The sequence below is a fragment of the Hibiscus syriacus genome, unplaced genomic scaffold (assembly GCF_006381635.1).
Source record: "Hibiscus syriacus cultivar Baekdansim isolate YM2019G1 unplaced genomic scaffold, ASM638163v2 tig00003721_pilon, whole genome shotgun sequence".
Taxonomy (NCBI): Eukaryota; Viridiplantae; Streptophyta; class Magnoliopsida; order Malvales; family Malvaceae; genus Hibiscus; species Hibiscus syriacus.
Window position 1 is genome coordinate 2759848 of NW_024061981.1, and position 123561 is coordinate 2883408.

The window sequence follows — 123561 nt, forward strand, 5'->3', positions numbered from 1 at the left end:
TTTATCCCGGTTCGAGTAGATTACTCGATAGATAAACTTGTGTAGTTGTATATAAAAGAGATAATTAGATTCCACGGAGCACTGATATCGATAGTGTCCGATCGAGACCCAAGGTTTACATCAAGATTTTGAAAGTCCTTGTATAAGGTATTGGGTACTAGATTGAACTTTAATACAGCTTTTCATCCGCAGATAGATGGACAGTCAGAGCGAGTTATTCATATAATAGAGGATATGCTTAGGGCATGTGTGATTGAATTTAAGGGGTCATGGGAAAGGTATTTTCCTTTAGCAGAATTTACGTATAACAATAGTTATCAATCAAGTATTAAGATGGCCCCGTATGAAGCTCTATATGGAAGAAAATGCATAACACCATTAAATTGGTTTGAATTGAAAGATCGAGATTTGGTTGGCCCAGATTTGATGAAAGATATGGAGGATAAAGTGAAGATTATCCAGAGCAATCTAAAGATAGCCTCATATCGATAGAAGTCCTATGCATATTTGAAATGAAAAGAAATAGAATATCAAGAATGAGACAAAGTATTTTTGAAAGTATCACCTTGGAAGAAGGTATTACTTTTTGGGCAAAAAGGAAAGATGAGTCTGAGGTTCATTGGACCGTATGAGATATTAAAAGGGTTGGACCCGTAGCTTATCAGTTAGCTTTGCCTCCATATATGGACAAGATCCACAATGTTTTCCACGTATCGATGCTTAGAAGGTACAGATCGAATCCATCTCATGTTATCACACTTGAAGAAACAGATATCCGACCAGATTTATCTTATGAGGAGGAACCTGTGGGAATTTTGGCTAAGAAAACCAAGGAATTGCGTAACAAAATAATTTTGTTGGTTAAAGTGCTTTGGCAGAATCATAAGGTAGAAGATATTACCTGGGAAAGAGAGGATGATATGAAAAAGCAGTTTCCACATCTTTTTGTTTCAAGTACTTCTTTAAATTCTAGGACAAATTTTCTTAAAGGAGAGAATTGTAATGCCCCAAATATTGAATAAGGGACTTTATTGAAATGATTTAAAAATATGAGGATTTATTCGAGTAAATGATAAAAGATGAGAATGATTTAGATTAGTGGTTTAGACTAAATTATAACAATGGATGGTTTAGAGGGCTTTTTGGTCTATTCAAGGAAAATGAATTTAAAATTATTATTAGTAAAGTATTAAAGTTAAGAAGGGAAAGTAGATACCAAAAAGTTATTTCCTTTTATTATTCTTTCACGTGGATAAAGCCTCCTCTATAAATCCAAAGGTAAACTTCAATTAATTAGATTTTCCTTTTGATTATGGGTTGTTTTTACAACCTTAAGTGATATAGAAGGTTAAGGAATGATTAAATGAGATTAAAACTTTGAAATTGAAGAAATATTGGAAATTTTAAAAAATGGGTTTTAAAATAATAAGTTAATATATGAGTGTTTGTGGATGTTTACTGGTAGATTTGACTTGTCAAAGAGGTAATTGAGATATTAGAAGCATTGGATAGGATTAAGAACAAATTAGGAAAGTGGTGTGATTCTTAGAATTGAATGTTCTTGAAAGATTTTAGATGTTTTAAGAGGCTAAATAAAGGAATGTTAGTATGGATAGTTAAAGAAGAGTTTAATAGCATTGTATGGTATATATATAACAAAATTTAACCCCATTTGGGTGATAATCGGGTTAAAACTAGAAATTTTGGGCACGGGTATCGGTACTGATAAAACAGTACCGATACTATAGGCTAAAATAGGATGAATCTACTAAGTAGTATCGATACGGATTCAATCGGTATCGATACCGAAGGGAAGGTATCGATACCATTTCAAAACAGAATGCAAAAATGGTATTGATACCATAGCATAGTATCGGTACCATAGTATTGTAGTATCGATACTATGGTATGGGTATCGATACTGAGGAGCCAGAAATTGTAAGATATATTGATAATGTTGTAGAAAAGTTAATAATAGGTTCTATTGAGTAATATTTAAGTGTAATTGTTAGGAAATACACTAACAATTGATATTGTACATGTATTTAATGGATGCTTGAGAAGATCAAAATCAAAATCCCGAAACAAGAAAACGAAGGCAAAGGCAAAGTACCTGAGTAAGCAGCTTTGCTTTTTGGATACATTAGTGAAGATAGTCAGGTGAGTGCATTTAATTGTGTAACTATATGATGTACTAATCATATATGTATGATTGTTTAATATGTATGTGGTGATTACCAAATAGGCATTAAATGTGCATTTCATGGAATTCATCTTATGTGGATGATAACCGTTTAGGCACTAAGTGTGCATTTCACGGAATTCATCCTATGTGAATGAATAACTGTTCGGCACTAAGTATGCATTTCACATTTGCTTTTTGGATACATTAGTGAAGATAGTCAGGTGAGTGCATTTAATTGTGTAACTATATGATGTACTAATCATATATGTATGATTGTTTAATATGTATGTGGTGATTACCAAATAGGCATTAAATGTGCATTTCATGGAATTCATCTTATGTGGATGAATAACCGTTTAGGCACTAAGTGTGCATTTCACGGAATTCATCCTATGTGAATGAATAACTGTTTCGGCACTAAGTATGCATTTCACATAATTCATCCTATGTGGATGAATAACTGTTTCGACACTAAGTGTGCATTTCACGGAATTCATCCTATGTGGATGAATAATTATTTCGGCACTAAGTGTGCATTTCACAGAATTTATTCTATGTGGATGAATAACAGTTTCGGCACTAAGTGAGCATTTCACGGAATTCATAATATGTTTATGAATAATCGTAATAGCACTACGTGTGAATTATAAAGAAATGACAATGACTGAAAAATAATGAATTGTTATTTTATAGATAAAAGATAATGATTTAATGAGTTCTTTGTATGATTAGTTTTGCCTCACTAAGTAATACTTAACGTGTGTTTATTTCACGCGTAGGTGGAATTACAAGCTGAGTAAGGAGATTATCGGACATCAAACCAGAGTCGCCTCATCAGTAACCGTATGACATACATGTCTACTTTTGATGTATTTTAGTTGGCATGTAATAGGGTTTAGTATAAACGCTCTGAATAGTATTTGGATTAAAATGTTGTAACATGGTGAGGTATTTGAACATCTCTTTTTATTAGTCTATTTAAGTTAATGTATTTTTTATTATAAGTGAATTAAATGTTTTATAAAACGAAACAAAATTTTATGGGTTTTCGAATGAGGAATAGTAATAATAGTGATGTGACATATGTATCTCATATACGCAAGGGTATACGGGTGATGGGTGTTACAAAATTTGATCATTTTTGTCTTTGCTCTATTCTCGTTACACACCAATGAACAAATAGAGGTTATTTTGGATTCACTTCTTATTCATGGATTAATTGATATATCGAATCTCGCAAGTTTATTTTATTTTAGTCTTAATTTTGTATGGATTAATATTAACTCTTCTTCTCATTTTTATCTTTTTTTTCTTTCATTATATATATATATATATATATATATATATATATATATTTTATTTATAGTATATTCATATATAACTTTTACATATCCATTATATATATCTTTATCAGAGGCGGGGCTAGGACGGCGCAACGTACGTGACGAAACAGGGCCCCGGAATAGCAGGTGCCCCAAAGATTAGATTTGTTATTATTGTTACAATAAAAAAGGAAACAAAGTAATATGGATCAATGGTAAAAATTTTGGGCCCAAAACCACAGAACCTGCGGTCTAATCTTGTTGAAGTCATATGGGAATTACCAATAATTAGTACTGTGCTACAGTTGTACAACTTATCTCATATTTTTTTTGGGTCTCACTCCACTTTACGAGAAAGGAGCTCATCTTCTTCAAATCACTTTACTAAACTTCAATTATTCATCTTCTCTCGTTAATTCCTATTCCCACCATAATCATAAATTTCTTACCTTCCTTTAAATAATTAGTTTTGTTAAACTCAATTTTCCAACAACCACACTTTTTTTTGCAAAATAAATTCCTTAAAATTAAATAGTCCCCCTTCCAAGAGGAGTTGAAGAGATGATTGTGTCTAATTTCTAATTTAACGGATTAATCATCAATTTTATCATTAAATTGATAATTAATCTGTTAGGATTTGAGTTAGTAATATCACCAATCTCCCTATATATACTGTATTCAAGCTTTGCAATTTTTGCTAAGGAAATTATAAGATCTAGAAATTCAATAATATACTTCAAGGTTAAACAAATTGTGAGTATTTTCTCAATCTTCCTCATTCTGGCAAAGCAACGGCAGCAATACAACAACAAAGTTTATTGCATGGTAATTTTTTTTTCAATTTTTTTTTTACTTTTTTTGTAATTACCATTAATAGTTATGCTCGTAAATGCAATTAATTATGTTTTTAATATAGATAGCAAAGGTTAACTTATTGATTATAGTGAGGAGAGTTGGATTACTTAATCTTGCAAAAAAAACGGGAATCTTGGTGCAATCTTTTCTCTAGATAATCTTGTAAAAAAACTATAATTTTTAATTTTATCATTTGTTTAGTCTATGAGTGTTCTTTGTGTTCAATATAGTTCAAAAATATCAATATGGTTATGAAAAGCGTAAAAAAACTAAGAGAGTAGAACAGTTAATTCAATCTCATAAAGGTGCTCTAGATAATTTTTTTCTAAAAGGACCCCAAGTTGAGGAAAAGTCTGATAATTCAAATGAGTTAGATGGGGTTAATGTTGATGATGAGAATATTGAACCAGCAGAGAATGTAGGTGATGATGTTAATATGGAAAATGCCAATATTCCAAATGATTTTGAGCAAAATTTGGAGCATAATTCTGATCATATTGACCATAATATTGAGCAAAATGAATCTACTTTAGTTGATATATATGATCCAAGAAAATGGGTTCTCTTGATTCAAAATTGATTGACATTTTGGCTGTAAATGGCCCCAAAAGAGACTTGACCCTTGTAAAAGGCCCTAAAGGCAAACTTTCTCGCAGATTTTCTTTAAATTTTTATACAAGATATTTGTCTAATGGTAAAACTTGTGATAGAGATTGGCTTGTTTATTCAAAGGAGCTTGACAAAGTATTCTATTTTTGTTGCAATATCTTTAAAAAGGGTCCTAGAAAAGGTCATTTAGTAAATAAAGGGTTTAATGATTGGATGCATATTAGTACTAGACTTAAAGAACATGAAACCAGTCTTGATCATGTATTGAGTATGGAGACTTGGTGTGAACTTCGACATAGGTTGCAACAAAGCGAAACAATTGATAAAGTTACTCGAGAACAATTTAAAAAAGAAAAGGAGTACTGGAAAAATGTTATTGTAAGAATCATTGTTGTTATGAAGTATCTTGCTACACATAATCTTACATTTCGTGGAAAAAAAAGAAAGGTTATATCAGACAAGCAATGCAATTTTTTTAGGTTTGATAGAAATGTTGGTTGAGTTTGATCTTGTTATAAAAGAGCATGTTGAACGTATTAATAGTGGTAAGATTCATCACCATTATCTGAGTCATGATATTCAAAATGAGTTAATACTCTTGCTTTCTTCTAAAATTAGATAGATCATAATCCAAAAAATAAAAGAGGCTAAATATTTTTCTATGATGTTGGATTGTACACTTGATGCTAATCATCAAGAACAAATGACCTTGATTACAAGGTGTGTTGATGACTCTTTAAATACTTATGAAATTAAAGAACTTTTCATTAAATTCTTACAAGTTGATGATACAACTGGCCAAGGGCTTTTTGAAGTGTTAGAAAATGTGCTTAATTCTCATGATCTTGATATAGATAATGTTAGAGGTCAAGGATATGATAATGGGTCTAATATGAAAGGTAAGAATCAAGGTGTACAAAAAAAGACTATTAGATTTGAATCCTAGAGTTTTCTGTAATCCATGTGGTTGTCATGGTCTTAATATGGTGTTATGTGACATTGTAAACACTTCAAATAAAGCAAGAGATTTATTTGGAATAGTTCAGTACATTTATATTTTGTTTGCTAATTCAACAAAGTGGTGGCAAATTTTAAAAGAAAATGTGAAAGATTATACTCCCAAATCATTGTCAGGCACAAGATGAGATAGTAGAGTCGATAGTATTAAGGGCATAAGATTTCAAATTGTTGAATTACGAGAAGCCTTGTTACAACTAGCTGATGTTGATAATGAATATAAAATTCAAAGTGAAGTGAAATCCTTGGCTACAAATGAACTTGGTAGTTTTGAATTTTTGCTTTCTACAATCATTTGGTATGAAACTCTATTTGATGTGAACTTGGTTAGCAAATATTTACAGTCAAAATATATGTTGATTGATATTGCTATGAGTAAGATAAAAGGGTTAATATCTTTTTTCAAGAATTATAGAGATGTTGGATTTTCCAATGCCATGAATATTTAAAAAAAACAATAGTTATTGAAATTGGAATCGACCCTGTATTTCCTCATAGGCTTATGATACATAAAAAAAAGACAATTTGACGAGCTTAATGGTGAGGAAACATCATTATCTCCAGAGAATTCATTTAGAATTTAATATTTCATCTGCATTGTTGATCAAGCTATTTCGTCATTGGAAAAGAGGTTTGAACAATATGAATTGTATGAGAGTGTTTTTGGATTTTTGTTCAATTCTGATAAGTTGCATTCAAAGGATGACATTAAACTCCAATCTTGTTGTATTAACTTTGAGAATACTCTTAGGAAAGGTGAGTTATCAGATTGTGATAGACATGATTTGTATATTGAGTTAAAATTACTTAGGGAGATTTTACCTAAGGAAAAAAAATGGGAGCAATTGATTTATTGAAGTTCTTGAAGCGTTTTAATTGCTTTCCAAATGTCACAATTGCATGTAGAATCTTATTGAATATTCTTATAATTGTTGCTTCTGTAGAAAGGAGTTTTTCGAAATTGAAGTTGATCAAGTCATACTTACGGACAACCATGTCACAAGAAAGGCTAAATGGATTTGCTTTAATGGCCATTGAGAGCGATATTTTGGAAGAAGTTGATACTGAAAGTGTTATAGATTATTTGTTTAATATTTTTGCGTGCATTTAAAGAGTTCTGTTTTGTGTTTTTATAGCTTTGTTTCAGTCTTTATTGTTTGAGGCTTGTGCCCTTACTGTGAACGGAGCGATGAGGCTGTTATGAGTGGAAAGTGGTACATCTGTCGAGCGACGGTGGAAACGGTTCTTCAGGGTGGAACTTTAAGACCCATTTTGGGGTTTTCTTGGCCTGACAGTTGGAACAATATGACATGTGTTCCAAGTTCATAAGACAAATATTTTATATATTTTCTTATAAAAATTAATTTATATTTATTTAATGATACTTTGTCTACGTAGAAATACAATTGTCAGAGTTTGTAAAAGAACGATCATAAATGAAAAAAGAAAAAGAAAATGACTAAACTATGAAAACATATATGACTTCTGTCTTAAAAAAATGTATGTGATATATGTCAAAGACACATGTTAGTACGAGTCGGATGATGACAACATAAATGTATAAACATCATCATTAATCACTTAATCAATGTATATTTAAAAAGTTATATTTAAATTGACCACGAACCGGCAATAAAGTGGCCACTAGACTGGACCAAACTCGCCCCATCCCACCACTTCGACCAGCTGTGTTTTGCTTCTCCCCAGGAAGTTGTGGCTAATAAAGTGACTAAATTATGATTTTCTAATTATAAGAAAATAATAAGATAACGAGAAAATATTTTGAAAAAAAATAAACTTAGACATTGTTTTTTCTGAAATAAATTAAATTTTAAACTTAAAGAAAACCCTAAAAACTATAATACCATTCTATTAAAATTATTCTTGCTACTGTAATTTTCTTTGAGCGTATGAAAATACAATCAATTTGATATTATCAATATATAATAAAATACAAATAAACAAGAAAGTAATCACATAATCACTATTCGAAATTGTTATGAAAACGCTATGAACTTATTTTCTTAGGAAAAAATAAAAGTTTTAATTCATGCTATATATTAAAAATCAATGATAAACAAATTCATCCAGTGCCTTCAATAGTGATTAAAAGGAGTATTATTTTTTTAAAATTCTAACTTTGAGCAGTTGTATCTGTAAGATGTGCATGCATCGTTAATGATTAAGATTTTGAATAAATATTACCTTATAATTACCTATACCATTAAAAAATCAATGATAAATTTATAAATAATATTCTGTAAAATTAAAAGAAACATACTTTAGTATATTCTGTAAATTTTAAAAAATCAATGATAAATTTATAAATAATATTCTGTAAAATTAAAAGAAACATACTTTAGTATATTCTGTAAATTGGGTTGGGATATTCTGTAAATTGGGTTGGGAGGGTAGACTTTACCTCTGTAATATTCAATTTGGATTAATTGATCAAAAGATCAGATACAAATGATTATACCATAAAAAAATATGAGGGTTTTTTTTATGTTGAAAATGTATGATCTATATGCGCTGGTTAAATGGCTACTTAAAATTTGGGTTAAAAGAAGAAGAGCTGGCCTATTCCATTCCATTTCCCGATTGAATTTGGGTCAATATTCTTTAGCATGGGCTGATGTTTTCCCAAGGTTTATTTAACGTGGGGAGACTATTATTATGAAGGGGTTTATATATATTTAACGAACTGAAATTTATACAAGTTTATGTATTGTTTATAAATTATACGATGTTATCTTATAATAAAATTCAATTATTTATATTTACTTTTAATTTGTGCTAATTACGAACCAACATGTGAATTATTGTTAGTTTATAAATTCAAAGACCTGAAAATATATAAGATATTAAAGTTAAATCTCATAATGAAGTTTCTTGGTAGTAATAATGGTGGAGCAAATAAAAAGCTGTGGAAAGCAGTTGAAGAAATAGGGATTGAAAATTGAAATCAACCCACCTTATCCAACAAAAAGGACATGTCAAATCTAAGTACAAGTCACATCCATTTTATATGCATATGGGAGTCACAATCCCACAAGCATGCCAAAAAAGTTAAAAATAAAACTTACTCTTCAATGCTAAAAAAGACCTTATTAATCATTATTAGTAGTGGACTATCGGTAGTAAAACCTTTGGTAACACTGAAGGAAGGACTATAGAGGAAGATGGCATCACAGGAAGAAGAGGAAGGGAATGATTATGTCCAAAATTTGTTGATAATATTTAAAACTAACTTTCCAAGTCCTCCCGTCTCTCTCTTCAACCAGAGAATCCGATATTTGTAGGGGATATGAACTATTTGACATTGATTTTATTCATTATAAATATGCCATTTTGTGGATTAAAATTCACTGAATTGTAATACTATTTTACACAAACTATTCATTTCAAGAAAAAAAAAGTTATGTATACTTGATATAGCACTCATTTTTGTTCTCCAACATGTGGATTACAATAATTCCCCATTACTTATCAAAAAATAATAATTCCCCTTTTTCATTGGACACAAGCACCTTTCTTAGTATAAATCATAAAGTTTTGGGTAAACTACATATTGGTACTATTTAAATTATTAATTTTGGTAAACTTCATATTTAGTATATCACCATTAAAATTTAACGTATTTAGTATTTAAACTATCGATTTTGATCCGTTTTAGTACCTAAATTTTTATTTTTATTTTCCAAACTTAATGTTTAAGTTTTTGAATGAGATACTAAAATGAAATAAAAACTAAAATTTTCATTGATGAGAACTAAAATGAAATAAAAACTAAACTTTAGATATAATTTTAAAAAAATTAAAAATTTAGTTATTAAAACGAAATATACCTTAAAGTTTTTTTCTAATGGATATGAGGTGACATACACTGCAGAATCTGCCATTACGCAACAGTGAGTTGTCTCATCAAACAAATAAAAGACACCACGAAAACTTAACCCTCCACAAAGTAGTAAACAAGCCATACCCAAATAACGTACAATTGGGCATAGGAAGAGGGCCCCAAACGCCATAACTTATCTGCACATTTTCCTCGGTCCCAATTCTTAAGATACTATACAAGATACTGTTTGAAAAGAGGGTAATGCTTAGTATTGTCAATTGTGATAGGTCCTGCTACAACTAGTACAAAAACTGTCCCACTGAACATTTTATTAGCTAAAGTGGAAGTTTGAATGCACCTTAACTTCTTTCTTTCAATAGGTAGTGTTTTGCATCATTATTCACAAGGTATAATTATCAAAAAGTTCACATAAATATTCATTTTATCTTATATATATTTTAAAGTGATTTGATCTCAACATTTTAATTTTTGTATCAAAGTAATTTGTGTTAGACAATGATTACCAGTTGACTATATGTATTTAATTGATAATGTAATATATGATTTATCATCATTTTAAGTGATGTGAAATATTTAACATCGTCATTTAATTATGTATATATCATATTATTATTTTAATGACGTGATATATATTATGTTATTAATTAAATATATATAAAAATACTATATTAATAATATAAATTGACTATTAATTAATTAATTGTTTCTATCGACTATTTTAATTAAAAATAAAAATGTTTAAGCTAAAATATTAAATAATAAACAAAACTACTATTTATACAAACGTACCCTAGCACGACAGTTTCCTAGCTAGTACGACTCTTAAAACATGGGATACAACCTTCTAGAAGCTTTGAACGTCCAGATTGTTGGCTCCGGCGACCGGTACCTAGTCCTTGCCCACGGTTTGGGCACCGACCAATCGGTATGGCAACGAATTCTCCCACTTTTTACACCTTCGTATCGTATAATTCTATACGACCTCGTTTGTGCCGGCAGTGTCAACCCCGATTACTTCGATTTCACTCGGTACACCACTCTCGATCCCTACGTCGATGATTTGCTCAATATTCTCAAATCTCTCGGCGTTGACAGTTGCGCTTACGTCGGCCACTCTGTCTCCGCCATGATCGGTATCTTGGCTTCCATCCGCCGCCCTCAACTCTTCTCCAAACTCATCCTCATCGGCGCTTCCCCCAGGTATGCTTTATTTTTTGTATGGTTTATTTACCGGTGAAGTAGTGTTGTGAATTTGAATTAAATTAGATGGATCGGATATAAAAAATGAAAATCGTGGTTTTACAGGTTTCTTAATGACGAGGATTACCACGGGGGTTTCGAGCAAGGTGAGATTGAGAAGGTATTTTCAGCAATGGAAGCGAATTATGAAGCTTGGGTGAACGGGTTTGCCCCACTAGCGGTGGGGGCAGATGTGCCGACAGCGGTTCGGGAGTTCAGCCGGACTCTCTTCAACATGAGACCGGACATATCGTTGTTCGTTTCCAGGACGGTGTTCAACAGTGATCTGAGGGGGGTACTTGGGCTGGTGAGGGTACCGTGTTGCGTTATCCAGACAGCCAGAGATGTGTCTGTTCCGGCTTCGGTGGCGGAGTATTTAAGGAGCCATCTAGGCGGACGAACGACGGTGGAGATTTTGAGAACGGAAGGCCATTTGCCCCATTTGACCGTTCCAGCGTTGCTGTCCCAAGTGCTCAGGAGGGCCCTCTCTCGGTGAGTTTCTACTACTAGAGGGTGGGTCCATTGAGAAATTTGACAAGTGAATGGGGACGTCGACACGTATGGAATAATTTTTGGACGATAGATTGGGTTATTTTGTCTTATTATGGTATTTTTTAACAAAAGGATAAGAGCACCCCACGTGATTATCACGTGACGATGCAATGTTTTGTTCTAACGTTTGTTTCTTTCCCTATTTTGTTCCCTCTTCTAATATTGAATTAATTAATCTAATCATTCACGTTAGAGTAATATATGAACGGAAACCAAAAGTTTAGTTGGTTTTTGTGATAATCTTCAACAGGGTTCAATGATTGGTTGTAAAGCTTCACGGCGAATGGGCAGCAACTGGTGCATCAGGAATTTGATGTAAAACTGTAAACCCAGACCGATGTGGAGGATCTAATTCGATCCTAAAAGTTATATTAGGGCCATCGGAGCGACCCACCGTAAAAATACTAAAAATTTTAAAATTTTTCTTAAAACATGTATGACTTATCAATGTTCAGAAATAAAACAAGTTTTCAGTCTCGTATATAAAATAAAATACAATTACATGCATCCTAATCACATGTACCATACTCTGTAACAACGCCGGAAGAACTCCCTTACTGAAATCGATATATGCACCGGTTTAATTCTTTTAACCTGAAAATGTGAGTAATAGAGTAAGCTTTGGAAAGCTCAGTAATACAGAATTACCAGATGATGCTGATGAACGTGTAAATACAGATAAATATATATTTCCTTATTGTTTCCGAACATTTACAGATTTTTATGCTGAGCAGAGATCCTACTGATATTTCAGGTGGTAACGGACAATGAGCTTTCAGTTCAGAGAAATATTTTGGATGACTGAGTTCAGGAGATCAGAATAGGTTTTCTAGTGTGTGTTTTCAAAAACCATGTAACTTTTCAAATCTTTTTAAAATATATATATATATATATACCCTCATCCCAACACATCATAATGTGTAGGTTCCCCAGAACCATACACTCAACCCAACACATCATATAAGGCCCTAAGCACAAAGCCGAGGAACTGGTAAGTAAGGCCCTGAGCACACAGCCGAGGAACCTCCAAGTAATCTTCCTCCAACAATACCTCCAATAAAACATGTTTCGTCAGTAAACGGATATGTCAAAAATCAAAAAATAATTTAAGTCAAGTATCATATCAGAATCCAGGTCATGTATCAGATCAGAATCCATGTCAATATCAGATAAAATATTCATGTAATTAGGGAACACACCAGAGTTTACAGGTATTATTTAGAGGTACTGTATCAGGCAGAGAAACACAGTTCTTCAGTATGTCGATAGAATGTTGGAATTTAGAATCACTATTGGAATAGTTCATTAACTGACAGAATCATCATTTATTCAGAATGTGAATTATCAGGATATTATCTTATTCGGACAGTTTTCAGAAGTTGTACGTAATCAGAAGGGTATTCAGAATCATTTACATCCATGTCAATTGATCGGATAATCGAACAACTTGAGAACAAAGATTCAAAACCTTAACAATCTATGTCGACTGGTCAATTCATTTTCCTTTTAGGGTATTTACTCTTTAATACCACAAATTCTTGTCCGTAGATCATTTTCGGAATCATCGCCTGAATAAATCTTCTAATGTCTTTATTTCATTTCCACGCTTCCACAATATCATGAAATGCTGACGTACTTGATTAATTTGTTCATAACCCATTATAATTGTACACTACGTAAACTCATCAGAGTTTCCAAACTTATCCAAATCACTTATTAAATCCTCAGTCATTGAGGTTACCTAGTTCATTTAGCAGTCATGTCCATTCCAGTTACTTCAGGATTTTCCAAAGTAATTCAAACGTTCCTGAATTTCATATACATGTTGTACTTCCATTCTATTCAATTTGGTCTTCGTGGTTGATTTGTCGAACAAACGTCCAATTCTTAGTACTGAATACGATCTAGAGCTGAGTTGAGCTGAATACTTCCAAAAGCCAAACTTGAGAAGACAAATACATGTTCCAGTAATATCTATGTCATTCAGGTTTTTACATAACTTTAGGGTTGATCTACTCACTTAAACTATTTCTCATTACCTTTAAAGGTAGTCCAATACCTATGCTTACTTGGATTCCTTAATTAATCCAAGACATTTACTTAATATAGGCCATAAGGGTATTTTGATCATTTTGGTTTTCAGTTTTATTTCAATCATAACAGAGCTCAAGGATATCCCATCATTCTTGAGCTTGGTGATATTCTTGGGTCATTTCCATTACAGGGGTAATTTGGTCATTTTACAGATCCACGGTATTTCAATCTTTTTCCTCCATCTGGTCTTATTATTTAATTCCAATTTATCATCAATTCCAGTCCGTTCGAACAATTCTGATAAAAGAGCACCCTCCGATAAATTGTTCTTCATGTATTTACTCATAACTCGGACATTTTCGGGTCAAGTGCCTTCTCGTATTTTACAAATATGAATTTTTTTACAAAGACAGAATATTAATAATTAAATTTGTACTTAATCGAGTTAAGTACAAATCCTCAAAGTGCTTTCTCCTTCAGGGTCAACTCTGACTATTTTACCTCTCAAGGGCATTTTTGTAATTTCTTAACCAGATAATTTCGATATTAGGTCTTAACGAAAATAATATAATATAGAGATCCTATGATTAATTGCTTCCTCGAACATTCTTTAATCTTGAAATGATTCCTTAAAAGACTTTTAGTATCTAGTATAAACCTTCTTGGGGTTAAAAACCGGTTATCCATAATTTCCAAGTAAAACTAACATTTCTTATGCACATCAATAGTTTTAGCAGATCTATAATTCTTTTCAGATTTATTAATCTACTTCCAGGGACAATTCTTATCATTTTCCAACATAAGGGTAATTTCGTAATTTTACCTAATCGAAATATTTTCATAATTTATCATCTAAGTACCTTTAATGAGATAAATTATAATCTACATATCCATGGTTGATTCTTTTATCACTTAATTCAAGAACTTGTAATTTAATTCCAACTGTCCTCCAATTTCTTATAATAGTAATCTGAGTCATATTCAGTTACCTACTTTCTACCGTATTTATATCTAGTGTAGATCTTCATTAATTATACATACGAGACCAAACATTTACATTCATACATTTACTAATACCAACATGTTCTATAAAGCATAAAGAGGTAGTAAAGTATTACCTCGATTTCTGTGCAATACTGATTTACCATAAAAATTCCATTCGAACGCCTTTGATCTTTAATTCAACTTCCAATAATTCCTCAGATACATATCAACATAAATTATATCAGAAACGGGGTTTAATTGCGATAAACGGATCGAATTGGGTGATAAATCAGTAAAAAATAGCTTACCGGGTTCGAATTTGGCGAAACAGACTTCGGATTCAGATTCAGGACGTCGAAAGCATAAAATATGACTTTTCGGAAATTTGAAATTTTCGGGTCAAAATCAAAGTCAACGGGTTTGATCAGCAATTTCGAGGCCTTCGGGTTCGAATTTCGAAAAACAGATAGCGGAATCGGATTTGGAACGTCGAAAAATGTCAGGATAAATATACTCGGTCAAAGTCAAAGGTCGTTTAATGCCCGATCAAAGCCCGTCAAAGTTTTGGTCAATAGTGGTCAACGCCAGTCAACGGTCAACGGGTCGGGTTATGACCGGTCAAACCGGTCAACTATGCACCAAAACCGGTCAAACCGGTCATTTGGACCATCCCCACGCGCAGTGGTGGCGCGTGGGTACTGTTCCGGCAGCGTAAAATTCACAGAAAAATTTCTAAAATTTATTTTGAGCGATTTCGAGATACTTACAAAGCTCGGTTCAAATTTTTGAACGGCGGAGAGCTCGATTTCAACGAATCGGAAACTTTGACCGCTTCACCTCCACACGCGCCGCCGCGGCCAGAGAAAAGGGAAGACACCGGTGGACTCGGAACGGCACAAGGAACACGATGGTGTTGGAGGTGTCGTAAACGGATGACCCGATCGTCGTGAATCGATGAAAAACCAACTAAAATCGGGTTATTACCGACGATACTTCCGACTGAAATTAACGACGAACGGCGACGATTCATAACGAAAGGTTTGAGGGGTTTTGCTCCTCGCTCGACAACGAACACGATGGTGGTTTCGAATCGTCGATCGAAGGTCGAACGGTGAGTAGATCGGAGTTGAAAGTTGGGTCAACGGAAGAGGAAAATTGGAAATCATTCTGCTGAACTTGCCTGCGCACGGTGTTTATAATTCTCCCAAAAATAAAAATAGTCAAATCATGAGTTTAGGCACTGAATTTCATGCCTTTCTTAAAACTGTCTACTAACTTTAAAATCTTACAATTTAATCCTTAATTTTCTTCTAAAATACCAATTAATTTCAATACTTTATAATTTCTTAAATTTAACCCCTAAATTGAAATGTTACAAAAACAAACCATTTAGCCTGGAAATTGATGTTGGGGCAGTTCCTCGGTTAGTGGAGCTGATACCATGTTAGATTAATAATGAGTGCTTGGAATTAGTCCTTCATATATTGGAGCTTCTGTTAAGGAAGACTGGATTGGAAAGATTGTCCAATACCATGCCAAATGTTGTCAAACTATTGATGAAAGCTTCAGAAAACTGTACTCGGCTTGCATTGTGGATTTGCACCAGAGGAATGTGCTTCACTAGCTGTGGATCCAGGTCTTGCTGCAAACCTCCTCTTAGTTATACAGAGTGGCTACGATCCCGTGTTGAAGGGATCAAGGGAGGATGGCAGCAGTGTTAATCCAAATATTTTTAAATTATTATATATTTATTAATAATCTATTTTCGTTTATTCTCGAATTTATTGATTCGTCTTTCTTAAAATTTTATGCAGTTCTGTATTTATCTCTAGTTTTAAATATCTTCAACTTACAAGACACTTTAAAAAGTATGAAGTATGAGATGTTAACTACATAAACAACTAGACTGATTAGATCCAAGTTTCAAAGAGTGGGATTCCTGGATGTCCCTTCTGTGTTATGTTGAGTACATGCATTCTCACTGCCCTTTACAAATGCTGCCGAATTCGTTGGCTTACAGGATTTAACCATGATGCGAAGCAGTGGCAATCAGGCGGATTCAGAGGTTCTTTTTTTCTTTTATTTTAAAAAATCACCATTTTAAAAATTATTTAATGTAATGACTCTTATTCTAGATTTTTAAGAAGATAAATTCATGCGTATCTTCGTACTTTTTATGCGGTAAAATTATAAAATGAAACGTAAATTACATAAATGACCACTTAACTATGTGTTTAGTCTCGAAATGGCAACTATTTTCAAATTTATGTCAATATGACCACACTGAACTATTTAAATTTGTTTTGTTTTCTTCCATTTTGTTCACTACTTGTATATGATTTGCTTCCTTGGATTTTCATTTTATGCAATCTGATCATGATTCTGTTTTTAATTTGTCTAATGTCTTAATTTGTGCTTAAACTTTAAAATATTTTATTCTAGTCATGTATTAAATTTTATAGATTAAATCCCCTAGATTTTAGAATTAATCAATGTGATCAATAATATTAACTTTAGTTCTTAAATTTTAATAAGTTACTAATTTCAATTTAATTTAATAAATTTATTTCTCCAATTAAATTGTGACATCACAATATGATTAGAGGGTTTTTTTAATTTTAATTTTAATTTAAGTACTTTAATAAACTTTCAATCTAATCAAAATGTGATATGTGTCACGTTTTGAATTGAAGTGAAAATAAATGAAGATGAGTTTTGACACCAAAGGAAATCCAACTTCGGTTCCAAGGGTAAAATGCACATGTCTTAACCGCTAAGCTAATTCTCACTCTTGTTATTGAGATAATACATATGTTATATAACTTGTTCAAGTTAGGCAAAAAAAATAACTTAATTGGATTTGAACCCAAAATGAATTAGGTGGTGTTTGTTTTTACTGTGTAAGGTCTGCAAAGCTCTTATGTCTGCGCCGCGCAGACCACACGCAGACATTGAGCTTCGCAGACCGTTTGTTTTTTAGAAGACAGAAGCTCTTCTAACTCTGCGCGTGGTCTGCGCGGCGCATACATGGTCTTATGTCTGCAGACGTCTTCTAACCTCTTCAAAGAGGTTTTATATTTAATTTTATATTATATTTGATTTTAATTTTAATATTAATTTTTAAATAAATTAAATATTATTTTTTTAATATTATATTATAGATATTAAATTTTATATCATATAAATTATTTTATATATTATTAAAATTTTATATTTATTTTAATTATTTTGATTTAAGTTTAAATATAATTTTTTTTGGATTTTTTATTTTTAAATTATATTTAAACTTTTTATACAAAATGTAAGTATTTAAACCACATTGCTTAATAAAAAAATGATTTCATTGTTTGATAATTAAGATTTTAAAATATAAAAAATTATAATTAAAATTTTAAAATATAATCACAATTAAATAAAAAATAATCATAAAATAATTTGATAAATTAAAAAATATTTTCTAAAATTATCATATAATTATAAAAATAAATTATGAATATATATTTAAAAAAATTAAAAGTATTACATAGTTGCATATTTAAAAAAATCATATAATTTAATGATCATTTATAAATTTTATTCTATAAAACTTATAAAACTAATAATATATGTGATTATGTGAGACTTATAATAGAATTAATAAGGTGGTGTTTGTTTTTCTAAAAAAATTATTATTGTAGCTGTATGAATTATTTAAATTTTCAGTATTGTAAAACTAAAATTATTTAAATCTCAGTATTGTAAAACTCTTTTAAGTTTAAAAAATCAGTTTATTTATATTTCAGTTTATTTTAGTAGTATGCAGACGTTAAAAAACAAACAGTCTTCTTCTTGCAGACTGCAAACTTTTGGTCCGCCTCTTCTGCTGCAGATGCCTGCAGATGTGGTCCGCAGACTGCAAACATTTTACCTCTGCAAAAACAAACACCACCTTAGTAACCAAGCAAGCCTTAACTAATAATCTAAATCTAATATTAAGAATCAATTATAATATTATATATATATATAGATATATATATATATATATATATATATATATATATATATATATATATATATTATAGTTAATGATAAAAAAAAGGATAAGTAGGAACTTACATCTAGGCCCATTGAGAATATGACTAAATTTATTATTTTCATATTTATTTTTTAATATTTTAAAACTAAATTATTGTTTTCATATTTATTTTTAATGATTATATATATGAAATCATTAAAAATAATTTAATATTTAAATTATAATCATAAGAAAAAAATATTTAAGATTTAAATTATAAATTTATCTTTTTGATTTTAAATTGTGTTGAATTCGGGTATGTTAAATATATTTAATCATTAATAAATAAATATAAAATAAATTAATTTAATTTAATTTAAAAAATATTAAAATCTTAAATTAATTATAAATATTTTTTAGCAATATAAGTGTTATCATTTTCTCAATTGACCGCCAACAACCAGATAATCTAGTGGGATGAGACACTAGATCCCTTAAACAATGTTAGGGGTTTGAATCCTGGCGATTACAAATGAAGGAAACTATGTTGGGAGGGTCGTCCTTGTCTCTGCAATACCCGATCCGGATTAGTCAATCAATAGATCGGATACCAGTGGCTATACCAAAAAATATTCTCAATTGGCTTAGATTTAGCCTATTAGTTAAGGCTTTGCTTGGTTACTAATTGATCTTGGTGTTGGGATTTTCGGAAGCTCGAATCGATAACCGGAACAGTTTGCAAAGAGGGGTCGGAACAATTTTGTGTTTAGGGAGTAAGGAGATTGAAAGATAGAGAATTGCACAGCGATTTATAGTGGTTCGACTTTCTCAACCAAAGTCTACGTCCACTACCTTAGCTCCTCACCAAGGATTTTCCAACAAATTCACTAATTTGTTCTTTATTTTGAGGATAATGAGTAATCTTACAAACTCCCTAGTTTTTCCGGGCTAAACTATAACCTTTCCCTAGCTTTTACACGGACTAAGCTAGAACATTTCCCCTTTACAAAAGGATAAAAGAAGTAAACAAATAAACCTCTCTAAGGTAGGTGTTTACAAGATTGAGCTCACAAGAACAAAATATTTACAAGAGAAAGATGAAATAAGATTGAAAAAACTCTTCTCTTGATGTTTTGGAGCGTTTGGGTATGATTTTCTACTCAAAAAGGCTGCCCATAACATGGTGCATCGGTGCACTATCATGTGCATCGATACCCTTCATTAAATTCAAATAAACTAGCCGTTACTAGCGTTGCAGCCTTCGTGCATGGATGCACAGACGATGCATGATGGATGCATCGATGCATTCGGTGTTTGAGTACATGGATGCACTGCATGGTGCATCGATGCACTAGTGCATGTACATGGATGCACTGCAGGGATGCATGGATGCACTGCAGGGGTGCATGCACTTTGACACTTCGCATTTTGGCTCAAATCCGAATTTAATGGACTTTGAATATTTTTGAAACCTTTTAAACTTTGAATAAATTCAATTAAGTCTAAAAACATTTTGTAAATTCAATTCAAGTGCAAAAACCATTTTGCCTTAAATTGTTATATCAAAACATAGTTCAACAATCTCCCCCTTTTTGATATAACAAAACATTTGAAAAACTGTTTTTGGAAAAACTCCCCCTTAAAATTGTTTAATGAAAAAGATATCAATTGTTAACAATTGTTGGAAAATATATGAAAATGTTAAGCTCCCCTTTTCTTCATTTAGAAATTGATTTTTTCAAACCAAACTTCTCCCCCTTTTTGTTATATCAAGAATAATTCGATCTTTGAAGTTCAAAATAACTTTAGAGAGTAAGTGGTAAATTTGACATTTAAAAATCATTTGAAAAATCAAAGCTCCCCCTCAATAAATGCATTTCAAACAAAATTTAGCTTTTAAGAACATGACACTTAAACAAAATTGAATTTCATCAAAGAATAACAAACATGTTAGTAGCACATGAAATTCAATATATCCAAGTCTAAAATACATTATGCAATATCAATTGTTGAATTTAAGATCATATGCATAAAGTTTTTCCAAAAATGTTATGTATAAAAAATTTTTGATATCAATTGTTAGAGAGATATCATTTTAATTTAAACCACATGCATAAACATTCAAATTTAGGTCAAAAATTAAAATTTGTAAAATCAAAGTATTTGAAAATTTTGATATCAATTGTTAGAGAGATATCATTTGCATTAAAACCAATTTTGACCAAAATTTTATTATGATGAACTGAAAAAATTCATTAAAAATTTAAAATGTTCATCATAACCATTTTTGTTAACATACATGAGATTAAAAACAACGCATAATCATTTAAATCAAAAACTCATGCATGCATAAATCCTATGAGCAACCAAAACTAAAAAAAAAAAAATTAAGCTTAGAGGTTACCCATTCCTTTTTCATGTGTGGCTAGAGCATCTTGAATATCATCACTTTCATCACCATTACTCTCACACACCTACAAGAGACATTTATTTCGATTTTGGTATCCAAATTGCTTTGGATCATTCAACGTTAGTTTCAATGCCTCTTGTTCCTTTCGAAACCCATACTTGCCTAATTTTAAAACGTTTTCCTTTATTCAAAGGACAAGTATGTTCCTTATGACCATGAAAATGACAATGTGAGCATTTTGTCATTTCTAAGCATAATAGGTTGTTTTTAGAAATTAATTATTTTTCTTTTGTTAAGCTTTTAAGCTTAACTCCTAACTCAAAATTTGTCTTTTCTAAATCATTTATTTTGATTTTTGAAAGCTCTAAATCATTTTTCAAAATTTCATTTTGATTTTCAAAATCAACTCTAGCTTTCAAAATCGATTTATTTTCAATTTTGAGTTTTGAATTAATTTCGTATATTTGGAATTCATGGTCTCAAATCCCAAATACAACCTATTATAAGCATCTTGTAACTCATCAAAAGTAAATGAATTAAATTCATTTGAGTTAGAAGATACCTAGAATTCTTCTTGAGTCGCCATGAGGCATAGGTTGACTACTTCATCTTCATCATTGGAATTATCTTCATCGCTCCATGATGCAACAAATGCCTTCTTCCCCTTTTTCTTTAGAAGAGGACATTCATACTTGACATGCCCCTTTCATTGACAATTGAAGCATATCGGGGGACTCTTCTTCTTGGTTGATTCATGTTTCACTTCCTTGGAAATCATGAATCTCTTGAGTTCCTTCAAGAGCTTGACCATCTATTCTTCTTGTTCATTATCGTCTTCATCCACCTCATCACTTGAATTTTGATAGCTTTCATTGGTGGATTTGAAGGTAATGCCTACCTCATTCTTCTTCTTATTTTTCTTCTCTTCCCTTTCTTCATCTTCCTTCACCATCATCTCATGAGTTAGAATGGAACCAATTAGCTCGTCGAGAGTGAGAGACTTTAAGTTTCTTACTTCGATAATGGCCGTCTTCTTTGATTGCCACTCATTTGGAAGAGAGTAGATCATCTTCCTCACAAGCTTCTCATTAGGGATTACTTCTCCATATCCCTTGAGACCGTTGATAATCACAGAAAATCTATCCATCATAGCTTTGATGTCTTCATCGGGTTTCATCTTGAAGTTCTCGTAGCTATGGTTGAGAATACTTTTCTTTGATTCCCTCACTTCGTCGGTTCCTTCATGAGTGACTTGGAGCTTATCCCAAATCTCTTTGGCACTGGAACAAGATGAGATTCTTCCATATTCATTTGCGCCTAAAGCACATAATAGAATATGTATAGCCTTAGAGTTAAGCTGGAAATTTTTCTGTTCTTCTCTACTCCAGTCGTTGTACTTGCCGGGTGGAAAGGAGTAACCGTCCATGATTGAGTTCCAAGCTCCTAGATTGTAGGATTGAATAAAGTACATCATCTTATTCTTCCAATGTGCATAATTTGCTCCATTGAAGAAGGGTAGCTTGTTGACCGGTTGTGAATCCATAATAGGATATTCTTCAAGATAATAAGCACCGGAGGAAAAAGTCATTTCTTTGTCGGTTGCGTCGGAAATTGGTAGAGCTTCTTCGAGGATCGTCTCAAGGTGGTTAAACCTTATTAACGAGTTAGGCTCTGATGCCAATTGTTGGGATTTTGGAAGCTCGAATTGACAACCGGAACGGTTTATAAAGAGGGGTCAGAATAGTTTTGTGTTTAGGGAGTAAGGAGATTGAAAGATAGAGAATTGCACAGCGATTTATAGTGGTTCGACTTTCTCAACCAAAATCTACGTCCACTACCTTAGCTCCTCACCAAGGATTTTCCAACAAATTCACTAATTTGTTCTTTCTTTTGAGGATAAAGAGTAACCTTACAAACTCCCTAGTTTTTCTAGGCTAAACTAGAACCTTTCCCTAACTTTTACACGAGCTAAGCTAGAACATTTCCCCTTTACAAAAGGATAAAAGAAGTAAACAAATAAACCTCTCTAAGGTAGGTGTTTACAAGATTGAGCTCACAAGAACAAAATATTTACAAGAGAAAGATTAAATAAGATTGAAAAACTCTTCTCTTGTGTTTGATTGCTTGGATAGTTGTTCTCTCTTTTTTCTTCAAGTGTCCTTAGCTTGTATTTATAGCTTGGAATGTGTTTGATGTTGTATATAGCCGTTGGGGATGTTTTGGAGCCGTTTGGGAATGATTTTTCTACTAAAAAATGTTGCGCATAACATGGTGCATCGGTGAACTATCATGGAGCATCGATACCCCTTCATTAAATTTAAATAAACTAGCCGTTACTAGCCGTTGCAACCTTCGTGCATGGATGCACAACAGGATGCATCGATGCACAGCCTTGATGCATAGATGCAAAGAATGATGCATCGATGCACTAATTGCATTCGGTGTTTGAGTGCATGGTGCATCGATGCACTAGTGCAGGTGCATGGATGCACTGCAGGGGTGCATGGATGCACTTTGACACCCTTTAGCATTTTGGCTCAAATCTGAATTTAATGGACTTTGAATTATTTTTGAAACCTTTTAAAACTTTGAATAAATTCAATTAAGTATATAAAAACATTTTGTAAATTCAATTCAAGTCCAAAAACCATTTTGCCTTAAATTGTTATATCAAAACATAGTTCAACACTTGGGTTCAAATGTAATTAAGTTATTTTAGTTTTATTTTTTTACCTAAAATTGAACAAGTTATCTAACATATGTATTATCTTGATAACAAGTGTGAGAATTGGCTCAACGATTAATTCTAAAACCTGAGAGATTTAATCTATAAATTTAATGCATGACTAGAATAAAAGATTTTAACGTTAATGCTCAAATTAAGGTATTAGACAAATTAAAAACAGAATTAGGACCAAATTGCATTAAATGAAAATCTAAGGAAACAAATCATATACAAGTAGTGACCAAAATGGAAGAAAACTGTCATGAGTAGTAGTGATATATAAACAGTCGGAGAAGGCGGAGGAGAATTGGGGGAATTGAAAGTAGGGTTAGGGATTTCAATTGAGAAAATTAGGGTAATTGGGAATAAAAAATTAGAAGGGCTTAGTCACTTACCTGATGGACCAAATCATGGGAAGAAATCATGCCAGCAGCACCTGCAGGAAAAATAATTCTGTTAGACAGTTGTACTGCCAACTGGTAAAGTGGTTAGAATTGGTACAATGTTAACAAATAAAACGTGTACTGAACCAAGAGGAAATTATCTGAAAATTGAATGAATTGTTCTCTTCTTCAACCTCTATTTCTTCTCTAAATTTCTTCTCTTAATCTCTATTTCTATTTCTTCGATTCTCTTCTTCTCCGATTCTCTTGGGTCATAACAAATTGGTAATCAGAGCCACAACTTCTGGCAAAGCAATGGCTGAATCCTCTGCTCTTTCTGCAATTCAAAACCAGATTGACTACTTAGCAAAGTTGGTGAAGCAAGATCAGCAATACCTGGAGACAAGGATTGCAAAGAATAAGGGTTATTCGGAACAGATCCTAAGAGTATTGACAGGAAAAACGGTAGAGCAGGACCAAAACAGCCCTGAAACGGAGTCGTTACCTATGGCAATCGAAGGCACAAATGATGGGTGTCAAGTGTTTGATAAAATGCCATCCATCACTAATACCCAACCCTTGAAAATTGGTTCCAACCGTGAGTGGTTTGAAGAACAAAAGCTAGAATGGATAATATCTGAACCAAGTAGAAAACGACTGTTGTTTGGTTTTGATCTTCCTATAACAGAAGAAAATGGTGCTGTTTTGGATACAATCAGTATCATGGCAGAGTTTCCGGCAAACAACTTTGGAGCATACGCCATTTCAATTGCAACTGCCTCTTTTGATGTTCTTGAGTTCCTGCAGCGTGAATGCCATAAGAAACCATTAAGAGTTATTCCACGGTTTGAGAAGTCAGGTTTGCCTATATCAGTTCGAATTGCTACTTTTACGCCTTTCATAGTTGATTTTTCTGTGGGTAATTCAGACTTCAATGAACTTGTTGAAACTTTTGATCCTTTTGTGTTTCGGCTTTTTTTGATGGGAAGAAGTATAATTTATTTAGCTAAGAACTGGAGTGTGAATCAAAGGTTGCACCTTATGCTTTCTACTATATTGAAGTTGGGTATATGGAGATTGAAGTTGGGTATATGGAGCAATCTCAGTGTTTATGATATGGACAGCATCGACCTACCTTTTTGTAGTCCACAGCAGATCAACTACTATGTTCTTGTATTAATCTATGGCAACTGGATTCCTGTTTCTCGAGCTATGAAAGATTACAGAGCAACATCAGATGTTAATGGCTATCAAAGTCTTCATACAATGAGAGCTGATGCATCCACAGTTTGGAAGGAATTCACAACTCCGGAGGGAAGAAAATATTATTATAACAAGGTTACAAAGCAGTCTAAGTGGACAATACCTGAGGAATTGAAGTTAGCACGTGAGCAAGCTCAGGCAGTAGCTAGCCAAGGAACTCTATCAGGCTCAGGAGTGCCTCAAGCTCCAGTTGCTGCTGTTGGCTCTGTAGCTGAGATGCCTTCTACAACTATTTCTTTGAGCTCCAAAACTTTGCAGGATTTAAGACTGGTTTCAGTTATGCCTGTTGTTAGTTCTTCACCCAATTCAACATCTGGACCAACGGTTATTCCTGTTTCACAATCTGCTACTACAGATGCACCTGGGGCAGTGTCTGTGTCACTTTTACCTGCTGTTCTCTTTGGAGGTTCCACTATTTCTGTTCCTTCTGTCAGCGCTAACACAACAGTCACAAGAAGCTTGGAACCTATAGCAACTCAAGAAACAGATGGAGCTTCTGCTTAAGACATTGAGGAAGCGAGAAAGGGGATGGCAGTTGCTGGAAAGGTTAATGTAACTCCAGTAGAAGAGAAAGTTCTGGATGATGAGCCTTTAGTATATGCAAATAAGTTGGAGGCAAAAAATGCTTTCAAATCTCTCATTGAATCTGCAAGTGTGCAATCTGATTGGACGTGGGAGCAGGCAATGAGAGAAATAATTAATGGCAAAAGGTATAGTACTCTGAAGACACTTGGTGAGCGGAAGCAAGCCTTTAATGAATATTTTGGTCAAAGAAAAAAGTTAGAAGCCGAGGAAAGGCGAATGAGACAGAAGAAGGCTCGGGAGGAGTTTACAAAAATGCTGGAAGAGTCCAAGGAACTAACATCATCCATGAGATGGAGTAAAGCTCAAAGTTTGTTTGAAAATGATGAGTGGTTTAAGGCTGTTGAACGCGCCAGAGATCGGGAAGATTTTTTTGAAAGCTGTATAATGGATCTTGAGCGGAAGGAAAGGGAACATCCTGCAGAGGAAAAAAGGGGTTATATAGCAGAATATAGAAAATTTCTGGAATCCTGTGATTTTATTAAGGCAAACAGCCAGTGGAGGAAAGTTCAAGATCGTTTGGAGGATGATGAAAGATGCTCACGTCTTGAAAAAATTAACCGGCTGCTCATAGTCCAGGGATGTATTCATGACTTAGATAAGGAAGAAGAAAAAAAAAGAAGATGTAAAAGGAACAATTAAGACGTGTCGAGCGCAAAAACCGTGATGCATTTCGTAAGCTAATGGAAGATCATGTTGCTGATTGTACTCTTACAACTATAACTTATTGGCGAGATTATTGTTTGAAGGTGAAAGATTTGCCTCAATATTTTGTTGTTGCATCTAACACATCTGGTTCAACACCAAAAGATTTGTTCGAGGATGTTGCTGAAGAATTAGAAAAACGGTATCATGAAGACAAAACCCGTATAAAAGATGCAATGAAGTGGGAGAAGATTACCATGGGTTGTTCATGGACATTCGAAGACTTCAAGGCTGCTATTTCAGAAGAAGTTTGTCCCTACACCGTTTTACAATGCATGGGGGTAGTAGCATATAAATTATTACCCGAGTCCTCGAGGGTGCAACCAAAAACTCATAGCAGTTTGTTAAAAAAAATGGAGATCAAAGCGTTACCTCATTGGACCCTTCCCAGTTTGGACAGGAAGGAAAGTTGAAGGTCCACCCGACTATGGTGCTCGACAAACATATGGTCATGTGCAATGGACGAACTTAAGGCTGGAAAACGTCACTAGGGTAAACTATATTGTGCCTAAAGCACAATTCCTAGTTTTTGATCCTTGGGGACAAGGATCCTTTCATGGAGGGGGTATTGTCATGAGTAGAGATATAGAAACAGTTGGAGAAGGCGGAGGAGAATTGGGGGAATTGAAAGTAGGGTTAGGGATTTCAATTGAGAAAATTAGGGTAATTGGGAATACAAAATTAGAAGGGCTTAGTCACTTACCTGGTGGACCAAATCATGGGAAGAAATCATGCCAGCAGCACCTGCAGGAAAAACAATTCTGTTAGACAGTTGTACTGCCAGTTGGTAAAGTGGTTAGAATTGGTACAATGTTAACAAATAAAACGTGTACTGAACCAAGAGGAAATTATATGAAAATTGAATGAATTGTTCTCTTCTTCAACCTCTATTTCTTCTCTTAATCTCTATTTTTATTTCTTCGATTCTCTTCTTCTCCGATTCTCTTGGGTCATAACAAAAACAAAGTAGGGAGCCAGCGTCGCAAACATGTAACTTTACAAGGACATGTGCCCTAATAACACTTCCATTAAATGTTAACGGAATATAGTTATATTAAAACAATTAAATAATTTAATGGTCAAATTGATGTAAATTTGAAAATGATGATCATTTCGAGACCAAGCCCATAATTGGGAGGTCATTTATGTAGTTTACACTAAAATGAATACTAAACTAGATTATTTTAATTATTAAATTTTTAAAAATTATAAATAAATATTAAAATTTTGATTTTTTTTATAAAATGAGATGCTATGTTAAATTAACAAGTACTATATGAACCCTTGTAATTAAAATTTTATTTTAAATTTTCTATAAATATATTTATTTAATGTTTATTAAAATTAAAAATGACTAACACAACTTTATATAAATGAAAATATACATAAATCTAAGTTTTTACTAAATAAAACCCGAAAATGAATCATAGTATGTTGATTTAAATTGGATTCATTTACATCCTAGAATAAAAATAGGGTAAGGGATGTTCGTTTGTTTCTTAATGGAATCATTCAGCGCTGAATGCTGAACCGTTAAATTTTTTGTGCGTTTGTTTCACACATCTGAATGATTCAGTGTTGATTGATTCAGCAAAACAATGTTGAATGATTCAACACAGAAGTACATTCTGAATGATTCAGAGCCATTATCAAACAACATGTCACATTCAGAGCTAATTCATACAGAGCCTCTGAATCATTTAGCATTTGAATCATTCAGCGCTTAATCATTCTGAAGTAAACAAACAGCCCCTAAGTTATGTCAGTAGTTTCTCTTTGTTTTCGGTCCGAACGATTTTAATTAAGTGCGTTTGGTCTCTTATGTTATCGATCCGTTCGGTTTAAGTTGCTCTACCGTTAACTTTTGTTAACCATTAACCGAAATATGAGTTGGTAATTAAAAATAAAATTAAAAAAACTCGCACTTTGCCAATGAAAAATACAAAAATACCCACGTTCTTTTTCTTCTTCATGACATAAACACACTATTTATACAAATTCTAACAAAGCTAATTTTCCTTTTTTGCTTCTTCTTCTTAACTTGTAACATAAGCACACACTAAATATAAATTCCAACATAGCTAATTTTCTTTCTGTTACATAATTTTGAATTTAAACTTAAAATGATTATATAGTTTTCTAATTTGTTGTACATCTTCTCCCATATCGATTCACAACTTCAAAAAAAATGCATCATCAACTCTTCATTTCAACCCCTTCAATCTCCTTCACTTTATTCTTCATCAACCTACTGTTCTTCGCCCAACTCCCGATGTCATATACCCAAAATGCCACAAGTATTTTATGGAAGTTTCCGCTGTGGAAACATACCGAACATCATCTTTCCATTTTGGAAGGAGGGTAGCCCTGAAATCTATCACAATGAAGGCTTTGAGTTGACCACATGCGAGGAGGTGGAGTATGAGCTGTCATAAAAATCGGCGAGACTGAATTCCGGTTGCTTTTCGTCGACCAACTCAGTCCTCGATTTTAATTTCTTTTTTAGTTTCCTTTTCTTGACATTTGATATTGTGGTTTTTGGTATTGAATAATAATTGGTTGTTTAATGGCGAAAGGCCGGTGGTTGACCACCAGCACAAGCTAGCGATTGCTCGGAAGCTTTAGCTACGGGCACGGCCAAGGGGACACTACCGTTGACGACTAAAGTAAGATTTACAGAGTTAACTCGGTGGAGTGGGTACATGACTCAGATGATGGGTTGGATGACGGTGATTCGGAGGTGGTGTTGAAATTTTTGTTGCAACGAGACCATATTTTTGAAGAAGAATAAGAACCAGATATGTGAAGAAGAAAAGCAGCAGCAGCAGCAGCAGCAGCAGACACGTGATTTTTTTTAATTGCCACGTAATATTTTCGTTAATGGGTTAATGAAAGTTAAAAGCAAAGGACTTATACTGAACAAATCGATATCATAAGAGATCAAGCGTATTTAATTAAAAATTGGTGACCGAATTCGATGAGACCGAAAAGAAAGATACTACTGACATAATTTACCCATAAAATAATATCCATGAGTTTATTTAGAAAGGGCTCTGAAAAGGACGAAATTGGCCCAAATCTTTTGAATAAAAACTCGAGGAGAAGCAATGAACATAAATTATTCAAACATAACATAAAATCCCGCCTCTTCTCTCTGCAACTCAACGTTCAAAAAGACTATGGCCGAGAAGATCTGCGTTGCAGTGAGACTAAGACCTCCGATCTCCCAAGAAACTTGTTCTGGAACTTTCTGGAGAGTCGAAGACAATCGTATCTCTCTTCACAAGCTTCACGGCACCCCCATTTCCGGCATTTCTTACGCTTTCGGTAAATCTCAGTTTCCCTCCTCTCCTCCCTTTCCTTTTTAACTCCAACTCTTTTTGTTTGTTCGTAGATTATGTATTCGATGAGACTTGCTCTAATGGAAAGGTTTATGAGCTTCTTACAAAGGATGTTATTCATGCTGCTGTCGATGGCTTTAACGGTTCGTTTTGATCTTTATTTTTCAGATCTAATTTTGATGATAGTTCAAAATTTGAACTGCTTAGTAAGATGCTTACCTTCTTTTTAATGTTTTAGGGACTGCATTTGCGTACGGACAAACGAGCAGTGGCAAGACATTCACTATGAATGGTTCACCGAACGATCCAGGAATCATTCATCAAGCTGTTAATGATGTATTTCAGAAAATACAGATGGTGAGTTAAATCGATTAGCGTTTGTAATTTCGATTGATATTTCAAAATTGAAGCTTTGAACTTGATTTTCTTGGTTTTAAATTGCATTCCCAGATTTCTGATCGAGAGTTTCTCATCCGAGTTTCCTACATGGAAATTTATAATGAAGAAATTAACGACCTTTTCGCGGTACAGAATCAGAAATTGCAGATTCATGAGAGTCTGGAGGTCGGGCATTGATTAAACTTCGATGAAGTTTCAATTGTTCATACATAAACCATGAAAATGAAATAACTGGTTTTTCCTGTTTTCTCAGCGTGGGATTTTTGTCGCCGGTCTCAGAGAAGAAATTGTGAACAATGCTGAACAAGTGATAAAGCTCCTAGAGTCAGGAGAAGGTCCTTTAAATTTCTTACTTTTTCCCCTTAGTTTTATATGGCAGAATTTTTGCTAATATTTTGTCTCTTCTCACAGTTAATAGGCATTTTGGTGAGACAAATATGAATGCACGAAGTAGTAGGTCTCATACAATATTCAGAATGGTATGTTCTTTTAATATATTGATGAACATGAATATTTATTAGCTGAACGAATTTTAGTTTTAATATTTGTTACATTTCTTTTCCATTCCCAGGTGATTGAAAGCAAGGGAATTGATTCACGCCAATCCGCTGATTATTCAAGCAGTGATGCAATACGTGTCTCGGTTTTGGTTTGTATCTCATCACACTGTCCTGTTTTCTTTTTTGGAGCCTACTTCGTCCTGTTAATCTATGCATTCATATTTTTCCTGGCAGAATTTAGTAGATTTGGCTGGTTCTGAGAGGATTGCTAAAACTGGTGCTGGCGGAGTACGTTTGAAGGAAGGAAAATATATTAACAAGAGCTTAATGGTTCTTGGTAATGTAATTAATAAACTTAGTAATGGTGCAAAACAAAGGTACTGCTTATCATCCGAGATGTAACTTTGTGTAGGATAGCATAACTATGTTCTAACCGTATGACTTATTGTCAATTACAGGGCACATATTCCTTATCGTGATAGTAAATTAACCCGCATACTCCAGACTGCTCTAGGTGGGAATGCCAAAACTTCAATTATATGCACTTTAGCACCAGAAGAGGTAGTCTTCCTTTCAGTGTGTGTTTATGGCTGTTCTATGGCCTTATTCCTTATATTTCTCCGTAGGGAAGATTAAATAGTGTACTCAACAGAGCATTTGGTTTTAACTATGATATCACATGTTTAGGTTCACGTTGAGGAAACCAAGGGAACTCTTCTGTTTGCTAGTAGAGCTAAACGCATCACTAATTGTGCCCAAGTGAATGAGGTTTGTCTGTCTTTCTTTTCTTGGACCACATTATTGTCTAATATATCATTATATGGATCCTCAACTCTAGTCTTCGATCTAAATTGTGAAATATTTTTTTATATTATCATATGACAAACAGGAGATATAATCCACTTTTTTTCTCATCATTTTTATTTTACTGGTTTGGCTTGAATTTGACATAAACTAATCATAGTCCACCTGTTTGTAGATTATGACTGATGCAGCCTTACTAAAAAGGCAACAGTTAGAGATAGAGGAGTTGCGCAGGAAGCTTCAGGTGAGGCTTGGGTCACATATATTAACAATAGAGTCAAAAGCTATCTAACATAGTTAAACTTTGTTCAGGGGTCTCGTTCTGAAGTGCTGGAACAGGAGATATTAAATCTAAGGAACGACATGCTTAAGGTTCATATTTTTTATAGAACTTGCATTATCTTCTTGTGTCACCAATTATTAGCATATACATATTTATATATCATATATATATTTGTCTACTGATGTTCCAATTTGCAGTATGAACTAGAGCGTGAGAAACTTGAAATGGAACTGGAAGAGGAAAGAAGATCACACAAAGATCGAGAACAACGCATTAGAGACCAGCAGCTGAAGATTGAAAACCTAAGTAGTCTGGTTTCAGATGGTGATAGAAGTTCTAGTCAGGTATAACCAGTCTGATTGTGGTTCCTAAACTACAAGATCACCGCCTCTATTTTTGCAACCCCTAAGCACACTACTTGGAAATCATGGCATCTTTCCATCGTTTAAAACACTTCATTTATCTTCAGAATTGTAGTTTTTCCTTCTGGCTTCTGCTTTCTTGTTTGCTTTCTTTTCAGTAATTCATGTGATCAGATATCTTAAGCCTTTGAACTAAATAATTTCCTGCGTCACATGACCTTCCTCTTCCATATGTTTATATAGGGACTAGTGCAAATGTTTTAACTCTTAACTAATGGACAAATTTACAGTAGTAGTATAAGGCAGTAACTGAATCCTGGTAGCAAATTCATTTTATATTTTCTTTTAGCTAGTCTCATGGACTTCTTTGTCCTCTAGTACTGAAGTATGGCGTCAAATTTGAAGTTGACCTGGTAAAGAATTATTTATTATTTTTGAGTTCATTCTTTTCTACCAAATATTTGAGATGCATTCTTTTATCATGCCCTATTTGAATTCTTTTTTCATTTATCTCTGTGAGAGTAAGTTTAATGAATTTTCTTTTGGAGAGAGCAGGATTCCAGGAAAGAAAGTCCAAAAGATGAATGTAACGATAGAGGAGACTATTTTAAAACCCCTTGTTTTAAAGCTGCTGGCAACGGCTTTGTGGCCATGAGATCAAATAATTCACAGTTGCAAGATTTCAGTCCTCTTCCAGATTCTTTTAGCAATGTAGCTGATGAGGACACTTGGTTCAAAATGAATAAAGGCTACATTGCAGACCTTGATTCACTTCAGATGTCTTCCGCAAGAAAAGTTCAATCTTTTCCACCGCAAGATATAGCTCCCGTGAGTTGATAATTCAAAATCATTCATTCATTTATCTTGCTATCGGGATTATACATGTTATTTGCTATTGTATTTTTGTTGATGCCTTTATATGATAAATGATATTGGTCATAAGGAGCAACTGCATAATTTTTTTAGCTTACTATATGACTGCATTTCAGGAGTGCTCAAATGATATCTACAAAGAAGAACTCCAAAATCTCAAAAGACAGATAGAACTTGCCATCCAAGAGAAGAATAAACTCGAGGTCAGTACGTGGCTTATGTACCACTTTTTGCTTGATGATTGTTATCTTTAAATGCATTAATGAGTGTTTCTGGTCAACTCTTGTTATTGACACAATACCTGTCAATTCTGATCCGAATATGAAACTTTGGTGCAATCCTTAAAAAAAGAAAACTCAAATTTGAAATGATCTGGACTCGAAAAGACATGAATCTGGACTGACCAAGAGGCAAATTGAGCCGAAAATCAATGGCTTGAAAATTTCAAAATCCGAACTAACGAATCCAGGTTGACCGAAGCAGCCAATTGAAAGGTCTAATTGGTATCATTAATCATTGGATACTTGTGCATGATGAACTTTTTAACCAAAAGATGTAAACTTTTTACCGTAGCAAATTGACATTGATTACTGGTTGATTCATACTTTTGTGTGCATTTCTTTGCTGTAACTGTTTTAATTGTGATAATCACAGAGAAAGCATGAACAAGATATCGAATTAAATGGCAGATTAATGGGAGAAAGATCTGAACTTAAACAAGAGTTAGAAGCATGTAAAAACATGCTGGAGGCTTCTGAAGAAAGATATGGTAGCTTGGAAAGAAAGTTTCAGGTGTTGAAAGAAGAACGAGACTCGTTGCAGAAATCGGTCTCTGAATCATCTCAGAAGCTCGTGGTCGTAACTAATCAAAAGGAGAACATTATGAAGGACTTGAACTCGGAAGTACAAAGAAGGAAAGATCTGGAAGCGGAGATTAAACAATTCAGTGTTTCTTTCGCTTCTCGACAGAGATCACTTGCGTCAATTCACGGTGAGTTCAAATCTAAAATCGAGAAATTGAGAGCTGAAAATCCAGTTCCCCTGCACAAGTATTAAGGCAATTCAATTTCTTTTTCTCCTTTGTTTGTCCGCTTGCCATTCTCTTCAAGTGTATTGAAACTGTTGTGATATTGTTATCGAATGCTGCAAATGAGTTATGGTCATTACATGGACATTAGATCCCAGTACCTTTGCTTCCAGCTGAACGACGATGATAATTGAAGAGTTCTCCCATTTAGCCGTCATAGGAACCTATACAGCCTTGCTACAGAATAACAGTCTTATTCAGGTATGTAAATGAGATGAGATATATCGCGAGGTATTCGGGTTCGATTCGATCAAAATTTTGAGTTCTTAAAAAGTTAAAGTGGTCTACTTGATATCTTACTCAAAAAGCTTGCGAGTAACTTAAAAAAATAATATTTTAAAATTTTAAATTAAATTATTAATATATTAACACTTATGTTGTTTTTATGTATTTAAAGTTTGAGTTTCATTAGAACTAAGTTTGAAAATATTTTGGATTCAAGAATTTTTGAGTTTGAGTTTATTTTTAATTTATTATTTTACGTTTGAGTCGAGTACAATTTTAAATTCATGAGCTTTTAAATTGACTACCAAGTAGATCATTAGTTTTTTTTTTTAAAAAGAAAATATAGGTTATAGTTTTTGAATTAAATTGAGTTTAATTTTTTATTTTAATTCAAGTCAAGCTTGTCAAGTCAAAACAGGCGAGTTTACAAATTTTAAATTTTTTGAGTTGAATTTGTGTCGGTAATATGTCATAAATGAATTATAAGTCTCCTCAACAAGCTACACGTTCTAAAACGTAAACTTATTCTCACGGTAACTAGGCATAATCTCTGGAACACCAATGTGATTTCTTCTATTATTATTATTGATTTTCTTTGGTCCAAATTGTATTGTTAAAATATTCATTCAGTCAATCGATGTGATTGATTTTAAGAATCTTGAAATTCTATCATTTAAAAAGTAAGCATTAGTGTTACGCACTTATGATGTTGGTGTGAAATAGGTGCACAAAAAATTCGAATATTCGATTTTGTGAAAAAAATATTTGAAATCAGATTTGGGAAAAATCGGTTTTTTTTTAACCGGATCGGATTTTTTTAAACCGGTTATTTTAACCAGTTTGGAAAAAAAACCTAGACCGATTTTTTTATCGGATAAAAAACTGGTTTGAAAAAAATCGGTTAAAAAACCGGTTTTTATCCAAAAAAAAACCGGTATGGGTTTAAAAAACTAGCTGTTAATATAGCCGTTGGGGGGTTTTGTGACCGTTTTTGACCGTTTTTTTTCTTTAAAAAATTACCATTTTACCACCCTAAACATGTATAAATAGGTTGGGGATGTATTTGGTTGATTACAACTTTGTTGCAATTGATGACGATGTAATTTTAATAATATTAAAATCGGTTTTTTTATAACCGATTTTTAAAAAAAACTAGTTTTTTTAAAACCGAAACCGGTTACACCGGTTAGGATATCCGGCCCTCCAAACCGATTAGAAACCGAACCGGTTATTTTATAAACCGGTTTTTTTTCTATGGAAAAAAATCAGATAAAATAAAAACCGATCCGGATCGGATTGAAATCCGACTTCTATGCAACCCTAGTGTGAAAGCCAAAAGCATATGGATCTCAATTTAATAACTTATTTTATAATTCACAAGTATTAAGTTGTATGCAATTGAATCCCACCCTTCAATCAACAATCCTATTATCCAATATCAATCTTCTTAGTCTCAAGACTCTTGAAATGTTTTGCGTATGTTGCAGGTAAAGCCTCTAGAAATCATTTTCTTTTCTCTGGATAATGTATGAAAATCATCCATCAAAATGTTTTGTTTTGAGGCACGGTATCTGGTATAACATTGTGTCGAGAAGGTATTTCGTCCGGCGAAATCAAGTGTCGTTATTTTCTAAATCTCGTCTCGGGTATCTGGTATACATTGTGTCGAGAAAGTATTTCGCCCGGCGAAATCAAGTGTCGTTATTTTTTAAATCTCGTCTCGAAAAAGTAAGTGTTTTTCTTTTTGCATAAGATAAAACACACATTTGAGGAGTCGTCACCAATTATTGATCGAGGTGTTATTGGTCACCAAAATGCTTGATTATTTTAATAAAATTTATAAAAAATATTATTAAAATAATACAAAAAGGGTCTGCTTGCCAAAAATTAGTTCAGGAGTCGGTTATGTGTGGGGAAGAATTAACACCCCACAATGCCCAAAATTAGTATATTTATTTATTAATTAATATCTTTGCAGTAAAATTTATAAATTTAAATTTAATTTAATTTATGATCTCTCTATCAAACATTATAGATATTATTTTATACCAATACTCATTTAAAATACTTTCCTAATCAGTTAAGGAAATATTTTATTACTTATTGTATAAAATAAAATAACCATATTACATATAATAATTTTAATGATTAAAATATGAAAATACTAAAATTTTAGGTTACTATTAATAAATATTTAATATGCAAAGTACTATAATAGTAAATAATTCTAAAAATAATATTTAAAATTATTATTTTAAAACTAAAGGATTAAAATTGTAAAATATCGAAATTAAAAATCTAATTCTAAATATCATGAAATCTAAGTATTAATAGTGTAATTTAATCCTAAATGACTATTTAGGATTAAAATATAAATAATTAAAATATCAAGGACTAAATATGCTATTTATCCTAAATATATGTAAATATACAGGCAAGACTAAAATAAAATAAAGTAAAATGCGAAAACAAAATTAAAATACCCAAAAAAACCTGATTTAGTGACAAATGATAGGCTTCCAAATTACAGGGACCATAGGTATATTTTACCCATCTTCGAATTACTTAGATAGTCCCTCCCCAAAACGACGTAGTTTTGAGGAGGATATAAATACCCCAAATTTGGCCCAAAATGGCCAATTCTTCTCATTTCTTCATTTTACTTTCTCACTAAGGAGAGAGAAGCTATCCCTTATCTCTAAACTTCCTCACCGGGGGGAGAGCCGGTTACTATTTCGACTGCCGATCATTATTCATGGTGGCCGAAAAATATAAAAATATCCCAAATCGTAGATCGAAACACCCTAAACCCGAAACCACCCTCATTTCTTCCTAAAAACCTCTCAATAGTTGTAGATATGAGTTTTATACCTTCGGTTAACAACGGTTTCCGACGACGTTTGGGCTCCTCGGTAAGTTTCTCTTCATTCTTTTTTTTCCTTTCGATTTGATTCTTGTTTGTGGTTGTTCGAATCTCTCTATTTCTCCATTTCTCTTTTGTTTTTTGCTCTCGATCTTTGTTTGTTTCGATGCTTGCTCTGTGTCTTTCTTTACAGGTTTTTCAAGGCTTTTTATAGGCCTCGGAAGGCTTCGGACAACCGTTCATTCAGTGAGTTACCAGATCTATGATGGTGACTCACTATAGAGCAAAGAGGTGTGCGACTATCCTCGTTTCTTCTGGAGTTTTCGGTGCGGCGGAGTAGGAATGACAGCGTCTGGTTGGAACATTTGGAGGTGGTGCCGGAATAGACCCTAGGGTTGGTGAAACCCTAGGGTTTCTGCTGGAACCATATGGACCGTTGGATTTGTTTTGATTTGTATTTGGGCCATCATGTTTGAATCTGATCTTTACTGTAAATGGGCTTTGTAAATGGGCTTCTGATTTGTTGTCAATTGGGCCTCCAAACTTGTATTTAATATATAATAATATAAATAATAATAATAATGGTAATATACTAATAATAATAAAAATAAATAAGCTTGGACGAAAATGACTGTCGACAGCTGCCCCTCTTTGCTTATTTTTGTGTTAACAAGAATAGGGCAAAGATAAAAAGACAATAAATTTTCGTCCTACTGACTTATTTTTATAAGGAAATTAAAAGTAAAAAATCCTACCCTGAGGTTTTACAAATTTGTGGTAAATAATTTTCTAGGTAAGAAACTTCTTACTTTTCAAAATATTCATTTTCTTGAACATTAAATGAGAAGCTTTGAAAATCGCTTCCTCATTTTCATGCGAAAACCATATGTAAACATCTTACCCAAAGGTATGACGGATGGCCCTAAGGACTTATCATCTGGCTCGAAAGACTGATAGAACCCTAAGGTTTTAAACATCATGCTCGAAAGACTGAAAGATGATCCGAAGGATTTACAAATTTGTGGAAAATAATTTACTAAGTAAGAAACTTCTTACTTTTCAAAAATTTCATTTTCTTTAACATTAAATGAGAAACTTTGAAAATTGCTTTCTCATTTTCATGCGAAAATCATATGTAAACATTCTACCCAAAGGTATGACGGATGGCCCTAAGGACTTATCATCTGGCTTGAAAGACTGACAGATGACCCTAAGGTTTTAAACATCATGCTCGAAAGACTAACAGATGACCCTAAGGTTTTAAACATCATGCTCGAAAGAATGAAAGATAACCCGAAGGATTTACAAATTTGTGGGAAATAATTTACTAAGTAAGAAGAATCTTACTTTTCAAAAATTTCATTTTCTTGAACATTAAATGAGAAACTTTGAAAATCGTTTTCTCATTTTTATGCGAAAATCATATGCAAACATCCTACCCAAATGTATGACGGATGGCCCTAAGGACTTATCATTTGGCTCGAAAGATTGATAGATGACCCTAAGGTTTTAAACATCATGCTCGAAAGACTGATAGATGACTCGAAGGATTTACAAATTTGTGGGAAATAATTTACTAAGTAAGAAACTTCTTACTTTTCAAAAATTTCATTTTCTTGAACATTAAATGAAAAACTTTGAAAACCGCTTTCTCATTTTCATGCGAAAATCATATGTAAACATCCTACCCAAAGGTATGAAGAATGGCCCTAAGGACTTATCATCTGGCTCGAAAGACTGATAGATGACCCTAAGGTTTTAAGCATCATGCTCGAAAGACTGAAAGATGACCCGAAGGATTTACAAATTTGTGGGAAATAATTTACTAAGTAAGAAACTTCTTACTTTTCAAAAAATTCATTTTCTTGAACATTAAATGAGAAACTTTGAAAATCGCTTTCTCATTTTCATGCGAGAATCGTATGTAAACTGTAACATCCTAAAAGATGGGTCAGTGACTTAAATGCAAATTTTAAAAACTTAATGCTCAATTTCAAAATAAGTTAAAAGTTTAAAGATTTAATTGGATAATTTTGATGTTGGATTTAATAATGAAGTTTGAAAATAATAAGGGTAGTATGATCATTTTGCAAGGAAGATTTTTATAATTCTTTTATTAGTAATTAACTCACGTGGAATAGGAAAGAAAGGCCAAGTTGATTCCAGAGTTTTCTTCTTCTCCCTCTTTCTTTCTCATACGTGAGAGCTCAAAGAAAATGTAAGTTTTCTGGGTAATTGATTATTTGTTGATTTTAAGAGAAGGTTTTGAACCTTAGGAGGCACTTAAGCTTAAGGAAAGCTTAAGTCATCTTAAAATCAAAGAATAAAGAAGTTATGAGAGATTAAGAAAAAGGATTTTTTAAGTGAATTATTGAAATAGAAGGTTTAAATGAATTTGGAAGTCAAATTTGACTTGTCGTCTATGAGAATAAGAAGTTATAAGAATTAGAATTAAGTTTAGATAACATGGAAAATGGGGTAAGATTATTGGTTTTAAGGATTTGGGAAGTATATGGAAGAATATAAGATGTTGGAATGATAGAAGTTGGTTAAAGTGATCATAGTTAAGTTTGGTAGCATAACTAGGGCTTAATACTGGAAAATTGGGTGAAGTGTTGATAATTTTCGGGTAAAAACAGTCGATTCTGGGAAGGTGCATCAATGCACTATGAATTTGTACCGATGCAATACGAATAATTTTGAATATGCATCGATGCACACTGGAAGGCATCGATGCATGGTAATTTCGAAGCTATTTTGTGTACCGATGCACCTATAGTGCATCGGTACACCCCTAAAGGAAAAAGTGAATATTGGTCTGTTAAATTCATTCAAGTTATTAGCATCAAATTATAAGGTGTAGATATATGATAATTACCTTAAAATGTATATTTATGTAGATATCGAGCACGAACAAGTTCCGAAATGATTATCAAGTTATGATTCGATCGAAAGAAAGAAAATCATAAAAGGGGATTGGAACTTGGTGAGGCCAAGGTGAGTACATATTAGATATCATATGATGTTTAATGGAAATAAGACTTGCGATAAGTCTATTTCCTATAGTGTTATGCATGAATTCATGAACCTGAGCATGTATTTGCTATGAGTGTTTGAGCTATATGTTATTGTATGTGTGTGACATGATTTGAATGATATGAATATGTGATATAAACGTATAAGAGATTAAGTGAATGAACCTAGATGATAAACATGATAATATATATGTTTGTGTAATCCATGCAAAGTAATATGAGCTATGTGATATGAGATATATGAAAGAGAAAGTGTTGAGTTAATCGATTGATGGAATCAGCCAAGAGGGGGTGAATTGGCAATTAAAATTTTGTGGAAGCTTTTGCAGAAAATTGAAAGTAATTGCACAGCGATTTAGAGTGGTTAGACTTTATCAACCAAAGTCTACATCCACTACCTTAGCTATCCACACTAAGGATTTTCCAACAAATTCACTAATTTGTTCTTTATTTTGAGGCCAAAGAGATAACCTTACAACCCCCTCAAGAATATACCTCAATTCTTGAGAACACTCTTTTCTCACAGAGAAGATTACAAATTTGCAAACTAACAAGAAAAACCCCACAAGACAAATATGTTTGCACAATTCTAGAACAAAGAAAGAACACTCAAGAATAAATACAATTGAGCACAATAAGTGTTCTTGAAAGTAAAATGAATATTGAATGAAAAATAGGCTTGAAATGCTCAAACTTGAGGTTTGATGATTTCTCTTTGATTCTCTCTTGATTCTAGTTGCTTGATGTTTCTTGTTATTGATCAATGGCTTCTAAGCTTGCTTAAATACACCTTGAATCACTTCTGAACGTTGGGGATGATTAGTGGAGTCAATAGAGTCGTTTAAGTGTGAAAACAATTAATTATAGCAGTTGGGAGCGTCAGTGCATCGATGCATACCCATGGTGCATCGGTGCATCAGTGTAAAATTCAAATATTTTGACCGTTGTACCCTTAGTGCATCGGTGCACTAAGAGTGCATCGATGCACTAAGTGCATTCGATGTTTCAAAATACAAGTGCATTCGATGTTTCAAAATAGCCAGAGTGCATCGATGCATGACTGGTGCATCGATGCATCAAATGCATTCGATGTTTTCATAACATCCTAAGTGCATCGGTGCATGGTATGTGCATCGATACATGAAATGCATTCGATGTTCAATTTAATTCATGGTGCATCGATGCATGGATTGGTGCATCGATGCATCACTCTGAAAAATTGATTTTAGGCTTGATTTTGGTTCAAAATACTTTGTGAAAATTGTTTCAAAAATATATTAAGTATAAAACACAATTTTACACATTTAGTAAGGTTTGAAATTGATGTTAAAAGACTTGGAGTAATAATTTGATATTCGAGTAATTAAATCGAATATACTTTTAGAAAATCATTTGTAAAATCTTAAAATTCATTTAACTTAATTTGTTATATCGAAACATCAAAATGTTTTCAACAGAAAGTACATATGATAGGTGAATCATATGAAAATGTTCTACGTGTAAGTGAACCATATGTCTATATGTATATGTGATATGTGAGTTATATGACAGTGAGCTATGTGAAAGAACTATGAGACTACATGTATATGTGAATGTGTGATAACATAGCTATTACTGCCCATGTTATGTGACATGAGAGCTAGAGGTATAGTTGGCATGCCAAGAGTAGAGGGTCTACGCGATCATTCGGGACATATATGTATTCTTTGGAACATGTGTGAGGTCTTTTGAGACACATACTTGATCCTTGGTATATGTATATGGTTCTTAAGGAATTTTCTACATGGTCCTTAGGGACAATCTTATATGGCATTTCGGTGCATTTCTACGTGGCACTACGGTGTAATTCTACGTGGCACTTCGGTGCATTTATACGAGCTGTGGTGACAACATTAGTGCGCAACCTCAATAGACTCACATATCTATAGTTCCCATAGTGTACATGGGCTAATCAAGAGATAATAACAAATACACTATATGTGATATGTATGTTTGGTAATGTTAAGTGTGTTACAGAAATCTCATGATGATACGTTTGTTAATTGGTATAGTTATATATGTGTTATATGATGTGAATGCATGGTGAGTAAAAGGTAATATGATTAAAGAAATCAATGATAATGATAAGAATTATAATAAAAATAAAGAATTGATATACATATGTCTGTAGTTATGTTTGATACATAATGCATTCCATAGTTTATGAAGTCTACATGAAGTATGCATAATAGCAATTAGAAATGGTATGCTATAGTAAATTTAATTATGCCTCACTAAGTCATAGACTTAGCGTGTGATTGTTTCACACGTAGGTTACAGAAGCGAGAAGAGAATCTAAGAGGAGCAAGACATGCCAACATCTTCCTTACAATGTTTCAGATCAGAAAAGAATTGTTTGATATGCATTTGATTCTTTTAGATATAGTTGGCATGTAATATAAATTATTTGAATAGTATATGCTCTTATAAGTTTGTATAACTTTTATGATGAAATAATATGAAGTTTTTTTAACGAGAAATTTTCATTCTTTTAAATAAGTAAAAGTTTTAAAAGTTGATGTGACACCTCAGACTCGGATCTGGGTCGGATATGGGTGGGGGTGTTACATTTAATGGTATCAGAGTTACGGTTTAACTGATTCTAGGCTAAAAATGATGAAGTCAAATGTGTTTTAAAAAGTATACATGCCAACACAAAGTGAAATTTTTTTTGATCTGATACTGTAAAGAGTATAATATCTTGATAATAGAGTTAAGTGTTATGTTATATTAGATGTATGATCATAAGAGTTTTCAAAGTGAAACACAAGGCGATAGACCTGAAGGTAATAGCATTCACCTGCCTTGACCAGGCAGGGAGAAGAGCGAAAACCTTAGGGAGTGCCTGTACATGATTAGGGAATGTCTTCATGATGTTGAATGATATTTTGATGTGTTTCCAATTTTATACTTCTATAATTCATAGAATGAATGTATCAAAAAGAGTTGAGAACATCCGAGTTCAAGGGTGAATTTGAGAAATGTTCTATTGTTATAGACATTTGATTAAATGATAGGAAGATAATGTTAGAAGGTTTTCATTTCTCCAAATTGAAGAAGTTGAATTGAGTAGTTTCGTTACTACGTGGGCAAGCTAGAGTATGGTGGACAAATGTCACCATAATAACGTTAAAAGATCAAGTTATGTGGTTGTTGATTGTAGAAGACTTCAAGAATAAAGTACATGGATGACCAATTCATAAGACAAATAAAGCTTGAATATATGAGATTGAAACAAGGGAATTACACATGCATGTGTATGGAAGTAAGTTTAATAAGTTAAGCAAATTTGTTACTGAGTTAATTCCGATTAAGAATGATATATGTGATTGGTTGTTTAGGGCTTGTGCCTTAAATTAAAAGAGTGTTACTGGTTTTTAATTTGTTCTTGTTTCAAGAAATGGTTAATCGCGTTAAAGCTTTAGCAAGAGCTCAAAATGAAAGGATTGGAGAACAAAAAAAAAATCACAGATGATTAAGAGAATTAGTGCTTCATAAAGTTAACCACCATCAAAGAAAGATAGAGATTCTGGTTTTCAACTTTAAACCAGATATAAATTAGTTGTATTCTCCGCCAGAGAATAAAGCCAATCAATTCAGATGAATTGGAAATTATAGTATTAAAGGAACTTTATCGTTCTGCAATAGAATAGTTTCTTTATAACAAGGACAAGATAAAATGGAAGAGATTGATGTTAATTGGAGAAAATTAAAAGACCAAGGAAGGGTTTAAGAATATGTATATTAGTGATCAGTTATAAAATAAAGGTAAATGGAATGGTTGAATTCAAACAAAAGGAATTGTATTATGGATGAATGAGAATGAAAATTTGATAAGTGGTGGAAATAGTGAATGAATTATTTCGACTGTAAAGAATATATATATATATATATATATATGGATAGTTTGATGAAGGTTTATGTTTGGATTGAAAGAAATAAGTTGATTAATAAAGTAGTGTGATAGTGAATGTTTTAAGGTTAAAGGATTTGTATGTTTGACGGAAACTAAAGATTGATAGAAAAGTTAAAAGGATAAAAAAGGAAAAGTATAAATGATATGAAAGGAATGTAAAAGCATAGGGGAAAAGGTAATGAAAGAATCAAAGTAATGAAGTGAAGTTTATGATAGCACGAAAGATTTATTGAAGAGGTGATATGTAAAAAGGAATAGTAGATGTGTAAATAGTATTGTGTATAAGCAAAAGTGTGGATATGATAAGGGATTTGCATTATAGATGGAAAGAGTTAGCAATGGCTAACAAAATTATGTGAGGGAAATGTATTGGAATTATAAGATATTTTTAGGTTATGATAACCAAATATGAAGTGGATTCGAATACAGTGTATATCTTAGTTATCTAATGAGATGTAGTGAAGGAGATAAGGATTTGAATGTTCAAGAGAAGATAAAGAGTAATAGAAAAGTTTGAGAAATGAGTATAAAAGAGTTTGGAACATGAAGAAAAGATATGATCTATATGATAAGAAGAATTGAAGAGTAAAGAAGGCAAGGATTTGTATGTTAGAAGAAAATTTGTGCAAGTAGTGTTGACTATCATAATTATGTGAATATGATAAAGATAGGTGATCAGGAATAATTATAAGTGAGGTTGAAGAGTATGAGAGTGTGGACAAAATATATGATTTAGGTATGTTATAAGCAAATTTGATTATAAAGGATAAACGGATAAGAAAAATAAAAGATGTAGTTTTAAGATTAAGGGTGACGAGGATTATGAACGAATAGATTATAAAGTTTGATACATAAATAAGAAAGGTATGTAAAGTGATAAAAAGAGATGGTTTAATTTTGGTAAAATGTATATTTTAATGATATATGATGAAGGTTTAAGGTTGTGTTTCTTGGTCAAGAAGACATAGCCAGAGGAATAAGAAATGATTTATAGGCGTTAAGAAAGTTCAAATGATAGTTAAATTATACAGTATGTTGATCCAGTTATTAAGAATAAGCATGCTATTTGGAAGGATTAAAGGTTGGGTTATTATTGTAAGGCAATTAGATTTTGACGAAGAAAATCAAATGATTTATAATCTTGAGTAATAAGAGTGAATGCTAATATGTATATGATAAGTAGCATGATATGTATGTTCAACGGTTAAGAGTAAATGTACAATAGAAGAAGAGAAAAGATAGAGATGAATTAAGTTTTTGAAATTGAAGGTAAATAAGTAATTGTAATGGTGAAGGAATAAGGTAGAGAAAGCAACATGAGAACATTAAAAGATATGATCTTATTAATGTATGCAGTGAAAAATTCGAGGACAAATTTTCTTAAAAGAATGGGAGATTTGTAACATCCCAAAAGATGAGTCAGTGACTTAAATGCAAATTTTGAAAACTTGATGCTCAATTTTGAAATAAGTTAAAAGTTCAAAGATTTAATTGGAGAATTTTGATGTTGGATTTAATAATGAAGTTTGAAAATAATAAGGGTAGTATGATTATTTTGCAAGGAAGATTTTTATAATTCTTTTATAAGGAATTAACTCACGTGGAAGAAGAAAGAAAGGCCAAGTGATTCTAGAGTTTTCTTCTTCTCCCTCTTTCTTCCTCATACGTGAGAGCTCAAAGAAAATGTAAGTTTTCTGGGTAATTGATTATTTGTTGATTTTAAGAGAAGGTTTTGAATCTTAGGTGATACTTAAGCTTAAGGAAGGCTTAAGTCATCTTAAAATCAAAGAATGAAGAAGTTATGAGAGATTAAGAAAAAGGAGTTTTTAAGTGAATTATTGAAATAGAAGGTTTAAATGAATTTGGAAGTCAAATTTGACTTGTCATATGTGAGAATAAGAAGTTATAAGAATTAGAATTAAGTTTAGATAACATGGAAAATGGGGTAAGATTCTTGGTTTTAAGGATTTGGGAAATATATGGAAGAAAATAAGGTGTTGGAATGATAGAAGTTGGTTAAAGTGATCATAGTTAAGTTTTGTAGCATAACTAGGGCTTAATACTTGAAAATTTGGTGAAGTGTTGATAATTTTCGGGTAAAAACAACCGATTTTGGGAAGGTGCATCGATGCACTATGAATGTGTACTGATGCACTAAGAATAATTTTGAATATGCATCAATGCACACTGGACGGCATCGATGAATGGTAATTTTGAAGCTATTTTGTGTACCGATGCACCTATAGTGCATCGGTACACCCCTAAAGGAAAAAAGTGAATATTGGTCTGTTAAATTCATTCAAGTTATTAGCATCAAATTACAAGGTGTAGATATATGATAATTACCTTAAATGTATATTTATGTAGATATCGAGCACGAACAAGTTCCGGAACGATTATCAAGTTATGATTCGATTGAAACAAAGGAAATCATAAAAGTGGATTAGAACTTAGTGAGACCAAGGTGAGTGCATATTAGATAGCATATGGTGTTTAATGGAAATAAGACTTGCGATAAGTCTATTTCCTATAGTGTTATACATAAATTCATGAACCTGAGCATGTATTTGCTATAAGTGTCTGAGCTATATGTTATTGTATGTGTGTGACATGATTTGAATGAATGATATGAATATGTGATATACACGTATAAGAGATTAAGTAAATGAACCTAGATGATAAACATGATAATATATATGTTTTTGTAATCTATGCAAAGTAATATGAGCTATGTGATATGAGATATATGAAAGAGAAAGTACATATGATAGGTGAATCATATGAAAATGTTCTACGTGTAAGTGAACCATGTGTCTATATGTATATGTGATATGTGAGTTATATGACAGTGAGCTATGTGAAAGAACTATGAGACTACATGTATATGTGAATATGTGATAACATAACTATTACTGCCCATGTTATGTGACATGAGAGCTAGAGGTATAGTTGGCATGCCAAGAGTCGAGGGTCTACGCGGTCCTTCGGGACATATATGTATTCTTTGGAACATGTGTGAGGTCTTTTGAGTCACATACTTGATCCTTGGTATATGTATATGGTTCTTAAGGAATTTTCTACGTGGTTTTTAGGGACAATCTTATATGGCAATTCGGTGCATTTCTATAAGGCATTACAGTGCAATTCTACGTGGCACTTCGGTGCATTTATACGAGCTGTGGTGACACCATTAGTGCACAACCTCAATAGACTTACATATCTATAGTTCTCATAGTGTACATGGGCTAATCAAGAGTTAATAACAAATACACTATATGTGATATATATGTTTGGTAATGTTAAGTCTGTTACAAAAATCTCATGATGATACGTTTGTTAATTGGTATAGTTATATATATACTATACGATGTGAATGCATGGTGAGTAAAAGGTAATATGATCAAAGAAATCAATGATAATGATAAGAATTATAATAAAAATAAAGAATTGATATGCATATGTTTGTAGTTATGTTTGATACATAATGCATTCCATAGTTTATGAAGTTTACATGAAGTATGCATAATAGCAATTAGAAATGGTATGTTATAGTAAATTTAATTATGCCTCACTAATTCATAGACTTAGCGTGTGATTGTTTCACACGTAGGTTACAGAAGCGAGAACTAAGAGGAGCAAGACAGGTCAGCATCTTCCTTACAATGTTTTAGATCAGAAAAGAAATGTTTGATATGTATTTGATTCTTTTAGATATAGTTGGCATGTCATATAAATGATTTGAATAGTATATGCTCTTATAAGTTTGTAAAACTTTTATGATGAAATAATATGAATTTTTTTAACGAGAAATTTTCATTCTTTTAAATAAGTAAAAGTTTTAAAAGTTGATGTGACACCTCGAACTCGGATCCGGGTCGGATACGGGTGGGGGTGTTACATAAACATCCTACCCAAAGGTATGACGGATGGCCCTAAGGACTTATCATTTGGCTCGAAAGACTGACAGATGACCCTAAGGTTTTAAACATCATGCTCGAAAGACTAAAAGATGACCCAAAGGATTTACAAATTTGTGGGAAATAATTTACTAAGTAAGAAACTTCTTACTTTTCAAAAATTTCATTTTCTTAAACATTAAATTAGAAACTTTGAAAGTCACTTTCTCATTTTCATGCGAAAATCATATGTAAACATCTTACCCAAAGGTATGACGGATGGCCCTATGGACTTATCATCTGGCTCGAAAGACTGACATATGAACCTAAGGTTTTAAGCATCATGCTCGAAAGACTGAAAGATGACCCAAAAGATTTACAAATTTGTGGGAAATAATTTACTTGGTAAAGAACTTCTTATTTTTCAAAAATTTCATTTTCAGAGAAAATTAAATGAGAAACTTTCACATTTTTTGAACAACATGGTTGGTTGGGTAACATGTCCCAAAAAATACTGCTTCATTTGTGGATTGTGTCCATTTATTCTTTAAATGTTTGCCTCTCCAAACATGATTCTTGCATGTTTGATTTGAATTCTACCTTATACTTGTAAGGTATTTTGTTCATGCATTTTCATGTAAATGCAATCAAATGTATCAATGTAATGCATGATCCTTTATGAATGCAAAATGTTGATTCAATCTTCATTTGACTCTAAATTGGCGAATTCAATTTTCTTCCACTTGAACATTCCTTTCCAGGGTTTACTTCAATCATCAGTGTATCAATTTATGCTATCAAGCTTGCATTTCTGAAGAACCATCTGATCAACTTATATCTTTGTGTATTCCTTGCCTCAATTTGCATGAAAGTTTCATAAGAAATATTTTATGAAACTCTTACCACAGTCAGAATTATGACCTTAGTGCCCCCATTTTATCCTTAATGACACCGGATTTCTTCATCTGAACTTGTGTAGAAATCCAATAAAGCTTTCTTCTTTGAAAAGATAATCTATCATCTTTGACGAATGTAGATATAAATATGCCAAACTCGGCAAATACCAATGAGATATTAGCGTCTGTTCTGATTTGACTTTTGAAACACATCATAAGGAGAATTTATCATAATTCCTTTCATGTCTTCACATCTAACTGGATCTCGAACAAGGCTATTTGTATCATATCATGTTGAGACATTTAAGCAACAACCCATTGTTCAATCTTAGTTGGCTCCACTAGTTTCTTGAAAATTTCAATGCCCTTTTTACCGTAGAAAGTAATCTTTATCATTTCTCATTTTTACCCCTTGGAGTTGTAGCAAACAACCTTCATCTTGGGTCAACAAATGGGAATACTATATGATTGGAACATTGGTTAGCACCAGAGTTACTAGTTCGTATAACATTTGACAACACATTCATTCTTTCCTGTAGCTTCTGCCTAGTTTTTTCAAACAGGGAAACTCTGATGTTCAGAGCTTTTTTTATGGCGTTACAATGATACCAAAGAACAAATTTAATTGATAATACAAGTAAGATGTTTTTGTTTGTCATCATCAATGTAGATGAAAACAACAGGATAATGCAACCGTATGATGGACAAAGTGATCATATATGATAAACTTCACTGTTACTGTTTCACCATTTTCATTCTTCATATCTTTCTATCTCATTGGATATATTTTTTCAAATCAATGATCATTCCGAAAGATGATATGGGCCTTCAGTATTCCCCAACATTTACTTGTTAATGTGAGCCTTCAAAATGCCCCAACATTATATTTCTGGTTAGAATGGGCCTTCAAAATGTCCCAACATTTTCTTCTTGTTGATGTGAACCTTCAAGATATCCCAACATTCTAAATTGTAAGGCTTACTCTCAATATCTATTTGATTTGAATCTCATGATCCCCACGAGGTCCAAATTTGATAATGCCCCATTGTAGGTACTTGTGGCTTTCTTCGTGTCGAAACTCTTAATCTTGAATGCTCTCATTCAGTGTTACTAAACAACAATATTGTCAAGTAACTTGAGGGATTCTCTTCCTGTTGTCATAAACTTAAGAAGTGATCATTCCTTTTGACACAAATATTTAAGATATGCGCCTCTTCCAAATGAGGTAATCATCTCATTCTTGGCGAGTTGCTTTCTTGGCCTCTTTTTTTCGAATAAGGCGATCATCTTCTTAATGACGGGTCATATTCTTGCCTTTTTGGTATACTCTGAGATATGTTCCCCTTTTAAATAGGTAATCCTTCTTGATGAGCTGTTGATAATGTCACTAGAGAGTGTTACAAGTTCAATTCTCCAGTCTTTCAGGTCTCTCAGACTATTTGCTTTTAAGAATGCAAAATGATTCATCATTCTGGCATCACATATTCTTTCTCTCCACTAGAGGTAGAATAGGCATCAACTTGCTTCAAGTACCTTTCTCATTTGAGACTGTCATGTTTGAAAATATTTTCCTCCTTTCTTTATCAAAGAATGGAAGAATTTTGTAAAATATTGCCCCTTACAGGTTCACAATTGAATCAAATCATAAGCATGAGTTCAAAAAAAATATCAAATAAATAAACTACTGTTTTAAATCATTAAAAAATCATAATCCTATGGCAAGTGTCAAAATTATTGACTGATTTAAGGTGTAGGTTGATTCTGAAAAGATAAGGTCTCTCAGGTTGGTCCAGCATATGCGTCTCTTTGAGCGTCCACTAAATTGAAGAAATGATTGTTATGCTCATCTCCTAGAGATACTTCTTGGTTCCAGACTCTCAGGAACATCTTTGGGATGTGTGGTACTTCATCAAAACTAAAGATATTCTCTTATGTCATTGTTGCACCATTCAATATTTGAACCGCCTTTTCAGGTTTTCAATTCGAATCCTCATTTGGTTTCAAAATGTTATTCAAAATTTATATCTTGAACCCCGTTTTCATATCATGCATTAAAGATTTTAAAAAACCAATTTTTGCAAATAAAATCAATTCTGAGAAGCAGAATGAAATCTGAAGATAGTCTCTTTCACTTAGAAATCCATGTATGATTAGAATGGACTTTTCAGGGATGTAACATAAGCTAGGGTTCATGGTTATGATAGAAAGGGATAAAAAGGCTCAAACAAGTGTTTAAGGGTAATTGAACCAATGATCAATTCATTTTGATGTCTTCAATCTTGCTTTGCTTGACTTGGATATGCTTTGCTACTTATTTTTCATCATTTCTTTTTTTGGATCCCTCTAAACTGCCAATTTTTGGATTAATTTCCATTTTCTTATATCTCCAGCATTTCTTGTGCTTCTTGTTGAATATGAATCTTTGAACTGATTGCACTTGATCAGCCTCTTAGCTTAAAGCTCAATGAGTCACCATTTTGGAAATACTTGATTCAATTTCTTTATCTTTTTTTATCTCTTTTTTTCTTTTCTCTTTCTTTTTTTCCTGATGGATGAGTATAAGATTTCAATTGCTTTAAGTACCTCATTTTCTTCTTGCATTTGTTATTCTTGACTGGATTTGATCTTCAAGCACTTTATATTTGACCTACCTTATGGTTCAAAACTCTCTTTATTTCATGGAGATTTTCCTTCATAATAAAACTGGAATGACGATCTTTATTTCTGTGAGCAGATATTCTTCAACTTGCCCCGTAATGTGGAGAGTGATCCTTGGTTAAGGTTGAATCATAAGAAAAATCATTCAAGCTCAAATGGGGACAACAAATGATATATTTTCTTCTTTTGTGAAGGGACAAATGAAAGAAGGTTGTTTATCATTTATACACATAAAACTTTGTAAAAAATGTATCCCCAGGGGGATGAATATTCAGAATTAACTTTTATTTACATGAAAATAATATAATTAATGTATGATATAATTATTTAAATCAATCCCTTTATCTCTTCTTCTTGCTTCGAGCATGCCCCAATTACTCGAACTACTCTTCAACAAAATTGATCTATGATGCCTAATCTCGTTTTATCTTGCATGAAGGTTTGGTACTTTTGAGGTCTTTTGGTTTCACCGATATGACAGTTTTATATTTGGAAGGACAAAGGTGTGACTTTTGAAGCCATATATATAGTAGAAGGTAGTATCATAAACCAATCAACTCTACCCGAGAAGGTAAACATATAGATTTGGTGTCTCAAAAACAGGTAGAGACATTATTTCAGAGTCTCAAATAAATGTGATGTTAGGATTTGGTTTTGGTAAGGATCAAGATTAGGTCATGTAATTGTATTTCTGGCGTTGAACGAGATATGAAAGGTCTAATTTTATCACTTGCCAAAGATCTATAATTCTTGAAAAATTAAAAGAATATTTAATTTACTTGATACTAAAAAATTTCAAGATTAAAATTTGATTCCTTACTCATAACCATAAAAGCAACAAAAATTTATTTATTACAAAAAGGCAGAGAAAGGATCAAAAAACGAGTTCAAACAAGATGCTAAAAATGAAAAACACAACTGCGGTATATAATAACCTCCACTTATTTATCTAAAATGTCTCATTATTTCTAGAATATGGGATGTATAATGGAACCAGTGTATTTGTCTTCATTTGCCCCCCACTTCTTGATCATTTCTCTTGTCAAGACTTCTTTGTCAATGAGCATCTCTATTTCTTTTAACAGTGGTCTACAATTACCTGTAGAATGCCCAACTGCCCCCAAGTGGAAATCACAAACACTATCTTGATCATAGCTTTGAGAAGAAGGGTTTGGTGACACTTTTGTTGGCTTCTGAGTGATGTAATGACCTTTAATCAAATGAGGATACAACTCTGAGATAGAAGTTTGGAACACCTTTACAGTATTTTTCGATCTTGGGACTTTCTTTGGCCGATCCGAATAACTAATGGCCTCTTTTCTTTTGCGATTGCAGAAACTCTGAATGTGACATTCATTCACATCATTAGTTATTACTTTTGGATGTGACTTTTAAGTTTCCTTCACTGATTGCATTTTCAATCAGTTCTCCACTTCTTATAAGATGCTCAAATTCATTTTTCGAATTTGCCAGCATTAACTCATAGAAAGGAGCTGTAAGGGAATCATGAAACATATATGATATCTCTTCTTCTATCATGGGAGGTTGAACTTGTGCTGACACTCCTCTCCATCTTAAGGCATATTCTTTAAAACTTTCATTGACTTTCATCCTTATTCCTTGAAGATCCTTACGTTTGGGAGCTAAGCCTTTAACATATCGATATTATCCCAAAAATGCATCAGCTAGACCAACTCATCTCTTGATCTGCTCTCGATTCAAATAATTGTACCATACAACTGTTGGCCCAACGAGACTATCATGTAAGGAGTGAATCAATAAATCATCAAATTTAGATACCATTCCATTTTTCTACAAAACATTCCCAAGTGGATTATGGGACAACCGGTGCCATCATATTTCTCAAAATCAGGCATCCTGAATTTATGGAGGATAACCAGATCTGGAACCAAACTGAGTTCTCTTGCTTCTAATTCTTTGTGGGAGGCATTAACACCTTTCATATTTTTGATTGCTTCATCCACACACTTGAATCCCTCCTCATATTGTGCATAGTTAATGATGTTATTCTTTATGTTCGAATGGGATGCCCCAGGGTATGTTATCATTCTTGATGCATTAATCTGATAGTACTGTTTCTCTTTAACAGTCATCTCTTCTTCATCAGCAGTCTTAGTTTCCATTAGTTGGACCATATGATTCGATCCGTCTTGTAGAGATCCCCATACTTCATTCCCCGTACCTTGTTGTAACCGAGTTCATTGTTATGGAAACTGATCTTATGATCCCTCATTAGATTACCCCATTATTTCCATGATGATACAATAATATGAATGAATGATCTTGGTTTTAATGTTACAAAACATTTCATGAATTATTTACATGCTTTTATAATTAATGAATGAAATAATACTTAAATAAATAATTGTGATGCAAATGCGAAAATGCATAAATGAGAATGCAAACTATGCAATACAAATGCATGTATCCAAAAGGTGTCATTCAAGAGTGATTATCTTAAAACAACTTTCATTGAACACAAAAGTTACAATACATCAAACAAACTTTACATATAAGGGATAACTTTAACTCCTTATTTTTCTATTTCTCTCAAAAGCCAAATTAACTTCCACTCATGCTCAGGTGTTGAGTTGTCAATATGTTTTAACTCTTGCGTAAAGCCAGCTAAATCAATCAGTTTATGAGCCACATTGCTTGCCTGGGCAACAACTTTCTTTATGACATTGTCTTTTTCCTTCATCTTGCATGTTAATTCTTGGATTTGTAGACAATATTGTTAATTTTCTCTTGTAAGAGAACTTTTATGATCAAGGAATTCTTGTACAAGATCCACAAATTTCATCAATTTCTTATTTCTGGCTTTAGTGTCTTCTAGTTCAGTTTTAATTCCACACTGATGGATATGATATGAATCTTCCATGTTGATTATAACCATATTCAACATTTGATTTTCGGCTTGACATTTTTCCAAATTGATAACAGCTGTATTGAGCATTTCTTTTACGATCCACAAATCATGAGAAAACTTCTTGGTTCGATCTTCGTGTGTCTTGCAATTCTTTTTTAGTTTAATTCCCTCTGTTATCCACTCTTCCAGAGTATTTCCCATACCAGCCTTTTGAAAGGTTTGACTGATCTTTTGAAAATCCTTACGCATGGTTTCCATTTCTGCGCTCAATTTATCATTTTCAATTTTCAAATGATGCATTTGAGCCTCATATTTTTGCAGGTCTTCTTCTTTTGGGATGCCCCCACTGATACTCTTACTTTTGAATACTTTTGGTATGAACCTTAGGATAATCAGTGACCAAACTAGGTTGATTCTTTACTTCAAACTCTAAAATCCCATAATCCAAGAGATGTTTGACTTGATATTTGAAAGCAGTGCAATTCTCAATGGAATGTCCTTGAATTATGTCATGATATTCACAACAAACATTAACATCATACCAATTTGGATAAGGAGGTTGACGAGGCTTCCCATAACGTGGAGCCACCACTCACGCTTTTAGTAACTTCTCATACAATTCCTTATATGATATAGGGATATCATCAAAATGAGAACTACCTTTCGTCTTGGATTTATCTTGATTTTTTGACGTTGAGAAAAGACTCTTAAATGCCGACGAGTTCTGATTGCAAGACTTCTTTTCATCTCTGAAAATTTCTACAGTTGTCACTATTTCTTTAGGGTCTTCTGACCACCTGTTGATACGAATGGTGACTATGCATAATTTCTCAAATTGGTTAGGATCATAATTCCCTTGCATATTTGAGATTGCATGATTAGGTTCTTTAAGCTCTCTCTCTTTTTGTGCATGAATCTCTTTTCCTTTGGTCAAAACAAATATTATATCTATCATCTTGGACATTTGCTCTCTTATCTCTCGCATCTCCTTTTGCTTTTCAATGGACATACAATCTTTGGGTAGATAGCTCTCTTCTATCCTCAGAGTTCCCTCGGGATACCATTCCTTGGTTGTGTCATAGTTTACTTGATCATGAAACCCTTTTTCCATAATTAAAATCTTTTATTTTGATGACCACTCTTGAATCAACACCTTTGATCATGTCATGATTATGCAATGCAAGAAAAAGAAATTAATATAAACAAATTAAAGCCAAAATAAAATGTATATACAGATAAAAAAATCCTATCCTCATGCTTTCTAGTTCCATGCTTTGTTTGGAAAAATAACCTAACTACATGATTTCTAATTCGCGTGCATTTATTTGGAAAATAAAATAATAATAAGTAAATTAAAAGACTCAACATGTTTTTCCTTGTGTGTTATCCTTTCGAGACTCATTTGGGCTAGGCTCTTACTAGAATCAAGTTCTAGGTTTACTATATGTTGAGTTATGGCTCTAAGGTAAAAAGGGCCATCGAACTGTCCTTTGTTGGTGCCTCATTGGACTGCCAAACCCTCAATCCTGATCCATTATAGACTTTTAGATCGAGTTCAATTCGAAGGAACACATTTCCTTATGTCCATACGAAGGTGAAAACCACACAAGGAACATAAGGTGTGAGCTCAAGGAATGGTCCCATATCCCATACGGAGGTGAAAACCACACGAGGGAGTAGTTTCTCATTTGAACTAAATAGGATAAGAGCAGGGTTTTAGCTCATGTCATGAATGCAGTGCCCAGTGGGTGAGGTAAAGCATAAAAATAAATTAACAAATAATGTAAAATACAAAAATATAAAAAAAAAAATTTAAATCTAAAAACACATAATTAAATCTGAAAACAATAGCAAACCAGTTAGTACAACTATTTACTCAGAAAATGGTTATTAAAATAATGAAAGGAAAAAAATAAATTAAAATAAATTTAATTTTATTGCAAAGACAATTAATTAATAAACAGGTGACTTGACTCTCTTTTAAAAAAATATCCCCAGCGGAGTCGCCAAGCTGTCGAGACGGTATTTCGCCCGGCGAAAACAAGTGTCATTATGTTATAAATCTCGTCTCGAAAAAGTAAGTGTTTTTCTTCTTGCATAAGATAAAACTCAAATTTGAGGAGTCGCCACCAATCATTGATCGAGGTGTGATTGGTCACCAAAATGCTTACAACAACAACAACAACAACAACAACAAAACCCAATTCCCATATGTATGGGGTAAGGGGGAGGTAGGGTAGTAGGCTGCCCCCAACGCCAGGTTGATAATAGCTTCCGTGGTAGACCTCCGGCAGTCAGAAAATTAAAAATATAGATAAAATTCAATGCATGTATAAATAATTACATAAATACATAGCTAAACAGTATTCATATGCAGTCATTAATATCATATGTGCTTCTGTAATGGGGAGTAATCCCTGCAAAATAATCTCTGCGAAAGAATCTCTGCATATAGACAGAAACATAAGACCCGACTAAATTTAACAGAGGAAACATGACGAGAATGATACACAAAAGTCAACGATAGCAAGCCCAGTTCTAATCTTTCATAAATACCAATAACAGAAAAGTATAAGAAGTAAAAGTCATGGAAATTACTACAAATGCATTAAAAGAAGACAGAGATCATACACCCTATAGATGTGACCCACACTACTCGACTACCCTAGTCACAAGCCTCCATAATTTTCTATCATAGGTCATGTCTTCGGTAAGGCATCAAATCAGATCTCAAGCAGTCTTCCCACTTCCGCCTTGGTCATCCTTTCCTTCTGGCACCGTCGACTGTAATCGACTCTACCCTCCTGACCGCATCCGACGGTAGTCGCCTAAGGACATGCCCAAACCACCGTAGTCTTCCCTCCCTCAATTTTTCGGAAACAGACACCACCCCCAAGGACATCCTAATAGCAGAGTTTGTCGTCATATCCCACAGAGTCCTACCACATGTCCATCGAAGCATTCTCATTTCTGCGGCCTCTATCCTCCTTACGTGATCCTTCTTGGTTGCCCAACATTCTGATCCATACAACAGCGCTGGTCTTATTGCCATTCTATAAAATTTTCCCTTAAGTTTTAGAGGCACCTTCTTGTCACACAAAACTCCAGTAGCGGCCCTCCACTTTAGCCATCCCCCCTTTATACGGTGTGTAACGTCATCATCTACACCCCCATCTTTATGTATCATAGACCCTAAGTACTTGAAACAATCCTTTGAGGGAAGAACGTGTCCTTCTATGCATACTTCTACATCTTCATCGTTTTGGTTCCCATTGAAGTTTGAACATAAATACTCTGTCTTTTCAATATTGATCCTTAAACCTTTTCTTCCAAAGCAGTCTTCCAGGTAGCCAGTCTACTATTCAACTCAGATTTTGTTTCAGCAACTAGGACAATGTCGTCAGCGAAAAGCATACACCAAGGTACACCGTCTGGTGTCGTATAATAGATGTCGTCCATAATCAAGGCGAAGATGTAAGGGCTAAGAGCCGACCCCTGGTGGAGTCTGATTTCCACCGGGAATGCCTCGGTGTCGCCAACTGTAGTCCTGACGTAAGTAGTAGATCTACAGTACATATCACGAATCGCCCGGATATAAGCAGTTGGGATCCGTCTCGTTTCCAAAGTCTTCCAGATCGTATCGCGAGGAACGCTATCATAAGCCTTCTCAAGGTCAATGAACGCCATATGAAGATCTCTCGACTTTTCCCTATATTTCTCCATAAGCCTTCGAAGTAGATGAATCGCCTCAGTGGTAGACCTGCTTGGCATAAAGCCAAATTGGTTTTCCGAAACCCTAATAACTTGTCTCAACCTAGCCTCTATCACCCTTTCCCATAGCTTCATGGTGGTATGGGTGAGTAGTTTAATACCTCTGTAGTTACCACAACGTTGGGGGTCTCCTTTATTTTTATAAATTGGTATCATCGTAGACTCTCTCCACTCCTCTGGCATCTTGGTAGTCTCTAAAATAATATTAAAGATGTTAGTCAACCACTTAACTCCCTCTTCTCCTAGGGCTAACCACACAGTGATAGGAATTTGATCAGGACCGACAGCTTTCTCCCTTCCCATCTTTCTAAGAGCCATTTTGACTTCCTCAAACCCAATCCTACTTGTAGGGCAGTCATTGGCCGTAGTATGATGGTCTCGGCTGACCCATCAACGATACTATCTCTACATGGAGAGGCACCGTCATTAAATAAGCCAAAGAAGTAACTACCCCAAACCCTCTTAATATCATGATCTTTCATTAAAAGAACACCATTGTTGTCCTTAATAAACCTAATGTTACCTAGATCCTTTTTCCTAATCTCCCTAGATTTTGCAAGTCTAAAGATGTCATTTTGTCCTTCCTTGGTGTCTAATCTCTTGTACATTACCTCATATGCCTTATCCTTTGCTTTAGCTACTGTTTTCTTGGCTTCCCGCTTTGTTTAGCTCTCGACCTTTCTTCGTCATCATTGCATTGTAGAAACTCCTTGAAGCAAGTTTGTTTTGTCTTCACCTTAGTTTGGACTTCGTCGTTCCACCACCATGATTCTTTATGTTCCTTGGCCTTCCCCGTCGACAACCCAAGGGTGTTTTTGCCCACCTCTCTTATGGAATTTGCCATATTTTTCCATAACATATCTGCGTTATTTGAGTTTGTAGATTCAAAACCTGTAGTAGACAAAAGCTTACTCCTAAAGTCATCAGTTGTCGCTCCATGTAAGTTCTTCCAGAGGATCCTAGGTTTACCCAGTTTAGCCCTCCTATGAGTGTTCCGCCCGTTGGGTACGCGGAACACCAAAACCAACAATTTGTGTTGTGATGCACATGCCTCTTCAGGGAACACCTTACACTCAATGCAAGCCCATCATTCCCGATTTCTAACCAAGATGTAGTCGATTTGGGTACAATGTCCCCCGCTATGAAACGTAATCAAGTTCGCATCTCTCTTATTAAATAAGGAGTTAGTGATCACCAAATCGTGAGCAGTAGCAAAATCAAGCAACGTACGCCCCTCATCGTTCCTGCTACCATAACCGAAACCCCCATGAACACCGTCATACCCGTCGGTTGCACTACCTATATGACCATTGAAGTCTCCCCCTATGAAAACTCTTTGGTCCTCCGGAATGCTCCTAAGTACATCATCTAACTGATCCCAGAAGCAACGTTTTTCCCCTCCCCTAGGCCAACGTGTGGGGCATACACTTAAAGGACATTTACCACTTCCGCTTCTATAACAACCTTAATCATCATGATTCTATCTCTGTATCTACAAACTTCAACTACATTTTCCTTGAGCTTAGAGGATACCAAGATACCCACCCCATTTCTAGCGTTATCTACACCTGAATACCACAACTTGTACCCGTTACACTCTCTGGCACGAGCCCCTTTCCACCTAGTCTCCTGAATACATGCAAAATCTATTTTCCTATTACTAAGTACGTCGGTCAGCTCCAGCAGCCTAGCATTTAATGTGCCTACATTCAACGAACAAACTCTAAGTCTAGTATCCTTGACACCACTCTGTCGAGCCCTCCCCCTATACGTCCTATGGGATCTAAAAGAATGACATGACCTCAAGTAATCATCTATAGCCGAAGCTATGAGGGACTATGAAAAAAGAATCCAAAGAAAATAAAAGATGCACCAAATAAAACGCTAGAAATATAAGATACTAGGAGTCTAGGACAATGAAAAAATACAGATCCAGTAAATCCTACTCAAAAGAAAAGTACAAAAATATAGATCTAGTAGATCTTACTCAAAGCAAAACTGTTTTTCAAGTAATTAACAAAATTCTATAGAAGTTTAATTTTTTTTTTAGGTTCCACTTCCTTACCTCTAACAGGAAAGAATAATAATGAAGAGAGAATTACTTAAAAGCCAGAAACAAATCATATAAAGAGCAGAGCCTAAAAGCTAAAAATGAAATGAAAATTCAACGAATTAACCGTCTAGAAACAGATTTGAAACGAAACCTGCAATGGTTTCCAGATCTGAAAAAAAAAGAACAGATTAAGCTGATAAAAAACACATACAAATATATGTCTTAAAGAGGTTATCTAGTATGGTAAGAATTTAAAAACAAAAACAAAACTAGATTAGAAATAAACAAACTCAATGTAAGGGTAATGGAAAAGGAAACACAGATTAAATCCGAGAATAACAAGAGGATAAAGATCTAAAACAGAAAAGGAAAGATGAAGAAAGATGATGGTAAAGGAAAGATCTAGCCTGCGCCGAGATTTACTCAGAGATTCGGTGGAGAGACGAACCGCCCAAGGAAATTGAGAAAGTGGCGTCGTTGAGAGATGGAGACGGTGGCGAGCAGGCCTTAAAAATAATAAGTTGGTCACCAAAATGCTTGATTATTTTAATAAAATTTATAAAAATATTATTAAAATAATACAAAAAGGGTTTGCTTACCAGAAAATGAGTTTGGGAGTCGGTTACGTAAGGGAAAGAATTAACACCCCCACAACGCCCAAAATTGATACATTTATTTATTAATTAATGTATTTGCAGTAAAATTTATAAATTTAATTTAATTTATGATCCCTCTAACAAACATTATAGATACTATTTTATACCAATAATCATTTAAAATACTTTCCTAATCAGTTAAGGAAATATTTTATGACTTATTGTATAAAATAAAATAACCATATTACATATAATAATTTTAATAATTAAAATATGAAAATACTAAAACTTTTTGTTCCTATTAATAAATACTTAATATGAAAAGTACTATAATAGTAAATAATTCTAAAAATAATGTTTAAAATTATTATTTTAAAACTAAAGGATTAAAATTGTAAAATATCAAAATTAAAAATCGAATTCTAAATATCATGAAACCTAAGTATTAATAGTGTAATTTAATCCTAAATGACTATTTGGGATTAAAATATTAATAATTAAAATATCAGGGACTAAATATGTTATTTACCCTAAATATATGTAAATATACATGCAAGACTAAAATAAAATAAAGTAAAATGCGAAAAAAAAATTAAAATACCCAAAAAACCTGATTTAGTTACTAAAATGATAGGCTTACAAATTACAGGAACCACGTGTATATTTGACCCATCTTCGAATTACCCAAATAGTCCCTCCCCAAAACGACGTAGTTTTGAGGAGGGTATAAATACCCCAAATTTAGCCCAAAATGGCCAATTCTTCTCATTTCTTCATTTTACTTCTCTCTCTAAGGAGAGGGAAGCTCTCCCTCCTCTCTAAACTTCCTCACCAAGGGGAGAGTCGGTCACCGGCCGGCCATCGCCCAACCACCGCCCGACCACCGCCGATCACTATTCACCGTGGCCGAAAAATATAAAAATACCCCAAATCGTAGATCAAAACACCCTAAACCTGAAACCACCCTTCTTTCTTCCTAAAAGCCTCTCAATTGTTGTAGATATGAGTTTTATACCTTCGGTTAACAACAGTTTCCGGCGACGTTTGGGCTCCTCGGTAAGTTTCTCTTCCTTCTCTTTTTTTCTTTCGGTTTGATGCTTGTTTGTGGTTGTTCGAATCTCTCTGTTACTCTCTTTTTCCTTTGTGTTTTTCTCTCGATCTTTGTTTGTTTCGATGCTTTCTCTGTGTCTTTCTTTGCTGGTTCGTCAAGGCTCTTTATAGGCCTCGGAAGGATTCCAACAACCGTTCATTCAATGAGTCACCAGATCTATGATGGTGACTCACTATAGAGCAAAGAGGTGTGCAGCTATCCTCGTTTCTTCTGGAGTCTTCGGTGCGACGGAGTAGGAATGGCAGCTTCTGGTTGAAACACCTGGAGGCGGCGCCGGAATAGACCCTAGGGTTTCCGTTGGAACCATATAGACCGTTGGATCTCTCCAGATCCAACAGTTGAGATCTACGACAGTGAAAGATGTGTGAAGAAACCCTAATCGGGTTTTTGGGTTTCTTGGGCCTACTTGTTGGGCTTCCGGGTATGGACCGGGTCTGATCTGTTTTGATTTGTATTTGAGCATTCGGGTTTGAATATGATCTTTACTTGTAAATTGGCCTTCGATTTGTTGTCAATTGGGCCTCCAAACTTGTATCTAATATATAATAATAATAATAATATAAATATTAATAATAATGGTAATATACTAATAATAATAAAAATAAAAAAGCTTGGACGAAAATGATTGTCAACACATTATATCAATCACAAATTATCCAAGATAAGATGGGAAAAATTATTGCACTTTCCTGTAGGTAAAATAATGCATATACCAGTTCCACTTTTGTACACACTCCCAAACCAATACAAAGACTGGTTTACGTTAGAAAGTAGTTCATACGCCAATTACAAGATCAACACACGATAAACTACATGTAGAGAAACAATACATATATTTTCAGAATAAAATTTCCAACCTTTCTTTTACCAACCAAAAAAGATAGAAAAAAAGAAGAAATAATGTCCATGTTTCATTTCTTGTACACTATTCTTCTCTCTTCATATGTACACGGCGACCTTCGTTTGGTGTTTCTCTAGATCTGTACTGGATTCATGCAACCATTAGGGGATGGGATTGTTGATTCTCGTTCGAGCTAATGGCGTCATTTTCTTCTGATATAATCCTTATGGCACATGTATCATGATTCTATTTGCAGTAAGTACATCTTCAGATGATAACTTTTGGTTTATTAGAAATTAAGTTGAATTTAAGATATATATAATTACCAACATAATCTAATTTTATAAAACACAGACGAGATGTAAAGACAAAATAATAACAATATGCATTCAGTTAGCTAAATGACGAAAGCAAAGCCAACAATAACAATTTGCTTTTGATGTGACTGCAAAATCTAAATTTACTAACTTCGAGTCTTTTTTCTTCCTTTTATTGTCGTGCTTAAGAAAAAGGGTTGAAAGTTCCAAGTGATTAGAGTCGACAATTACTCTGATTGTGAAAAAGAAAAACAATGTATGTAGCAATAAAATCTTCAAGAACTAGCTCCACCATTTTGTTTCTTGGCATTTTTTATGATAAAGGCAAACATGAAACTACTGAATTTCACCATCCTCACCAACTTCACCATCTTCGAGATCCTCATAACCGCTGTTTCTACGTGACCCATCACGATCTCTCTTGTGCTTTTTATGCCGGCTTTCACTCTCAGATTCGGGTGAATGAGCATGCTGACAAGGACACGTAGGAAGAGCATTAGGACTTGGTTGGATAAATATACAAACAGTATCATCAGTTGATATGTAGGTAGATATACCTTTCTTGATTTCTTACGGTCGCTGCCATGTCTCCGAGACTTCTTGGACTCCTCTCTATCATCCTTGTCCGAACTCCCATCATCAGCGGTGCTTTGATGACGTTTACGGTGTTGTTTCCTGTCTTTTTCCCTGTCCTTTTTCTTCTCTTCTTTATGGCCATAGCTGTCAGATATATCTAAATTCTCACTGTCTGTCTCATCCTTTTTAGTTCGATCCTTACCCTTTTCCCTTTCACGTTCTCTTTCCTTCTCCTTTCTCTCCTTCTCCTTCCTTTTCTCTTTATCTTCTTTATCTTTCTCCCTTTTAGCCTGAAAACAACAAGATAAACATCTTCTGATTTAGAAGAAACCTACAGTTCTATGCAAAATATGAAATGCAGATCACAGCTCAGGAAAATTAAATGGAAAGCACAAAAAGAAAATCCAATTGTTTAAGTGCTCATACTTGGGATTTAAAACCAACTCAACTTACTTCATAGATATTGAAGGTATTTTATGAATACATGGGATTTTTAACCACCAACTATATTGAAATATTGTTAAAGATTTGCAAACCTTTTCCTCCACTCGTTTTCGCTCCTTATCTTTAGCTTTCTCCTGTAAGTGTGCAATGTATTCCTCAAAGATCTCTCTCCTACTGCTCTCTTCTGCAATTGATCTAACAAAAAGCATGGCAGGAAACCGGGGAGAGAATCTTAAAAGTGAGATGCTTAAGAATGATAAACGGTTTCTCATCTTTAATGGAAAAGATAAGGGTGAAATACCTATATTCTTGGCTTTCTTCAAAAAGTGGTTTGGAATCCTCCCAATTAGAAGATGTCGTTATCTCCTGCAAAGCAGCAGAAGGACCAGAAGTTAAACAAGTTTACAAAAGCTATACTGCCTGTTTGTATTGAAAATACAGTATAACACACCTTATAGGTATGCAATAGTTTAGTGAAGTCATCAGCTAGACGCTGACGTTTTTTAGCCTCTTTCTCCTCCTTCTCCTTGGCTCTCTCAAGTAACTCATCATACACAAGCTGCAAAAGAGTAAAGAATAAACTTTTCAATATTCAGCCACAAGATTTGTGCTCATTTAAACAAACACAAATGGGGGGGGGGTATAATAAATAAACCATCCATATAAACATCCTAACAAACATTGTTCTAAAACCCAAAATCTCTAAACCTGACTAAAAGATAAGGAATTTGGGGTCTAAACCTGACTAAAAGACGAGGAATTTGGGGTCTCAATGAGGATTTTCTCTCAGTTTATTCAGTCTACAGGTTTAATTAATCTGCCTTTGGAGGGGGGCAGGTTCACTTGGTGTAATAACCAAGATGATCCCACTTTTGTTAGATTGGACAGGTTCTTGGTGGATGGTCAATTCTTGGCTACTTTTCCTGAGATTATTCAGTCACTTATACCTAAATCTATCTCAGACCATAATGCTATTTCTCTACATAATGGAGGTACTAATTGGGGAAAAAAGCCTTTTAGACTTTTCAATTATCTGATGGAGGAAGAAGGTTTCGAGGATATGGTCAGTCGAACAATTACAGATTGTAAGAAGCTTAGGAGAAAAGCTGGAATTCTAAGTATTTTGAAGAACTCTAAATTAGCTATCAAAAAATGGGCAGGGAAGAAAAACCAGTTTCCGGGAGCTGCAATATCAGATTTAGAAAAGAAAATTCAAAAGCTAGAGGAGGATGCCCAGCAGTTGCATGGCAGTTCGATTCAGGGGATAGTTGATGAGTTAAGTGTTTGTAGATCATAATTATGGAGACTTCATAGAATTGAGGAACAGATTTGGCATCAAAATTCTAGAAAGAAGTGGGTTAATGAAGGGGATCGAAATACAAGATACTTTCACACTTGTGCCTCAGTTAGGAGAAAGCAAAATGCATTGAATGTTTTAAAAGTTGATGGGAATATTTCTCACGAACCAGCTATTATCAAGACCACGGTTAAAGAGCACTTATTTAAAATATTCAATGATCGGTCTACTTTAGATGTTAAAGATATTGGGCTGACTTTTTCTACAATTTCCTTGGAACAAAGTGTTCTTTTAGAGAAGGAATTTTCCGAGGAGGAAGTTTGGGAGACTTTAAAGTCTTGTGATAGAAACAAAGCTCCGGGGCCTGACGAATTAAATTTGGGATTTTTCAAAAGGTTCTGGTCTGTTTTAAAGGGTAACATTCTGGATTTTTTTCACAAATTCTATTTGGGGAAAGATTGGGAACATGGTATTAACCATACTTTTATCACCCTTATTCCTAAGGGTTCTAACAATGGGAGCCTTGATGATTTTAGACCTATAAGCCTAGTAGGAGTTTACAAGATTTTATCCAAGTGCCTTTCAAGGAGGCTTAGAAGTTGTATAGGAGATATTATCAGCCCGAATCAATTTGCTTTTATACCCGCTCGACAAATTTTGGATTGTTCTCTTATTGCTAACGAGGGTATCGATTATTGGAGGAAGAAAGGACTAAAGGGCTGTGAATTTAAGGTTGATTTCAAGAAGGCTTATGATACAGTTGACTGGCCTATTCTGTTCAAGGTGATGGAAAAGATGGGTTTCGGCTCTACTTGGATCAGTTGGATCAAGAGATGCGTTACTACAGCTTCGATTTCGGTGTTAGTCAATGGGGTTCCATCGGAGGAGTTTCCAATGGCCAAGGCCTTCGACAAGGCTATTCACTCTCACCCTTATTATTTAATCTAGTACGGGAATTGCTGAATTTATTAATCCTAAGGGCTGTTTCTGAGGGATTATTTTCTGGTATGACAGTTGGAAAGGAGGAAGGGTCTTTTAATCTTATACATTTGCATTTTGCGGATGACTTAATCATTTTTTGTGGAGCTTCACAGACTTAGATTATGAATGTGAAGAGGGTGCTTAGAGTATTTGAGGTTATATTAGGGCTACAACTAAACCTCAAGAAGAGCATACTGTTCGGAATTAACATTTCTCAAGAGGAGGTTCAAAATTGGGCTGATTCCATTGGTTGTGCAGTTGAAAGTTTCCCCTCTAACTATCTAGGCCTTCCTCTAGGTGCTAGTAAGAACTCATCAGTTATTTGGGAACCAATCGTGCAGAATTTTCACACAAAACTAGCAAGTTGGAAGGCAACTACTCTTTCTTTAGCTGGCAGATTGGTATTGATCAAATCGGCTTTGTGTTCACTGCCTACGTATTTCTTGTCAATGTTTAAGATTCCAGCTTCAATTCTTAAGCCTCTCAATTCAATTATGTCCAATTTTTTATGGGGAGGGGGCAATGGAATTAAGAAAATACACTGGGTTAGTTGGGCTGAAGTGTGTAAATCGAAGAATGAGGGAGGTTTGGGAGTCCAGAATCTCAATTCTATGAACAGAGCACTTCTAGGGAAATGGTCTTGGAGGTTTGCAAATGAGAGATGTTCTGTTTGGAGGAAATTTATTTGTAGTAAATATAACATTGATCCATCAAGGTTATTGTTTGATAGCAAGATTTTGCCTACTACTTCTTGGCAGTGGAGAACGGTGGTTAATAACTATTTCAAGCAAGACTCCTTTGGTTCTAAGTTTCGTAGTCTTTGTAGTTTTCATGTTGGTGATGGTAAGCATATCCATTTTTGGCAAGATATTTGGGCTGCGGATTATCCGTTACAGGTTCTTTTTCCAAGATTGTTTCTGATTTAAAACAAGTTGAACTATCAAAAACATGAGTGAGAAAAATAGAGAGAGAAGGAGAGCGAGTGCTTTTGGTCGTTCATTTTCCGGTGAGGAATTAACTGTTTTTGTTGGAAATCTTAGTTTGAGAGTTAATGGTAGACAGCAGGCTGTTTTGGAGAAATCACCAAGTCTGAGAGATGGCAGAACGTACAAGGAGGTTGTGAGTGTGGCTAGCAGTAGGAGTTTGGATCAACATCGAATGGAGAATAGGGGTGGCCAGAATATAGCAAATGGAGTGAGAAATGTATGGGATATGCAAATCCCATCAGAAGATTTTTGCTAGGTGAAACTCCTTAAAAGAGGTTATTAAAGATCCCTTTCAGCCTGATATGGTGGTGAGAGCTTTGGCAAAGGAGGGTTTCCAGGTTAAGATAGTAAGGTGGGGATATGTTAGAAATGCAAGTATTATTATGTTCAATACAAATGATGAGTTTTTAAAGGCGTGGTCAAGTCTTAGAGAGAAATTCCACTGCTGGTTTGATTGGGTAGATCCTTTGTTGAGTGAAGATGGAGTCCCTTTGGCCTATTGCTTGGTCGAGTTAGTTGGTTTACCGCTTCTTAGCTGGAGCGTACCTTTTCTGGAGAAGCTTGGAGGTAAGTGGGGAAAAGTCGTTAATATAATGGAGGAAACAATAAATAGAGATGACCTCTCTTCGGCCAGAATGCTGTTAAGGGTTGCAAGCCCTTTTGATGTTCAAGAATCTGTTATTGTAGGATCTTATGGAAGATCGTTTAAAGTTAAAATTAATGTGGGATCTAGCTCTAAATCTATTTCAGAAGCTTTTGGTGCCATGAGGCAGAATTCAGCATATGGCAACAGCAGTGACAATGGTGGAAATACAGAGAAGGAAGAAGACAATAGGGAGGACTTAGCAGAAGGGTTTAGGTCAAAGGTTGACACGTGGCTTCAAAATAGTCAAGATAGGGGGCTGTCAGCTGAAGGAGTTGGGTCAAAGTGGGACATGTGCGTTCACAAAAGTCAAGTTAGTGGGATGATGGTGGGTAGTGGGGAACATTTTCTGGAAAAAGATTCCCGTACACAATCCGACATTAATGGGATGTCAGACAATTTTGAATTTTGTTCAAGTCCTAATAGGGATTTTGCGGGTATTGGCCTGAGAAAGGTGGTGGATCAAAGTAGTTCAGCCCATTCAGACTCTAATTGGGAGTCTTATTCCCCAGTTACTAAATTAATTCCAGCTGGGCCTGCTGTGAAATTAAATTGGGATGGGACAGAATTTCATCCAAATGTTCGGTCTCCTCCTAAATCATTTGATGATGAAAGAGACATCTTTTCTGAGGACATTACTGAGGGTGTTCAGGCAGTTCAACTTCATGTCCCTGGAAAGCAAGCAGGAGGAAATCCGACACAGGAAGAAGTTTGTGAAAATAATGTTAAGAGTACTAAGAAGTGGAAGCCGGGATTTCCTGTTTCTAAATGTTTGTCTTTAAGAAGTGTTCTCGATGGTAGGAGAGGTAAATCTTGTTATGCAAGGGTATACAGAAGAACAAGGAATAGACGTATATGGCAGTGCTCGGGTTTGAAAGATGTTGTCACTTGTGCAGAGGGTAATCTGACTCAGAAAAAGAATGCCGCTGAGCTCACTATTTATCAAAAAATGTCTCCAATTTTCAGTGGAGGTGAACATGTCAAGGATATCTTCTGTTCTGCCAATTTACAGGATTCATCTTCGGCTCCTTTAGTCCGTAGTCAATTCTCAGAAAATGTGGCAGTAGCTTCTTCTTCCACTTCAGGGTCAAGTAAAGAATTTAGAAGGAAGAAAAGATATTTAATCTTTGAAGTCATTGACGGGGTTAATATCTATACAGTTACTTCATTCTCTTTTTCGAAGTTGTTGGAGGAAGCGTTAGCTACTTGGCAAGTTTGTCAAATGTTAGGGATTTCTTTTAACGAAGAGGAGGTTTTCATTGAACAAATATTAAGTCTGGAACAACATTCAGAGGTAGTAAGGGAGTCTTGACTGGTGGTCAAGATGTGCAGTCTGCAGTTTTGGTATTTTGTTGTTTGGGTGTTTATTATCTCTTATGAATAATTTAAGTATATTATCGTGGAACATAAGGGGCCTTGGAAGAAGAGAAAAATCTGTAGCAGTTGCAAGGCAAGTAAGGAAGTTGAAACCAGTTTTTTATTCATTCAAGAATCAAAGTTGGATCAAGTACATGTGTCGATTATTAGGAGGATAGGGGGTAATTTGCTAAAGGGAGTACTGGTGTCTCCAACTCAAGGATCGTCGGGGGGGTTGATCACCATGTGGAACGAAAGTGTGGTTCAAGTCTTTCACCAGCATGTTCACAGTAGGTTTTTGGCAGTAATGGGGAAATTGATGAATGGGCAAATGGAGTTTGTTTTTATAAATGTGTATGGGCCTTCTATCGAATCAGAAAAGGAAGAGTTTTATTGGGAGCTGCTGCAATTTGTAATTTCTCAGAATTTTCCAGTATGTATTGGGGGAGATTTCAATGCGTATATTGATACGGATGAAAAGCAAGGGAAATCACAAAATTGGAATTCAATCGATATTCTTAGATCCTTTGTGCAGCAAGCGAATCTCATTGATTTGCCTTTGTCAGGAGGTGCTTACACGTGGTGCAATAATAGAGAATCTTCAACTTGGGTGAGACTAGACCAGTTCTTAATTTGTGCCAGATTTCTTTACAGTTTTCCCAATGTTACTCAAAGTCTTCTTCCGAAGTCGATTTCAGATCACAATCCAGTTTTGTTAGAGGATGTTTCTATTAATTGGGGGCCTAAACCCTTTAGGTTCTTTAATTTTCTTGTAGAAGAACAAGGTTTTGATGAATTGGTAGAAGAATCATTGTCATTAGAGAAAAAGAAGAAGAATAGAGAGGGTATTTTCAAGTTGTTACAGGCTACAAAAAATAAAATCAAAATCTGGCCTGGTAGTTGTCACAGAGGACTGGGTGAATCCATCTCGCAGCTGGAATTTAAAATCAGTGCTTTGGACAGAAAATCTCAAGGTGGAATTTTGTCTTCAGGGGAGTGGAATCAGCTGATTGAGTGTAAAAAAGAGTTATATAGGCTGTTGAGAATCGAAGAGAGGATATGGTTTCAGAAGTCTAGAACAAGATGGATTAAAGATGGAGATAAAAATACAAGGTTCTTCCACCTTACGGCATTGAGGAGAAACAGAATCAATTCCATTCATTCATTGAAGTCTGAAGGGGGAGTTATTTTAGATCCAGAACAGATAAAAGAAACTGTTTTCAATTGTTTTAAGAAGGCATATAATGACAAATCAACTCTGGAAGTTGCAGGCTTTAATTTTGATTTTAAACAATTGACAACAGTTCAAAGAGATTGTCTTGAGGCAGAATTTTCGGAGCAAGAAGTTTGGCAAGCAATTGCTTCTTCTGAAAGTTCTAAAGCTCCTGTCCCGGATGGTTTTACCATGGGATTTTATAAGAAATTCTGGCTGAAACTGAAGGCCCGGATCATGGAGTTTATTTCTGATTTTTACAATGGAAAGGAATGGGTTCATGGGGTAAATCATGCATTTATTACCTTGATTCCTAAAAAAGATAATCCAGAGTGTATTGAAGATTACAGACCTATCAGCCTTGTGGGCAGCCTATATAAGATTCTTTCCAAAATTCTGTCTAAGAGACTTTCTTCATGTGTTAATGATATTGTAAGCCCAACTCAGTTTGCTTTTATTCTGAGGAGACAATTGTTGGATTGTGCTTGTTTAGCAAATGAAGGCATTGATTTTTGGAGGAAACAAGGGCTTAGAGGATTTATAGCTTAATGACGGGACTTCATCTTAATTTAGCTAAAAGCAAACTTTTTAGCATCAATGTGGAGGATGATATCATGGGAGATTGGGTTGCGGCTATTGGATGCTCTGTAGGTTCTTTTCCGACCGTTTACTTGGGACTTCCGTTAGGGGCAAAAAGAAATTGTGAGAAATTGTGGGAGCCGGTTCTTGATAATTTCCACAAGAAACTAGCGGGCTGGAAAGCCTCTTCCTTGTCATTGGCAGGTAGATTGGTGCTTATTAAGTCGGTTTTGTCATCTTTACTTGTTTTCTTTCTATCTTTTTTCAAGATGCCTTCTATTTGCAAGAAGTTAAATTCTTTGATGGCGGCTTTTTTATGGGGTGATGGGGCCGAGAAGAAGAAAATGCATTGGGTAAGTTGGGATAAGATTTGCAATCCTTCGAGTTGTGGAGGTTTGGGAGTTGCCGACTTGAAATATTCTAACCGAGCCTTGTTGGGAAAGTGGGTGTGGAAGTTTGCTACTGAAAAAAGTTCATTGTGGAAGCGTTTCATATGCACCAAACATGATGTTAGTTGCGATTCCATGGATATTACCAAAGTCCTTTCACATAAGGACTCTTGGATTTGGAGGGGAATTGTTAATAACTTCACCAAAGATGATGTTGTTGGAGGTTGCCTTAGAGCCCATGCGAAGTTACAAGTAGGGAATGGCAAATCAATCTCATTTTGGAATGATTCTTGGTTAGGGGATGTTCCTTTGAAAATGCTTTTCCCTAGGATTTTTTTCTCTTTCTCCAATCCAAGGGGGCAAGGTTGCTGATTTTGGGAGCTTTGATTCGAATGGATGGGAGTGGAATATTAGAACGAGGAGGAATCTCTGTGATTGGGAGGTGGTTCAATTGGTGGAGCTATTGGATAGACTCAAAGACATTAAATTAACTGAATCTTTGGAGGATTGTTTGCTATGGGATGGAGTGGGGGAGGAGTTGTTTTCGGTTAAAGCTTGTAGGAAGTCTTTTCCCTATTCTAATGAAAATTCATTTTTTGGAACAAATATGTTTGGATGGGTTTAGTTCCTCCAAGAGTTGAGGCTTTCCTTTGGCAAGTATCCCATAAAAAATTACCGGTGAGAGTGGAGTTGAAGAAACGGGGGGTTCCCTTAGGGGACGATATTTTATGTCCTCTTTGCAATCTTTGTGAAGAATCTGTTCAACATCTTTTTATTTCTTGTCAAGTTTCGTGGGAATTATGGAATAAAATTATCGGCTTTTGGGGTATTTCGTGTTTTTACCCTCTGATCCTCCCTCCCTCCTTAGCTCTTGGACATACTTGAAGCTTTATTCTGCCATGTGGAAGTTCATTCCAGCGGCAATCCTATGGTCTCTATGGAAATTTAGAAATGATATCATCTTTAATGGAGGTAAACTGGACAGTTTCGCTTTGTTTTTCACAGTTCGGCTAAGGTTAGCAAAATGGTTCTTAGCAAAGTATCCAAAAAGCTCTATTCAGGTGGATTCGTTAATTGTTGATCCTTAATTGGCAGACACTTGCTCAGTTATAAAAGATTTGAACAGGCCGGAGGTTAGTTGGAGTCCACCTCCAACTGATTTTTATAAAATGAATGTGGATGGAGTTGTTTGTACTGTTGGGAGATCTGCTGGAATTGGGGGTATTCTCAGAGACTGGAATCGGACAAAGTTGATTTCTTTTTCAGAAAATGTTGGTCATACTCCTATCATCGTAGCAGAGTTGAAAGCAATCAAGAAAGGAATAGATTTATTTGTTTCTTCAGAATGGGCACCAAAGGGAAGGTTAATTGTGGAATCTGATTGCAAACTAGCAGTGGAATGGTTGGAAGATCAAGCAATTGTCCCTACTTTTCTTACTAATCTAGTTAAGGAGATAGCTTCTACAATGTCTGCGCACGAGATTATTGTGAGGTGGATTCCGAGGTGCTGAAATTGCGAGGCTGATAAGTTAGCAAAGGAGGGGGATTGAGTGATGGGATTTGTTGTTTCAGAGAGTTGTGGCGTTCAGTAGTGATTGAAAGAAAAGTGGTCTTGGAGGTATTTTAAGGGATCATTCAGGTGCAATATTAGGATCTTTTCAGAACTCTGCGGGTTCGGGACCTCCAACATTGAAGGAACTTAAAGCTATTCAAAGGGATTTTTCTTACTTTGCCTCTATCCAAGGGATGGTTAAAGATCGACTGATTGTTGAGAGTGAAAACAGGGTAGCAGTAGACTGGATTAACAATGTTGATTTTTACCCAATTGTGTATTCTTCTATTGTTAGAGATATAGTTGTTAAACTTAGAATGTTTGGGGGTTATTAGATGGGTTGCAAGGACAGCTAATATGGATGCTGACGCTTTAGCAAAGGCTGGTATAGGCTGAATTTTATGTTATTAGCACGGTTCGTTTGGTTTTCTGGTTATTGTTCGGAAAGGGGTTGTTGCTATTTGTAAAGGTTATTTGTCTTATCTCTTGTTGGGGTGTAATTCTTATTTTCTTCAATGAAGTTTCAAAGGCACTCTTTTCCTCCTTCCGCTGATTAAGGAGCTTCACTACAAGCTCCATTAATCAAGAAGGAGGTTTTTAATGAGGCTTTCAAATCTTATCAAAAAAAAAGTATGAGAACCATAATCAGATGGAAGTGTTCTTGGAGGGTTAATATCCATTTAAACAATTCTACCAGAGTCAATGTTTCTTTCTTTGTTTTTCTTTTTTGGTTGGAAACATGTATTGCCTTGCAACAAAAGTACCTTTAATTTAATATCTGATATCAGTGAGGAACCAACTTCTTCTGAAATAGCAGCCTTGAAGTCTTCAAATGTCCATGAATAAACCATGGAAATCTGGGGGGAAGCCAAGAAGGTGTCAATAATGAAAATTCACCAAGCGACCTTCCAGGATAAATATAGTATCCTACCTTCCCCGACTTCATTGCATCTTTTATACGGGTTTTGTCTTCATGATACTATCAATGTACAAAAGAAACCATCAGAAACATGACACTCCTGCTTGAGCAAAAATATAATGGGAACATGAGAAAAATGGACAATTCTCACAAACATATCCGAGGCCCACACCTGTTTTTCTAATTCTTCAGCAACATCCTCGAACAAATCTTTTGGTGTTGAACCAGATGTGTTAGATGCAACAGCAAGATATTGAGGCAAATCTTTCACCTAGAAATCATAAAACAGAGACTCAGCAAAAGCTATTGCTGAAAAAAGCAAAACACATATTGATGCAAACCCACTCTTACAATAAAACAAGTTAAAATAGATAAAAACCTTCAAACAATAATCTCGCCAATAAGTTCTAGCCGTAAGGGTGCCATCAGCAACATGATCTTCCATTAGCTTACGAAATGCATCACGGTTTTTGCGCTCAGCACGTCTCAATTGTTCCTACATTTCACGGGAAGACAAAATGTTAAGAACACAAATTGGTAGCAAATTAATAATCATAGAAAGCATTTCTACCTTTTGCATCTTCTTTTTTTCCTCTTCTTCCTTCTCTAAGTCATGAATGTAGTCCTGGAATATGAGCAGCCGGTCAATTTTTTCAAGACGAGAGCATCTTTCATCATCCTCCAAACGATCTTGAACTTTCCTCCACTGGCTGTTTGACTGCAGATTGAAAGAAAAAATCAGGAAAATAAAAATCAAGCTAATGATCCTTACAAAGGAAACAATTAAAAATCTTCTTTATATATGTTTACCTTAATAAAATCACAAGATTCCAGAAATTTTCTATATTCTGCTATATTACGCCTTTTTTCCTCTGCAGCATGTTCCCTTTCCTGCATTAAATAAGAAAAGTAAAATTATGAACTTGAAGATGTTTTATTTATTTATTTTTTGCTTGGATATTTGCCAAGGAATATAGTGAAAGCACTACAATGCTTCGCATAAGACATGAAATATGCGAAAAGTAGAAAACAATTACCTTCCTCTCAAGATCCACTATATAGCTTTCAAAAAGATCTTCCCGATCTCTGGCACGTTCAACAGCCTTAAACCGCTCATCATTTTCAAACAAACTTTGAGCTTTGCTGAACAAGTAAAAGCTTAATTAGAATATTTTAACAGTTTTCACATTTAGAATAACAAGGAATCTCTTATTCCCATAATATACAGAAAAATAACAACCTCCATCTCATGGATGATGTTAGTTCCTTGGACTCCTGGGATGAACTCAAAGCACAAAGAAAGTATTAGGTCAAGTAAAAATGTATACAGGGACAAGAAAAAAAGATGATATTAGCTTCATGCAACTTACTTCCAGCATTTCTGTAAACTCCTCCCGAGCCTTCTTCTGTCTCATTCGCCTTTCCTCGGCTTCTAACTTTTTTCTTTGACCCAAATACTATTAATAATATTAATTTCATGTCAGAACAGAATAGGATAATGTTTGATTTAACTCCAAAACAATTATTTACAGAAGAATATATATTAAGTGTTGCAGAATCTCCAGCAGTGGGTTCTTCTGGAGGGCTATTGAGTTGCTGGGATGAGTGCTCTTTTGAAGTTGACAACCTTATTATAAACAGAAGGTTTATTGCAGTTTTTGGAAAGTTTCGTACTTCACAGTTTAGGTGTGGTTTTATTAATGTTTATGGGCCTAGTATTGAAGAAGAGAAAGCAAGCTTCTTTGAAGAGTTAACTGTTTTTATTTGTGGACTGAATATCGCTTTATGTGTGGGAGGTGATTTTAATGTGCATCTTTCTGAAGAAGAGAAGGTGGGGAGAGCTCCAAACAGAAGTTCAATAAGAATTTTCGGCCAATTTCTGCAACATACAGGGTTAATTGATTTACCTTTACATGGGGGCAGATTCACTTGGTGCAACAACCAGGATTTACCCACCTATGTTAGACTGGACAGGTTCCTCGTTGATATTCATTTCCTAGAAGCATTTCCTGATGTTACACAATACTTGTTGCCAAGGTCAGTGTCAGATCATAATGCTGTTTTTCTGGAGAATGAGGGGGTCAGTTGGGGGAAGAAACCTTTCAAACTCTTTAATTATTTGATGGAAGAGGACGGTTTCCAGAATTTAGTTGAGTCTACTGTTAAAGAATGCAAGTCTGATCAGAGGAAAGCAGGAATTTTATCTATCCTGAAATCTACTAAACTGTCGATCAAACAATGGGCGGGGAAGAGAGACCATTTTCCTTCTGTAGAGATCACAGATTTAGAAAAGAGGATTCACTTGGAAGAGGTGAACTTGCAGCAGAGGCAAGGTACATATGTTTGGGACAGAGGATCAGATTTGAATAATATGAGATCAGAATTATGGAGGTTGTATAAGATTGAAGAACAAATATGGTTTCAAAAATCGAGAGCTAGATGGGTGGAAGAAGGGGACCGCAATACAAGATTTTTTCATACTTGTGCGTTGACTAGGAGAAAGAGGAATTCCATGAATGTTTTGAATGTAAATGGAGAGATTACTCAAGATCCATCTGTCATCAAAGCTTGTGTCAAAGATCATTTTTTTGGAATTTACAACTCTAGTTCTACTTTGGAAGTAGAAGATATGAAGATGAATTTTTCAAAAATTTCAGTGGAGCAAAGTAATATTCTGGAAAAAGAATTCACGGAGGAAGAAATATGGGAGACTCTACAATCATGTGATAGCAACAAAGCTCCCGGCCCGGACGGTTTTAATATGGGCTTCTTCAAGAAATTTTGGGTTGTTCTTAAGGTTGATATTCTGAAATTCTTTCATAACTTTTATTTAGGGAAAGATTGGGAACATGGAGTAAATCATACTTTCATTACTCTTATCCCCAAGGTGGCCAATATTGGTGGATTAGATGACTATAGACCTATAAGCCTTGTAGGAGGTTTGTACAAGATCCTCTCAAAATGTCTTTCGAGGAGATTAAGGAATTGCATTTCTGATGTAAAGCCCTATGCAGTTTGCTTTCATTCCAGGTCGTCAAATTCTGGATTGTTCTCTTATAGCCAATGAGGGGATTGACTTTTGGAGGAAAAAGGGACTCAAAGGATGTGTGTTTAAAGTGGATTTTAGAAGGGCATACGACACTGTGGATTGGTCTATTCTTTTTAAGGTTATGGAGAAAATGGGTTTCGGTTCTAAATGGAGAAGTTGGATAAAACAATGTGTTACTACTGCTTCTATTTCAGTTTTGATAAATGGGGTACCTTCTCAGGAATTTCCTATGGCAAGGGGCCTCTGCCAGGGCTGTTCTCTTTCGCCCTTGCTTTTTAACTTAGTTGGGGAACTCCTAAATGTCTTGCTCTTAAAGGCTGTCTCAGATGGATTGTTTTCTGGTCTGCATATTGGGAGGAATGAGACTGCTTTCAACTTATCTCATCTGCAATTTGCAGACGACCTAATTATTTTCTGTGGGGCTTCGAAAATGGAGATTTCAAATGTTAAAAGGGTCTTAAGAGTGTTTGAAGTTATGTCTGGTCTGCAGTTGAATCTTAAGAAAAGCAAGTTATTTGGTGTTAATACGGCTACAGAGGAGGTGGAGGAGTGGGCGTCGTCTATTGGCTGTGCAGTGGGGAAATTTCCTTCTGATTATCTGGGCCTGCCACTTGGTGCAACACGGAATTCAACCTCTCTTTGGGATCCGGTTGTTTCAAAATTTAACAACAAACTAGCAGGTTGGAAAGCTGCCACCCTTTCCTTGGCAGGGAGATTAGTTTTGATTAAATCGGTTCTCTGTTCTCTTCCTACGTACTACTTGTCTATATTCAAAATTCCATCATCCGTAACTTCTAAACTCAAATCAATCATGTCTAAGTTCTTATGGGGAGGTGGAGCGGAGAAAAATAAGATTCATTGGGTTAGTTGGCCTAACGTGTGCAAGCCAAAGGAGGCTGGTGGTTTAGGAGTGTTAAATATTAGCAATATGAATAGAGCACTATTGGGGAAATGGTCTTGGAGATTTGCTAATGACAAGGATGCTGTTTGGAGGAGAATGATCTGTTCAAAATACAATATTGATCCTTTGTCCTTATTGTTCAATAGTAAAATCCCAGCTCAAGCTTCTTGGATTTGGAGCTCGGTGGTGAATTCTTATTTTAAAGAAGACTCTTTTGGTTGCCATTTCCGCAGCATGTTCAGACTAGAAGTTGGGAATGGTCAATTTATTCAGTTTTGGCAGGACAAATGGGCAATGGACTGCCTCTTAAGGTCTCTTTTCCGAGGCTGTTCACAATCTCTACAAACCAGTCTGGAAAACTGATTGAATTTGGCGAGTTCAGTTCTTTGGGATGGATTTGGAATATTCAGTTGAGGAGAAGCTTGGCCGATTGGGAATTTGAACAGTGGGCTAACCTGATGGCTATCATTTCTAATTTTTGTCTGTCTAAAGAGGCAATCGATGGTCTGATTTGGAAAGGAAACGGAACTGGTGTCTATTCTACTAATTCATGTGTGAAGACTTGCTCTTTGGCTCTGAAGGATGATTATGTTTGGAAGAAATTTGTGTGGAAAGGTCTGGTGCCACCAAGAGTCGAGGTATTCATGTGGCAGGTAGTTCTTCAAAAAACTGCCAGTGAGGTCTGAACTGGTTAAGAGAGGGGTTACGGGTATAACAGATCTTTCTTGTCCTCTATGTAATTTGGAGGTTGAATCTTCTTCTCATTTATTTTTTATCGTGTTCAGTTGTGTGGTCTCTTTGGAACAAATTTGTTCAGTATTGGAGTCTTTCTGTGGTTTTTCATACGAATGCGCAGAAGTTTCTTCAAGCCTGGGAAGATCTAAATCCTAGGTCTGCTATTTGGAAGTTTATTCCTGCCGTTGTTATTTGGACTGTTTGGAAAGTAAGAAATGATATTGTTTTTGATAGAGGGAAGTTTGACCATCTTAATCTATTTTTCCTAGCAAGAGTACGACTTGCATCTTGGTTCTTAGCTAAGTTTGCAGATCCTGTTATTTCAATGGATTCTCTAATCGGGGACCCTTCTCTTGGGGATTCATGCTTTCCTCTCAACAAATCGATTGTTACTACAATTCCTTGGTCCCCCCCTCCTAAGGGCTTTGTAAAATTGAATGTGGATGCAGCTACAAATTCTGATTGGAACAGCAATGGAGTTGCGGGTATTCTAAGAGATGAGGAAGGTCTTATTCTAGGATCTTTTAAGGAGGCCACGGGTCCGGGTCCACCTATTATGATGGAGCTAAGGGCTATCCAGAAGGGCTTAATTTTCTTTGATTCAGTGAAAGGAGGTATTAATGGTCGCTTGTTGTTAGAATCAGACTGCAAATTGGCAGTGGATTGGGTCAAGAATGGCACTTTCTGCCCTCAGATTTTTGTCATTCTTGTCAGGAACATAACAATTAAGCTTAAAGAAGTTGAGGGTGTTATTAGATGGGTTGCTCGGACAGCCAATATTGAGGCTGATGGGTTGGCTAAATCCGCCATTGGCTAATTCCAGTGTGTCTTAGGGGTATTTTATGTTGGGATTTTCAAATTGTTGTAAGGGGCTTATCTTCTTGTTGTAATCTTATGTATTTTCATTAATGAAGTTTAAGGCACTCTTTTCCTCCTTCCGCTGAAGAAGGAACTCATTATAAGTTCCTTATTCAAGAAGGGGGTTTTTAACGAGGCCTACAATTCCTATCAAAAAAAAAAAAAAAACAAACTTATAGCAATCCTATGACATGCACGACAAAATTATACCACATAGCTGCTACTGTAAGATTCCGGGGAAGATATACCTCATTAAAGGCTTGCTTCCGCTCACCAAGTGTCTTCAGAGCACCATACCTTTTGTCATTAATTATTTCTCTCATTGCCTAGAGAAAAATTTTAATCAGTAGAAATAAACATGCTGAGAGGATAAAGCTGGCAGGAAGGCAAAGGATCAAGGATACCTGCTCCCAAGTCCAATCAGATTGCACATTTGCAGATTCAAGGAGAAATTTGAAAGCATTTTTTGCCTCCTGAAAGAATGTGAGAAAATATATAAAAAAAATGCAAGAATTGCTATTGATCCAGTCGATTGCAGAATTTGCATCATAGTTCCCTGTTTTTAGGATTAAAAAAGAACAAAACTTAAGCTCAAGTGATAGGGGGAAAGAGAAGTGTCTAGAATGTTACCAGCTTATTTGCATATACAAAAGGCTCATCATCCAGAACTTTCTCTTCTACTGGAGTCACATTAACCTTTCCAGCAGTTGTCATCCCCTTTCTCGCTTCCTGCAGAAACAAACAACAAAATAAACCAAATATCTCACTTACAATGGTAAGTATAGTAACTTTTTTTCCTAAAACAGAAAAAAACTCTTTAAAAAGATTATTTTGTCTCTCTCAGAAATGGTTGATCGAAAGAAGAGAGCTGTGAAATCGAAGTGTTTCAAAGAGTATACCTCAATGTCTTGAACAGAAGCTCCATCTGTGTCTTGAGTTGATATAGGTTCCAAGCTTCTTCTGAAGTGAGGATGATGTGGTTAATTTCAACAACGTTATTGAAACCATGGAAAGATTAAATAAAAAAACAGTAGAAGCCCATACGTGACTGCTGTCTTAGCACTGACAGAAGGAACAGAAACAGTGGAACCTCCCGGGGGAACAGCAGGTAAAGGTGACACAGACACTGTCCCAGGTGCATCTGTAGTAGCAGATTGTGAAACAGGAACAGCTGTTGGTCCAGATACTGAATTGGGTGAAGAATTAACAATAGGCATAACTGAAACCAGGCTTGAATCCTGCAAAGTGTTGGAGATCAAAGAAATAGCTGTAGAAGGCATCTCAGTGGCAGAGACAACAGCAGCAACTGGAGCTTGAGGCACTCCTGAGCCTGATGGAGTTCCTTGGCTAGCTGCTGCCTGAGCTTGCTCACGTGCTAACTGGAATTAAAGATTAAAAATGATGTCAAAAGGGAAAAGCGCCAAGTAAAGAGACAAGTAATCATAAATCACAAGGACGAACCTTCAATTCCTCAGGTATTGTCCACTTAGACTGCTTTGTAACCTTGTTGTAATAATATCTACAAAAGCAATCTCTTGATCACATATCAATCATGAAAAAAATCTAACAGAATAAAAATGTGGATCATAATAAGACATTTTACAAAAATTTATAACAGAGTTCAAACATACTTTCTTCCTTCTGGAGTTGTGAATTCCTTCCAAACTGTGGATGCATCAGCTCTCTGTTTCAGAAAAAAGCAACAATTAAGCAATGAAGTGAAAGTAGTAATGAAAAAAGAAAGTTCAGAAAATATCATGATCATACAAAGGACTGGCAATATATAAGTCGATGTAATTTCCCCAAGGAAGTTGCTAACAATGAATCCATACATATGAAGATGGAGAAAATAGTTGCAAATGGAACAAATTATATCATGACCTTGTAAAGAAAGACTGTTAGTTTCAACCATTTGATCCCCAAAAAGGGAGAGGATGGGAGTATAAGCAACTGAAAAAGGTGAAAGAAGCTATTCTACTGTGGTCAGAGATAACGACACTCGTACACACAAAATGGTTTTGCTTGTAAAAGTCCAAACCCGAAAAGGTCAACAAAGGGTCAACTAAACAACTCAGTGGTTGCAAGGAGTTAGCCCATAGGCATGCCAAAGCTTTTGTTCACTAACTACTATGCTATAACCACACATTAGGCCAGGGATGAATGGAGGTAAAAGAACTTGTGCCTAAATTCTGCACCACGATCCTAATATCTAAATTATCTAACGTTATTCGAAACTAACTGGAGGAACGGTTATCTCTGGGGTGAGAATTTGGTACAAGTAACCTCCAAATTCTTCCTCAGTTGATGAATGTGCTAGATTTCATCTTGAAGTCTTAACTTGGAAACAAATAGCATTTTCCAAAATTAGAAGGTAACATATCTCATTTAGTTAAGCAAATAATAAAAACCCTTTTCCTTAAGGTGCAACAGTGAACCATGTCTAAATTGTACTTTTTGAATACAAATAGCAAAACCTTTCACTGGGCAAAATCTTGGAAGATGATTCCATGCCAAGTAAAAAACTTATTGTATTTTCCAGGAATCCTTAAACATCCTAGGCAACTCACATTACTACCTCCTCTGTGCCTCTTAATGGAGAACAAATTCTAGAGCCAATATGAAAAAAAATAAACATATACCGAACATTAAATTCCATTCCAAAGCAATCTGTACAGAATCATGGCAACAAGTATGAAAATAAAGATAACTGATAAATTACAGCAAGAGCCTTTGACCCAGCATCTCATACCTCCGAAATCAGTAGCCAATATGTACCTGTGGAACTCTTTACAAACCTTTTCAAACATATGCTTGCAACAATGAAACCATAACAGAGGAAAAATGGAACAAGTAACACCATTATCAAATGAGAAGAGGAGTGAACAACAATGAAGTTTTGATTGGATACAAATACAAAATGAATAGCATAGCAATTTCCTTTACATCAATCCAGAGTACTCATTACAGTACAAAGTATAAACCACATTTGTACAAAATAAGATAAATGATTAGATAAATACACGGACTACAAAAGAGACAAGAGAAGAAAGAAATATATAGAGGCAACTGAAGTGTAAAAGTATATTAAATAACTTTGTTAAGAGAGGGGAGGGGGAGATTATTACCATCCTAAGCTTCACTAACAGAGTAGGAAATGAAAAAAAAAATGAGAACAGTTAATCAAGACACCTAACTAGTATGTCTATATATCTAATCATTCCTCATAAAATGATTTCCCCATATAATAAACAAGATGTAAATAGCAAAATGTTGCCTGCCTTGAGAAAAGAGAAGGCCAGCCCTCAAAGTGACCATTTACAGCAGTCGTTAAATTTCTCCAACTTGCCATGACATCTACAAACCAATTCCAAAACACGCAAAAGAAAGAAGAATTCACATAAAACAAATTTGAAGAAGGTTAAGAATGGCCACAGTATGAGCATCCATTAAAGGGGGCAATTTACATAAATAACATATCACAACAAATTCAAGGTTAACAGATCATGGACCATAAAACTTTTAACAGAGGAAACAGCAACTAGATGATAATATCCCTCACCTCTAATGGTGTCATCAGTTCCAGAGGCTTTTCCCAACTAGATTGCCTTGTCTTTTTGTTGTAATAGTATCTGCAGACATGTCACAACAGTTAGACACAACAAACAAACACCAAATCTACCTCATCAAGTATAATTGTTCGAACAACTTTAAATCTAAATACATAGGAAAATGTGAGCAAAAATCACATTGATGAGGTACTATGTAAAGTTACCTTCTTCCATCAGCTGATGTATGCTCTTGCCAATCAGAAGATTGCAGAGTAAGGCTAGGAACATTTGCAACCTGGCATGCCAAAAGAGAAAAAACAAAAACAATGAGATTTAATAGAATAGAAAGATGAGTAAAGAAGAGACAAAAAATTACATTAGATAAAAAATATAATGGAAACTAAGTTCCAAGATGCTAACTGATTGAAGGTGTTATATACAATTTGGATCAGAAACAGTTTCTATTTTAAATGTATATACGGATCAGAAACAGTTTGAGATTGCACAATGTATATACAATTTCTATTTTAAATGCAATGTACAGAAATTAAGGAACTCCAGCTCATAGAAATACATAAAATTCACATGTACTCATTGAAGATAAAGTTCACTCCAACCTACCATCACAAAAACAATTTCTATACGACAACAAAAAAGAACAGATATATGTATTTACTATCCAATGATCAAATCTCAAGGAAAAGATGAAGATATGACAGGTTCAAGAGGGTTTAAGTATTATGTCTTTCCTTTTTAAAGTTGTCTTTTGGTTATTTATGTCCTTTTTCTTTCTTTTGATTCTCCTTGCACAGGCTTTTCTCAAGATTTATCAACTTTGGAAGCAACTTGAACTTCTTAGGAAAGTTCTCACCCAAAATTCAATTTCTTATTTAAAATAAGTTTCTGACAGGCACAAGAAGTCAACATTAAGGATTGTATAAAATATTTGAACTGAACACAAAAAATTACACATGGCATAACCTCGTTAAATTTCTGCTTAGTATACTATATTTATGTCTCAGAGAAGAGGCACTTACCACATCAGCAGAAGAAAGGGGAGGCTGTTGGCTAGTCTGCTGTATAGGTGTAGCAAGTGAAATACTCTGATTTCCGGATGACAACCAAGGTTGCATGGCAACTGGGGCAACAGATGCATGCACTTGAGATATAGGCTGAAACTGGGAAGGTGTGCTGACGTTCTGAGGCAGGCCAAAAGAAGATGGTACAAACTGGAAAACCATAAAATATCAGAGAAGGTGCAAAAAAATCCCTGATGTAAAGACAACAAAGGGGAAAATAGAAAAATAGGAACAAGGTCTTACACCATATGTTGAAGAGGGGGGCATTCCAGGGGCTCCTACACCAGGCATTTGACTATTCAAAGGGGGAGCAGATTGATGTGACTGTGGCGGTTCAGATGTAAGAGGCCTGTTTGTTTGACCATATGGTACTTGTACAGGCTGTTGTGAAGGTGTAGAAAGACCAGGTTGATTTGGCCGGGGTGGATACTGCTGCATTGGCTGAGAAAACTGCATCTGCAAATTTTGAACAGCTGGCATCCCAGCATTTGGAGAGGGAACTTGCCCAACAGGTCGGAATTGTTGGGAAGCAGCTGGAACAAAGTGCTGTCCTTGCTGCGCTGGGGCCACTGGTCGAAACTGTGATGGAAAATTTCACGCAATGCGTTTGATAAGTTGCTATCACAACATGAAAAAACAGCCACTTAAAAATGGTGCAATTACCTGTGAAGATAAGGGAGAGCCATAACTTTGAGGACCCATGGATCCAGCTGAAGGAGGCCAATGTGGCTGGGGAAGAAAAAGGATACCAAAAAAGTTCTAGACATCTTAGACATTCATCCAAAAACTAGAATAAAGGAGATTACTTATGTATGTGCTTTAGGCCAAAGCCAAAAACATCCATTTCTCATTAATATTAAAAACAATAATGCCAGTGCCACCACGAGAATCTAGCCAAAGTCAGAGCTAGTAATGGCTACATTCAAGTTATTTCTAACTATTTCCGAGAAGAAAAAAAAAAGAATGATAAAAAAGCCTTAGGTGATGTTCATAAATTTTGATAAATTTGGACGAGACCTGGCAACAGCAACCAAGATTTAACCCCAAAAGACAACATAATCTTAAACAAGAATCCAGATTATAGAAATAAAGAAAAAATAGAAAAGCTAAACCTACTCAGCAGGCTACCTGGGCACTAGATGGTTGAGAATTGTTGGCCATTCCAGAACATGTGCAAAGTTTACCTCAAATACCTGCAAAAAGAATCAATTAAGAAATATTATAAAAGACTTAAAAAATTGTTGAGAAAGCATCCGTGTCCCATTAGTTCCCGATATAATCAATCATTACCCGAGAATATCAGGAGTAAATTTACTCCAAATCAATCGCATAAAGTAACTGAAATAAAAAATTAAAATTGGATTATTAATACTTACGGATATCAAGCGTAGATGAAAGAGTTCCAATCTGCGGGATAGCTTAGATCTCAGTAATGAAATTTCAGGTGCTAGGGTTTAAGAGAGGAATAGGTTGAATTGGGGGGAGGGGACTAAAAATTTATTTTATATTTAATTTCAGGTTCTGCCACTTATACCCTTTGACGGGTACAGCTTAACTCGTCCAAGGTTCTCCGGGTCGGTTCCGAAACAAACCCACTCACTATTTCTTTCAGGTCAACTCATTTTCATTTCTAAAACTACACAAATGGTCATCTAATCTTGAAAAAAATTTCATTTTGTCACTCAACTATGAAATATTATTTTTTAATCACTAATATTATGACACTACATTTTTATCATCCATCCATTAGTTTTGCTATTACGTTACCTTTTTAAAAATTTTCACACATAAACATTTAATTTTCTAAATTAACTTTATTTCACTTTTCATCCGATTTCCATCATGAGACCATAACCTAATACGTCTTGCAACATCCTAATCAAGTCTGACTCGACGATCACTAGATCATGATGTCACAAGGGACCACCTAAGTGGCTAACCCAAAAATTTTCTTTTAAAGTAATTGAATGTTAATAGCCGATAAGATTTCCCATAGTAATAATAATGAGAGAAAAAACAACAACCGTGTTTACAAGTACGGGGGAGCTCCCAAAGTATCCAAAATAATACAATATTGAGTTAAATCAAGAGTTATGACTAAATATACAATGGTCCATAATAGTACATGCCCTCTAAAAGTGACTCAAGACATACTCTGAAATACTCGGATGCTCTGGTCTGCTGCACTGAAATGCCTGATGACGATAACTCCTTACGAATGATCTCCTAATCTACGCACGGAAACATATTCCGAACGCTGAGCTTGCGAGCTCAGTGCCTCACTAAAAATTGTACTATATTACATGCATTCATTAAATACGCTAGTTGGTGGCACATGTTTGAGGGCATAAAAGATATTGATCTATTATAGTATGACGAACATCATGGTGTGGTTGAGGGATTCTATATCTCGGAGCTCGCAAACCCATCTAGTCAGCTTGAATACCCGAAAGTACTCTGGGTGAGATCTGAAATTTGCATCGAAAACATACACCCAACCAACTCACTCTATCGAGTCTTGGGGCATCTGCGCCCAGCTGGCGATAAGTGCCTTGGCACTGACTGAGATATCCGATTGTACGACTGTATCTGTTAAGTGACTCGGGTGTCCTGATTGTGTCATGAGTGTCAAACAAGGCTACTGTTATTTGATCCTAGCTATTGTTGTTTCTAACTATTCTAAGTTAATTTAACGTTCTCACTTATAGTTTTATTTCGTAGCATTCTGGTATGAATGAGACCCCTACAACCTACTCCTTAATTTCTTGGTTCTCTACCCAAAAATGTCTGTGGGTACCGATACTAAGCCTTCAGTATCGGTACTGACCCCTGGGTATCGATACTATTTTAAGCTTTGATGATTTGATAATTGACTAAGTATCGATACTCCTAGGCAGAGTATCGGTACCAACATCGATGATGTAATACCCCAAATTTTGATAAGTGACTAAAATGTAAAATTTGAAAGCTTGAGGGCTAAAGTATAAAGTTTATAAAAGTTTAGGGACAAAAAATATACTTTTGAAAAGTTATAGATTTTAGCCGTAAATGAACAGTTTGGCCTAAAACAATGATTTTTGTGGGAATCAGATTTTCGGCATGGAATTTGTGTTAAAAGCTATAAAGTGATAAAGTTCGATATTGAAATCGGATAATCGAATCAAACCATAATTTTATGAATATTTTAAATATATTATAAAATGGTTGGAAATATTATTTCCACGGTTTAAATCAAAGAAATTTGGCTCAGAACAGTGTAATTTTTCAGATTTGATTGAACAGTGTAATTTTAGTGACTAAAATGCAATTTTCAAAAATTTCATGGCCAAAATGAAAAGTTAAAGTCGAGTTGATTCATCTTTGACCAATAATATTTTAATGGAGAATATGACAATGGCATTTGGTAAATTTTAAGATTCATTAATGGCAAAATGGAAATTCTCAAGAATTGAATTTTAAAATTCAATTAAATTGGTTAAATTGCCATGTGTATTAGAAAATTTTAGAGTTCTTCTTCCTCTATCTGGTGCTGTCGTGAACCCCTTTCAAGGTAAGAAAAATTTTCTTTTCATTTTTTAGCTATTTTAGTAAGATTTTGGAAAAGTTGTGAAATAGAAAAATGTTCTACATCAAATTATCTAACATTTGGTATAAGAAACTCATGCTAAACATGCTTGGATGTTGAGATTTGGTGATTAGGGTGTATAAAGGGTTTATGGATTTTGAAGATTTAATGAAATATTTTTATGTTTTTTATGTAAATGATTAATCATAAGGCATGTATGATGATTAAAATTAATTGTACAAACTTATATGATATTCGGCCATGCTAAGGTTTTAGAGAGTGATTGGATTTTAATGTAATTTGATGTTATTGTGATTAGAATAACATGAATTTGATGCTAGGAAGTTGAATTCATGCTTGAAATTGAATGGAAATCAAGTTTATTTGTTCTTGTGGTGTTCGACCATATGTAGAAATTAGGGGAAAATCATGGAAAAATTTCCTATGGTCTAGAATTGATATTAGAAGTGTTATATGTGACTTGGAGATCAATTTGGAGCCTTGAGTTAGCAAAAGGGTTAATATACAAGTTTTGAGAATTGTAGGATATTATTGCAAGAATGTAATATTTGAAGGATTAATGCTAATTTTTTATAGTTAAAAATGTTGGAAATTTAAGTTGGAAAGTTTTTTGGAACCAAATTTCAAATTTGGTAAAATTTGAGGGAGGAATTCGAAAAGTCTCAATATTATGGGGACTTGATTTTAAGTTTATTAAATGTGAAAGTATCATTTGAGTAAATTATTGTAATGCTAGAAATTTATATAATATTATGATACTTGGGTTTAATTCTTAAGTTGAGATTTAATTTCAAGTTTATCAAGTTGTGTGGTTGAGTTTGGAAAGTCTAAGAAAGTTTAGGATGAAATTGCAAGCTTTTGAATGTTTAAGTGTTGATTTGAATATTTTATTGAGGTGTTGGAAATTTTATGTGATTAATATGAAATGATCATAATGGTGAAGGGCCATTATGGATTAAATAGAAAAGTTTATATGAATTCTAAAAAGAATTCATAATTATTGGTTAGATTATGAAATTAGTAAAAGTTGGAGAGTTAATAGTAAAACAAAATATTCATGGATTTGAAGGAATATTTTGAGAAGTTTGAAATTACGATGGAAGTACGATTCAATTTTATATCAATTTAAGTGTCGATTTTATTTTTATCAAATTTTATATTTAAGCTTAAATTATGTGGGTTCAATCTAATATAAAGCTTGAATATTTTATGATGTTATATGACGTTGTCAGACTACGGTAAATTTAGTGATCCAAGTAACTCAAAAGGGAAGGAAAAGACGTGGAATTAGAAGATTATCGTGGAGAAGATTTGATAATGAGGCAAAGGTGAGTGCATTTCATTTTAATATATGTTTCAACCAAACATTGGCTTGCGATGAGCCAGTGTTGAAGTTAACTAAGAAGTGACTCCTAGTGTTATGTGAAGTATGATTCAAGGTTATATGTTTATTTAATAAGCCAATAGAACTAGTGAATAAGTCAAGAACACTAGTTGGTAAAATATGCTTAGAAATTATGTTTTGAACAGTAAGTTTAGAAAATCATCATACAAAAATGATTAGAGGATGAATCTTATACCATTGGATTTTTCTGCTAGTCTAGTTTTGTTTAGAACAAACAGAAACTGATTTTGAGAAGCATACAAAAAAATATGAATTTTTAATCAGTGATAAGTCAGAAAATAGGACGACAGATTCTGTCCAAAACAGATTTTGTCACTCAACTTTGAAAATTTTCTATAAATTGTACAAGTGGAACTAGACGAAGTGCCTTATATGGTTAGATTTGTATTCGAGTCTAGTTTTCAGTAGTGCAAATGGAATAATTTTTCAATATATATATTAATATAGAATAATACTTCTTTGAAAGTAGTACAAACTGTCAAAATATGAAATTTCAATAAATTGTGTGGTGGAAGCAATTTTTAAAGTTTAATGAGGCTTATATTTGATTTATAAGTAAATTGTTCAAATGAGTCTAGTTTACTTATTTAATTTCTTTGATCGAAGATGACTTGCGATAAGTAAACCTCATTTTATTTTCCAGTATGATTTATAAATTTTTAATAATAATATTTCTATAATATTTTTCATCAAGTTTTATGAATGATTTTGGGTAAGAACTTTCCAAGTATGATATTTATGATGATGAATTCTAAATGTTTACAGTTATCATATACTTAAAATTATCAGATGATTTTTAGTTATCAGATATTTACTGTTATCAGATGATTTTCAGTAATCAGATATTTACAGATATCATATGATTAGAGTTATTATATATTTACAAATATCAAATATTTTACAGTTATCACACACAAATTAATAAATAATTTTATGATTATACGTATAAGCTCATTGTATGTTGCATTGAGAGTCATAGGTACATTTGGTATGCCATTTAGTGAGTACTTTTCAATTATCAGTTATCAGTTCAGCTTTGGTACATTCATGTACAGATGTTCAACATCGTTGGTGCTCAGGTTATGATTGCACTAAAGTGCATCATATCATAGTTTCAGTTATGATTTGGCACCGTGTTGTGCCTAGTACGCACATTAAACTCACGTATCTTATATTCTCTTACATATACATTAAGTTATAACAGTAAGTGTGGAAATTATGAGATTATATAAAATAAAAGAACATAGATTTGAAAAGAAAGTTATGAAATATGTTTGAAGGAAAAGAAAAATGTTATTTATGATATTTAATGATGACTTACATGATTTTTGATAAAATCATGAGATGATGATTTTCAAGTTTTCAGAAGGAAAACAACCTTACTAGCCCAGTTTGAAGTTTTAATTATTTTTTATTTAAATTTTCAGTTTATTGTTTATATTTTATGAATTTTACGTTTAAGTTATACTTCTGTCTCACTAAATTTTACTTAGCGCATGATGATTTTCATGCGTAGGTTCAAATAGAATAGAGGGCGTGAAGAGAGGAGCTTGCGATCATCTTCTAGAAATCAAACCTACCGACTTATTAGTGACATGTACATTATATATGTTGGGTTGCTTTATCAGATTTATTTTAAAAGGGTTTGTAATAGTAATTATAGATTTTTTTGTTTTGTCTAATTTTAGTATTAATCATATTTATGGGTGCTTAATATAAATGTTATATTTTAAATGGTTTAAAATCAAGCGGTATTAGACATTTGTATTTGGATATGAAACAACGTTGAACTGTCTAATTACTGACTGAAATCTGATTAGTTTCAATGATCAAACATTATTTTATAAATTTATATGATTAAGGAAAATGTTTTTAAAGTTGACAACCAAATGCAATTTTCGCACCTACTAAGGTTTTCTCTTGCTTGACAACAAAAAACTCTCTTTTTGAGTTCAAAGTTAAAGATCTGTCATTGTCTTTTGAGTCAAGGTTATCAGTTTACCACAGCATTCTGTTCGCGACGTAAAAGGGAGCAGAAGAGCCATTGTGCTTGGTTACTGTGATATTGAAAGGCCAGCATTATTCAGGTATAAAGAAATAATCTTAACACTCAGCTATTGTTCAGAGGTGTCATCATGATTGTGCTCTGAAGATGCAGCTGCCTCTTCCTTTGGAAAATCGGGTTTTGTACTTTCTTGGTAGGATATTCCATTTGGACCATCATCCTCCCTATCAGTATCCTTTTGTGACCCAAAATTTTGCACTATTGCTCTATCGTCTTCAGATTTCTCAACGGTTTCAACATGTTGCCCGGGTTGAGCTTGCGACCTAGACAAAGGAAAAGCCGCAGAAGCACCATCTGATCCTTTTAAAAGACAAACATACTTGAACACAAGTTGTTTATAGTTGTTTAGCAGGTCTTCAACATCATTTATTGTGAAATCACCAGCATGAGCAAACATGTATGGGTACTCTCGGAACACATTGCTCATCCGGTGGTCCTCCAGAAGCATAGTTGCCCCTCTATTCTCCAACTGTGAGATCGATGCAATTTTAGTGAGTGATGACTGATCTTCTTTACTTAACCGTTTTCCTTCAGAAGATTTAGGTCTAACAGCATGGTCCTCCTTAAGAGTGTGATGTCTGGATTCAGTTGGTTCTCTCTGATCTTGTCCAGCAATTTGGTTAATTTGATTGGACAGACCATCCAAATCTGTTGAAAGGCCAGAAAGAACAGCTCAAACTCCATGTTTTTCTCAAACTCAGTTTCCTCCATTGAAAGGGCCTTTGCATCAATACTTGAGATGAAAGCCTCAGCAGAGAGCATGTTTGTGAAAAAATAGGCAGCTTCAGAAACTAATCGAGATTGACGTCTATAACGTTGTATATACAATAAATTTGAGTGAAATTGAGGATTTGCCTACATAACAAATTCCATTAGAGGAAAACATTATGACCATTTTTTAATGGAGGATGATCAACTAAACAACCACTTATGCATAATTACTGATCTTACCAAATCTTACCTTTATGGTAACATAAATCAACACAGGGAGAAAGTCATCAGCTCCAGGAGGATTCTTGTTTGAAGCAATTGAAGCATTAAGTAATAAATTATTGATAACCTTGCAACAATTGAGGATAAACACAAGCTTGTCTCTTGGAGCCTTGTACATATTGATTTTTTGTAGCTCTTTCTGTGCAAGCTGGCAACGTAAAGGATAGATTCAGGGGAGAGACTGATAGGTAGAATAGCTATCATAGTGGGGAATCCAAACTTCCTTGCATATCAACATACAAGCTTCATTGAATAAAAACTTTTTCAGAAATAAATTAGAACTAATCAAACTGCACTCAAGTGTTGGGACATATCTTGCACATGATAAATATATGTTACTGAACCAGCAAAAAAGTTGAAAAGTAGTGGCAGTAAATATGGTATGATATATTGCTCAATAGTTAATTTTCCAAAAAAAAAAAAAAGATAACATTGCTCAATGGTTATTCGATCTTAAATTAAATGCAAGACAAAGTCAAACAAATTATAGAGTATGACATTAAAAAGGCAGCAATGTTCATTTAAAATTAGCCAACCTATTTAGAGTTAGGAGAGAAACTTATTGACCAAACTCCAAGTATTTTGCAACCAAAACTAGAGACAATTAGTTGCTCTTTTATGGAAAATATTTCTGAGGATAACATTCTTTAAAATGAGGAAAAAAAAAACTTCAGCTTCCAAATCGTGCATTACTACAATAAAGTTCATTTAATTCTAAGTACAACGGAAATATTAGCACAAGTTCAACCAACAGCTGGAACTATGAGCACAATATCAAGGTGAATTCAATGATCATATTTAAGAAAATATCAATGGTCAGGAGTAGAATTCATAGAAAAATGAAAATTAGTGAGGCATGAAGCTCTGAAAAAAGGGGGGGGGGGAATATTTTCCCTAGTGTGAAACAAAAATGGAAAAGAACAAAATAAAATTAAATGCATCAAACAAGGGAGAAAAGCGTATATGTGTGTGTGTGATTTCATAGCATGCAGCTTCAAGTATCCCCTTATGCATCAATGTTCATGGATTTGGTTAAGTATAATATCTAAATCTAGATAAGCATACATTCAAAAGGAAACAAAACAGATATAATGCAAAAACTGTGGAGTGGATTAAAAATCCTGCCTCTTGCCCTGTTATCTATGTATCCATTGTAAGGGATATAGTTGCTAGGATTAGGGATCGAGAGGTTATTCTACGTGTAATCCCTAGGAGTGCCAATTGGGAGGTAGATGGTTTAGCAAAGGAAGGAATTAGTTGATTCTAGGATTTTCTTTTATGGGTGGGTTGTAAACTTTGGGCTTAGACGGGTAGTGTTTCCCGAAACGGTGCACAGTTGATTCAAGCAGCCTGTTATATTTTTATTTTCTAATAAATCTTGAGGTACTCTTTTCCTCCTTCCGCCTTTTTTTTTATATACCCTTTGGTATATCAGCAACTATGAAGGGGTATTTAATGAGACATCCAACTCTTATAAAAAAATGCAGCATTGTCCTGTCATTTTACCAAGTCATACTGCACGAGGCCTTGTAGAAATAGAAAACCACATCATTAGTGAACATTCCTTATTAGGTCATGCTATGGGAGGAAACCTTAAAATGAGTTCATGTCAAATTTAGACTCCTATGCTACACTGGGGTTAAGGCACAAAAGAATCCACCACATAATATGACTTTGATAGAAGTTCTCTTTTGGGCTCAACCAAGGATGCTTAAGGAAAACAGATTCTCTAAGAGGCAATATTCCTATCAACGCAATGAAGCTTCCTACCTTGGTATGATTTTCGCTCTTCTATGGTGCCTCTTTCTGCCCTCCCTTATACAAATTAAATAAGTCATAATACCTATCAGAATTCAGTCCTCGGAAGCGTCTAATAAAAATGTTAGCCTTTTGTCTGTTTCACCATGATGGATTTTGAGAACCCCTATCAGCTTTCTAGATAAATTAATTGATTCTTGTCTTCAAGGAAGCAAGCAACTTGTAAATGTTTTGTTACTTTCAACCACTGCCATATCATTACACTATTTTCACAGAAGATATCTAAAAGCATATTCTGGCACAGGTTAAAAGGGTTCTCACGTCTCAGTAAAAAGATTGACAAACATAACAAAAGCAGAAATAGCTCAAAGAAACAACATATGCCAAAGGAAAGTTTACGTCCATACAGAAAAACTATGTGTATGTGTATGTATTTGAGACATCAATTCCACCATTTACCAGCCATGATGTCTCATTCTGAAAGGTTGGCTTAATATCCAAATTCTCAGGCCGAACGAATTGCTGAACAAGAGCCATCTTCTCAGAAAGCTGTTCATCATGCTTTACATCATCTGGGAGTGAAGCAAACACACTGGCAAATAACTTTGTCATAACATACTTCTCCAATCCATGTATTCGAAAAAGAGTAAAGGTGAACACATCAACCCCAGATATTTTTGGTTCTTTTTTCAAGAAAACAAATTACCCAGATAAAAGAAAGGCAAGTAATTTAATGCATTAAATATGTGCAAGTTAAATCAGTATAAGTCGACTTACTTCACCTGCACTGTCCAGCTCCTCCTCAGAGCATCCAGCCCAAAGCGGATGAGCTCGAAAAGCAGCTTCCATGTTGGAAAAGAATGCCTGTACGGCCGCACTATCCCTTTCGGGATCAGGAGCATTGTTCGAGAACGAAACTATGAAACTGTAATATGACGACACGAACGGACCATAAAAGTCAAAACCTAGAAATGACAGCCTAAAATGAAACACCGCAATCCAATCCTTTTGAAATTAATTTTGACTCAGTAATTAGTTAAAAACAACAGCATCCACATCGGGAATCATACTTAAAATTGAAGAAATCGACTAACAAGTCTAAATCATCCACCAAATAAATAATCATTGGTCACTTCCGATTCGTATCAAACCACGTTCAACCTTGAGCCTCAATAAACATTTGAAGATCAGCAATTAAGAAACCAGGAAGGGAAAATAAATAAAGAGATTGAGAGACCTCTTGATGGATTTGACAAAATCAGCAGCGGTAGGCTGGCGCATGCGATCTAGAAAATCTTGCAATCCTAGGAAAACGTCGGTGTTCTCCATTTTGGGTAACCACCTTATGATTGTTTTACAGTCTCTTAGCACACGTTGATTAGAGACGAGAAAATAACGTTCTCGCTTAAGTTACGAGTCTTGTAGAACGATAGAGGTGTAGTTGCAGACAACAACCCAAAAAAAAAAAAAGTTTCAGCTATGAATGTTTAGGGTAAACTACTCCCATGACCACTTAATTATTAGAAGATTTTGTTTAGGCCCTTATTTTTTCAGTTTTATCAATAAAATCACATACCATAAACATTTAACCGAAGAAATGACATGATAATTAGTATTTAATTATATATTAAATTTAAATAAGAAAACTAATCGTTCAATTAAGAAGGGATATATGTTATCATCTAATTAAAAACTATTTAGAAATTAGAGTCTAATTTAACATTTGAATTTCGTCATTAAGAGGCTAAAATTTGATAATAAAAAATTCATTTTTTTAGAATTTTCGTTTTAGAGGATCAAATATTTATTTGAAAAGGCAAAATACTTTGAATTATCATTAAAAAGCAGTAACTTACCATTGTTGAAGAAGAAAAACGAGATGGAGCTTTAATTCTTGAAGTTTCTATGGAAAAATTCAGAGAAAAGAAAGAAGAAAATAAAGTTTAAGTAGATTTTTTGAAAAAAATAGAGAATTTTAGTGTTTGAATATCAGGAGTTCATTTAATTTTATTTACCCAACTAAATTTTAGAATGTAACACTCAAAATATGATATTATATTTTAAAATCCATAAAAGAAATACATTACATCAGCTGTATCTTTACTTCTATTGATTAAATATTTTACCTTGTTGAGTGAACATATAATATAACACGTATATAAGTAAATTAATTTTGTCAAAATTATTTTAAGGTAAATTATACTTTTTAGTACTTAAATTATTACTTTTATTTTAAAATTATATGTAATGTTATGTTTTGGTTTTATAGCCACTCGCTGTTAAAAATTTATTTCTAATCTTTTTCGACTTCTGAAAAACATCCTTCTAAAGTGTTAGTTTGGGTGATATTACCGGGTCTTCCGTACCACTATTACTTGAAATATCTATTTCGTAGAATCATTGGAGCTGCTGGAAAGGTAGTGAAGATTGACTACTGTCGTAACCGGTTTTCGTCCTGACACGAATTTTTTTTTATTTGGCGGGAAAAATAAATGAGTAAATAAATGATTTTCATTTAAAAAAATATTTTGGGAGTCGCCATTGACCTTTTTGGGTTAGGTATGTCAAATACCTAAAAACAATCTTTTAAAATAGTTTTTAAGAAAACATAATTTAAAAGATAAATTGATCTGCGTATAACAAAAAAAATTTAGTAAAAAAAGGATTCGTGGTCGTTTACATTTAGGGAAGGATTAGCACCCTTATAATGCCCAAAATTGGTACTTATTAATTATAAATTGTCTCTATTATTAGAAATTTAAAAATTTAAAGATATATTTAATTTATAATCCTGTTATTTCAAATTTATTACTATAATTTTAAGAAAATCTATTAATTTATATATATATATATATATATATATATATATATATAAATAAGATTTTTATTTATTTAAAAATATCAGAAAAAGACTTCTAGGTGCTTTAAGACAGCTCTTTTCTTAATATTAAAAAATAAATAAATATTAATAAAATATTTATCTAAAAAAATAGATTAATATATAATTTATAGGATATTTATTTATTTTTAAAATATCAGAATATGACATCTAGTTGTTTTAAGACTGCCATTTTCTTTGATATTAAAAATAAATAAACATTATTATTTAAACAATATATATATACATATATTTATATGACTAAGATAATAATAAAATAATAATTAAAGTAATAATTTAAACATATCGAAAGTAATAATAAAAACAAAATAAAATTACAAATAAAATAATGATAAAAGAAATTAAAATTAAATTAAATTGCAAAGTATATAAAATAAAAATTATCTAACTATTATAAAATATAAAAAACATTAGGGACTAGTTATGGTATTTGCCCTAAATGTATATAGCTAAAATAATTCAACGCAAAAGCAGAGATTTGATTTACACAGTTGAGGGTAAGGTAGGTTTACTTTTCCATTTAATCAACATCAAAAGTCTTATTTTTATAATAAAACAAAAGCACTTGGTTTCAACTACACAACTATTTTACAATTAATATGTGATTTAAGGGGATATATATATAAAAGTAACTATAATTTAAAGTATTGAAACATAAAGTGTAATAAAAAATTAAAATTGCAATTTAAAAGTGACTAAAACAAATAAAAATTAAAACAACATGAATAAAATGTAAAATATCAAAATTAATGAACATAATTCAAATTATTATAAAAATATAATTACTAATATTATAATTAACCCTTAATTATTTATTTGGGATTAAAATATTAATTATTAAAATTATAGGGCTAAATCGGTTATTTACCCTAAATATATAAACATATACTGGAAAGGACTAAAATAAAATAAAATAAAATTCGAAGATAAAATTAAAATGTTCATAAGATAATTCCAGTGACTAAAATGGAAGTATATAGAATCTGAAGAGCAGCGGAAATAATTGGATCATCCCCTAAATTATGTATTTGCCCCTCATCAAAACGGCGTCGTTTTGATGAGGGTATAAAATCCCTATAATCGGCCCTTAAGGGCCAAACTTTCATTTTCCTTTTTTTTCTCTCTCTAGACGAGAGAAATTTTTTTCTCTCAACTCTCTCTTCAAACCTCCAGCCGGAGATTGACTGACCACCGGCCGACAGCCGTACTCTGGCACCGACCGCCACCACCGGCCACGAAACCGAATTCGACCTCTTTTTATCCTAAAAACCCCTAGAATTTCTTAGATCTAAGAAAATACATTCGATATTTTCGGTTCTCCGGCGATGTTTGGGATTCTCTAGCAAGGTAAGTTCTTCCTTCTCTTTTCTCAGTTGGTTGTTGGTTGTTGTTTGATGTGTATGTTGCTTGTGGGTTCGTCAATGGCTCTCTGTTTGTTATTCTTCTCTGTTTCTCTTGGTTGCCTCTTTTCTTTTTCTTTGCAGGTTCGATTTTATAGGCCTCGATGAGGCTCTCGTCGGACCGGATAATATGACGATCTTCGGTGAGTCACCAAGCTATGACGGTGACTCACCATAGAGCACTGACTTGGTGAGGTAGCTGGCTTCTGGAAAGCTCGGCGAGGCTGGCGTCGTGGCAGTAATAGCGTCGGCAAGGCGGCTGGAAGCAGAGGTAGCTAAGGCGGCGTCGCGTGGTTACCCTAGGGTTTCGTCTGGAACTATTTGGGCCGTTGGATCAAAGCCAGATCCAACGGCTGTGATGCTGAGGCGGCTGCTGAGATGATGAAATCCTAATTTAATTTAGGGTTCTACTTGGGCCAGTTCTGGTTAGGCTTGACAGGGATTGGATCTGGGCTTGGATCAAATCTGTTTTGTATTTGGGCCTCCAGGATTTGTAATTGTAAATGGGCATGTAATTTAATAAAATTAATAATAATAATAAATAATAATAATAATAATAATTAATAATAATAAAATAATAACAACGAATGGACAAAAACTAGTGTCTTCAGCTGCCCCTCTTTGCTCATTCTTGTGCTAACAAGAATAGGGCAAAGATGAAAAAGACGATAAGTTTTTGTCCATTTGAGTTCTTTTGATTAGGATGAAAATGTTGAACATGTTCTTCTCATTATGAACTTTTTCATTTTTCCACTGGGGATGATAATATATTTTCTTCTATGATGTAATCTAGCAAAAAGTTGAACAAATTCTTCTCATTATGAATTTCTTCTCCTTCTTCAGATGAGTTCTTCTCATTATGAACTCCTTCTGGAAATGTTGATCTTCAAAAGAGGGGTTGTTAATTTGGCTTCAGTATGTGATGAATTAAGGCAAGATTGAACAAGTTCTTCTCATTCTTCAGATGAGTTATTCTCATTATGAACTTCTTCTGAAAATGTTGATCCTCAAATGAGGTTCTTCTTTCATTCAACTCCATAGGTGATGAATCAAGCTAAGGTCGAACAAATTCTTCTCATTATGAACTTCTTCTTCCTCTTCAGATAAGTTCTTCTCATTATGAACTTTATCTGGAAATGTTGGTGCTGATCTATCTCTTTCTGTGATAGAGTCAATCAAAAGGTTGAACAAGTTCTTCTCATTATGAACTTTTTCTTCCTCTTCAGATGAGTTCTTCTCATTATAAACTTCCTCTGGAAAAGTTGATCCATCGAGTGATGAATTCAAGCAAAAGGCTGAACAAATTCTTCTCATTATAAATTTCTTCTCCATCTTCAGATGAGTTATTCTCATTATGATTTCTACCTGGCAATGTTGATCCATCAAGTGATGAATTTAAGCAAAAGGTTGAACAAGTTCTTCTCATTATGAACTTCTTCTTCCTTCTTCAGATGAGTTCTTCTCATTATGAACTCTTCTGGAAATGTCGGTCCATTGAGTGTATGGATTTGAATCTTTGCTAAAATCTTTTGAAATTCCTGTTAAATATTCAATATGGATAAAATGAATGAAAATGCCCCTATTTCGCAAATGTCTAAATATGATGCATGAATGTTAAGTTCATCTTTATTTGATTTCAAAATGGTGAACTCGGTCTTCCTTCACTTGGTCAAAATGTCATTCAAGCTGGCATTTCTGATTTGGAAGAGCAATCTTTGTGTCTTCTTTGCTTCATTTGCATTAAAGTCGTAGAAGAAATGTTTCATCTGTAGAACTCTTGTTGTAATCATAATTATGACCTTGATGCCCTATTTTGTCTTGGATAAAACCAACTTTCTTTGCTTGGACTTATGTAGAAATCCAATAAAGCTATCATCTTTGAAAAGAGAATCTATCATCTTTGGAAAGAGAATCTATCATTTTTGAAGAGAGAATATATCATCTTTGAGGAATATAGATGTAGATATGCTAAACTCAATAAAGATTAATTAGGAGATCAACGTCTGTTCTGATTTGACTCTTGAAACACATCACAAGGAAGATTTATCCTAATTCCTTTCATGTCTTCACATCTAATTAGATCTCAAAAAGGCAACTTGGACCATATCATGTCAAGATGCTTAACAACAACCTGTCGTTCAACATTAGTCGGCTCCACTAGTTTCTTGTTGTTAAAATTTATGCTTCCCTTCTGTGGAAAGAAATCTTCATCTTATCTCACTTCAAAGCTTGGTGTTGAAGAAGAAAGACTTCATCTTGGATCTATAAATGGAAATTCCATATGATTGCAACATTGGTTCAACACCATAATTACTGGTTCGTAAAACACTTGACAACAAATTCATCATTTCCTGTGGCTTCTGCTCAGATGCTCGTAAAACATTTGACAACGCATTCATCCAGTTATGACTTCTGCACAGATTTCTGGTTATGGAAGCTCTTTCATAGTGTTCGAAACTTTTGTATGATGTCACAAGACCGTTTGAGAACAAAACTCAATGGGAATATAAGTGAAATGTTGGCGTGTTTCATGACCAAAAAGTTGGTCAAATTCACAAAATATGATGGTGCCGAATTGAATAAGAGATGCCAACTGATCTTGATATCATCTTGAGCAAGGAAAGTGTGATACCGATCACATTTTCTTCCATAATGAGCATTATAGGAAGTAGAAACACATCAACTATATGATCCATGTACAGAAAAAGGTTCATGGAGTTCTTGCTGCTGTAGATGAAATGCACATGATAAAACCAAATGGATGAAAACTCAGTTCAGCCTGGCTGGCAATGATAACCCCAGTAACAACGGGAATAAGAGTAATATAAGCTGAGCCTCTTTCTTCAATGTCATCAAGTAAGTGAAAACTGATGTGAAAAATGATTTTGTAGCCTCAACAGTATGGTTGAAACTAACTGTCAAAAACCCAAAGAAATATTTTTAATCATCAATGACACAAAAAAGACTAAATTCGAAGCTGAAATCTTAAGAAACTGGACTCTGAATCGAATGGTATAGCTGGGGACCGTCTTTATCCATGCAACCATGATGTAACTTAATAAAGAGCACACTGTCATGACACATGGTTAAGAAGATTGAGTATTTGAAACCATACTTGTTGAGTAAATACTTGTTCGACACCAGGACTCTAATGCAACTGCCTGATGATCGAATCAATTATGTATAGTTAGCTTGACTGTCACTGCTTCACTATTTTCATTCTTCATACCTTTTTGTCTCATTGGAAATATTTGCTCAAAGCAATAATCTTTCCACATGATACGGGCTTTCAGGATGCCCCAACATTTGTTGACACAAGCGTTCAAAATACGTCAATATTCCTTATTCTGATTGAAATGGGCTTTCAGTATGCCCCATCTTTTGCTTCTTGTTGATGTGAGCTTTCAAAATAACACAAATATTCATACTGATGTGGGCCTTCAGAATGCTCCACATGAATAATTTATGTATGAAATGGGATTTCAAGATGTCCTACATGGATCTGTCTGAATTGGGCCTTCAAAATGCCCTCAACCTTCAACCTTCTAAACTGTAAGGCTTACTTTCAATGTTTGTTTGATTTCAATATCATGATCCTCACGAGGTCCAATTTTGACAATGTACTGTTATGGGTACTTGCGGCTTTATCTGTGCCTCAAATCTGTTTATCTTGAATACTCTCATTCTGGTGTCACTAAACAGCAGTTGTCAAGTAACTTGAGGAATTATCTTCCTGTTGTCACAAACTTAACACGTGATTAATCTTTCTAACAGAAATGTCTGAGATATGCGTCTTTTCTGAATGAGATGACCATTTTCTAGATTTGGAAGGTTCTAGTAGAACAGAGTGGTATAAATCGCTTGGTAATTCATTCCAAGTTGATATAGTGAACCTCATTTTCAGTAAAGGCTATTTATGGACTATACTTTTCTGTGGGAGAGAAACCAATTTAGTTGAACAGTAATCTTACTTTGATGCAATAGCAAGACTACATATACAATGATACAGGTTCTTGAAAAGTCCACACTCATGCAACACGTTGATTCTGATAACTACTTATCTGATTATGAAGCGATCTTTCAGGATGATTTTATAGATATTGATAGTTTTTCTGATACTGAGGAAATCCTGAATTTTAATTCTGATGAGGAGAATAAACTGTTATACTTGACGAAAATGGGGTACTCAGAGGTTGAGGCTTCAATAGCCATGAAGAGATGTGGTCCAGATTCATCAATTGCAGAGTTGAAAAATTTATATGTGCTGCTCAAATGGCTAAGGCTGCTGACGCACTTCTTCCAGTAGAAGATAGGAAGCCATTATGCAATGACCCCAATTACAAGAAAAGGTAAAAATCGGGCCATGATTTTTGGAAAAGGAAGAAGTAGAGGAAGCTTGAAAAGAAGCTTCTTAATGAAGACAATCATGCAGTTCATCTTTTAAATCTAATGATTGGTTTTGGGGTTTCTATCGAACCATATCAGATAACTCAAAGAATACTTCCAGAAGATGCTATTGGGCCTCCTTATTTCTATTATGAGAATGTGGCACTTGGTCCAGTTGGTGTTTGGACCGCAATGTCACAGTACTTATACGATGTAAAGCCAGAATTTGTAGATTCAAAGTATTTTTATGCTGTTGTATGGAAAAGGGGCTACATTCATAATCTGCCAGTTGAGAACATATTTCCTCTTATTTCGCTTCCTCCATGCACCATACATGATGCTTTTCCATTGACAACAAAATAGTGGTCTTCTTGAGATCCAAAAACAAAGTTGAACTGTTTACAAACATGTACAGGAAGTGTCATATTTACAGAAAAGATCCGTAAGGCTCTTGAAGCTTATGAAGATGAGCCACCTTCGAGTGTCCAGAAGTATGTTCTTTGATGAGTGCTGAAAATAGAATCTGGTAAGGGTTAGAAGGAATAAAGTTGTTCCACTTGAACATGATGAGGTGGAAATGCTTATAGGTTTCCCTAAAAACCATACACGAGGAGAAGGATCTGCTAGAGACATGTTCCCTGGTGGTATTAATATCCTGTCTCTTTTTCTAGGATTAGTGATGCAGAGGTTGCCTTCTACTGTCTTGGCATACCTTTGAAAGCAAATGTGCAAGAACTGAATGATGATCAATTGGAGAAATTAATGATTAGATTTGGCGAATTCGACCTTATTGTCGGTAGCATCCTATGTAACAACCTTACCGGAAGAAATAAACCTCATCGGGATGAACTAGAAGATTTTTGTTGGTGCATTTTCTTGCAATGACTGCTACAGCGACTGTCTCTTATGTTGTTCTAAGATATATCACACTCTCTTCCCGAACCATGGAAAGGTTTAGTTGATGGTAAAATTGGTTGTCTTTACTTTTGGAAACATGTAACCAATGTTACCCCATATGAAAGGCATACAAGTGTAGAATCTGTTCCGATGTCAAATTTAAGTTCAACAATCTTCTGAAGGACATAATGAATATAATCCTGACAAGGAAAATGATCATCATGGAAAAGACATCAATGATGTATCAAGATTTGAGCCAGCATCATGATATAACCAGAGTGCAAGGAGTGGACTTGTTCATTCCCATAATACACCTTAATGGGACTTATAGCTCTGTGATGTAATCTTCTAGAGAACATGGATTGATGGCTGGGGAAAATGATTTGTCTGGTGATGCTTATCGCCCTCAGCATGAGATAAATGATAATTTTTCTTGATGAATAGCTAATGATGTCACAGGAGAACGCCATAAGTACAATTCTCCAAACTTTCTGGCTTCTTGGACCACTTGCTTTTAAGAAAGTGAAATACTTCATCATTCTAGCTTCACCTATTCTTTTTCTCCAATGGAGGTAGAATAGGCAACAATTTGCTTCAAGGACTTTCATAATTTGAGACTTTCCTGTTTGAAAATGTTTTTATTCTTCTCTTTATCGAAGAATGAACAATTTTGTAAAGTATTGCCTATTATAGGTTCACAATAGAATCAAATCATAAACATGAATTCAAAGAATATCAAATAAATCAACTACACTTTTAAATCAAAAAATCATAGTCCTATGGCAAGTGTCAAAATTATTGACTGATTTAGGGCTTAGGTTGATTCTGGTAAAGTAAGGTCTATCAGATTGATCCAACATATATATCACTTTGAGCTTCCATTATCTTGAAGGAATGATTGTTATGCTCATCTTATAGAGATACTTCTTGGTTCCAGAATCTCAGGAACATCTTTGGGATGTGCGGTGCTTCATCAAGAGCTTAAGATTGTCTCTTATGTCATTGTTGCACCATTTGATATTCGAGTTACCTTTTCAGGTTTTCAACTTGAATCCTCCTTTGGTTTCAAGATGTTATTTAAAAATTTACATCTTGAACCCCCCTTTTATCATTTTTCATATCATGCATTAAAGATTTAAAAAAACAATTTTTACAAATAAAAATCAATCCTAAGAAGCGGAATGAAATATGAAGATAGTCTCTTTCACATAAAAATCCATGTATGATTAGAATGGACTTTTTAGGTACGTAACGTAGGCCAAGGCTCAGGGTTATGAAAGAAAGGGATAAAAAGGCCCAAAGAAGTGTTTAATGGTAATTGAACCAATGATCAATTCATTTTGATGCCTTCAATCTTGTCTTGCTTGACTTGGATCTGCTTTGCTGGGGATCTTTCCATAAGATTCATTCATCTCCAGCATTTCTTGTGCTTCTTGTTGAATATGAATTTTTGAACTTATTGCACTTGATCAACCTTGTAGCTTGAGGCTCAATGAGTCACCTATCTTGACTCAATTTTCCTTTTTTTTTTTCGTTTTTTTTCTTTTTCACTTTACCACTTTTTTTTGAATGAGAATATGACTCCAATTGTTTTGAGAACTTCATTTTCCTCTTGCATTTTGGAAATTCTTTCGTTATTCTTGAATGGATTGATCTTCAAATACTTTGTATTTGATCCACCTTGTAGTTCAAAACTCTCTTTATTTCATGAAGATTTGCCTTCATAATTGACAATCTTTATCCATGTGAGCAGATATCCTTATTCTTGCCCCCCCAATGTGGAGGGTGATCCTTGGTTAGGGTTGAATCAGAAAAAAATATTATATCCTCAAAAGGGGACAACAAGGGATATATATATTCATATATTTGAAAGGATAAATGAAACAATGTCGTTCGTCATCTCATACATAGAAGCCTTTGTAAAAAGAGGTATACCCAGGGGGATGAACATTCAAGATTAATCTTTATGAAAACAATGTAATTAATGCATGATATATTTATCTAAATCAATCTTTTTTCTTCTTCTTTGGGTATGCCCCAATCACTCGAAATTATCTTTGATAAGTTGATCCATGATACCTTATCTCGTCTCTTCTTACAGAAAGATTTACGGATAATTTGAAAGTTTGGTTCTTTCGAGGTCTTTTGGTTTCACTGGTAAAATGATGATTTTGTATTTGGAAGGACAAAGGTATGACTTTTGAAGTCATGTGTATGGTGTAAGGTTATAAACCAATCAATTCTACCCAAGAAGGTAAACATCTGGATTTGGTGTCTCAAAAATAGGTAGAGACATGACTTCAGAGTCTCAAATAAATGTATGGTCAAGATTTGGTTTTAGTAAGGATCAAGTTGGTTATTTTTGTATTTCTGGCTTTGGACGGGATATGAAAGATATAATTTTACCACTTGCCAAAGATCTATAATTCTTGAAAAAGAATATTTAATTTACTTAATACTAAAAAATTTCAAGATTAAAATTCAATTCCTTGCTCATAACCATAAAATCAACACAAGTTTATTTATTGCACAAAATGCAGAGAAAGGAACAAAAAACATGTTCAAATAAGATGCTGAAAATAGATAGTACTACAGTGGTAGATAACAACTTCCACTTGTTTATTTAGCTTGCATATATCACTCCTCGAATGTTGGGTGTGTATTTAGCCCAGGATTTTCATCTTTATTTGCCCCACATTTCTTGATCATTTCTTATGTCAAGACCCCCTTGTCAACGAGCGTCTCTATTTCTTTTAACAGTGACCAACAATTCCCTGTTGAATGCCCAGATACTCCCAAGTGAAAATTACAGAAACTATTTTGATCATAGCAATGGGCATAAGGCTTTGGTGACACTTTCACCAATCTTAGTGTAATGTATTGGCCTTTAACCAAATGAGGGAACAGATCTGAGATAGATTCTTGAAACATCTTCAGAGTTTTTCTCTCTCGAGAGATTATCACTTTCCTTGATCGTTCTGAACGACTAAATGCTCTCCTGTAATCGAGGAGGTTCTGGATGTTCATTTCAGCTACAACTGGGGTAGTATTAACCAGACTCCTTAAGTTGCCCCTTACTTTACTGGGTTTTCGGAAGATCTGATATAAGTATATGAGGTATCTTCTGGGTTATATATGCCCCATTCTTTCTTAGACCTATGGGCCAATCTCGAATTACATCCATGGGAGCCTTTTGATTTCTTTTCCCATTTTCTTGTGCCCGATATTCTTCGCAGGATTGGGTCACATTAGTCTTTGTTGAAGCAACGATTTCTGAGCATTGAACCTTAACCCCTTCTTTTACCTTGCATTTTTTAATTGCTTGCTCTAGAGGATCTTGGAAATTTCCCTCAAGGTTACCAGGAACCTTAGCTGAACAATTTGGAATTCCAGTCTGGTTTATCCAAAGAATATCCTTATAGGTCTAATTCTCATTTGGAGGCCACTGTGGTTGAACAAGTTGTGGAGTAGTTAATCTGGCTGAGAGCATTTTTGGATGCAATTTTTCACTCTAACAATGGAATGGAGGAAATTAAAAACCCTGCACATTCTTTTTCTTCTTGATCACTCTATAAGGTTTGGCACCATGTTTAACTGAATAAGACCTTATTGTATTATCCTCAGCTTCTTTCTCGACTTCAGTATTGTAAGAGCCTCTTATCTTGTCATTTTTTATAGCTATTTCGATCATTTCTCCACTCATGACGTTAGAGAAATTATTAGGGACAACCCCTATCATGTGATTAATATAGGGAAATTTTAATGTAATAATGAACAAAGTAGTGAACTCCTTTTCAGTCAATAGTGGATGCATTTGAGAAGCAACGTCCCTCCATCGTTGTGCACTTCATATTCATGTTTTGCAACATTGTTTGATTAAGGGCCATATCAGCCATGTGCTTGTATTGACCCAAAAAGGCTTGAGCTAAGTCCATCTAAGAATGTATTTGAGTACGTTTTAGCTGATTATAACATTTGAATGCAGACCTAGATAAACTATCTTGGAAACAGTGGATCAATAACTTTTCATTCTCCAAATAGCCAGTCATACGACGACAATACATAGTGATATGATATGAAGGGCATGTGGTCCCATTATACTTTTCAAAATCTGGAACTTTGAAATTTGGTGGGAGAACTAATTCGGGACCAAACTCAACTCTTTGGTGTCAAACCCATAAAATGACTCAACCGTCTCTCTAGAAGCAACACAAAATTCATTTGGTTTCAACCCAGAAGCAGTAGGACAATCAGTGGGGAACGAGGCTCCATTTTGATATTGTGAGTTCTTAACAGCGAAGTGAACTGGTGGTTGGATTTCCTGATGCACAGAAGTGTGCCCCGGAATGTAAACAGGTGTAACACCAAGAAGATGTGTGGGGTTTTCAACAAGACTTTTCCTAGTGGTCAAATGTTTCCCAGTCATTTCTTCCATCTTATTCAGTAGATTGATATGAGAATTTGCTATATTAGCTTCAAATTGTGCTAACTTTCTCCTAAATTCTTTCTGCCTCTCTTTTTGCTCTATCTCACATTTGGCTAACTTATCCTCAGTTTCTTTAGACATTTTTCTTGTGTCGTGCTAAGAGTTCTACAAGGACGAACCAAGATTACTTCGGTTTAAATCCTTATTTTAATGAATAAATGTTTTAATGTATGATGTAAGTTTGAAACTATAGATGTAATTATGCAAGTATGCAAATGCAAAAATGAAAATGAAAATACAAAGATATGAATGTAGAAATAAAATAAGAATGCAAATTGTGTAATACAAAAGTAAACATAAAAGCAAAATGAAAATGCAAATGCAAATATGAAAAGGTGTTACTCAAGAGTGATCATCTTAGAACAGATTTCATTGAACACAAAAGTTTCCGTGCATCAAACAAAACTTTTACATATAAGGGACAACTTTCAGTCCTAACTTCAACAAAACTTTACATATAGGGGATAACTTTCCCTCCTAACTTCTCTAAAGCCAAGTTAGTTTCCATTTATGCTCTAAAGTTGAGTTATCAGTCAGCTTCAATTTCTTGTAAGGTCAGCTAAGTCTATCAGCTTATTGGCCATATTGCTTGTCTGGACCGCAGATTCTTCCGTGACATTCTCTTTTTCCTTCATCTTCTGTGTCAATTCTCGGAGTTGCTCATTTTTCCTTGTAAGAGAACCTTTGTGTTCAAGAAGCTCTTGGACAATATATTCATATATGTTGCAATTTCTTTTCAGTTTGGTGACCCCTGTTATCCACTTTTCTGGGGTGTTTCCTATGCCAGTATTTTGAAAGGCTTGACTGATCTTCTGGAAATCTTCATGCATGGTTTCCATTTTTGTGCTCAATTTCTTGTTTTGATCTTCAAATAACATGCTTGAGCTTCATAAAAACCTCATCTATTCTGTGTGTCCCGACTGATACTCTTACCGTAGACTGCTTTTGGTATCAATCTGGCAAGATCTTTGTGTAATACTTTTGGTATTAATATAACAGGATCTTTGTGTGCATAGCTCACTTCTATCCTCGGAGTTTCCTCAGGATGCTTTTCCTTGGCCGCATCATATTTTGTTTGATCATAAAACTTTTTGTCCATTTATGATTTCTTTCTAATTTGATGAACAGTCTTTCAAGTCAACACCTTTTGGTTATGCCATGATCATGCAATGCAAAAAAAGAAATCAATATAAATAGGATAGAGCAAAACAAAATGCATGAAAAATAAAAATGAGAAAGGAAAAAAATAAATCGGTTAGTACCAATTAATGGAAAGAAAAAAATCCTATCTATCAAGGTATAACTCCTAACCTCATGTTTTATAGTTCCATGCTTTGTTTGGAAAAATTAACCTAACCGCATGATTACTAGTTCCATGCTTTATTTAGAAAAAAAACAAAAGTTAGAACTTATTTCTCCTTTGTGTACACCTATGGACAGGGTTTTAGCATTATCTTAGATCAAGAGAATTTCTAAGGTTTATTATATACAAGGTTAAGGTTCTAAGAGCAAAGGTACTTGAATTGTCTTTGTTGGTGCCCCCTTGGGCGGCCAAACCCTCAATCCTAGTCCATCATAGACTTAAGCGAACCGAGTTCAATTCGAGGGGACACATTTCTCTATGACTGACACGGAGAATAAATTCTCACGAAGACATAGAGCATATGAACCCTGAAAGTTACTTGCTAGGTCTGACACGGAGAATAAATTCTCACGAAGACGTCGCTTTCACTTCCATTTAAAAGGGACAAGCTTGATTATAAAGCTTATGTTATGCAATGCACGTGTTGTGTGTGAGGAGAAATATTCAAACCTTTGACAAACAAATAAATAATGAAATTTAATGCATGAAAATAAAAAAGATATTAATAAAAAAGAATATATAAATATTATGAAATAATAAGTATATATAAAAAATTTGAAAGGAAAGAATTATAAATTAAATATATGAATTTTTAATTTCTAATTGATAGAGACAATTTATAATTAATTTCAAAGCTTGACCAGGTCCCCAGCGGAGTCGCCAAGCTGTCGTAACCGGTTTTTGCCAGGGCACAAAATTTTTTTATTTGGCGGGAAAAATAAATGAATAAATAAATAATTTTGATTTAAAAAATATTTTGGGAGTCGCCATTAACTTTTTTGGGTTAGGTAGGTCAAATACCTAAAAACAATATTTTAAAATAGTTTTTAAGAAAACATAATTTAAAAGATAAACTGATCTGCGTATAATAAAAAAATTTTGGTAAAAAAAGGATTCGTGGTCGTTTACATTTAGGGAAGGATTAACACCCCTATAATGCCCAAAATTAGTACTTATTAATTATAAATTGTCTCTATTATTAGAAATTTAAAAATTCAAAGATATATTTAATTTATAATCCTTTATTTCAAATTTATTACTTTAATTTTAAGAAATCTATTAATTTATATATATATATATATATATATATATAAATAAGATATTTATTTATTTAAAAATATCAGAAATGACTTCTAGGTGCTTTAAGACAACTATTTCTTAATATTAAAAAATAAATAAATATTAATAAACATTTATCTAAAAAAATAGATTAATATATATTTAGGATATTTATTATTTTAAAATATCAGAATAGGACATCTAGTTGCTTTAAGACTGTCATTTTCTTTGATATTAAAAATAAATAAACATTATTATTTAAACAATATATATATATATATATATCTATATATGACTAAGATAATAATAATAATAAAGTAATAATTTAAAACATATCGAAAGTAATAATAAAAAAATAAATTGCAAATAAATAATGATAAAAGAAATTAAAATTAAATTAAATTGCAAAGTATATAAAATAAAAATTATCTAACTATTATAAAATATAAAAAAAAATTAGGGACTAATTATGTTATTTTCCCTAAATGTATATAGCTAAAATAATTCAACGCAAAAGCAGAGATTTGGTTTACACATTTGAGGGTAGGGTAGGTTTACTTTTCCATTTAATCAACATCAAAAGTCTTATTTTTATAATAAAACAAAAACACTTGGTTTCAACTACACAACTATTTTACAATTCATACGTGATTTAAGGGGATATATATATATATATATAAGTAACTATAATTTAAAGTATTGAAACATAAAGTGTAATAAAAAATTAAAATTGCAATTTAAAAGTGACTAAAACAAATAAAAATTAAAACAACAGGAATAACATGTAAAATATCAAAATTAATGAACATAATTCAAATTGTTATAAAACTATAATTACTAATATTATAATTAACCCTTAATTATTTATTTGGGATTAAAATATTAATTATTAAAATTATATGGCTAAATCGGTTATTTACCCTAAATATATAAACATATACTAGAAAGGACTAAAATAAAATAAAATTCGAAGACAAAATTAAAATGTTCATAAGATAAATCCAGTGACTAAAATGGAAGTATATAGAATCTGAAGGGCTACGGAAATAATTGGATCATCCCATAAATTACGCATCATTTTGATGAGGGTATAAAACCCCTATAACCCACCCTTAAGGGCCAAAGTTTCATTTCCTTTTTTTTTCTCTCTCTAGATGAGAGAAATTTTTTTTCTCTCAACTCTCTCTTCAAACCTCCAGCTGGAGATTGACCGACCACCGGTCGGCAACCGTACTCCGGCATCGACCACCACCGTCGGCCACCGCCTACGGTGGCTGGAATATACCAAAATACCCTAACTTAAAGATCTAACAACCACGAAACTGAATCCGGCCTCTTTTTATCCTAAAAACCCCTAGAATTTCCTAGATCTAATCCGACGACGTTTAGAATTCTCCGGCAAGGTAAGTTTTTTGGTTGCTGTTTGATGTGTATGTTGCTTGTGGGTTCGTCGATGGCTCTCTGTCTGTTGTTCTTCTCTGTTTCTCTCGGTTGCCTCTTTTCTTTTTCTTTGCAGGTTCGGTTTTATAGGCCTCGATGAGACTCTCGTCGGACCGGATAATATGTCGGTCTTCGGTGAGTTACCAAGCTATGACGGTGACTCACCATAGAGCACTAACTTGGTGAGGCAGCTGGCTTCTGGAAAGCTCGGCGATGCTGGCGTCGTGGCAGCAGCAGTGTCGGCAAGGCGGCTGAAAGCAGAGGTAGCTGAGGCGGCGCCGCGTGGTTGCCCTAGGGTTTCGTCTGGAAATATCTAGGTCGTTGGATCAAAGCCAGATCCAACGGCTGTGATGCTGAGGCGGCTGCTGAGATGATGAAATCTTAATTTAATTTAGGGTTCTGCTTGGGCTAGTTCTGATTAGGCCTGACAGGGATTGGATCTGGGCTTGGATCAAATCTGTTTTGTTTTTGGGCCTCCTGGATTTGTAATTGTAAATGGGCCTGTAATATAATAAAATTAATAATAATAATAAATAATAATAATAATATTAATTATTAATAATAATAAAATAATGAAACCGAATGGACAAAAACTAGTGTCTTCAACTACAATACTTAAGCAGGTGGTCATGGTAAGTTTACTAGGTTGGTAATTACTGTGGATTTGAATAACCACTAAAATCATGTATTGGGATTCATGGGTTTATTCAAGAGCTGGAGTATGAAGGTTTGAATAATATTTGCTATTCTTGTGAAACCTATGGTCACTTAACAGAAGCTTGTGGTAAGAAAGGGAATGCTACAGATTAGGAGAATCATTAGAGGGTCAGTTATAAGAGAGTCGCATAGGCCCACTATGGAGTCTCGAGGTGATGATTTGTATAGACCCTGGATGGTTGTGGAGAAAAAACGTTGAAACCGAAGGATGATGCAAATTCAAAGCAAAAGAATGAGGGTTCTCAAGGAAGGGCTGGTTCCTCCAGATTTGAGGTTTTGGCCGAAAAAGACAGCGAGATGGGTCAGGAGAATATTGTCGACAATGTGGTTGCTCCACAACAACTTAAGTCGACTAATCATGCACCCAAAGAGGAGAGTGTAGTAGTTAGATTAAATCTTAATGAAGGAACTAGTTCATTTAATCCAAATACCACATACTTGGCTTCTAACCTGGATAAGAAAAAGAAGAAAACTCATATCAAAGTAAAAAGGTGTGAATTTCGTGCCTAAAGTGGAGGGCCGAAGTCCAAAGGCAATTATGCACCGCATGGGTCATGTGGCAGGAAACCATACTATAATGTCTATTATGGAAAAGGAAAAAAGGATCAAAAGAAATGCACTACTTAACCTGGAAAAGAAATGCTCAAATAGAGGATCGATTAGTGGAAGCCGGTCTTATTAGCGATGATGAGTCGACGAGCGTCTCCGACGAAGAGGAAAAGCAGATTGATGCGACGGTTGCTTGAGCATGCTCGGTTCAGTCTTTTAATCGGATATTTCTATGACTAGTTATATGTTTTTGGAATTGCCAAGGGGTGACGACTGGCGAGCACTACTTTACGTCGAATTTTTTGGAATTTTACGTAAAATTTTCAACCGAGAGTTGTGCTTTTGGAATCTTGTATAAGCGGTTGAAAGGTGGATAAAGCGTTAATGAGATTATAGATCCCTTATTGTTTTCGAGTGGAGGCTCATGGGTTCAGTGGTGGAATTTAGATTCTATACGACGATACTGTAAATCTTGAAATTTTGGTTATCTCTAACCAATTTATCCACAGACGTTTCATGAGCATTGAACACAAAGTTTGGATCTGTTTTACGACAGTTTATGCTAGTCCTAATAAAGCCATTCGGAAGCACCTTTGGTCCTCCTTGATCACTCTAGATCTTGGGAATGATAATCCGTGACTTTTGGGAGGCGAATTTAATTCCATCTTGGATGTGTCAGAATGACAGGGGGTGCTAGATATCCAATCTGGGATGGTAAATTATTTGACGATTTTGTCTGTGAAGTTAGGGTCGTGGATTTGGGTTTCCAAGGTCCTCCTTTTACTTGGTCGCGAGGAAACCTTCATCAACGATTAGATCGTTGTTTGGCAAATGGATAGTTAAATTCGTTATTTCTTAATTCTCAAATCTCAAGTCCTTCACTTTGGATCGTTTGAGATCGGATCATAGGCTGATTCTTTATCTCCATAAAATAGACATTAGTGTAGATTCTAATAAACCATTCCGTTACTTAGCTGCTTGGAATGATCATCCTCAATTCCAAGATTTCCTGCGGTTGGTGTCGCATGCTAACCACGATTTCAGGACAAATAAGAGTGACTTTACTGTTGAAGCGAGAGTTTGGAACACCGATGTATTTGGTTATATTGGGAAAAGGAAAAGATCATTGTTAGCTTGTATGCGAGGGATTGAAAGGGCTTTAAGGAATGGTCATTCTGATTTCTTTTGTGATCTTCAAGTTTAGCTTCGAGCAAAGCTAGATGTTGTCATCGGACAAGATTAGAGTTTATGGAGTCAAAAGGAGTGTTCGAATTGGATTTTGAAAGGTGAGCGTAACCCGAAGTGTTTCCAAGCTTCCGTTATGACGAAACGTTGACGGAGCAAGATCACGACACTTAAAGATGAGAATGGGCAATGGTGCACACATGAAGAGGATTTGAAAGCTTTGGCAATAACTTTCTTTAGTCGTTTATTTCAATGTGAAGGAGGGGAGGCAGCGTATATGAAAGGGTTATTTTCAAATATTTCGAGGCTTTAGTTAGAGAAGTTAGGTAGGCCTATCACTACTGATGAAGTGAGGATAACGTTCTTTGGTATAACACCTTTTAAATCCCTCGGGGTTGATGGACTGCATGTAGCTTTCTACCAAAAAATTGATATGTTTTAGGAGGTGCGGTCTGCAATTTTAATCTAGGAATTTTTGAAAAAGATCGATGGCATGCTGGTCTTAACTAAACCTTACTTGTGCTGCTGCCAAAGATCTAGATTCCAGAATCAATCAGTCAATTTCGACCAATAAGCCTCTGTAACGTGGTGTATAAAGCGATAACAAAAATGATCGTGAACCGTTTAAAGCCTTTATTACCAAGATAGGTTTCGGACAATCAAACCAGTTTTGTGCCTGACCGATCGATTATAAATAACATCATCATCACTCGTAAAGTTATTCATTTGATGAAATGGAAGGTTTGGAGAAAGGGTTCACTACAGCAAAATAGGTTTTTTGCGGCGTTTTTTTACCTTTAGCGGCGTTAAGACAAACGCCGCAAAAATTGCCCTTGAAAATAGCGCCGCTAAAGTTTGCGGCATTTTTTCACAAAAAACGCCGCAATAAGTATTGATATTTAGTGGCGTTTGTGTGAAAAACGTCGCAATATGTGTTGATATTTAGTGACGTTTGTTATAAAAACGCCACAATAGGTGTTGATATTTAGTGGTGTTTGTTATAAAAACGCCACAATAGGTGTTGATATTTAGCGGCGTTTGTCATAAAAAAGCCGCAATAGGTGTTGATATTTAGTAGCGTTTTCAACAAACGCCGCAAAAGGTGTTGATATTTAGCGGCGTTTGTCATAAAAACGCCGCAATAGGTGTTAATATTTAGCAGCGTTTCTCAGACAAACGCCGCAATATGTTATGATGTTTAGCGGCTTTTTTTTGTTAAAACGCCACAGTAGGTGTTGATGTTTTGCGGCGTTTCTGCTAAAAACGCCGGTACAGGTCTATATATAGCGGCGTTTCTAGGATAAAAACGCCACTAAATGTATGGAATATTGCGACGGTTTTTTTACAAACGCCGCTAAATAACACATAATTTAACAATCTTAAAAATTATGCTTGATTACCCCAAAACTGTTTTTTCAACCTGTTCCATTATCCAACGAACAAAACAATAATAATTTCAAACTCTATATTCCCAAGAAACAACATCAAATCCAATATAATAAATAAAAGTTTTCATTAACGTAATATAAGTTCAGTTACAGAAGGTTCAGTAGAATGCTCATAGCATAAATGAGACTACGATGATGAATTCTGAGGTTGCGTTTTCTGAATCATCAGCATCATATCATTGAGTCGTTTTTTCAAATTCTTCACATCTCTGCTGATATGTTGCTTCTCTCTGTGCTGCCGCAGCTTATTTCTCTGCTTCCGCAGCTGCTCTGGTTACTTCTGCTGCCGCTCTCTCTGCTTCCCTTGCTTCATTTTCCGCTTTCAAGTTAGCCATTTGTTGATCCATCTCAGCCAACGTTTCTTTTAAAACGACAAACTTCTTGGTGGGAAGATTGAGACTGTGATGACATGTACTGTGATGAACTGGATCCAAAATATTTGGTGGGAGTAACGAATGATCCTTGACAGCGCACCCGACCATATCTTTCAGGACCCAAAACATCATTAATAGCTTGGTTTTCAATGTCATCATCATTAACAATACCTTGACTCGAAGCAGTAACATTATACTCTGCCTTTTTCTCCCTCAATTTTTCCTAATAAGGTGAATAATTAATTAAAATAAAAAATGTCATGGTACAAATATAAATAAAGTCAGGTAAATTTAAAACATCTACCCAAAAAATGTACCATAATTTCTGCAGTGTCAGCAGTCATAGGAGTGCCATCCTTCTTCGTATGTGTCATGTCGAAGAGTTGGATTCGACCAACTTTAGAACCGGATGTATTTTCCTACAATGTACCATAATATAATTACTATGAGTTAGTATGTACATGGAATACAAAAAACTATTTCAATAATCTATAATACCTCCTCATGAGCTATACAAGCAAAACTCTTCGATCCAGCCGTGTGCGTAAACTTTTGTTGTTGCCTGCTAGCAACACCAATATGCTCTCGGGTCTACAATGTCAAACAACCAGTTTTAATGATGATTTACAATTCGTTACAATTATTTCTGAAAAATACATCATACCTGTCCTTTTTGTGAACTCCAAAATCTGACTGCATCTTCCCATTGGTACCTGAGCATTCCTGGTGGGACTGTTTGCAACTTCTCTTCAAGGCTGAGATCATTCTTGAAGTATTTCTTCTTTAAGGAGCTCTTGTGATCCCTCCATCTCTTCCCTAACGTTTGCTTCACATAATCGTCAGAGACCTCTAAAGAAAATTTCTCCTATACAACATATAAGTGTGCACCATAAGTACAAATTAGTATTGAATTTCTATAGAGTAATGTATTATAATGACATTATTACCTTAACAAAATCCAACACTTGATTTTTGTTACTATTAGGCATTTCGCGCCATGACTCGTAATTGATCGGTAACAGATTCGCATTACGTCCAACTATGCCTAAGTAACCTGCTAGAAGACGTGATTCTAGGCCAATAGGTTGACCGGCATCGTTTCTTGAAACTTTGACACGATGCCCAGGAGGAAGTTGGTATAATTCCTTCAAAGTTGTACGTCCTCGAGTCTTGCACGTTCCAGCATTTTCAACTATATAAGAAATTATTAAATGCTAGTTTTGAAAATGAACAAAGTAGTAAATAATGTTTCGAATAATACTTTGAATTTCTACGTCTTCTTCCACAGTTTTCCGGAACTTCGGAAGACTCAGGTGCATTCGATTCCTCATTATTTCTTTCTTCATGGTCTTCAGAAGCTCGAACAACCCACAAATTATTTATTTTTCTCCTCCGCATGATATCTATAATAAACAAACACGAGTAATAAAAAATGAATTAATTAATGAATATATTGAAAGATAACATGTTAAAGGTTATAACATTATAAATAAATAAATGAAGATATAAAATCGTACAAAAGTTTTATATAATGTCAGTTGTCATAAATATCTTCATCAACATCCTCCCGAACCCATTAAAATTGTGTTGTATTACTGATAGTTTCATCTAAGTTTTGTGGTAGTAGAGGTAAACTTTCTGATCTTGTTTCAATGTCATCTCTACTTCCTTCCCCGATGTCTATCAAGTCTCTGGGAGTATTTCGAAGCACAACATACCAACCGTCATCCATTGGATCGTGACAATAAAATACTTGTTTCACTTGAGAAGAAAATACATATGGTTCATCCATCAAACGTTGATCCGTGTGAATTAATCGAGAGAAATTCACCATTGTAAACCCGGATTTATCTCTTTTTATACATCTGTTTACATCAATCCAGTCACACCGAAACAACACAACCTTTCGTTTTCCATAATAATCTAACTCAATAATGTCCGTAAGATTTCCATAATAATCGACCTCTCCCTCATGCGGATTATTGTCCCTTACAGTAGCATAACTTGTAGTTGACGAAGTAACTACGACTCCACAATTTTGTGTCCTTCTTAATCTTTCACGAGATTTCGTGTGGAACCTGAACCCATTAATGATGAATGCATTATATCTTTTAACTATTCTATTCGGACCTTGAGAAAGACATTTAACTTCTTCACTAACTTCTTTCCCACTCCAAACCTATTACACATGAATGGTGAATTAATTTGCATTGACGTCGATATAAAAAACAAGACGTATATAATTTATAAATGTTCCGTAAGATTTAGTTGCTTACCATCTGGCCTAACCATTCATGAAAAGTTTCTGTGAATAACTTATGTAGCTCGCTGATTTAATCTTCGGGCGTGCTCGAGATCTCAATACTTCTTTAAACTCACTATAAAGAATATTATGTCGTTAAAAATTGATAAATATAAAAGATAAAGAGATTTCATTAGGATTGGGTCCGAAAGACTTACGTGCGAAAGGGATCTATTGAATCGTGATGGAAAAGAACATATCGGTGTGCTTGTACCCAAGACGTGTCATCTAAGTGTGGAATTTCAACTTTCCCTAATGGTTGACCATAACTTCCAAAGAAATAATGTTGAGGTAAGTCATCAGTACTTAACACATCATTTCGATTTGGTTTATTCCATCTTGTTTCAACATCTTCCAAATATCTAGAGAAAAATGTCATACATTCATCTGCCAAATACCCTTCAGCAATTGATCCTTCCGGATAACGCTTATTACGACAATAAGACTTCAACTTGCCCAAGAACCTATACACAAAATAACATACTACGTAAATACATTTGAGTGAGAGGTATAATCAGTAGTAATTTGAAACGTGATATTCAAATAACACCTCTCTATAGGGTACATCCATCGATAGAAAATTGGACCACCAACTCTTGCTTCGTGAGGAAGATGAATTAGCAGATGCACCATAATTGTGAAGAATGAAGATGGAAATATCTTCTCCAAGTTGAATAAAGTCAATGCGACTCGATCTTGTAGTTTATCAAGTTTTTCAACCATTAGAACTTTCCCACATATGGCTTTCATTATATTAGAAAGTTCAATGATACAAGACGTCACCTTACTTGACATGCAACCATGAACAGCTACTGGCAGTAAATCTTGCATTAATATGTGATAATCATGTGACTTTAAACCATAAAGTCTTCGATCTTTAACACTGACACATCGAGAAATGTTTGATGCATACCCATATGGGACTTTTATATCATTCAACATCGTGCAAAACACCTCTTTTTCTTTCTCCGAAAAAGAAAAAATAGAAGGCGGCAAGAAATTTCTTCCATTTGGACGTAATTGCGGATGAAGATCATGTCGAATTCCCATGTCCACTAAGTCAAGTCGACTCTTAAAATTATCTTTAGATTTTCTGCCATCATTCAAAATGGTCCCGATAATATTCTCACAAACATTCTTTTCAATATGCATTACATCAAGATTATGTCTCAAAATCTGCTTTTTCCAATAAGGCAACTCGAAAAATATACTCCTCTTTTTCCACAAGTCTACCTTGTTTGGATCATCCTCTTCATCAGACTCATCATCAGTTTGTTCGTCAACTTCAACCTCTTCATTGACTTGCTTTGCCTTTTTCTTTGATCGTGCACTACTTGTAACACCCCAACCTGTATCTGACCCGGATACGAGTCCTACGTGTCACATTGACTTTTCAAACCTTGACTCTTAAGAAAAATCCCGAGAAATTTAAAACTTTATTTAAAACAAAATACAGACTTTATCAGAGTGCTCGTACTTAATGACTTATTACATGCCAACACTTTATACATAACCAAATACATACTTTGTCCAATATTTCTGATATGATCTTTTAGTAGTGATACTGTCTTTGCCACTTCTATTATTTCACTTCTCGTTTCTTGGTACCTACGTGTAAATCACTTACATGCTAAGTCATAGACTTAGTGAGGCATATAAAACACATAATATAACCATATATCATTTCATATAAATAAAAGACATACATATGCAAACACTATCAATAATCCTTTCCACTTACCATATACTCATCATATAACACATATATCACTATACCCAGAAACACACATAACATCATATAATTCATGTATGTGCATTCATATCATTGAATCATGACATATCAATATGCATGAATCTATTGTATGATAACAATATACAATCAGGTCATGCACACATGTAACTTACCTTCTTGTATCACTTTCACTTTCATTTGTCTTTCAATTTCATTGCCCATGTATATTATTGAGAATAGAGGTATGTGAGTACATTGAGGTTGTGCACTAATGCTGTCACCACAGCTCGTATAAATTCCCTCATGGGGCACCGAACATTCATTCAGTATTCGTCCCGAAGGACCTGTCCAGAGGTTACAAAGAACCCCGGTAACTATCCAGAGGTCATAAAAGATCCCGGCAACTATCCATATGTTCCTTTCAACATAGGTAAACCCTCGACTCTTGGTATGCCAACTATACCTATAGCTCTCGTATCATATACTATGGGCATTTATTTATACATTTCGTATCACTTGTTCTTTCTCTTCTGTCACATACCACATGTATGTGTAACCATATATCTCATATCATATCACATGTATTATATATACATGTATTCACGTAAATCATTTCATGTAATTCATATCACATATATCACATGTGCATATAAGCTTATAGCTTCTTTCACATATACATGTAGTCACATAGCTTTCTTTCATGTAACCATGCATGTCATGTCAAATAACATATATCATATGTTGCATTTTCACTTAAGCATATAAATCATATAACATAACATCCATCTATTTCTATGTATTAATGCATACATGGTAATCACATAACAATTAGAAGTACTTCTTACCATAGTAACTCCATCACTGGCTCATCGCAAGCCAATGTTAATTCAATAAAATAAGTACAAAATAAATTGCACTCACCTTAGCTTTGCTTTGATTCGATTCTAATCCTTCAATTGTTTCTGAATGGGATCACGTTCTATATCTACATAATCATTCATAGATCTATATCAGTATTATAACTAATTACTCTAATGGTTCACTCCTTAGACTAAGAAAAATGCCAATTTCATCTTTCAATGAAAGTATGCATCGATGCACTACTGATGCATCGGTGCATAAAATGCATTCGATGTTGTATTATCACTGGGATGCATCGATGCATGCCTTATGCATCGATGCACTAATTGCATTCGATGTTTCTATTTTAAAAGAGTGCATCGATGCACTACCTATGCATCGATAGACCTTCAAACAAAATTCTGGGTTTTAATCTTGATGCATCGATGCATAATGAATATGCATCGATGCACTCTGCCCAGAATCCTCTTTTGAACCCGAAAATCATTCATTTTGGATTAAATCCTTCATGTTTCATCCCCTTTTTCATTCTTAACTCTAGTACACATACTTAAAATAATCTATACTCATTTATTTCATCTTAAACCTCAAAATCCTATCTTCCATATGTAATTCATTAATTACATCAATTTTGCAACATGTTTCAAATCCAATTATACTTCTCTCTTACTTAGATTGATGAAAAGTTAAATCCAACTTTCATTCTTATTATAACTCTATTTCAAGATTTCATTCAAGAACCACTAATCTTTAATCTTCTCTATCTCCTTTATCTTTTGATTTTAGGACAACCTAAGCTTTCCATAATCTTAAGTATTACCTAAGGATCAAAACCCACTCTTAAAATCAACAAATCATCAGCTAACAAGGAATCTTACCTTTGCCTTGGAGCTTTCACGGGAGGAAAAAGAAAATGAAGAAGAAAGAGAGAAGAGATTTCTGGAAAATCTCTCATCCTTATCTATATATTATATATATATAATATATATCTATATATATCATTATTTAATTCATCTCTTGGTCAAATGAACCTTTTGCCCTTTAATACCTTTTATAATTACTAACATCTTTTAGGATTTATTTCCAGATAAATCATTGAACTAATCCATTCTTCTACTTTAATCACCAAATTCTGAACTTTATAATTTGGTCACTAACCCGGTATTGAGGATGTTACAAATCTCCCCTCCTTTAAAGAAAATTCATCCTGGAATTTTCACTGAACAAATCAATAAGAACATATCTTTTCATTCATGTTCATATACTTTTCCTATCTTACTTATACTTATCCTGATTATCAATCTCATCACATCTTAATAACTTTGATAAGCAGCTTCACTTATACAGAACCTTATTCTTTACCATCTTTTGTACTTGGTATTATTATTATTATTATTATTATTATTTTTTTCCTCAAAACTCCCTTTTGATCCTGTAAATACTTTTCTCATTGACTTCATCATATCTATATGCTCCAAATACCTAACCATATTTCAAATCCATGTCATACTTGATTAATTCACTTTATCTTTTCTTCCAATCTTATTCTATCACCTTTACTCTTACAGCTAGTCAATAACAACTGTTCAATCTAGGGCACACGCCCTACTCAATTAATTATATATATTAAATTTTTTTTACCATATTTTAATTCCACCGCATAGTAACTAAATTACTTTATCTAACTTTTCCACTTTGAAATAGTAGAGATCCTCTAACATTATCCGATTGCACATTAAATTTTTGAACACAATCCTCAAATTTTAATCTAGGTTACGACCCTTATCAACTTGATCTTGTCTTATAAATTGTTCACTGAAATACTCATTCTCACACTTTTCTATTACTCTTTATATTCTCTTGAACATTCAAATCATTATCTCTTTCACTACATCACATTACATAATTAAAATATACATTGTATTCAAATCCATTTCATATTTGACTATCATAACCTGACAATATCTTATAATTCCAATACATTTTCATCACCTAATTTTGTAAGCCATTGCTAACTCTTTCCATTTATAATGCAAATCACTTATCATATTCACTCTCTTGCTTATATACAATA

General features: G+C 34.3%; 4 protein-coding genes and 2 pseudogenes across 5 annotated transcripts; 4 read left to right on the forward strand and 2 right to left on the reverse strand.

Moving 5' to 3' along the window:
- Nucleotides 1-5674: 5674 nt before the first annotated feature.
- LOC120182624 lies at nt 5675-7317 on the forward strand. Its single transcript, XM_039187551.1, has 4 exons — nt 5675-5870; nt 6598-6744; nt 6933-7058; nt 7151-7317. The coding sequence occupies exons 1-4, from the start codon at nt 5675-5677 to the stop codon at nt 7315-7317; spliced, it is 636 nt and encodes a 211-aa protein (XP_039043482.1).
- Nucleotides 7318-10644: 3327 nt separating this feature from the next.
- On the forward strand, nt 10645-11685 carry LOC120182088 (strigolactone esterase D14). Its single transcript, XM_039187107.1, has 2 exons — nt 10645-11050; nt 11156-11685. Exons 1-2 carry the CDS (start codon nt 10680-10682, stop codon nt 11583-11585), a joined length of 801 nt encoding a protein of 266 aa, XP_039043038.1. The 5' UTR covers nt 10645-10679; the 3' UTR covers nt 11586-11685.
- A 12801-nt stretch (nt 11686-24486) lies between these two features.
- LOC120182635 lies at nt 24487-27489 on the forward strand (annotated as a pseudogene).
- A 2381-nt stretch (nt 27490-29870) lies between these two features.
- On the forward strand, nt 29871-34339 carry LOC120182644 (kinesin-like protein KIN-7N). The gene is made up of 16 exons (XM_039187564.1): nt 29871-30048; nt 30116-30205; nt 30301-30419; nt 30513-30626; nt 30715-30796; nt 30873-30940; nt 31033-31110; nt 31196-31338; nt 31420-31522; nt 31649-31729; nt 31941-32009; nt 32078-32137; nt 32246-32392; nt 32966-33238; nt 33400-33486; nt 33938-34339. Exons 1-16 carry the CDS (start codon nt 29901-29903, stop codon nt 34337-34339), a joined length of 2064 nt encoding a protein of 687 aa, XP_039043495.1. The 5' UTR covers nt 29871-29900.
- Nucleotides 34340-63619: 29280 nt separating this feature from the next.
- LOC120182098 (pre-mRNA-processing protein 40A-like) lies at nt 63620-86085 on the reverse strand. Of its 2 annotated transcripts, none has more exons than XM_039187123.1 (28): nt 85959-86085; nt 85711-85775; nt 85246-85311; nt 84826-85161; nt 84541-84732; nt 83728-83798; nt 83515-83584; nt 81587-81639; nt 81417-81474; nt 81000-81334; nt 80855-80915; nt 80586-80684; nt 80360-80428; nt 80204-80281; nt 75783-75869; nt 75653-75687; nt 75450-75555; nt 75223-75303; nt 74984-75130; nt 74792-74908; nt 74585-74683; nt 74425-74472; nt 74258-74350; nt 64949-65056; nt 64799-64863; nt 64590-64692; nt 64035-64343; nt 63620-63948 (listed from the first exon to the last, which is right to left on the reverse strand). In XM_039187123.1, exons 2-28 carry the CDS (start codon nt 85741-85743, stop codon nt 63814-63816), a joined length of 3054 nt encoding a protein of 1017 aa, XP_039043054.1. In that variant the 5' UTR covers nt 85744-85775; nt 85959-86085; the 3' UTR covers nt 63620-63813. The 2 variants fall into 2 exon arrangements, with proteins under 2 accessions (XP_039043054.1, XP_039043048.1); XM_039187117.1 differs by having other exon boundaries at nt 64590-64728.
- A 5455-nt stretch (nt 86086-91540) lies between these two features.
- On the reverse strand, nt 91541-95799 carry LOC120182114 (annotated as a pseudogene).
- Between the last annotated feature and the right edge of the window lie 27762 nt (nt 95800-123561).

Coding starts and splice junctions, on each gene's coding strand:
- LOC120182098 (XM_039187117.1), bottom strand. CDS start 85,743: ATGGCCAACAATTCTCAACCATCTAGTGCCCAG. Junction 80,916..80,999: donor AGTGCTAAGACAGCAGTCAC/GTATGGGCTTCT, acceptor TCCTCACTTCAG/AAGAAGCTTGGAACCTATAT. Junction 75,556..75,652: donor ACATCATCCATGAGATGGAG/GTTGTTATTTTT, acceptor TTACTTGTTCAG/CAAAGCTCAAAGTTTGTTTG.
- LOC120182088 (XM_039187107.1), top strand. CDS start 10,680: ATGGGATACAACCTTCTAGAAGCTTTGAACGTCCAGATTGTTGGCTCC. Junction 11,051..11,155: donor CTCATCGGCGCTTCCCCCAG/GTATGCTTTATT, acceptor GTGGTTTTACAG/GTTTCTTAATGACGAGGATT.
- LOC120182644 (XM_039187564.1), top strand. CDS start 29,901: ATGGCCGAGAAGATCTGCGTTGCAGTGAGACTAAGACCTCCGATCTCC. Junction 30,627..30,714: donor AGATTCATGAGAGTCTGGAG/GTCGGGCATTGA, acceptor CTGTTTTCTCAG/CGTGGGATTTTTGTCGCCGG. Junction 33,487..33,937: donor AAGAGAAGAATAAACTCGAG/GTCAGTACGTGG, acceptor TGATAATCACAG/AGAAAGCATGAACAAGATAT.
- LOC120182624 (XM_039187551.1), top strand. CDS start 5,675: ATGACCTTGATTACAAGGTGTGTTGATGACTCTTTAAATACTTATGAA. Junction 5,871..6,597: donor TAATGGGTCTAATATGAAAG/GTAAGAATCAAG, acceptor TTGTTGATCAAG/CTATTTCGTCATTGGAAAAG. Junction 7,059..7,150: donor GGAAGAAGTTGATACTGAAA/GTGTTATAGATT, acceptor TTATTGTTTGAG/GCTTGTGCCCTTACTGTGAA.